Source organism: Panicum virgatum, chromosome 3K (genome assembly GCF_016808335.1).
Source record: "Panicum virgatum strain AP13 chromosome 3K, P.virgatum_v5, whole genome shotgun sequence".
Taxonomy (NCBI): Eukaryota; Viridiplantae; Streptophyta; class Magnoliopsida; order Poales; family Poaceae; genus Panicum; species Panicum virgatum.
In genome coordinates, this window is record NC_053138.1 from 43,988,815 (window position 1) to 44,108,208 (window position 119,394).

Sequence of the window (119,394 nt, forward strand, 5' to 3'; positions counted from 1 at the left end):
CGTGAGCGGCAGCGGTGAGCACAGGGCGGCGCTGTGCGGGGCAGCGGCGGGCGGCACGCGGCGCAGCCAGGCGCGCACATGGGCTCGGCGGAGGTCACGTCGCTGCGGCTCGGTGCGTTCGCCCACAGCCCTGTGCTCCGTGCGCGCATGCGCGCAAGCGGGGCGAGACGTAGCGGGGTGGCGCCACGGTGGCGGGAGCGGGCAGGCTGGCAGCGGCGGGTGGCGCGGCGGTGCTCCGAGCACGCGGCCCACGTGCGTGGACCGGCTCGGCGTGGCGAGCCTGCGCCTGTGCGTGCGTGAGCACGGCCTGGGGTGGTCGGGCGCAGTGCGATGCGCGGCCAGGGCGGTCGTGCAGGGCGAGCGGTGGAGGCGGGGTGCGGCTCGGGGCGAGCGGGAGCGAGGCAGAGGAGGGAGAAAGGAAGAAGGGAGGGAGAGAAAAGAAAAAGGAAAAAGAGGAAAGGGAAAAAGAAATGGGAAAAAGAAATAGAGGAAAAGAAAATAGGGAAAAAGAAATGAAAAAAAATGGGAAAAAGGAAAGGAGAGAAAGGTAAAAGGAGGGGGCGGTGCGCGCCAGCGGCGGCCGCGGCCGCGGTCGGCCACGCGCGGCGTCGCCGCGCGAGGTGGGGCACGCGGTCGGAGGAGAGAGAGAGGGAAAAAGGAGGGGCGGGATTCGCGGCGGCCGGTCACGACGCGTCGCGTTGGATGGGGAGAGATGTGACGCGAAATGAATTCGGGTGTCGGTCGTTCAGGAGAAAATCTAGGGTTTAGGGTTTAAGTCGAGCTCAACGATAAAAACAACTTTAGCGCATGATTTATTTTTGGTGAGTTTTCGGGGTGTTACAGCACACAACCCAATCCTTGTCGGGACGCATCACAATAGTTGACAAGATCCCGATGAATATCTGGCAGGGTTAGCACTGGGGCTGTCGTCAATCTTTGCTTCAACTCCTGGAAGCTCCTTTCACACGACTCCGTCCAGGTGAACTTCTTCTCTTTCTTGAGTAGCTCTGTCATGGGCCGGGCTATCTTAGAAAATCCCTCAATGAATCTCCGATAATACCCAGCTAATCCGAGAAAACTCCTGATCTCGCTGACATTGGTGGGTTGCTGCCAGTTGGATACTGCTTCGACCTTCTCGGGGTCCACGGCTACTCCTTCGGCGGTCAGAATATGACCAAGGAAAGCTACTTTCTCCAGCCAGAACTCACACTTGCTGAATTTGGCGTATAACCTATGCACTCTCAGCTTTTCCAAAACTACCCTCAGGTGCTGCTCGTGTTCCTGAATACTCTTCGAGTAAATAAGTATGTCGTCAATGAAGACTATGACAAACTTATCTAACTCGTCCATAAACACCTTGTTCATGAGGTTCATGAAATAAGCAGGTGCATTTGTCAGCCCGAAGGACATCACTGTGAACTCAAACTGCCCGTATCGGGTGACAAAGGCTGTCTTCGGAATATCACTCTCCCTGATCTTGAGCTGAAAATATCCGGACCTCAGATCGATCTTGGAGAAGTACTTAGCTCCTTTTAACTGATCAAAAAGATCATCGATCCTGGGAAGGGGGGTACTTGTTCTTGATAGTAACTTCGTTCAGTGCCCGGTAATCAACGCACAACCTCATACTTCCATTCTTCTTTTTGACGAATAGAACCGGGGCTCCCCAAGGAGACGAACTTGGCCTGATGAAGCCAATTCGTTGTAACTTCTCTAGTTGTTTCTTTAACTCTGCCAACTCGGAGGCTGCCATCCTATAAGGTCTCTTGGCTATAGGGGCAGTTCCAGGGACAAGGTCAATAACAAACTCTACATCCCTATCTGGTGGCATACCAGGAAGTTCCTCCGGGAAAACATCTGGATACTCTTTTACTACTGGGACTTCTTCCAAGGTCTTGGCTTCCATGCTGAATACCATCAGGTTCGCTCCACTTTCCCGGGTGTGACAGGTCACTCGGACTCCTTCTGGGTTTGTTAGATGTACTACCTTGTCCGTACAACCTATGAGGCCATTATGTTTGCTTAGCCAGTCCATTCCGAGGATCACATCTATCCCTTCTGACTTAAGTACTACTAGGTCTGCTAGAAACTCTACCCCACTTAAATTGATCCTTACCCGTAGACAACCCAGTTGACACCTGATGTCTCCTCTGGGCGTCCGGGTTAATAGGGGTGTTTTTAGTAGTACTGTAGGTATTTTATGTTTCTCCACAAAACTTGAGGATATGAATGAGTGTGATGCTCCAGAATCAAACAGTACTGTTGCAAGAGTTGAGCTGACTAGGTACTCACCGAGTACTACGCCCTGAGCTCCTTGAGCTTCCTGCGCGTCGAAGTGGTTGATGCGGGCTCATCCAAAAGACTGCTAGGATTGCCTCTGCTGGTTGTTGTTGTTGTTGTTGCTGTTGCCGCGAAGAGGCACTCGGTTGGCACCGGTCAGCACTGGCTTGGGTCCGTTCACTGTGTTGGAGAAAGCTGAAGTAGCCGTCTTGTTCTTGGCATAGGGACAATCGGCAATGAAATGACCCGTCTCACGGCAGTTGAAGCAGGCCCTCACGTTGTTGTTGTTGTTGGTGACTTGGCTCGCATTACTCTGTGGGGCCCTCATGGTGTTCTGGCTTCTGGGCTGTGTGTTAGGGGCCCGTGGTCCTGTTGCTTGGGACTGGGTTCTGTACTGCATTGGGGCTTGGGACCTTGGTGCATTATAGCTGAAGCTTCTGGCCTTCTGGGAACGATCCTGCTGGCGGGCCTTGCTCTCCAGGAACTTGCGCTTGTTATCTTTCCTTTCATCACTCTTGGCCTCCTCGGTGAGGATTGCTTTGTTCATCAAGGTGTTGAAGTCAGGATAGATCTGAGGGTGAGCAGGGTCCTGAGTTCTGGGTTTAGTCCCTTCTTGAACATATCCTGCTTCTTCTCATCGTCGTTCACTTCTTCCGGTGCATAGCGAGCCAGTTCCATAAACTGGTGGGTATACTCTTCCACCGACATATTTCCTTGCTGAAATGCGCGGAATTCATCCGCCTTGCGCTTCATGGTAGCCGAGGGGATGTGATAGCGGCGGAACTCCCTCACGAATTCATTCCAGGTGATGGTGGAGGCATCTCTGGCAGCAGCGCAGTAATTCTCCCACCAAGCTAAGGCAGTCCCGGTGAGTTGATGTGCTGCCAGAAGGACTTTATCTCGATACTGGCACCCAAACGGCTCGAGCTTCCTCTGGATCACGCGGAGCCAATCATCTGCATCCAAGAGGTTGCTGGATCCGGCAAAAGTAGGTGGCTTGGCCCTCAGAAAAGCTGTCAGCTTATCATTGAAGGTCTGCTCTCGTGGCTGCCTGTTCACTAGAGCATTGGCCAGTGTCTCCAGTATGAGAGTCTGGTTATGGATTATATGTGCCAGGTCCGTGAAGGGTGGTGGTGGTGGTGGCAGCTGTGCATCATGATTTTCTCCTCTGCCCTGACTCACTTCTTGTTCTTCCTGAGGATGGTTTTGCCCGTTAGGACGTACTCCTGCATTAGCGGCTGCAGGGTCCCTGACACGGGAGGCCCTCGTGACGCTTCGAGAAACCATCTGCAGATTGGGTAGGGTTTTTGTGAGATTGGGATTAGGTGATGTTTAAGTTGTTTAATTCGTATTTTTGAAAAGGCAGAATTAACCTTTTGCCGAAAGGCACACACACAACAAGCACACGACAAGGCAATCAAGCAACCTTCATTAAAGCGAGGCAGGGTACAACATGGGGACACAACTAGAACGCATACTACACGTCTGGGTATAGGTTCAAACTTGGGTTACAACTTAAACCGAAAGGGCTAGAAGGGTACAACAACAGGGTAGGGTTGGACATTCTACTCTCGGGATGAGTCTTCTTCTGGGGCGGTACGTGCGAGTAGTCCTTGCTCGCCGTCCTCTAAGTTCCCGTTCTCTTGGGGTTGCGCAGCAGCTTCTCCTTCTCCGACAGCAGTTGACCTTTCGGGGTTCTCAGGTGGGGCTCGAGGGCTTCCAAAGAGCGTTCCCCATCCTTTGACGGGTGTCCCCAGTAGAACATGGTCTTCTCCGATGGCCGGAACTGGGGTCCCACTTCTGGTCCATTCTTGCATGCGCCAGTCTCGGGCTTGTCTGAGGCTCTCCTGTGCAACTGCTTCACTGCTGATCGCGGCTGCGGCTCTTGCCTCGGCTTGGGCTGCTCGGACCTGTTGGAGTCTCGCTGCGAGCTCTGCTTGCTCGGCTCGATGGGTCTGCTCCCTCAACAGGTGGGCTTGTTCATCAAAGAGCTGATCCAAAGCGGCTAGGTAGTTAGCCACTTGATACAGAGGGTCCTCTTCATGGCGGCGCCGTTCCAGACTTCTCATGCGTGCTTCCCAAACTAGGGTTCTGATGGCCGGTGGAAAGAACCTCATTGGTGTGGGTGCTAGGTGTACTTCAAAAATCCGACATAGGTACCGAAGTGCCTTTCTGACAGCCAAGGGATAGGTGTCTTGGTGCCTATACCCTGTAGCAGTCACTCGCCAGGGCTGGGTGTTGGGGTGGCGTTCACTTCTGGCGATGACTATGATCACCCTGCAGCGGAGAGTGCCATGATGCTCGTACTCTCTACTGTAGTACCTTGGGCGTTCCGTAACGCCAAGGCTCTCCAGGACATTGATCAACAGGCTGGGGAAGCCAGGTGCAGCTTGGCAGTCGCCCTGGGTCCATCCTTCCTCAGCCATCTGAAAACAAAGATATGGTGAAAAACTTGCACAATTATTTGGGGTACACCAAGGGAGTAGATGACATTTATTATTACAACACGGTGGGGTACAGACTTCATGGATACACGATTATTAGGGCAAGGGTTCTAACTTGGGGTGCTACTCCTATCATGGGGATTCTTCCTCGATCCTAAGGGGGCGCTTCTTCAGTGGGAGGTACTGATCCATCATGTCATCTTCAGTCTGAGTACCTTTATCCCAGTGGGTTTCTTCAGGTTCTTCTTCTTCGGTCTGAGTACCAAAATCCCAATGGGTTTCCATGGGTTCTTCTTCTTCGTCTTCTTCTATCCACCCACCTTTTCCCCAGCGAGCCTCGTACCTCTGCACTCGAGCTTGGAGAGCGGCTAGCGAATTCTCGGTGCGTGTGGCTCTTGCCTTTTGCTCTTCCAGTTCTGCCTCTTTTTCATCCATTTGGACTTGGAGTGCGGCTAGGGAATACTCGGCGTGTACGGTTCTTGTCCGTTGTTCATCCAGCTCCTGGGTTGCCTTTTCTGCTCTGTGGACTTGTTGCTTCAGTTGTGCTGCTTGCTCGCGGTAGAGTTCATCGAGGCCGGTGAGATAGATGGATAGGTGGGATACTGTGTCTTCCAGGTCTTCTTCTCCCCTTCCGAGTCCTCTCATCCGGGCGATCCAGGTGCGTCCTCTTCCTTCAGTTAGCGGAAAGAATCCCATAGGAGTCCACTGAAGGTGATGTTTGTAGATCATTCGGAGCTGCGTAGGATGTCTCGAACTCCGCGTTCGAGGGTGGCTTGTACATGAAGCATCCCCTCATATAAGAGAAGACTTAAATGCGATACAAAACACCAGTCCCAGGAGGCTGATGCCACATTTATTACATCAGATGGTTCAAAACCATACAAACCTTGGAGGACACTCGATACAGATAATAATAATAATTAACCAAGCTACGACATAACACCAGACCGCAAACCACATGGGGTCTAGCACGGGCTCAGAGTATTGCGACAGCGGAGGCATCTCGACAGGGCCGGTTCCACAGGCAAGGTTGGGTGTAGAACGATAACCCTACTCGGCGTCATCTGGCACGATGTCTGGGTCCTCTTCTGTAAAAGTAAAAGTGGGGGTGAGTACAAACGTACTCAGCAAGTCCAACCACACCCATGGAGGGGGTTATATCAGAATAACATGCATAGGTAAATCAAGGCTAAGGTGACGGTTTAAATTGCGGAAAGCTAAATTTTGGTGCAGGGTTTATTTAACAGAAAACCTTTTAGAAAATCAGTTTTTGTAGTAACACGGAGTTCAAGTTTTAAACTGCTACCGGACTCCCCGTCCATCGTAGCACACGGCACAACTGCCGGACACAATTCCAAAACAACACACACCAGCCCATCCCAATGAAACACTAGTTATGTGACCACACCGTAACTCGCCCAATACCGTGGGCACGATTATTCGAATAGATTCTTAACTCTGCAGCGGTGTGCAACTTTACCCACAAGTAGGATACCACAACTCGAACACCGTCGTGTCGGTGTAGATCCCAACATAGCCATTACCCACCATAGCTAAGCCTGACTAGCCATCACGAGATGCACCAAGGGGTCATCGACCGTTCACTTAGGTATAACCGGGCATAAGTCACTCAGGGCTTATCCCTTTTTCCTTAGTCACCCGTTGCTCTCAGCTCTCCTGATGGCTATCACACCAACTAGTGGGATTTATGCTACGCCGTTGCCCATTCAACGGTCGAGTGGTTTGCACGATAGTGGAGTTAGGTGAGATGACACACCAACTCGGTCCTTAGACACGACAAGATGGATATCTCCCTTCTTTGCCCTGCCCCATTGGCACGATTACACCTAATGGCAAATCCGTAGAAATGCCATCCATCCCGTCTACACTTTCTTTACAAAAACACCACATTTATCCCATCCCACCCGCACACATTTTCTTTATAAAATAAACTGTATTATGAGTAAAGTCCTAAGCTTTCTAATATCAATTAACGTTCAAGCAAAATCAGACATTAATCTAGGTGGTCAAGGAATGGTCATCACAAATCAAGGGGTGGCTATCCAACCGTGTTTCCATGCAAGCAAAACACATGCAATTTATTAAAACAGGCCATCGGGTTGTGTTTATAAAAACTAGGATAGAAACATGCATCAAAGGATGGGATTGAACTTGCCGTCTTCGTAGCCTTCGGGAAAGTCCTGTCCTTCGGGCTCGGGGTCGCGGAACTGGTCCCCGTTCTCCTGCTCACTGTACTGCTCATTGACGGGCTCTCCTTCGTTCACTCCGTGGTTTACAGCACACACAAACAAGCATCCAATCAATACAAAGATCTATCGTTGAGCTCGAATCGGAATCACATAAAATATGGGGTACGGAGTAGTATTCTCAAGTGGTTTTCTAATGGCATGGCTGGAACTGAGTTATAAGAGGCGTGGTGAAATTTCGGGTTGATCAGAGTTCGTTTGGTACATAAAATGATAGGGCAACGAGGTGGTTAGGGTTAAATCAATAGTTCAGGGACTTGTTTACAAATTTTTCTGGAATAGAAAGGGCTTGGTTATAATTTTTAAGAATATTTGGGCCCACTAGAACAGTGCAGGGGTCTGGTTATCATTAAGTTTAAATAACAGAGGGTTTTTTTGCAAAATAGGAAAACAGGGAGGGTGTTTTTGGAAAGAAGGTCATAAGGGGGGGTTCTTTATGGATTTAGGGGAAAGTGGAGGGGGCTGGTGGCAAAACTGCCATCCCCTTCCTTCCCCTTCCACGGGAAACAGGGGAGGCGGCCGTGCGGGACGGCGGCGGCCGATTTGGCCGTCCTGGACCACGGCGGCGGTCGGGGAGAGAGGGAAAAGGGAGAGGAAAGGGAGGAGCTCCGATTCCCCTACCTAGCTCGGGCTATGGTGAAGTGAGGTGGCGGGTTCACGTGGGCAGGCGGCGGCGGCGCTAGGCGGCTCTGGCGGCGGTGCTAGGGGAGCAGGGGAGGGTGCTGGTGGTGGCGGCCGGGGTTGTGGAGCGACGGCGACGCCGTGGGGGGCCTTTTATAGCCTGATTAGGTCGGTGGTGCGGCGGGGGTAGGTGGCCGGCGTCGCGAGTTCTGCGGTGGCCATTAATGGCGTGCTTGCATCGCGACGCGGCGTGCGGCGAGGGCGTGGGCGCCGAGGCCGTCGTCGAGCACGTGGGGGAGGCGCTGTTCAGCATAGCGGCGGCGCGAGTGGCGAGGCAGGGCACGGCGAGCGGCGCTGCGGGCGCACGTGGGCGCGTGCGGGCCGAGCAGGGCCGGGGCGAGGTGCCAGCGGCGGGCGTCACGGCGTGCGGCGGGGCGGTGATGGCAGGGCGCTGGTCAGGCGGCCGCGTCGTGGCGCGCAGGGGCAAGGGCGGTGCGGCGCATGCGCGCGAGCGGCGCCGAGCGGGGCAGCGAGCTCGTGCGTGCAGCAGCGCCTTGCGCGGCGACGGCAGCAGTGCGCGCGTGCGTGCACGAGCCGCGCGTGGGTCGGCCAAGGCGGGGTGCACGTCCAGGAGGCGAGGCGTGCGACAGGGTTGGGCGGTGCGCGGCGTGGCGGCTCGGTCGGGCCGAGCGCCGTGCGTGTGCGCGCGAGGGCAGGCCGAGCGGGGCGCGCGCGCAGGGGTGGAGGGCGCAGCCGGGCGGAGCAGGATGCGGCTGGGGCGCGCGGGGAGGAGAGGCGGTCAGGCCGCTCGGCTCGGGGAGGAGGGGAGGCATGCGCACCGGGAGGAGGGGCCGGGCACGGTGGTGCTCGGGGCGTGCGGGAGCGAGGCAGAGGAGGGAGAGGGAGAAAGGAAGGAGAGAGGGAGAAAAAGAAAGGGAAAAGAAAAATGGAAAAAGAAATAGAGGAAAAAAAAGAAAAATGGGAGAGAGGGAAAAGAAAAAGGAGGGGGGCGGTGCGCGCCAGCGGCGACTGCGGCCGCGGTCGGCCACACGTGGCGGCGTGGGCGGCAACTGATGGATGGGATGGCGCAACAGTCGCGCCGCGCCCGCCGGTTACCGTGTCGCAGTTATTGCTGCGTGCGCACCTGGGAGACCCCGCGGTCGTGGGGCCCAGCCATCAGCGACAGAGAAATCTACCGCATTCAATGCGGTAGATTCTGGCTGTGGCTGCGGCTCCGCCCGTCACGGTGGATAAAAATGAAAAGAAAGGGGGTGTTTGGGCTCACCTGGCTGTTTGCCATCGTCTCGCTTTGCCTTCTCCGCGCTCCCCTGCATCCTGAGCCTGCAGCCAAGAGCGAAAGGAGGAAGAGGAAGGAGAGGGAGAGAAAGAAAGAGAGAGACAGCGCACCTTAGCCATTTCGGAGCCTTCACACCCGCTTTCCCCCCTCGACTCGCAGAGATGTCGGACATCCAGGAGCCATTGCCGTCGGGGAAATCCTTCGCCATCGTGGCAGTTCTAGAGCAGTTGGTCGCCGACCGGCTACTGCCGCGGATCTCTGACACGAGGGCACCGGCGTGGATTGCCCCGCGGCCAGAGGAGACCGAGCCGAAGCCCCCGCAGGGCTACGTCGTGAGCTTCGTGCGCCTTCACAAGCAAGGCTACGGCATCCCCGTCAGCAGGTTTATGCGGGCGTTGTGCGATTACTATGGAGCGGGGCTGCACAACTTCAGCCCCAACTCCATCTCGCAGGCGGCGGTCTTCGTTGCTATCTGCAAGGGGTACCTTGGGATAGAGGTACACTGGGATCTCTGGATCCACCTGTTCCGTGGCGAACTCTTCGTCGAGAGCGTGCGGGGCCAACCGAGGCGATTTGCGCGAGCTGGTGGCCTGACGTTCCACGTGCGTCACTCCTGGAAAAACCTCTACATCGCGAGCAGGACGACGACGAACAACGCTGGAAGGAGCCGAGGGTGGTTCTACCTTCGGAACTACCGTGGCGCGCTCCCGGCATTCACCAACAGAGTTCTCCGGGAGCGACCGCCGAAGTGGGACTGGGGTTGTTGCCCCCAGCGCAACAGGACAAGCTCGAAGTCCTCACCGACGCGCTGGCGCATCTGGCGAGGAAGGGGTTGACGGCAGTGGCCTTCATCGCAAACTTCCACCGGCATAGGGTGATCCCTCTCGTGGAAAGGGCCCTGCCGATCTTCCAGCTCCCCCCCGGGAGCCAGGTGGCGGGCTCGAGGACATCGTTCAAGCTGCTCTCCCGCACCACCGCCGCCTGGAGGGCAAAGTACACGGTGGCGGAGTTCCCCCAAAATCCCAAGGATCTTTGGAGGATCAAGATGCGCCCCGAGACGGGGTACATCTCTCTAGTAAGTTTTGATTCTGAATTTGTCATGTCTTGTGAAGCCCCCTTTTCCTGACTCCATCTCGGGCGTGTTTTGCAGGGGTTGAGGTGCGGCACCTCGAAGCCCCCGGTCCCAGAACAACGCCAGATCAACCGCCTCCACGCGGAGAAGATGAAAAGGCGGAAGGACGCGGCAGAGGCAAAGGCCGAGAGGAAGAGGAAGGCGAAGCACGACAAAGCGTGCAAGCTTGCTCGCACGGAGGGCGACGGGGAAGCTGCGGGGGCGAGCCCCCCGCCCACCTATGAGTGGGATGCCGACGAGGGGGCGTCGGCAGTTGCAGAAGAGATAAGGGTCGTAGCGGAGTCATCAGTGGGTCCGTCCCTCGAGGGTGCGGAGCTGGAGTCATCCCCTCCGACGGCGGGTGAGGAGACGCCCGCACCCCAGGTGCTTGTCTGTGGCGACGAGTCTGCGGCGGGCACGGAGTCGTCCGTGCTGGCGGCCTCCAGTCACCAGGCCGACACGAGAGGGGCGCCCTCGGGGCAATCTTCGAGGGGCGGCACGGTGCCGCGGGCCCGAAGAAGCGCCACGAGGAAGCGGAGCATGAGCGCTCGATCTGGGTATGTAAACTTGGGTTTCGTTTTTGTTGCGTGTTTGGTCGATTTCTCGATCCTGTTGTCCTCAACTTGCGTTCCTCAATTTTCAGCCCCGGGGCCGTCCCTAAGGATGCGGTGCAGCTTGCCCTGGCTAAGGCCCTCAAGACCGGGGTACGCAGCATGCCGCACACTGCGCCGCAGCCCCTGCCTGCCGTGGACCTCGTGGCGGAGGCGGCGAAGCTGCGTGCGGCCGTGCCCCGAGGGGCCCAGGCAGCCCGAGTACAGGAGGAGGGTGACGCCGGCCAGAGCGGTGCTGAAGCAGCCGCTCAGGCTGACGACGCCGAGGAAACCGGTCGGGGAGGTGCCGGTGGCGCCGCCCAGGCAGTCATTGAAGTTGAGGCCGGTGAGGGCGACGCGGCCAGCGCCGCCCGACCGGATACGGGAGGAGAAACTGGCGGGGGCGCGCAGGAGCGCCCCTCCGACCATGTAGAAGAGGAGGCCCTCGTCCTCAAGTCCCTGAGGGCTGAGGACGAGGGCGTCGCAGAGGAAGAGACGGCACAAGGGGCGCCGGGGGTGGAAGGAGCCCCCGTCTCGGAGCCCACCGAGGCTCGGGGCGAGGGTATCGTCGCGGTGGTGCCGGTGCCAACAGCGCAAGGGAGCGTGGCGATGGTGGTGGAGCTGCCGGACAGCAGCGAGGAGTACGGGGACTCGATGGACATCGACCCCACCGCTGCGGCTAGCGCCGCCGCGCATATTGCCGAGTTTGCGTCGGCCAGCGTGGACGTGCTCGAGGCGGGGACGTCCGAGGGTCGTCATCTTGGGGCGATCATCCTGTTCGGGATCCCCTCGGAGTTCCTCCACAAGGAGCAAGAGGAGGAGGAGGCCTGGAACACGCAGCTTGGCATCGGCCGCGAGATCCTACAAGCTCTCGACCGCGCGTTCCAGCTCCATCAGGGGGCGGATATCAGGTCAGCCAGGTAAATGCTTTCTCCTGAAAATTGCTCGTATTCGATTTGTCCTTAACATGTTTTTACCCACGCCTTCCCACCTGCAGCGTCTGAGGGATATCTCGCATGAAAAGAGAGACAAGATGACCCGGATGTACTCCCAGATGAGCCAGCTCGGGCAGCTCAACGCCGAGCTGGTACTCAAGAACATCGACGCCAACACGAGAATGGCGGATCTGGGAGCGCGTCAGCAGGCGTTGGAGGAGGAACTGGCGCGGGTAACCAGTGAGCGGGATGTCCAGAAAGCGGCTGCAGAGCAGAAGGCTCGGGAAGCCGAGGCGCAAGCTACCGAGCTGCAACGCCTCCGGACGGCGCTCGAGGAGAAGGCTCGGGAAGCCGAGACGCAGAGCGCCGAGCTACAACGCCTTGGGATATCGCTCGAGCAGCAAAAGACCAAGCTCCTCCACAAGTAGGTGGCCATAGCTGCGCTCACCGGGACCCTCTGGGAAATGGGCGAGGCCCTCGAGGGGAAGGAGGTGGCCCTCCAGAATGTGGGGGCCGCCCTTAGGGAGAAGGAAGCCTCCTTGTCCTCGCTCGAAGAGGCCGCCCAAGCCCAGAGGGAGGAGGCACAGAAAAGTATCACGGGTAAGTACCTTCGAGTTTTTGTTGGTTTGTTTCTTTTCATAGCTTACGTTGATTCCCTTTGCCCAGAGTTGAGGTAGAAGGTGGCAGACGAGTCCGCGGCGAAGGAAGCATTCCACACCGCACTCACAACGGCGCAAATGGAGTTTGCTGAGCTGGAGCAAACCGCCGTGAGTGTGTGTCAAGGGCTCGAGGGGGAGGGTGTCGTCTCGGGTAGTTCGGTGATCAGCCGCCTGCGCGCGCTAGGCGGTCGGATCGCCGAACACGCCAAGAGCACCTTCCGCCTCGGTGTCTTGCGGGCTCTCGCCGTGGCCTCGACACACTACCTCATGGATCTCCAGAGGGTGTCATCGGGGTACGTCGTTCCCGATGACGCTGATGCGGATGCCGCGTCGGCCATTATGGACGAAGCTGACGCAGCCGCAGAGGAGTTCGCCACTGTACTTGCTGAGAAGCTCGAAGCCGACATCCCTCCCATTGCTAAATTCGACGCCCCTGAAGACCCGCAAGGGGGGATGGTATCCTGTAGGAAATCTGGGCCTCGAAGTCCATGTAATAGATTAGTGAATATATCATAGTCGCACTTTGTAATCGCATCTTATGAATATAAGAGATTTATTTTTGTTAAATCGACTATGTGGCCCATCGAGGCCTTGTGCGTTCGAGCCTATGTTTCTTTACTTTATTTCCGTGTTCTCGTATGCGACTTAGATAAACGTCTGCGAGGAAATTTCGCGTTCATAAGCAACGTAGGCGTAGGTTGGTGAGGGGGGTGCCGTATCCCGGAGGCGTAGGCGGCCCCACGACTCGGCCGGCCCCGTACCGTAGTTGCTTACGCCTCGCGTCCATTTTTTCCAAGGATACGAGAAGCTTAGGGTCGAGACGGAAGTATTTCAAAAAAACATTGGCAATTTTTTGGGGACATTCGGGGGTTCCCCCTGTAGTAGCCCCCGAGGGAGGCATGGCTTTGCCGAGGGTAAAGCCAGGTGTACCTCAGTGTTTGTGCGCATCCGAGCCTTCGAGGGCCCGGAAGGTTCCCAAAAATAAACAAGTAATGTGTACTTGTTTATTATTTTGGGAAAATTAAACTGCGAGTACAAATAATGTACAAATAGCATGGAATGCTAAGGATAGAAGCGACATAGCTGTTGTATGTTCCAAGCGTTGGTGAGGACTTCACCTTTGTCGTTTGCCAGCTTGTACGTGCCGGGTTTGAGCACTTCGGCGATTATGTACGGTCCTTCCCATGGAGGTGAGAGCTTGTAGCGGCCCCTACTCTCCTGTCGAAGCCTCAGCACCAAGTCCCCTTCGTTGAGGTCTCGCCGCCGGACCCTCTGCGCTTGATACCTTCATAGGGACTGCTGGTAGCGCGCGGAGTGTAGGAGTGCCACGTCTCTAGCCTTGTCTACTTGATCCAGCGAGTCTTCACGAGCTCGCTAGTTTTGTTGCTCTTGGTATGCCTTGAGCCTTGGCGACCCGTACTCCAAGTCAGTGGGGAGTATGGCCTCGGTGCCATAGATGAGGAAGAACGGGGTAAAGCCCGTGGCTCTGCTTGGTGTCATCCTCAGGCTCCAAATGACCGAGGGGGTAGCTCCGTGAGCCATCTCCGGCCAAATTTGTTCAATTTGTTGAAAATTCGTGGCTTTAGTCCTTGGAGGATCATGCCGTTGGCACGCTCCACTTGCCCGTTCGTCTATGGGTGCGCCACAGCCGACCAGTCCACACGTATGTGGAAACTATCGCAGAACGCCAAGACCTTCTTGCCTGTGAACTGGGTGCCGTTGTCGATGATTATCGAGTTCGGGAGCCCGAACATGAAGACGATGTCGGTGAAGAATAGAACTGCTTGCTCGGATTTGATCTTGCCGATGGGTCGAGCTTCGATCCACTTGGAGAATTTGTCAACCGCTACCAGCAAGTGGGTGAAGCCCACGGGCGCCTTTTGCAGCGGACCAACGAGGTCCAGTCCCCACACGGCAAATGGCCACGTGATGGGGATGGTCTGCAGAGCATGGGCCGGGAGGTGTATCTTTCGAGCATAGAACTGGCAACCCTCGCAGGTCCGCACGACGTCAGTGGCGTCGGCGACCGCGGTGGGCCAATACAAACCTTGCCGGAACGCGTTACCCACGAGGGTGTGCGGCGCAGCGTGATGGCTGCAGATGCCGGTGTGGATGTCGCGGATCAGCTCCTTGCCCTCGGGGACGGGGATGCATCGCTGCATGACGCCCGAGGGACTGCGCTTGTATAGCACGTCGTCGATTAGAACGAAGGACTTGGCCCTCCTAGCGAAGCGCCGCGCCTGAGCACCTTTCGTGGGTAGGATCCCTCGAATCATCCAGTCGAGATACTGGACGCGCCAATCATGCGAAGTGGGGGCCTCGTCGACTTCCATTGCTTCGGCCTCGTCCGCGGAGGTGGTTCCGAAGTCAATGTCCATGGCCTCGGCCTCGTCCGCCGGGGGGTTCTCATTGGAGGGCCCGGCGGATGAGGGGCCCGTCTCCGTCGGATCCGTGAATTCAACGGAGGGCTTGGTGATGTCGCGGGCGAAGATATTCGGAGGGACGGTGGTCCGCCCCGAAGCGATCTTGGCCAGTTTGTCGGCATCCTCGTTGTACTTGCGCGGGACATGATTGAGCTCTAGGCCATTGAATTTGTCTTCGAGGCAGCGCACTGCATTGCAGTATGCCTCCATCTTCGGGTCGTGATAGCTAGACTCCTTCATTACTTGGTCGATGACGAGTTGAGAGTCACCGCGCGCGTCGAGGCGTTTGACGGCAAGCTCGATGGCGATGCGGAGGCCACTGAGGAGGGCCTCGTACTCCACCATGTTGTTCGACGTAGGGAAATGCAAGCGTATCACGTACCGCATGTGTTCTCCGAGGGGTGAGATGAAGAGGAGGCCGGCACTGGTGCCGGTTTTCATCATCGACCCGTCGAAGTACATAGTCCAGCATTCGCTCTGGATTTGTGGCGAAGGTAGCTAAATGTCCGTCCATTCAGCCACGAAGTCGGCCAAGATTTGTGACTTGATAGCCTTGCGGGGGGCGTAGGTGAGAGTTTCTCCCATCAGCTCCACGGACCATTTGGCAATCCTACCCTCGGCTTCCCGATTGTGGACTATCTCTCCCAAAGGGAAAGACGAGACCACGGTGACGGGATGGACCTCGAAGTAGTGGCGCAGCTTGCACCGAGCCAAAACTACTGCGTATAGCAGCTTCTGAATCTGCAGATAGCGTGTCTTAGTTTCAGACAACACCTCGCTGATGTAGTACACCGGCCGTTGGATGGGCAGAGAATGGCCCTCCTCTTGTCTTTCGACCACGATCACCGCGCTGACCACTTGGGTCATCGCAGCTACGTACAGATAGAGGGGCTCGCCGTCCGTGGGTGGCGTGAGAATGGGGGCACGAGTGAGCGACGCCTTCAGCCTTTCGAGGGCTTCTTGGGCTTCGGGGGTCCACGTGAAGCGTTCGATTTTCCTCAAGAGTCGTGTAACACCCTAATTCAAATTTCAGTATTTAATAATAAATTTAATTGGTTTATTTAATTTTTCTAAGGATTTTTGTGCTAGTCTTGCATTTAATCCAATTTTTGTTCCTTAAATAATTAAAATTTTATCTTAGGTTAAATTTCGTTGTTGCATCATGCTGGAGCATTGCTTTATTTGTTTGAGTGCTAGAGTGAATTCAAATTCAAATTTGAATTCATTTGGCTTGAGTTTGAGTTGGAAATAGAAATAGGAAATAGAGGAAGAAAAAGAAGATGTGAATCCAACCCAGCAGCCCAGCAGAGCCCAGTTTCCTTTTTCCTCGAGCGGCCCAACCCGGCCTCCTTCCCTTCCCTTTTCCCCAGCCCAAAACCTCAGCCCAGCCCGGCCTGCTCCGCAACAGCCCAACTCGCCGTCCCCACCTGGCAGCCGCAACGGCGCGCAGCGTTCCCTCATCCCAGGCCCACGAGTCGGCCTCAGCGGCATGCCCAGCGGCCCACGCGCCAGCGTCCGCGTGCTCACTCCTTTGCGCCGACACCTTGGCCCCACCCCGTCAGCGTCTCCTTGCTCCGTTCCACGCCGCGTCAACCAGCGCCCGCTTCTCTCTCACTGCGCCCCGGGCCCGCCTGTCGGATCCTCCTACTACCTCGCGCAACGGCCGGCCCAGTCACCGCCGTGATCCCCGCGCCGCGTCGGCACCCTGGGCACGCACGCCTAGGCCTCAGCCGCCCTATAAATGGGATCCCCGGCCTCTCCTGCATCTCATCTTCACCCTGAAGCCACCGCCACCAACCCTAACTCGCCGCGCCACACAACTCCGCCGCGCAGAGCTCAACGCGCCGCCGTGGATACGCTGACCCGCCGCCTCCCAGGCCCTGGCAAGCACCGCAGAAGCTCCGCCTCATCATCCTGGACCTCGCCAAGCCTCTATAGGTCGAGCACAGCCTCCCCAGCGCCGGGATTTCACCCAATAACCGCCGCCGGTAAACACCTCCGCCGCCGTTGGCGTTCCTGCACCCCCTGACCCCCGTATCCTTTCCACAGGACCGCCGGAGTCGAATCAAGGGGAATTAGAAGGCCGGAGCTCCACTCCAGCAACCTCTCATCGCGCCCCGCCGAGCTTCGCCGCCGGACTCGCCGCCGTCGAGCCTTGCGCGCCGTTCCAGCCCGAATCAAGGCTCGGTGAGGGTCTCTTCAGCCCGCTATCCCTTTTAGACCTGCTAGTGTAGGCCGTAGCGCGTCCCCGCCCGCACAACGCCGCTCGCCGGCGAGCTAGCGCCGCCTCGCTCCGCCACGAGCCCCGTCCGAGCCCCGAACAGCCTCCCCCTCGCCACCAGCGCCTTGCGCATACCGCGGGCATGCTCCCCGACCCAAGCCCGGGTCGGATTGACCCTCGGAGCGCCGGTTTGGGCATCTCCGGCGAGCTCGCCGCCGCGGAACCACACGCCGGCGGTGTTCCGCCGCCGCCGCCGCCCGCAAAGCACCCCAGCCGTTCGATCTGCAGCATACGGCCTAGATTAGATCTAGAGCCCAACTAGTTCGAGCCGCCAGATCGAGATCTAACGATCCCGATCCAAAGATACCGGTTCGGCCGGTACCTTTTGCTAAAGAACCCCCGGGTTTTCCTTGAATCAACCCGCCGTCCTGGTTAGTTCAAAAATATTTACAGTTTAGCCCAGTTTTTAGCAAATAACCCCCTGACCTTCTTAAAAATAGAACCCGCCGTCCTAGCTTGGTAATTTTGCGAGTTAGATCCTAGAACTAAGGTTTAATTACGTTTTAGCCCTCAGTTTTTGCAGAAAACCCCCTGGAACTTAGTTTTTCTCGCAAATAGGCCCCTAGAACTTGTTTTTAGCCTAGATTATGCGTTTTAGCTCCGTTTTTAGCGTTCTTTATATCCACGCGATCGTTGTAACGAGTAGAACAGTTTAGACTTAGTTTTTCTTGCTGTTTTATTGTATTGATATACTGTTCTTTAGATTTTGTTAGAGTTTGCTTGTCTGATTATTATTGTGCATTGTTTTGGCCATGTGTTCGTGAGTAGACGTTGATCCATCTGAGGAGCCCCAGTACCAGTTCCCGGAGCAGCCGTCTTCCGAGCACTTTGAGCAGCAGCCAGAGCAGTACGAGGAAGGCAAGTATAACATGAACAACCCATCACTTTTAAATACATTTTCATACTGCATTTTAATATTGTATGCCTTTAAGGATTTCCTAGCCACTTTATATCCTTTATATATGCCTTTGGGTTGCATTTTGGTTAGTTGTGCTAGGTTGCTGCGCTATAACACACTCTGGTCCTTTTTAATTAAATTGATTAATGGTTTACTTGAATTTAATTCTGAGAGTGGCACTCTGTGTGGCTTGAGTGGCTCACGTCTCGTTAAAATTGGCTTTTGTTAGAAACATGGTTTAGGGGGCCAGCACGGTGCTTAGTGCTTGGTTGGCCACTCTCCATAAGGACCGGTTCATAGAGCGACAACCTGGGACAACAGCGCTACCACAAGGCTAGAATGGGATAGACTTGGCGTAATAATTAGATCTTTTTGGTTTGGAGTAACTTACCTGCGGGGCAAGAGTAGTAAGCTTCAATGGTCCCTGCTCCTCCGGCTTGGTCTGTGCTACGTGCTTGTACCCCTGGAGGTGGGCCCCATCGTCGCCGACCTAACTCTCGCGGTTACGCCTTACCAACGAGATTCTTTGTAAAGGCCTCGTAGTGAGTCGCTAGTCATCTCACCTAATGAAGTGTGATGAACCTCTGGCGTAGCTCACGACTTGTGGGTAAAGATGTGCAACCTCTGCAGAGTGTAAAACTGGTATACTAGCCGTGCTCACGGTTATGAGCGGCCCAGATCCTCCTTTTGATTAGTGAAGTTATCTCCTTCCGACGAGGGAGGTGCTTCTCGGGGTTACCTTGGTGGCTTGGTTTTTGGTATGGTTCTCAGTAGTAGTGTAATTAATTCTGATTAATTACTATGTAACCGGGTTAATGGTAATTCATCAACTCATAGTAAATAGCTTTAATAAAATTTTGCTAACACTTAAAAGCTAATGCAGTTGAGTTAGCCAGCCTAGAGCCTCATAGTTGTGTTATACTTGTTGAGTACAAGTTGTGTACTCACTCTTGCCTCTTCTCTACTTTTTCCTCTTGGCTACGCTACTGCTGCTCAGTTCCTGCCGACACGAGGGAGTTCGTCCAGCGCTACCAGGACTACGAGGACTTCTAGGTGCTTCGTCTCCCAGTCGACGTCCCTGTGGCGCCCTGCTTCAGCTTCGGAGAGCTTTATTCGTATTTTGTACTTCGCTTCCGCTGTATCAGACATTTTTGTCATTATTGTAATAAATAACATTCGTATTCGCTTTATTATGTCTTTTTACGTGATATGTGCTATGATATACTGTTCATTCTGTTGTATATACGTGTGACTTGATCCTGGCACGTATATGATTGCTCGGTTTATGTTCTTTTATAAACCGGGTGTTACAGAGTGGTATCAAAGCCATGTCGACTGTAGGACGAAGCCTAGATAGAACTGGTCGAGTTTTTGGACTTCTTCTCTCTAATCCTTGCCTGCTGCAACTATTTTACTATTATACCCCTTGACTTCTATGACTTTTTACCCGTCTTGCCTTGATTTCTCTCTCTGAAGAATAGTTTTCGTAGATTTTGGCCTGAATCAATCATCTGACCACCATGAGTATAAACTAGGTGACCCTTTTATGATAATACGATAGCACGTTCTGCGACGCGTTGTGTTAGTCGAGTCTTTTGCTAAACTCGGCTAAGTTGTGAAAATTGTCTGCTTGTTATTATGCTTCATGCTTGTTCTGGATTTTTGAATGATTGCATAGCTTAGTAGTTTAAAGTTGTTTAAAGAAAATCACTCTTATGTTAAAGTAACTAATTAATAAAATGAGTTAGATCGTTGGGGGGTAAAACAATCCACTCTAACCTCTCTACCTTATCATGCCTTGAGTTTCCCCGGTCTTGTTTGTTGAGAAGAAGGATAATACGAAGAGGGTATGATATCCAGGGATTCACTGGCAAGAACGTCACCGACGGGGACGTCGGTTTCTGTAAGGGGGTAGGGATGTGACACCCCGGCCTATATTTAGTACAAGAGAAGTTGAAAATCTCTCAGATGAAACAGAAGAGTTATGCTCTAGTTCCTTTTTCCCAGATTTATGTGACATTTATCTGGAGTTATCAGCAGTAATGCCTGTGCAGTGTTGTCTAAATGGGATAGAGCCTTAAATAATGGAGTTTTCTCTCTTCCTTGACCTTACCAATATGTATTTTCCTTTTATCCCAGCTCAGATGTCGGCAGAACAAAAAGACCTTGGAGTCAGTGCAATGGGTGATGGTGAGAAAGCTTGCCCGTGTTGTCAATTCTATGGCGTTCCTTGTCGTCAAGCTCGTGCGACTGAAGATGAAGCTACAATTAGGAGGAACCAGAGGTTGTTCTCCGGTACGAAGAGAAAGAGGTCTCATCAAGAGCAGCTGACAGAGGATTCCCTTTTCCTCGACGGTCCATCGGTCGATGAGCTACAGACTATCCAGAAGAGAAATGATCCTGAGTGCTCTAGAGATACACAGGTCAGGAACCAAGCACTCTATGATTATGTTGATGGGTTGACTATCACTATGAATGTGATCCAGCCACGCGGTCGCAAGGAGTCCAAAGAGCAAGCAGCAGAAATAATGCAAGATGTGAAGATAAGTTCACAGGGAGGTCAACGAAGTAGCGCCATTCACCGCCACCGCATGTGCTACAAATGCGGGCAGAAAGGTCATTATGCTAAAAGTTGTCCAGCACCTCAGGCTCCACGGCAGGCAGGACAGCAGGGGCGCCCAGCCCAACCCAGGGCGCCACGACAGGGGAAGGTGAACCACGTGACGGTCGAGTCAGCGGCCGAGGCTCCTAATGTGATTATTGGTACATTCATGGTCAACTCTTATCCAGCTACGGTGCTTTTCGATACCGGTGCTACTCATTCCTTCATTTCCAAGTCATTTGCTGAGCAGCATCGTATACCAGTTTCTTGTATGAGAACAGCTATGGTAGTTACCTCACCTGGGGGCCAGATACACACATGCTCTATATGCTCCAGAGTTAGTATTGTCATAAGGGGGGCAGAATTCCGCACTGGTTTGATCGTCATTGATTCCTTGGGGATAGATGTGATTTTGAGCATGGAGACCCTTACCAAATGGGGAGTCCGTATTGATTATGCTCAGCGGACAGTTCACTTGTCAGCATCTGATGGCCAAGAGGTGACAGTCAGTGCTACAGAGCCTTCTGGTTTTCTTCATCAGATAGAGGCTAGACCCACGGGTGATATTCGCGTGGTGTCTGAATTCCCGGATGTCTTTCCGGAAGACTTGCCAGAAGAAAGAAGAAGAGTTGATGAAGACCTATCCTGATCCTCTTTGCTAGCCAGCCCAGAATCTCGGGACGAGATTCCTGTAAGGGGGTAGGATTTGTAACACCCTAATTCAAATTTCAGTATTTAATAATAAATTTAATTGGTTTATTTAATTTTTCTAAGGATTTTTGTGCTAGTCTTGCATTTAATCCAATTTTTGTTCCTTAAATAATTAAAATTTTATCTTAGGTTAAATTTCGTTGTTGCATCATGCTGGAGCATTGCTTTATTTGTTTGAGTGCTAGAGTGAATTCAAATTCAAATTTGAATTCATTTGGCTTGAGTTTGAGTTGGAAATAGAAATAGGAAATAGAGGAAGAAAAAGAAGAAGTGAATCCAACCCAGCAGCCCAGCAGAGCCCAGTTTCCTTTTTCCTCGAGCGGCCCAACCCGGCCTCCTTCCCTTCCCTTTTCCCCAGCCCAAAACCTCAGCCCAGCCCGGCCTGCTCCGCAACAGCCCAACTCGCCGTCCCCACCTGGCAGCCGCAACGGCGCGCAGCGTTCCCCCATCCCAGGCCCACGAGTCGGCCTCAGCGGCATGCCCAGCGGCCCACGCGCCAGCGTCCGCGTGCTCACTCCTTTGCGCCGACACCTTGGCCCCACCCCGTCAGCGTCTCCTTGCTCCGTTCCACGCCGCGTCAACCAGCGCCCGCTTCTCTCTCACTGCGCACCGGGCCCGCCTGTCGGATCCTCCTACTACCTCGCGCAACAGCCGACCCAGTCACCGCCGTGATCCCCGCGCCGCGTCGGCACCCTGGGCACGCACGCCTAGGCCTCAGCCGCCCTATAAATGGGATCCCCGGCCTCTCCTGCATCTCATCTTCACCCTGAAGCCACCGCCACCAACCCTAACTCGCCGTGCCACACAACTCCGCCGCGCAGAGCTCAACGCGCCGCCGTGGATACGCTGACCCGCCGCCTCCCAGGCCCTGGCAAGCACCGCAGAAGCTCCGCCTCATCATCCTGGACCTCGCCAAGCCTCTATAGGTCGAGCACAGCCTCCCCAGCGCCGGGATTTCACCCAATAACCGCCGCCGGTAAACACCTCCGCCCTCTCAATTCCTCGCCGCCGTTGGCGTTCCTGCACCCCCTGACCCCCGTATCCTTTCCACAGGACCGCCGGAGTCGAATCAAGGGGAATTAGAAGGCCGGAGCTCCACTCCAGCAACCTCTCATCGCGCCCCGCCGAGCTTCGCCGCCGGACTCGCCGCCGTCGAGCCTTGCGCGCCGTTCCAGCCCGAATCAAGGCTCGGTGAGGGTCTCTTCAGCCCGCTATCCCTTTTAGACCTGCTAGTGTAGGCCGTAGCGCGTGCCCGCCCGCACAACGCCGCTCGCCGGCGAGCTAGCGCCGCCTCGCTCCGCCACGAGCCCCGTCCGAGCCCCGAACAGCCTCCCCCTCGCCACCAGCGCCTTGCGCATACCGCGGGCATGCTCCCCGACCCAAGCCCGGGTCGGATTGACCCTCGGAGCGCCAGTTTGGGCGTCTCCGGTGAGCTCGCCGCCGCGGAACCACACGCCGGCGGTGTTCCGCCGCCGCCGCCGCCCGCAAAGCACCCCAGCCGTTCGATCTGCAGCATACGGCCTAGATTAGATCTAGAGACCAACTAGTTCGAGCCGCCAGATCGAGATCTAACGATCCCGATCCAAAGATACCGGTTCGGCCGGTACCTTTTGCTAAAGAACCCCCGGGTTTTCCTTGAATCAACCCGTCGTCCCGGTTAGTTCAAAAATATTTACAGTTTAGCCCAGTTTTTAGCAAATAACCCCCTGACCTTCTTAAAAATAGAACCCGCCGTCCTAGCTTGGTAATTTTGCGAGTTAGACCCTAGAACTAAGGTTTAATTATGTTTTAGCCCTCAGTTTTTGCTGAAAACCCCCTGGAACTTAGTTTTTCTCGCAAATAGGCCCCTAGAACTTGTTTTTAGCCTAGATTATGCGTTTTAGCTCCGTTTTTAGCGTTCTTTATATCCACGCGATCGTTGTAACGAGTAGAACAGTTTAGACTTAGTTTTTCTTGCTGTTTTATTGTATTGATGTACTGTTCTTTAGCTTTTGTTAGAGTTTGCTTGTCTGCTTATTATTGTGCATTGTTTTGGCCATGTGTTCGTGAGTAGACGTTGATCCATCTGAGGAGCCCCAGTACCAGTACCCGGAGCAGCCGTCTTCCAAGCACTTTGAGCAGCAGCCAGAGCAGTACGAGGAAGGCAAGTATAACATGAACAACCCATCACTTTTAAATACATTTTCATACTGCATTTTAATATTGTATGCCTTTAAGGATTTCCTAGCCACTTTATATCCTTTATATATGCCTTTGGGTTGCATTTTGGTTAGTTGTGCTAGGTTGCTGCGCTATAACACACTCTGGTCCTTTTTAATTAAATTGATTAATGGTTTACTTGAATTTAATTCTGAGAGTGGCACTCTGTGTGGCTTGAGTGGCTCACGTCTCGTTAAAATTGGCTTTTGTTAGAAACATGGTTTAGGGGGCCAGCACGGTGCTTAGTGCTTGGTTGGCCACTCTCCATAAGGACCGGTTCATAGAGCGACAACCTGGGACAACAGCGCTACCACAAGGCTAGAATGGGATAGACTTGGCGTAATAATTAGATCTTTTTGGTTTGGAGTAACTTACCTGCGGGGCAAGAGTAGTAAGCTTCAATGGTCCCTGCTCCTCCGGCTTGGTCTGTGCTACGTGCTTGTACCCCTGGAGGTGGGCCCCATCGTCGCCGACCTAACTCTCGCGGTTACGCCTTACCAACGAGATTCTTTGTAAAGGCCTCGTAGTGAGTCGCTAGTCATCTCACCTAATGAAGTGTGATGAACCTCTGGCGTAGCTCACGACTTGTGGGTAAAGATGTGCAACCTCTGCAGAGTGTAAAACTGGTATACTAGCCGTGCTCACGGTTATGAGCGGCCCAGATCCTCCTTTTGATTAGTGAAGTTATCTCCTTCCGACGAGGGAGGTGCTTCTCGGGGTTACCTTGGTGGCTTGGTTTTTGGTATGGTTCTCAGTAGTAGTGTAATTAATTCTGATTAATTACTATGTAACCGGGTTAATGGTAATTCATCAACTCATAGTAAATAGCTTTAATAAAATTTTGCCAACACTTAAAAGCTAATGCAGTTGAGTTAGCCAGCCTAGAGCCTCATAGTTGTGTTATACTTGTTGAGTACAAGTTGTGTACTCACTCTTGCCTCTTCTCTACTTTTTCCTCTTGGCTACGCTACTGCTGCTCAGTTCCTGCCGACACGAGGGAGTTCGTCCAGCGCTACCAGGACTACGAGGACTTCTAGGTGCTTCGTCTCCCAGTCGACGTCCCTGTGGCGCCCTGCTTCAGCTTCGGAGAGCTTTATTCGTATTTTGTACTTCGCTTCCGCTGTATCAGACATTTTTGTCATTATTGTAATAAATAACATTCGTATTCGCTTTATTATGTCTTTTTACGTGATATGTGCTATGATATACTGTTCATTCTATTGTATATACGTGTGACTTGATCCTGGCACGTATATGATTGCTCGGTTTATGTTCTTTTATAAACCGGCTCGGAGTTGGGTCGGACATCAAGAGAGTGCTCGACGACCTCCCTCGGTATGCCAGGCATATCCGAGGGGCTCCACGCGAAGATGTCAGCGTTGGCGCGGAGAAAATCGACGAGCACCACTTCCTATTTGCTGTCGAGGGTGGCACTGATCTGCAACGCCTTGTCGTTGGGGTGGCTCGGGTCAAGGGGCACCTTCTTGATACCCTCAGCGGGTTCGAAACTCCCGGCGTGTCGGTGCGTGGAGTCCAAGGCCTCGCTTGCCATTTTGTTGAGGGTGGCTGCGAGGACCTCGTCCTCCGCTTGAGCCTCCGCGCGCTCAACGCCCTCAACGTCGCACTCGTAGGCGTGCTCGAACGAAGAACCGATGGTGATGACGCCCTTTGAACCCGGCATCTTGAGCTTGAGGTAGGTGTAGTTGGGGACGGCCATGAACTTGGCGCAGCAAGGACGGCCAAGGATGGCATGATAGGATCCTCGAAACCCCACCACCTCAAAAGTGAGTACCTCCTTGCGGAAGTTAGCTGCCGTGCCGAAGCAGACAGGCAGGTCGATCTGGCCGAGGGGTTGGACTCGCTTCCCCGGCGCAATGCCTTGGAATGGCGACTTGCTGGGGCGAAGCTTGTCCAGTCCGATCCCCATGAGCTCCAAGGTGTGGGCGTACATGATGTTGAGGCTTCTGCCTCCGTCCATGAGCACCTTGGAGAAGCGGGTGTTGCCGATGATGGGATCGACAACGAGCGGATACCGTCCCGGGTGCGGGACGTAGTCGGGGTGGTCCTCGCGGCCAAAGGAAATGGTGTCCTTCGACCAGTCGAGGTAGGATGGCGTGGCTTTGGTGATGGAGAAAACTTCCTGGCGCTCGCGCTTGCGCTGCCGAGAAGTCATGTTCGTCGTTGCTCCTCCAAAGATGAAGAAGGCGTTCTCCACTGGGGGAACTCGTCATCTCCACCTTTGTCGCCCGCATCCTTCTTCTTGTCTTCGTCGCGATGCGCGACGCGGTTGTAATACTTCTTAAGCATATCATCGAACTGGCCACCACCGCCTCGAGGGGGGCCTCGAGGTCCTTTGCGATCCGGGGCGGCAGCGAAGGCCTCCTCAGAGTCCTCTGCCCGCCCCGACCCGTGCTGGTTCGGTGGGACCGGCTTCTTTCCCTTCCTTCCCCGCTTCTATTTTTTGGCGGGGGCATTGAGATTGACGTTGCTGCCCTCCGCGGGCGCATCGTCCTTGCGCTTGCTCAGCTTGTCGTCAAAGATGGCACCAACAGCCTCCTCGCCGGTGGCGTAGTTGGTGGCAACGTCGTACAGCTTGTTGGTGTTGGTCGGACGGCTTCTCGCGAGCTCATGCACCAGGTTGCTGCACGTCGTACCCTCGAGGAAGGCGTTGATTACCTCGACGTGGGTGACGCTGGGGAGCTCGGTGCATTGCTTGGAGAAGCACCGCACGTAGTCGCGTAGGGACTCGTTGGGCTTCTGACGACACCCTTTGAGGTCCCAAGAGTTACCAGGGCGCACGTATGTGCCCTGGAGATTGCCCACGAAGATCTGGACCAAATCGGCCCAGTTGTGGATCTGATCCGCAGGCAGATGCTCGAGCCACGTTCGTGTGGCGTCAGCATGGTGAAGAGGAAGGTTGCGGATGATGACCGCGTCCTCCGTCGCGCCGCCTAGCTGGCACGCTAGGCGGTAGTCGTTGAGCCAGACTGCAGGGTCGGTCTCGCCCGAGTACTTGACGAGGATGTTGGGTTGCCGAAAGCGCGGGGGAAAAGATGCAGCTCGGATTTCCCGGCTGAACACCCGGGTGCCCGGAGGCTCCAGTGACTCACCCCTGTCGTGCTCGGGGTCGAAGCGTCCACCCCGTCGAGGGGTGTACCTCCTGCCGTCGATGATGTAGCGGGCGTCGCCATCACCGGCATGCCCGTGCGTGTCACGGATCCGCTCCCTTACGGGAACTCTGCCGACGCGCTCGTGTACCGAGTGTGCCTTCGCACCGTGCGCTACGGCTTCCTTGCCCTTCCCTGCTAGTGGTGTGTGCACAGAAACCTTGCGGTCCTGGTGCGCAGTCCCACCAGGCTGCTCCGGGGCTTTCGAACGCATACGAGACGCAGAACTCTCGGCTTGCTGCACGGTAGCTTGCTCGATGAGCTCCTGTGCCTCGCGGCGCAGGTTGCGGCCCAAAGGCGTCGATGGCTCGGGCATAGCTTGGAGTAGATAGGCCGCAGCGACGAGTTTTTCGCCGGCTGTCTTCAGTTTCGGAGATTTGTCGACGTTGTCGTCGGCCAGGATGCGCTCCCGAGCAACACGTCCCGCCGCCTGGGCATGTGCACCACGCGCGGTACGCTGCTGGTCGAGTGCGACGCGCAGCTCCTGGGTTTGCTGACGCTGCTCGTCGAGCTTGGCTTGAAGCTCCTTGAGCTGCGCCAGCTAAGCTTGCCGTGCCATCGAGCTTGACAAGGAAGGGGCTGCAGGCGGCACCACCGGTTGGTTTGCCTGCGCATCCGCCCCGCCGTCCCCGTCGTTGCTCGGGGTGTTGTCATTTTGCTCGTCCGCGAGTTGGACCATGAAGCACTCCCGGGCAGGATCGAAATCCCCCTCACTGGAGTCTTCGGAGTAGGTGAGGCAGTAAGCCATCGCCAGCTGGAACGAGCGAAGAGCGTCGGGGTCGCAGACCCCGGAGTAGTCCTCGGCCTCCTTGGCCGTGAAGTTGTTCATGCAGAAGTTGATGTCGTCGGCGATCGAGCTCGCCGTCTTGGGGTAGGATTCGTCAGGAGACGATGCGATGAGGTTGCGGATCGACAGAAGATGATGACCCGGCAGATCCTCATACTCGGTGAAGTTAGTGCTGATTGAAGAGGCGTAGGTGCGAGCGGCAGTGTTGCGCATCCCGAAGGGGAAGGGCGAAGGCGAGGTCGAGCCCCCCCGGGAGACACTAGTGCCGCAGCAGGTGACGGTGCCGGCGCAGATGACGCCGAGGCACGTGATGATGAAACGGTGGCCCCGTTGGCCATGATGCTGAGTTGCGACATGCCAGTCTCGACCCACGTGGGGGAGCTGTGGTGTGCCGCGCAACGCCGCTCCGCGCGTGCTTGTCGCGAACGTTGACCCGAGCGCCTGTTGTGCCGGGCTGGTGAAGTCGGGGTGATGGGGTTGCGTCTGGGCGAGAGGAGCCGCATGAGGTAACCGTTGCCGGTCGCTCTGAACTCGAGACTCCCGAACCAGATCACGAATCCGGCTGGGAGCGGATCCGAAACACCCATAGGGTATGGGTTGGATCTGCCCGCCATCCCTGGAAATCAAATGGGACCAAGAGAGAAAAAATGTAACGCAGCGATAGCCCCTACCTGGCGCACCAACTGTCGGTGTCCCGACCCGGGGGTCGGATCCCAACTAGTGAATGCCGCATGTTTCCTCATCCCAGATGATGATGCAAGAGACAACACAGTAATGCACGATTTATCCTAGTTCCGACCGCGGGGCCGTACGTCCAGCAAAGGGGGTGTGCGAGGGCACTGTATTATCTTGCACTTGATGTGCTTGTAGTAGGGGGTACAAGCGAGGCGAGAGAGGGAGGAAGGCTTCCAAGTCTCTGCTAGAAGAGGGATTGAACGTGGCGAATAGGGATGCCGGAGCGTAAGTGATGATGGATTTCGTCTGGAAGCGTCCTGTCTAAAGGAAGCCCGCCTCCTCCTTTTATAGTCACAAGGAGGGGCGGCGTGTATGAGTAGGGGAGCATGGAAGTCGTCGTTTTCCCCCGAATCGCGGGGGTACAGTGGTCGGATACTGTAGAAAGTACACTGTGGGGCATGGTGACCGGCAAGGCGGTCGTCCTGGATATCGTCCTTCGTCCCACAGAGATCGCGCCGGTGTCCTGCCAGCTCCTGTAGATGGCGTGGCTGTCGCTGTAGGGCGTACTCTAGCAGTGGCATTCTGCGGGCCCCGCAGGTCAAAGTCTTGCGTGCTCCAGCGGCGGCGGGGCACGCGGTGGTCCCGGACCCCTTGGTCGGAGTACTGGTGTGCACATTAGGAGGTCCGGAAGGCACGTGGAAGTCCCGGACCCCTCGAGGGGGGTCCGGGGCTCCGGCTGCGGGTGATGAGCATTCCTCTTCGAGGGGCGCGTGGCGACACCGGACCTCCTCCCCAGCGGAAGATGGGTCCGGGGCCATATGTATGATGAGGTGGAGTCCGGTCAACCGGAGTTGGCAAAATAGTAACGGGGACTATGTTGAGCGCGTCTTGTCCCGCGTCACAGGCTCTATAGTGCCGCCACAGCGTCCGGGATGGCGAAGCAGTGACCGGAGGTGATGGATGGGACTCCTGTCACTGCTACTGTGGGAATGGCGGTCTGACACCGTCTGTCCTGGCCGCCGTGGAGGAGTAGTCGACTTTTAATTCCCCCGTACGGTGAGTGGTTGAGCGGCAGGTCCGCTTGTCCTCTATGCCGAGGGGTGGCCTCGAGCGAGGCGGAGATGAGTTACCCGCTCGAGGGTGGGTTCGCTACCCTCAAGCGAGGCGGAGGTGCAGGTCGCAGTCGAGGGGTCTCGACGGGGACCCTCGAGCGAGGCGGAGATCGTCCCGCGGGTTCGAGGGGGATGCGAATGGGCCGTAAGCTGGGCTTCTTTGAGTCCTTTGCTTTCTTCCAGGTTGGAAGGAGGCCGCGGGCCTTCGTGGGCCCGGTTGCCTTAACGTGTGTTTTGCATTGTAAAGCGATCTTAGCACCACGATTAGGGTGTCCCTAATCGTGGTACCCGACACTAATTTTGCAGGTTGCAAGCACACTTTGGTCCGACATAAAATCACAGGAATTATCAGAGCACCGATTCAGGCTCAAATGGACCAAGTGTAGCCCAAGAACCCAGTTCAGACCACTCAAGACAGGCCAAGACCAACTAAATTAGGACAAGGAGGCCCAGGACAGCCTGCTGGATGAAGCTAGGGGCGGTTGGCCCACCTGGCAGGTCGGCCGACCTGGCCCATGGGCCCCACCGCCTCATCCTTGACACGTGGCGCCTCCTCACTGGTTGCTTAGGTTGGTTCCAGGAGTTTCAGCCCGTGGCTCCCTCCTATAAATATAAGGGGATGGGATGAGAATAGGACCACACACACACTCCACACAACACATTCCACTCTTTTCTTGAGCTCTCATTTGGGTGAGAGTTGTCTTAGGGAGTTTAGGAGTAGAGGTACTAAGGAGGGGCACCAGTAACGGCGATCTTCTCCAAATTGTACCTCTACGAGAGTGAGGGAGATAGTCGGGGGGAAGTGCTGGGCTTGTCAGCGCTCTTCTCCGCTTATGCCTCGACGGATGCTTATTCGGTTGTAAGTATTCGAGACTTTCTTTATTTATTTAGAATTAGAGTCTAGATTGTAAGTTATCATCTCTGCCTTATATTAGTTGATGTGTATGCTAGCGAGTAGCATTTGACTCTAGAGTGGGCTCCGGATAGAAAAAGATAACCCTGTACGCCTCTAGAGTTAGTAGGGAAAGGCGTAGACGTGGTGTCTAGGCTGGACTATACCACTCAGTTATCTGATAGTCCCACAGTTTGTAGAGGTAGCCGGCAGGTGGTGACAGCCCTGTTCGAGCCCTAGTAATCCTCCACGTTCGGATATTGGATAGAGCATAATATTGGAGTTATCGGCTTGTATAAGCCGGTCGATACCTTTAGCTCGAAGTATAACGGCGACGTGATCTCTTCTTCTAGGCATAGATTCTATATCTTAGAAGTCATCTCTTTCCTATCCTACTACACCAGTGTGTGTCCTTGGACTGTCTGAACCCGTAGATAGTGTACTTGTGTTCTCCAATGGATAACCTGTCTGAACCCGTAGATAGTGTACTTGTGTTCTCCAATGGATACGATACCCTGTAATACTCTTGGGTGAAAGCTACAATAGTATTCGTGCGCTTGCGGATTTTATTCATGACGTTACAAAGTACCAACAGGGCCATGCCATCCTGGACCCATTAGGTCCACAGACCGGTCAGGCTTGGGCTAGACCAAAAACCCGGGCCTCGTGTTGGCTAACGGGCTCCGGCTGCATGCTAACTATACTCCCGTAGGACAACCTGTGCCCGCGAAGTGTATAATGAGCACATGGCCAACGTTGCTTCCTCCGATCGGGCTGAGGTGATGCTGATGCACCATTCAAGATCATCCTGAGATGGCTGCGGTGAACTCATATTTTAAGAATGCTTACTCGCAGTTGTACAGAGAGAAGCTTGACGATGGCTACACTACTAAAAACGATCTATAGCAACATTCCAATTTTTTTAAGCTAGATTAAAATGTAAACCGTTGCTACAAATGGAGTGGGATTACTGTAGCTTTTAACCCACCCATAAAAAATACATTTTTAAGGGGCGGGTGATACCATCACTCGCCCCTACAAATGACCCCCATTTATAGGGGTGGCTGATGGGTCAAGTGTTTCTAGGGATGGGTGATGCCATCACCCGCCCTAAAAATGGTGGCATTTCAAGGGGCGGGTGATGGCCTCACTCGCCCCTACAAATGTTCCTATATAAAAAAAAGTTCATAACTTTTCATATGATCTTGGATAAAGTCTTATACCAAAATTGTAGAGAATGACAAGGTCTAAACCTTTTTAGTTGATAACTTTTTCATTTTATGTCATTTAGGAGTCTAAAAAATTATTATAAATTCTCTAATAGCTATAACCATATAGTATCTCATATAATTCAAGACATACGTTGAAGTTTCCACAATCTTCATCTTTATATACAAAAACATAGTTGACATTTTTTTATTTCTATAGTTCACAATAACCATAGTGTAGAAGTTTCACCTTTTTATTTGTGTCACGTGATTATGCGGTGTGGTGGTAAGAAAGCAACGTACATGCTTGAGGTAGGCGGTTTGAATCCTAGTTAATGCAAGTGGGCATGGTCAAAAAAAACTATAGGGCTAGTGGTGGCGGCTGGTTTGCTGGAATATTTCCCTTTTTAATTTTGCTATTTGTGATTTTTTTTAATTCTTTTATTTTCTAGACAAGGATCTGCAGGGGTGGGTCATGTCCCTAAAACTCGATTTCTAGAGGTGGGTCACACCAGGACCCTCCCTAAAAATTATTTTAAAAGGCGGGGCGTTAGTTGCCTCTAGAAATAATATTTTTACATGCGAGAACCAGGGGTGAGTGCCACACCCATCTCTAAAATTACGATTTTACCGGCCCCTAAAAATATTTTTTTATTAATGCATCTTCGAAACTGTCAGGGACCTGCTGCTGGCGCTGCTCAATTGCAGGTCGTGCTGGTATAAATCGGGGCCCTATACTAAACTCTAAAGTGAGGTCTAATATAGACTAGCGAAAAAGAACAACCCGCCGCCACTTTGTTGGCTTTGAACGCGTGAGTTGTGATGGCGTGATCGGCAACTGGCAAGACTCGAGGTCCAATGGGCTTGCGTCCAGCGTCCGTCACTCATATTTAGGCCGGCTAGTTAGAAACAAGACAAAAAGCTGGTTAGTAATTGCTAGGCTAAGAGCAACTCAACCAATAGCCTCTAAATTAGACCTTCTATGTACTAGATGGTCATTGCTTCTACTTTTTAGTGGCTTTTAAATATGTTTCAACTCTAGCAATAGTTCTCAATTTCAATTTATAATAGAGGGCTCTCTAAGACCCTCTAAAAATAGAGCGTGGAGGAGGGAGTTTAGAGGCCTCCCCTAATATAGTCTCTTGGGGTGTATTTTTTTGTCTTAGCCCTCTAAACTTTGGATAGGAGCTGTTTAGAGGGTTTGCTACATTTGCTCTAGAGAGCTTGATCTGATGGGTTACAGAAAAATTTTAGGGACAGAGAGCTTGATCTGATGGGTTGCGGAAAAATTTTAGGGGCCCAGAAAATGAGAGCCCTGTGCGGCCGCACAGGCTACACGCCCATGCACTCGGGTCTGCGCAGCAGCTCCCTGGCAGCAGGCATGACAGCCTGAAGGGTGAGTTAGTCTTTTAGGTCATTTAAATGCGAGTAGTCAGTTGAGGGTTGGTCCAAAAGGGCTGGGTATGTTTCTTAACACTCCATGATTGCATCTGTGTCACATGAGGCTCACCTTTCTATGGGTTGTACTTGATTTATTTTCCTTTCTTAATACAATGATATACAACTCTCCTTTTTTTCCACCAAGGGCCCTGCCCAATTTCATTACTTCAAGAAGCAATGAAATTACAAAACGATCCAGTTTAAAGGTTCCTCAATCCCAAAAGGAAGGAAATAAAGAAAGAAGCGAGAAACGAAAGTACCAACTCAAGATTTTAGAAAGACACAGACTAAGGGGGGCACAGCCACCTTCAGCGAAGCACATCTAACAGGGCCGTACCGGCAAATTCGAGGGCCCTGTGCGAAACAATGGACTGGGCCCTAGTGGCCTAGTGCAGGATCGCGAATACCAAACGATAGCAGTCGGCAAGCACGATGTGCTGTGTGAAAGTACAAATGTTAGAAGTCACACGTGTGACTGGCAATTAAATCATCACAAAAGGTCCAATAACTATTTTTTGTTCCGAAATAATTTCTTTTATTACTGGAACAATTGTTATTGTTTGAGCAAAAAAAAAAATTCCAAAAAAAAAAGTTTGTTCTAGCAACGAAGCATTGAGGGGCCTAGTTTATTAGGCCGATTTTAGGTTCAAAACATGGAATCCTGGAGAGGTTGTGGTGCTGTGATAGGTCCACTCGAGATCACACACGTGACCCCAAGTAGCACCTATGTAAAAGGAAGTGACAAGTGATACGCTTACAACGATTTATCTTTTAGGAGCAATTTGGTTCATATTTTGCCACAAATTGGATCAACAATCAACTAAAATAAAATTTTTACATGTTTATATCTAATGTATATCTAATATTTTGGGGGCCCTTTAAATTTGGGGGCCCTGTGCGGTCACACGGCCCGCACGTGCCTAGATACGGGCCTGCATCTAAGGCTAAAGAACAAAACAACATCCAACAGTCATAGAGCAAGATGTCACGCCGAAAGCTTATCCTGGAGGGGGAGAGGTCCAGCCCGAGCCTACTGAAGAAAAACCAATCCCGTGTCTTTGGGAGGGGCTTCCCTTGGATGGAAGAACAAAGCTGTGTTCTTCAAGGCCTCAACGCCTATCTCCAGTTCCATTTTGTCTTCAGGTTTGTGCAGACCTGCCCAATATGTTATAAAAAAAAGCAGATAAACAAATGACCTCGGTAGGAAATCTGCAGATTTTATTCTCGAAACAAATATTGTTTTTTTTCAGAGTGCCCAGCAAATAGCTGCTAAATCGACCATATAAAATTTCTTGTGAAAAGGCATGAACTTAGCAGCCCACACTCAGAATTGTGCAAAGGAGGAAGGCCTACAATCAGCTCCAACCATAATCGAAACCAGACTCCAGCAATATCTAGACATGGGACACTCAAAGAGAGGTGCTCAACATTTTCTGGGGCATTGCAAAAGGAACAGGTTTTATCGCCTTGCCACCGTTTCCTGGACAAGTTGTCCCTGGTAAGAATAGTATTTTGTTTCACGAGCCACATGAATATTTTGATTTTTAGAGGTATCTTTGCTTTCCAAAGCTTTTTATTTCTATCTTCAGTATCAGTTTCACATAAAAGATTATACTGGGATTTTACTGAGAGCTGTCCATTTTCCCCTAACCATTTGGGAACAGGACGTCAACATGTCCCTCAGTCTTCTCAAGCTCTCTTGCTGTCTCTCATTTAGCCACCTTTTAAACGTTATGTTCCAGCCCCTAATTGAAAAATGGGCAACTGAGCCATTAGGCTCGTTAGAAATGTCAAATAAATCCGGGATTTTTTCTTTGAGATGGACCCTGCCACACCAAGAATCTCTCCAAAAATTAGTAAACTGTCCATTCCCCACACACATTAGTCTTCCTTTCAAATATACATCCTTTACTTTTAGAAGATCATTCCAAACAGGCGAGTTCATTGATTTTGTATGCAGCTGAGTTACACATTTATTCTTAACATATTTTTCAAAACTATTGTCTGCCAAATCCTTTGACTAGCCTCCAACTTCCACCACCACTTAGAGTACTGTTTGAAAGATTAAATAATAATAATATATTAAGAATAAAAATTCTTTTCCTTATATAGATATAGGCATCTAATATATTTCCAATTAAATTGGTGCAACACTTAGAAGTCTAGCTTAGAGGTCTAACATGAATTTATTTCCCTCCACATACACGGGTATCTTTCTATCTATATATACAATATACTATATATGTACTATAAAGCTACGTGACCGTTCAATACTTCCCTAATTGTTTGGATACAATATTGGAAGGAGACATTTAATTGTGCTCATGTTATTTCCATATAAAAAATCACATATACATAATATCTAGGGCTGGATATCGAGCCAACTCGGCTCGTTATAGCTCGGCTCGGCTCATTATACAAACGAGCTAGCATACCAGCTTGGCTCGGCTTGCTAAACAGCTCGAGCCAGCTCGTTTGGCTCGCGAGCCAAACCATAGAAACACAGTACAAGAGATTGCCTGTCGCGGTCGCGGATGGCGTCTTCTTGCGTTTACTCGATTCAAGACTTGCCGCCACCGGAGGAAACATCCCTTGGATTTCTTCCTCATCCTCCTTGACCAGCGCGCGATGGGATGGGGGCAAACATGCCGACAAGCCGGCGAGCTGCGTGTGGAGATGCGATGGGGGGCAAAGATGGCGGCGGACGACGGAGCACGGTGCGTGCCGCGGGCGGCGGGTGGCGTCACACGGTGGGGGCAGCGTCCGCATGCAGCTGCTGCAGGTAGGGGTGGTAAAGGGCCCAACATTTTGAACTAGGAAATCTAAGGATCGGGCCCTAAAAGGGCCGGGCTCTAAACATATGTATTTTTGAACTAAAAATTTTAAGGGTCTTATTGGGCTGTGAAGAGGCCACTAGGGCCATGGCCCATTACCACCCCTAGCTGCAGGCTGCAGCGAGCGATGGCTCGGGATCAGGAGACCGGAATAGAAAAAACACCAGTTGTACTACATGAATACCAAATTACCATAATCCATTGATTCCATTTCTTACCGGAGGCACATTTAGTCGTTATGCTTGATTTGGATGCAGCTTTCTGCAATGGTAGTTCTCACTAGTCTTTGCACGCTTGACCTCTGCACTTCCGACAAACTTGTGTATCTGTCTCTTTTTTCTCCTTTCATCACTTTGGCCTATTATTTTCTATTCCGGTGCCACTTAAAGACTTGTATGGCATAACAAAATTATAGATCATATTGTATTATCGGATCGAATAAATTTGTACAGCATAACAAATTGAAAATATAGGGAAGATGTACCCCCCCTCAACCAAAGGATTAAGAACAATATGATGTCTGGTTCTCTTACAGCCTCCACCATGAGCGGATACTGGTGTGTTTGAGAAATCACCAAGGGGACTTCCTGCTAGGAATACGTTATGCGAAAGGCAACATAGGTAGTGATTGGTAGCCTGCATTACCCCCTAGCAAGGCTTACATAGCGCAGCTTTCACTTATTTGGATTCCTGAATAGATCCTTAGCCAGGCTTAGACTATATGCAAAAGGAGGAGTACGGCCTGCATTTCTGGGAACCCATCTCACTGCTGCCTCCAGCATACATAAGCTGCATAAGGTCGGTGGCCTAGGTGAGTGCTTGTTAAGAAACTCGTGCAAACTAGTAGGGGGTAACTTCGCCTCCACAAAAGCCAAGGTTACCATATCACTTTTGCAAGCTAACCAAACACAGACTTCCTAAACCAGGCTTAGCTCATACAGGCAAGCCAAACAACAGCAAATTGCATTATGCAAGATAGGCTTCAGCTGGCCTAGGTTAGATCCCAAACCTGGCTAGTCCTAAACCAAGCAACCAATCACTACCAAACAAACAGAGATCAAAAGTGCAACGTAAGGATCTACTTCATAAGGAGATTAAACAATAGCTAAGTTGTATCTCTGATAGAAGGGATTTAGTAGCTAGGCTATTTTCAGTTCTACCTCCGTCCCAAAAAACAAGTCAGCCTAGGAATTCTAGGACAAATTAACAAGAAGATAAAATGACCATACTTGACCCTATTTATTATCCATATTTGACACTAATTAATTCTTGCATGCATATACACTTTCTAAATAAGGTAAGATGACTTGTTTTTTGGAACAAATTTTGAATCCTAGAGTGACTTATTTTTTGGGACGTAGGGAGTAGACTGTATCTCTGATTTTACATGCAACATAAAATCAGAAGTAAACGAGAGATAAAAATGAACATTGATGCGCTCTAACCCACAATAGTACATGAGCGCCTGCAACACCGCATGGAAGCAGTGATGGTGATGACAAATCGTAGGCGGCGGAGCAGCAACGAGGATGGTGATGGCAATGGCAGTGTTGATGGTGATGGCGATGATGATGGGTAGGCTGGCGGAGGTGCACTCCACGAAGAAGATGGAGATTCAGGCACCAAATGCGATACCAAAATGATGTACATGGAAAGTGTTCCATAGAACATTTAAAATTGATGTACATGGTAAGTGTACCATAGGAACTTTACAAAATGATCATGAAAAATGCAGCTTAGGAAAAATATACATGGAAAGCGCATTATAGGCAATTATCATCAATTTGTTTCCCTTCTTTAATTTCTTTCCAAAATGATAGGCAATTCTGTGACCTTGTTTAATTTATTTCCAAATCAATAGGCAGGTCTCTCACTTCCTTTAATTTCTTTCCAAAATGATAAGGAATTCCCTCTTGTCTTATTAATTTCTTTCCAAAATGATAGACAATTAGAATCAATTAGCCGTAAGATTAAGGAGGTAGAGGCTTGGGGCAGGTGGAAGGTTTGTGGTGGGACCGATGGGGTGAGTTTATTGGAGAAAAAAGTTTAGCTTTTCGGGCAAATTCATTTTCTAAAGTGTGTTTTTGAGACTTTAGCCCTAACAAGTGGGTCCTCTATGAGGAGAGAGGTGGGCTTAATTTTGGTGAGAAATATTTTCAATTTTTTCTTAGTACAGATGTGATATAAAAACCTTGAAACTCTCTCTACCTCTACATAATCAGGATGCACACTAATGACTCACAATATGTATACTAGGCAGCCACCCATCTGCTCGTATAAAAATGTCTTTGGCCACCAAGCATCTGCTTGGGTAAATGTCTTTGGCCACCAACGCCAAGCATCGAGATACCACCACAACCAAATCCTATATGGCACTACTGGCGTCCGGAAAACAGTTCAAGTACGAAACCATATATAACTAAGTAGATAATTTGCAACGAAGAACGAAAAAGATTGTCATTTTTTCAAAAACAATTCATTCCTGTATGATCACAAGGACCAGAAAGTGGCAAACCACACCCTATCAATGCCAGTGATTTTTTTTTGACGCGAAATGCCAGTGATTTTAGATCCTTACAAAGACCCCAAAGCCAAGATCCCACATATTAGTCACACTTTGAAGTTGTAATAAACCCACAGACATGAATATTTTTCTAATATTATGCGCTAAAATTTCTTCTGTGGAACTCAAAGGGGACGAAGAAAAGGAAGATCAGGTGCTCGTTCGGGGAGGCTACTAGCTGCTTTTTTTTTAAAGGTACTAGCTGCTTGTTTGGGTCCTTAAGTCTGATGTTTGGGCTGCACATATATAATAGCTTGCTACCAATATATTTGTGCTTTTGCGGGGCATGCATTTGCGCTTTTATATGTTGCAATTTGCGACGTTGGATTACTATGCGACTGTTTGCATGAATATGCAAATGCTATCCAAATGTTGTCAAATACTTGTAAAAATACTATGAAAATTCATTAAAACTTTAACATTAGCTAATCTAATGATTTTGATATGAAATTATGCACATAGGCTGTCCAAAATTCATCCAATTTCAAAAAATACTTATGATTACATTGAAAACGTAAGGGCAAAGAAAATTTTAGTGTTGACTTTACAAAAATTAAGTGGACAAAATAGATAGGGGTCCAATTGTGCATTTCAAAAAATGGGGTAAACATGCATAGAAAAAAGGGCAAATTAGTAGTAGAGTTCAAATCAGTAGGAGCACTTGTAAAATTGCCTTAAAAATGTTCTAGGCCCATTTTATAGAAATAAAAGGTAATAACAAACTAGGGGCATATTTTCAAAAAAAATGGTGCATACCAATTTAGAAAAACTTTATATACATAACTTGAAATGATTCTGATTGTTTTCAACTAGTGGTCGTGATTTCCCACCTTTGTTTAGATCTGAATCCCGTCTTTTACCTCTAACCCTAGCTAACCATCCACTTTATATATATAGCTAGAAGACATGCACTCCGAATTCCCCTCCTCAAGCCGCCGCCGCCGCCACCTAACCCCTCTCCTCGAAACATTTGCCCTTTTCCCCTTCTTCCGTACCACCGATCACAGATCGACCTCATCTCGCAGGCGAAATCAAGTATCTAGATCACCATGAATTTTGATTCTTCTAGGCACCGATACTAGGTCACACGGTGCCACTTGTGTTACCAAGCTTCCACTCATCTGTCTCCATCATAGTCACAAAATTGACTGAAGCGGAACTCTCGAGGTAAGGACTCGATGAGGTTCGACGGCGGGGCCGGAACTTGAATTTCTACATCAAACCCTATATGGTGAGCAAATCTTTGTGGAAATGATATTTTTGTTATGATTCCAATAAGCCATTTCTGATTTTTTTAGGGATTGATGATCTTTCTTGTCATTAGGCGATGGATGAGTATGCAAACAAAAATGATCAAATCCCACTAAACCTTTCTTTGGATTCAGAATGGAGCACCCTGCTACCATGAACTAGAGATTTCGTATAAGAATTGTTGTCTCGCCGTACGTGCTACTTTGCATAAGCTGTTCAAAATGCTTACACACATAGTGTGCTAATCCTTGTAATTGTATCTCGCGACAGAAACTAGAAACTAACGATCCTCGAATGTACAATTCCTGTTCTTACCATCCATGACGTGACAAATCCAGAATGCAGATACAGATTCATCCACAGCGATGGAGCAAGACGGCAGCCGCCGGCGCCGACGGCGCCTCGGGCCGACGTACCGCTTCAGCGACCTGCCGGACGACGTGCTCCACCGCATCCTCCTCCGCCTCGGCTCCGCCCCGGCCGCCGCACGCACCAGCGTGCTTTCCCAGCGCTGGCGCCGCGTCTGGACGCGTCTCCCCGGGCTCGTCTTCCGCGACCACGGCCCGCTCCGGAACCGCTCCTTCCTGAGCGCCGTCGACGGCGGCCTCGCCCGCTACTCGGCCCCGACGCTCCGCGCCCTCCACATCTCGATGTTCCACGTGGCGTCCCGCGTCCCCGCCGCCCGCGTCGCCGGGTGGCTGCGCTTCGCCGCGGAGCACGTCGCCGGCGACCTCTTGCTCTGCCTCCCCTGGCTCCCGGCGGGCGGGGACGCCGAGGAGCTCGTGCTGCCGCTCTGCGTGGGGGCGCGGACGATCCAGCTCGGCGTCGGCCACGGCTTCCGGCAGCTCCGGCTTCCCCCGGCGGGGGCGTTCGCCGCGCTGACCGTCATGGTGATACGGGACGCAAGGATCGACGCCCGCGACCTGGAGAGAGTCGTGTGCTGGCAGTGCCCGTTCTTGCTCGAGCTCCACCTGGTGGCGATCGCTCTGGTCGCCGTCTCCGACATCATCCTGCGCTCCACCTCGCTCAGGCGGCTGAATTTCGAGGTCGGAAACACCACCCGGCTAGTTCTCGACACTCCGTCCATCGAGGAGCTGAGCGTATCTAACCTCGCCAAGGTGTCGGTCGTCGCCCTCAAGCTCGAAGAGATTGTTCCCCGCCATGACGCCAGTGATCCGCACCGCCGCCGGCTTCTGGCACGGCACCTGCGGTGGCTGGCGGTGAAGGGAAGTCACCTGGTGATGCCTGTGCTCATGCGGCATTTCGACACTGTCGACCAGCTGGAGCTGGATCTCGCAGTTTCATCGGTATATATATTTGCCAAATAATTTGTTCAATTAAAATTAAGTACTAGTAGCTTTTTCTTGACACTTGATTCTTCTTCGTGTCGTACTAGTTCTGATCGATACTCCTGGTGCTATTCTGACACGCAGGGAGAGGATTACAAGTCCTTTCTGAGGGCAACGACCAAGCTTGCCAAGTGCGATGTTTTCGTGGTAAAGCTGACGACAGAATGGCATGCCTATGAATCAAGCCTGTTGTATCTCCTCAGGAAATTAGCTGGTACAAGAAAAGTTGTGGTTCATCTGCCATGGACGGTAAGCTTCCGGCCATTGTACCTTCCTTAGCTTTTTGTTTCTGTGTTTCTGGTTCCAAACATAGTATGATTACGCAGACAGTAAGGCTGAGTCTTAGAGGATAATACATAACTTGGAGGGCACAAAACCTCTTGTACATATATATATAGGATACGGATACAATCCTAATTTACCTAGAGATATCCCTAGTGTCCAACATCCCCTGCAGTCACAGAGAGAGCATCACAGACAGTAAGACTAGAGAGAAGTCGGTGAGCTGACATGCCCCTGCATGTCACAATGGTTAGTGCATCGCAAATGCTACAGCTGCAGTGAAAAACCAAAAAGTTGCTCAAGTTGATTGTAGTCCTTTGTGTCAATATAGAAGTAGACTGAGCGTGAGGGCAAATCGCCGGAGTTGAAGGTGCCATGCGAAGGATAGCGGTCGACGTAGTAGTCAGGGATGCCAAAGTTGAGGTAGCCGCATATGAAGCCGTGGGCGCATGAGGGGACGCCAAATATGGTGGTGCAAAAGAGAAGGTACCATAGACCAAGACGGTTACAGGTCGAGGCAATTGTCGAGAGAGAAGGTTCATGTCGATGATGCAGTCAAGGCCGCCATGGCGAGGCTTGCCCCAGGTTTGCGAGGCCCAGTGAACGCATCAGGGATGAAGGCACGCACATGTGTTGCCAATACTAGGCATACAAGGGAGAGTGCATAACTAGACACACCATTGTCTGAGGGACTAGTAGAGGAGGCCTCCATGACAGTCACAGGTGCAGAAGAACGATGTGGTAGAAGGTGTCGATGCAGCTTGCTTGCCGGAGTCGACGAAGTAGTGGGGGGAGGGGCGGCGATGATGGCAACGTGGTTGTGCTAGACGAAGCGATGATACAACAGTGAAGGAGACCACGGGTGGCGCCGCTGCTGCCCGAGGAGGCAACACAGCGGCAACCCTCCATGCTCCGGGAGAAGGCATGAATGACGAGGACGGACCACTCATGTCGGTTCAAGAGACTTAATGTGCGTAAGGCGAGGCGATGATGGGTGAATTTGATGGAGGCGATAATGAGCTAGCGAAGATGGACGTGCGGACGAAGCGGCGAGGATGGCGGTGCAGACGGGTCTCCCCTAGGGCGCCATTCATGTGGCCATGCCGCACAGTCGAAGGCGAGGAAGAAATTGGTGAAATTGAAGCTGACGTCAGGTAGAGATGCGAGATCAATGGGTGGTGGTGGGCGATGCAATCCTGATCTAAAAAAAAGGACGAAGTTGTAGCAGCTCATGCAGTACCTCTGGATGTGCGTAGCATGGCCCCTCATACTCTTATCTCTTCCCTCCTCTCACGGTCGACAGCCATGGGAGAGAGGAAGGGACGGTGGGTCAAGGCGACCCGATGGACGATGATGTTGAGGGTAGGACGGGTCCTGCGAAGGTGAGCAGCGGTGCGGCTCATCGTCAGGAGTGGTGGCATATCCGCTGGGGCAGCCGATGAGGAGCCTGCTACCAATGGCGGCAGGATGATGCGGTAGCAGCAAAGGGCCCCGCATGATGTGGGATTTGGCGAGGGGGGCGAGCCGCGGCCCGATAGGGTGGCGAAGGGGACGGGGTGGAGGTTATGCGCCACCACACATTGTGTTGGTGACAGGGCGGACGCTCCACACAGAGGCCCACTACCACCACCATGGAAGCATGGGATAGAGCGCATACATCGTATGGAGACCGCAACTTCCACCATGTGGGATGGTTGTCATCGATGGCTTTCCATGGCGGATGGCAAGGTACACTTCAATCTATTGCTGCTTGACGCGATATGACGACGGACTTAACTGGATCCGCTGCAGAGATTGGAGAGGCCGCTGCCCCTGGCGGAGATCGACATGGGTGATGATCTTCCCGGGGGTGCGCTAGGAGGCCGTCGAGGGGGTGCGCCGTGGGTGACAACTAGCGACACGCGGATCGTGGGGCATGGTGAGAGGCAACGGATGCTGTAGCCTAGGATCTCAAATCCTAAACTTGTGATGACAAGTAGAGAAATAGATTATGTATAATATGATGGATGTATTAGCCTGAGCCTTGGAGTGGAACATATTGGGGCACATGACTAGGAGGGCAAGGAAACTATTTTACAGATATGATAAGGTATGGATTGGATACAATCCTAATCTGCTAATAATATACTAATACAGAGATATCCCTAATATACTCTAACAATATGATGCTGGCATACATGGATTTTCCTTTTTGTGCAACTACGCCAATCATGTTTTATTTTACAAGCATACTTATTTGACTAAAACTCATCTGCCTGTTCAGGAGGGTCCCCCGTGCATGCCTGGCTGTAATTGTGGAAGAAAAGGGAGTCTGAATATCGACTACATTAAGCTTGAGTCTCTTGAGGTGGTGGAAATCAATGATTTCACCGGAGAAGATCATCAGGTGAAGATTCTGAAGCTGCTGCTTTTGTGCAAGAACATCTCTGCTAGCAGGATCGTCATCAACATATCCCGTCTCTTCCGCTGGCTAAGCGAAGGGACATGCCAGAGGATAAGAGATGAAGCTCATCCAGGTTCAGATATCAAGTTCAATGTGTGGCTGAATGGGAGGTGGGAGCCATATGCATGAACTCCTGCTAGTCCAACAGATACTCTTTTTTAAACCGTAGTTTTTTTAGATAAAGAAACCGTAGGTGATAGCGATTAATAGATTATCATAGCCAGTTTTCAAAACTGTCTATGGTAGTCAACGATTCTCAGTGTCACAACATTGGTTGCTGAGTCTACCAAAGGCACCGAGTGCCAAAGTGACATGTCAGACATATTTGCATGTTTCCAAGATGTGACTCTTGCATTGCTTTCAGATACAAGTAATTCACTGTCAGATGCTGTTATTGTATTTGATGTTACTTCCACACTGTCACTACTACAGAACTGCAGATCACCGACAGTTTTAGCGACGCCTAAAACTGTGGGTCTGTGCTAATTGCTTGATCTATCAGAATAACTAGTGTTTCCCAAGGTTATATGCAAGTTGGATTTACTAAGATGCAGAAGTGTAATCTGCTACATAATAAATTGTGCAGAGTTAGGCGCTAGCGCAAATACTACAAGTTAGATGATATGAAACTGGTAAGCCATGGACAAGTTTTAATTTTAGTGAATATATAAGATTGAAAACTGAAGTACATCAAAAGTTCAAATGTCCGAGAAGTTTCTTTATTTCCTCAGCATATAATGGAGCGGGCAAAAATGTACCAGGACGCGTGCGCGCACACATAAGTGGACGGTTGTATTGTATGCAAGTTCCAACTCTGCATTTTTGTAAGGGAAGGGAACGTATGAGATGCAAACCAACCTATCTGTCCGGATCAACATCCAAATGGCATGGGAGAGAGTAATTTTACAAATAAATGCATCTGTTGATGCTCATCCACATGGTCTCTGAGAAATGAGGTTGTCGATGTTTGATGGTCCCTGTCAATTTTACATACTCTGTAACACCCGGTTTATAAAAGGACATAAACCGAGCAATCATATACGTGCCAGGATCAAGTCACACGTATATACAACAGAATGAACAGTATATCACAGCACATATCACGTAAAAAGATATAATAAAGTGAATATGAATGTTATTTATTATATTAATGACAAAAATGTCAGATACAGAGTATGCGGAAGCGTAAAACATATACGAGAAACTCTCGGAAGCAGGGCGCCACAGGGACGTCGACTGGGAGACAAACGCCTAGAAGTCCTCGTAGTCCTGGTAGCTCTGAGTGAACTCCCTCACGTCGGCAGGAACTGAGCAGCAGTAGAGTATCCCAAGAGGAAAAAGAGTAGAGAAGAGGCAAGAGTGAGTACACAACTTGTACTCAACAAGTATAACACAAACTATGAGGCTCTAGGTTGGCCGACTGACTGCATTAACTTTTAAGTCTTGGCAAAATTTTATTAAAGCTATTTACTACAAGTTGATGAATTACCATTAATCCGGTTACATAGTAATTAATCAAAATTAATCATGTTACTACTGAGAACCAAACCGAAACCACCAAGGCAACCCCGAGAGGCACCCCCTCGTCGGAAGGAGTTAACCCCACTAATCAAAAGGAGGATCTGGGCCGCTCATGACCGTGAGCACGGCTAGTATACTAGTTTTACACTCTGCAGAGGTTGCACATCTTTACCCACAAGTCGTGAGCTACGCTAGTTGTTCATCACACTTCCTTAGGTGAGATGACTAGCGACTCACTACGAGGCCGTTACAAAGGACACGTTGGTAAGGTGTAACCGCTAAGGATTCAGACAATGCAACGATGGTACCCACCTCGAGGGGTATGCAGACCAAGCCTCGTAGCCTGGGCACCATTGAGGCTCGACTCCCCTCTTGCCCCGTCGGTAAGTTACTCCCGAACCAAAATAGCCTAATTAGTAAGCCAAGACTGTCCCATTCCAGTCTTGTGGTAGCGCTGTTGTCCCAGGTTGTCGCTCTATGAACCGGTCCTTATGGAGAGTGGCCAACCAGGCAGTAAGCATCGTGCTGGCCCCCTAAACCATGTTTCTAACAAAACCAATTTTAATGAGAAGTGAGCCACTCAAGCCACACAGAGAGCCACTCTCAGAAATAAGTTGCATATACCATTAATCAAATTAATTTAAAAGGACCAAGTGTGTTATAGCGCGACACCTAGCACAAATAACCAAAATGCAACCCAAAGGATATATAAAGGATATAAAATGGCTAGGAAATCTTTATAGGCATACAGTATTAAAATGCAGTATGAAAATGTATTTAAAATGATAGGTTGTTCATGTTATACTTGCCTTCCTCGTACTGCTCCTGCTGCTGCTCAAAGTGGTCAGAAGACGGCTGCTCCGGGTACTGGTACTGGGGCTCCTCAACTGGATCAACGTCTACTCACGAACACATGGCCAAAACAATGCACAACAATAAACATACATGCAAACAAAGGCTAACACTAATAAACAGTACAACAATACATAAAAACAGCACACTAAACTAGTCTAAACTATTCTACGCATTACAACGATCGCGTGGATATAGAGAACGCCTAAAACGGAGCTAAAACGCAAAATCTAGGCGAAAACAAGATCCAAGGACCTATTTGTAAGAAAAACGGAGTTCCAGGGGGGTTTCTGGGCAAAACCGAGGACTAAAATGAAATTAAACATTAGTTCTAAGGTCTAACTCGCAAAAGGACAGGGGCTGGACTGCGGGTTCAAAATCTGGAAAGTTTAGGGGCTAAAGTGATAAAAACAGGACCTTTCTGGAAATATTTTTGAATTAAGATGGACTGCGGGTTGAATATGGAAAAGTTTAGGGGCTCTTTAGCAAAAAATACAGGCCGAACCGGTATCTACGCTCGGGGCCTTTGGATCTCGATCTGACGGTTCGAAAAGGACCGAGCCGCGATCTAATCTAGGCCGTTGACTCAAGATCTAATGGCCACAAGCGGTTGGGGCGCGGGCGGTGGCGCTAGCAGCGCCGGCGGTGAGCCTAGCGGCGGCGGCTTACCGGAGTTCACCAAAACCGGTGCTCCGGGGGTCGTTTCGACCCGGGTTTGGGTCGGTTGGCATCTACGTGACATGGGTAAACTACTGGGGCCAAAAACGGGGCTCGGCAGGTGACAGGGCGGCGAGAGCGACGGCGCAAGCGGCGAGCCTCGCCGGAGTGCAGTGCCCTAAGCACTAGAGCATGCCAAGGTCCAAACTAACCAATGCAAAAGGTGTAGGGGGTCTAGGAGATGCTCACCGATGGTTTGTGGCGGCCGGATTTGCGGCGTAGCTGAGTCGTCGGCGAGGTCCGGCGGCGGGTTGTGGCGGGGCTCACGGAGGTAGGCCGAAACCGGGTTGCTCCAGGCCCCTGGATTCCTTGGATCGGCGTGGGATGCTCCTGCGGCGGCGGTGGAAGGGTCAGCGCGACCGGGGCAAAACCGGCGGCGAGCAATTTCCCAATTTGAGCTCACCTTCGACGGCGGGGTCCGGGAAAAATTCCGACGCTTGCAGGGCTTGGACCGGGGGAAAACGAGCTCGGCGAGGCTCCTGGTGCCGGGGCGGAACAATTGCGGGGTTTGGCCGGGGCTATTGCGTGGCCGAGCTGCTGGACCGCGGCGGTGCTCGGCGTGGCTGCGCTCTAGGGTTTGTGGTGGCGGCTGAGGAGGGGAGGAGGGTGCAAGGGGTCGCGGGGCGTTTAAAGAAGGGCTGCCGGAGATCTTGGCGTGCGGGCCAGGAAGGAAAGGCCACGGGGATCACGGCCGGACTCTGCTGTGCGGCGAGATACGCGGGAGGTGGGGGATGACAGGTGGGCCTGGGGGCGCAGTGAGAGAGGGCGGTCGCGAGCGAGCGGGCTGAGCGGGGTCTTGCTGGGCCGAGGCGGGGTGTGCGAACGGGTGTGGCGAGCTGGGCCGGGAGGCGGCGCGGGAGTGTTGGGCCGAGCAACTGGGCTGCTGACGCGGGAGAAGAAAAGGGAGGAGGGGTCGGGCTGGGCCCGGAGAAAGGAAGGTGGGCCGCTGGGTTGGGTTGGGATGCTGGGCTGGTTTGAGTCCGGGTGGGTTTTCTCTTTTCCATTTCCTCTCTCTTTTCTATTTCTAATTCAAACAAAGTTTGAATTCAAATATAAATTTGAATTCAAACCACACTCAAATAATTAAAACTATGCACCAGCTTGAATGCAACACCAAAATTTAAACCTATGATAAAATTTTAATTACTTAAGGAACAAAATTTTAGATCCAATGCAAGTCTAACACAATAAACCATAAATTTAAATAAAGCCAATTAAATTTATTATTAACTAGGAAAATTAAATTAGGGTGTTACAAATCCTACCCCCTTACAGGAATCTCATCCCGAGATTCTGGGCTGGCCAGCAAAGAAATTAGGATATGTCTTCATCAACTCCTCTTCCTTCTTCTAGCAGTCTTCCGGAAAGACATCCGGGAATTCAGACACCAAGCGAATACCATCCGTGGGTCTAGCCTCCATCTGATGAAGAAAACCAGAAGGTTCTGTAGCACTGACTGTCACTTCTTGGCCATTAGATGCTAACAAGTGAACTGACCGCTGAGCACAATCAACTCTGACTCCCCACTTGGCAAGAGTGTCCATTCCCAGAATCACATCAATACCCTTGGTGTCCATCACCATCAGATTTGTACTGAACTTTACTCTCCCTATGGAAACAATGACTCTGGGGCAGGAGATATGAGACCTCAATTGTCCTCCAGGTGAAGATACTAACATGCACTTCTTTAATGTGTTAGTACGAATACCATGATGCTCGACAAAAGACTGTGCGATAAAGGAATGCGTAGCACCAGTATCGAACAGCACCGTAGCTGGATGGGAGTTGACCATGAACGTACCAATAACCACGTTAGGAGCCTCGGCCGCTGACTCGGCCGTCACGTGGTTCACTCTGCCCTGAAGCGGCGCCCTGGGCTGAGCTGGGCGCCCCTGCTGTCCCGCCTGCCGTGGATCCGGTGAAAGGCGCTTCTGTGGACAACCTTTGGCATAATGACCTTTTTGTCCGCACTTGTAGCACTTGCGGTGGTGGTGAATGGCGCTACTTGGTTGACTTCCCTGTGAACTTAACATCACATCTTGCATCATTTCTGCTGCTTGCTCTTTGGACTCGTTGCGACCGCGTGGATGAATCACATTCATAGTGATAGTCAACCCATCAACATAATCATGGAGAGCTTGATTCTCGACCTGCGTATTGCTAGAGCACTCAGGATTCTTTCTCTTCTGGATGATCTGTAGCTCATCGACCGATGGACAGTCAAGGAAAAGGGAATCCTCTGCTAACTGCTCTTGATGAGACATCTTTCTCTTTGTACTAGAGAACAGCCTCTGGTTCCTCCTAGTTGTGGCTTCATCTTCAGTCGCGCGAACTTGACGACAAGGGACGCCATAGAATTGGCAACACAGGCATGTTTTCTCACCATCACCCATCGCACTGTCTCCAAGGTCTTTTTGTTCTGCCGACATCTGAGCTGGGGCAAAGAGGAAACACAGATTGGTAAGGTCAAGGAAGAGAGAAAAACTCCAGATAGGTGTTACATAAATCCGGGAAAAAGGAACTGGAGCCTAACTCTTCTGTTTCGTCTGAGAGATTCTCAACTTCTCTTGTACTATCTGTAGGCCGGGGTGTCACATCCCTACCCCCTTACAGAAACTGACGTCCTCGTCGGTGAATCTCTGGATATCACCTCTTCTTTGCGGTATCCTTTCTCAACAAACAAGACCGGGGAAACCCAAGGCATGATAAGGTAGAGGGAATAGAGTGGATGGTTTTACCCCCAACGATCTAATTCAATTTATTAATTAATTAACTTTAACTTAGGACTGATTTTCATTAAACAAAGTTTAACTACTAAGCTATGCAATCAACCAAAAATCCAAATCAGAAATTTGCATAAGCACAAGCATTCAAATTTATACTTTAGCCGAGTTTAACACACAACTCGACTAACACAATGCGTCGCAGATCGTTCTATCGTATTATTATAAAAGGGTCACCTAGCTTATACTCAAAGTGGTCAGATGACTGATTCGGGCCAAAATCTACGAAGACTATTCTTCAGAGAGAGAAATCAAGGCAAGACGGGTAAAAGTCATAGAATTCAAGGGGTATAATAGCAAAATAGTTTCAGCATACAAGGCTGAGAGAGAAGAAGACTTAAAACTCGACCAGTTCTATCTAGGCTTCGTTCTACAGTCGATACGGCTCTGATACCACTCTGTAACACCCGGTTTATAAAAGGACATAAACCGAGCAATCATATACGTGCTAGGATCAAGTCACACGTATATACAACAGAATGAACAGTATATCACAGCACATATCACGTAAAAAGATATAATAAAGCGAATATGAATGTTATTTATTATATTAATGACAAAAATGTCTGATACAGAGTATGCGGAAGCGTAAAACATATACGAGAAACTCTCGGAAGCAGGGCGCCACAGGGACGTCGACTGGGAGACGAACGCCTAGAAGTCCTCGTAGTCCTGGTAGCTCTGAGTGAACTCCCTCACGTCGGCAGGAACTGAGCAGCAGTAGAGTATCCCAAGAGGAAAAAGAGTAGAGAAGAGGCAAGAGTGAGTATACAACTTGTACTCAACAAGTATAACACAAACTATGAGGCTCTAGGTTGGCTGACTGACTGCATTAGCTTTTAAGTCTTGGCAAAATTTTATTAAAGCTATTTACTACAAGTTGATAAATTACCATTAACCCGGTTACATAGTAATTAATCAAAATTAATCATGTTACTACTGAGAACCAAACCGAAACCACCAAGGCAACCCCGAGAGGCACCCCCTCGTCGGAAGGAGTTAACCCCACTAATCAAAAGGAGGATCTGGGCCGCTCATGACCGTGAGCACGGCTAGTATACTAGTTTTCCACTCTGCAGAGGTTGCACATCTTTACCCACAAGTCGTGAGCTACGCTAGTTGTTCATCACACTTCCTTAGGTGAGATGACTAGCGACTCACTACGAGGCCGTTACAAAGGACACGTTGGTAAGGTGTAACCGCTAAGGATTCAGGCAATGCAACGATGGTACCCACCTCGAGGGGTACGCAGACCAAGCCACGTAGCCTGGGCACCATTGAGGCTCGACTCCCCTCTTGCCCCGTCGATAAGTTACTCCCGAACCAAAATGGCCTAATTAGTAGGCCAAGACCGTCCCATTCCAGTTTTGTGGTAGCGCTGTTGTCCCAGGTTGTCGCTCTATGAACCGGTCCTTATGGAGAGTGGCCAACCAGGCAGTAAGCACCGTGCTGGCCCCCTAAACCATGTTTCTAACAAAACCAATTTTAATGAGAAGTGAGCCACTCAAGCCACACAGAGAGCCACTCTCATAAATAAGTTGCATATACCATTAATCAAATTAATTTAAAAGGACCAAGTGTGTTATAGCGCGACACCTAGCACAACTAACCAAAATGCAACCCAAAGGATATATAAAGGATATAAAATGGCTAGGAAATCCTTATAGGCATACAGTATTAAAATGCAGTATGAAAATGTATTTAAAATGATAGGTTGTTCCTGTTATACTTGCCTTCCTCGTACTGCTCCTGCTGCTGCTCAAAGTGGTCAGAAGACGGCTGCTCCGGGTACTGGTACTGGGGCTCCTCAACTGGATCAGCGTCTACTCACGAACACATGGCCAAAACAATGCACAACAATAAACATACATGCAAACAAAGGCTAACACTAATAAATAGTACAACAATACATAAAAACAGCACACTAAACTAGTCTAAAACTATTCTACGCATTACAACGATCGCGTGGATATAGAGAACGCCTAAAACGGAGCTAAAACGCAAAATCTAGGCTAAAAACAAGATCCAAGGACCTATTTGTAAGAAAAACAGAGTTCCAGGGGGGTCGGTTGGCATCTACGTGACATGGGTAAACTACTGGGGCCAAAAACGGGGCTCGGCAGGTGACAGGGCGGCGAGAGCGACGGCGCAGGCGGCGAGCCTCGCCGGAGTGCAGTGCCCTAAGCACTAGAGCGCGCCAAGGTCCAAACTAACCAACGCAAAAGGTGTAGGGGGTCTGGAAGATGCTCACCGATGGTTTGTGGCGGCCGGATTTGCGGCGTAGCTGAGTCGTCGGCGAGGTCCGGCGGCGGGTTGTGGCGGGGCTCGCGGAGGTATGCCGAAACCGGGTTGCTCCAGGCCCCTGGACTCCTTGGATCGGCGTGGGATGCTCCTGCGGCGGCGGTGGAAGGGTCAGCGCGACCGGGGCAAAACCGGCGGCGAGCAATTTCCCAATTTGAGCTCACCTTCGACGGCGGGGTCCGGGAAAAATTCCGGCGCTTGCAGGGCTTGGACCGGGGGAAAACGAGCTCGGCGAGGCTCCTGGTGCCGGGGCGGAACAATTGCGGGGTTTGGCCGGGGCTATTGCGTGGCCGAGCTGCTGGACCGCGGCGGCGCAGAGCTACGGCGCGGCGGTGCTCGGCGTGGCTGCGCTCTAGGGTTTGTGGTGGCGGCTGAGGAGGGGAGGAGGGTGCAGGGGGTCGCGGGGCGTTTAAAGAAGGGCTGCCGGAGATCTCGGCGTGCGGGCCAAGAAGGAAAGGCCGCGGGGATCACGGCCGGACTCTGCTGCGCGGCGAGATACGCGGGAGGTGGGGTATGACAGGCGGGCCCGGGGGCGCAGTGAGAGAGGGCGACGCGGTCGCGAGCAAGCGGGCTGAGCGGGGTCCTGTTGGGCCGAGGCGGGGTGAGCGAACGGGTGTGGCGAGCTGGACCGGGAGGCGGCGCGGGAGTGTTGGGCCGAGCAACTGGGCTGCTGACATGGGAAAAGAAAAGGGAGGAGGGGTCGGGCTGGGCCCGGAGAAAGGAAGGTGGGCCGCTGGGTTGGGTTGGGATGCTGGGCTGATTTGAGTCCGGCTGGGTTTTCTCTTTTCCATTTCCTCTCTCTTTTCTATTTCTAATTCAAACAAAGTTTGAATTCAAATACAAATTTGAATTCAAACCACACTCAAATAATTAAAACTATGCACCAGCTTGAATGCAACACCAAAATTTAAACCTATGATAAAATTTTAATTACTTAAGGAATAAAATTTTAGATCCAATGCAAGTCTAACACAATAAACCCTAGAAATTTAAATAAAGCCAATTAAATTTATTATTACACGTAGTAGAGTACTCCTCGTAGTATGCGCAGAGAATAAATTTACGGGCACATGTGGTAAGGTCATGTGCCGGTCTTTTGTTTGTTGCTTCTTTGCAGGCCTTCCATGCGTAGGAATCTCTTCCCAAAAGAAACACTACAAAATGCAGCGGAGGACAGAAACAGACAGAGACTGAGGAACCTTGCATCAACCAGAGGCAGCCAGTAGTGTTTTTTTTTTCTCAGGGCAAATCAGCGCCCCACCGGCCACAGCCAGCTGAAGAGTGATGTGTTCCTTGCTCTGAAAACTGAATGCGCAAAAAAGGCAGGTCAGGCCACATCCAGGTTCATAATACGCAGACGAGGTGTTCCTTCCTCTGGAAACTGAGTGCTGTCATGGAGCCTTTGTGCAAGCCAGGGGGTTCAATGACAGAGATCAGTAGGGAACTAGGGATTTAAAATTTTCATCAGAAAAGGGATTTTGCCTTTTTTTTCTCTCTCTCTCCTCAACTTGCTTCAAACTAAGAGCTTGACGGTAGGTACTCATCTGATCTACAGCTCAACTTACATCACGTAGACTACAAAATCTAAAAGGGGCCAAAAATGAAATGCAAAGACAGGCATCTCCATTATTCTACACACTCAGTAGCAGAAAGCTCGAGCTGTGCCTGAAGCCCACCGTTGGCCTCTTCGTTCGGGTCGGCGGCGGAGGCCGCCGGAGCAGTCTTCTTGTTATTACCTCTCCTGCTGCAGCGCGACAGCAACACATGGATGGCGAAATAGGCCAGCACGGCGACGACGAGCGCCGAGACCTTCACGGAGGTCTTCCACGTCCGGCCGGACCCGGCGGCGTAGGCGACCAGGAGGCCGGCCAGGTCCAGCACGATGGTGGCGTTCATCACCCCGAGCCACCACGGCTGCTCGTGTAGCGACGGCGGCAGCAGCAGGACGATGACCACCACGGACGCCACGAAGGAGGTGGAGTTGCTGTAGAAGAAGGCCCGGTACCGGGGCCTCCGGTTGTCGTGCATCACCGGGTCCCCCGCGGTGTGCTCGCCGTCGTTCGACTGCCACGACCCGCCCGGCGGCGCCAGGCCGGCCTGGTAGGTCACGCTCGCTGCGAGGATCCCCAGCAGCATCAGGTACTTGCGCTTGGCGTGCAGCACCTTCTTCTTCCGCCGAACTCGCCCTGCCTCAGCGACGACGACAGGGGCAGCTGGAGGTGGCTGCTCCTCTCCCATGGCATTGTTCTCAGCTGCAGCTCTGCTGCTGCTGCTGTTGCTAGCACCATTGTGCCTGTCCTCTTGTGTTGTTCTCAGATGCTTCACGAAGAACACTGCGACCAGCACAACCACGAAGGAGAGAACCAGAGCCGCCAGCACGAAGATGTAGATGGATGTCTTGAGATGCTGCGTGCAGCCGGCGGCGTAGCCGCCCATGATGCCCATCAGGCCGGCTGCCGTGCAGACCGACAGCGCATTGCTCCGGATGGCCGGCCGGTACAGGTTGGGGTTGACGAGGAGGATGATGAGGGCGATGGACAGCATGAAGCTCACCGAGTTGCAGTAGTAGAACGCCTTGAACCGCCGCGGGTAGTTGTTGAGCAGGACGGGGTCGCCGGCACGGCCGCCGTCGTCGTTGACCAGAAAGCCGCCCGGCGGGGTCAGCCCGGCTTGGTAGGTGATGGTGGCCGCCAGGATCGCGAAGAGGAGCAGCCGCTTGCGCCTCTTCTCCAGCAACTCCTCGGCCTTCCTCTCCTTCTCCGGCGAGGCTCCGCCGCGCACTCCGGCGGCCTCGTGGTCCAGCGTCAGGAACACGACGTGGATCACCACGTAGACCAGGACGGCGCCGGCCAGGGCCACGGCGTAGACGGAGGTGCTCACGTCCCGGCAGCTCCCGGCGGCGTACGCGCCGATGAGGCCGAACAGGTCCAGCACCATGGCGGCCTCGAGCGCGTTGTGGTGGTGCAGGGTCTTCATCCTCGCCAGGATGATGGCGACAAGGGAGGCCACGAAGGCGATCGAGTTGCAGTAGTAGAACGCCTTGAACCGCCTCGGGCTCTCGGTCAGGAGGATCGGGTCGCCGGCCATGTAGCGGCCGCCTCGGTCGTTGTTCTGCCAGAGCCCGCCCGGCGGGTTGAGGCCTGCTTGGTAGGTGATGGCCGCGGCGAGAGTGGCGAGCAGCAGGACAAGGGAGCGAGCCCTCTCCAGCTTGGTAGTTTGTTGATCTTCGACCTCGTGCTGATCACTATCAAATTACAGAGTAAATAAACAGATCTGTCAAAAACTGAAGAAAAGCCTGTATCGAATTGCATGCTGCAATGCCTGATGAAGCCAAGTAGGATGGGTGCTCTGTTTGTACCTGCCATTGCCGTTGAGAGTCTGCGGAGGTTGTTGTTGGTGGTGGTGCTGCTGCTGCTGCTCATCACTGGCCAATAGCAAAGACAATAAACCCGTCAAAACTAAAAGAAAGACAGAATTGAATACCCGTCAAAACTAAAAGAAAGACAGAATTGAATGAATGAAGTACTGTAATGTCACAAGTCACTAGTACTGATCTTCATTTCATTTCTAAATACTTGAACCAACGCATGATTACCAAGATGATCAACTTTTCTTTAAAAAAACTGCCCAAATGACTGTATAAAGTCATATCTGAATGTCTCTAGAACATTCTCGAAGTATTTTAAGAGGAGCAGCATAGAAAACTGGAGTATGCTTTAGGAAATAAAGTGTCAAGTCTTTGAAAACGATGGTTAGTAATAATTTGCAGAATACGAACATGTAGGAATTGATTGATTGCTCTTCAGCCCGTACCTGCCATTGCAATTATTAGGACCATGGGTTTGCTGCTGCTGCTGCTGCTCACTGATAAATAGCAGAGGAATCAATAACCCGTCAAAAATTACAGAGAAACAGAATTAAGTTGTATCCTGAAGAGTAGGAACATGAAGGACATGTTTTTCATCCATACCTGCCATTGCCATTGTCAGGGACTTGGGTTTGCTGTTGCTGCCCATCACTGATAAATGGTAGGGAAAACAAAACCGTCAAAGAAATTCTGGGAATGCAACGTTGAATTGCATACTGGAAATCGGTTAATCTGCAGATAGTGGAAGAGAACAGAAGGTAATGTTTTTCCGTCTGTACCTGCCATTGCCATTGCCATTGCCACTGAAGAGGCAAACAAACACCACTTGGACGAGAACGCACACAACGACGGCCCCAACCAGAGATGTGACATAGACGGTGGTGTCGACCTCCCGGCTGCTGCCGGCGGCGTACGCCGCGACGAGGCCGAGCAGCACGACGGCGATGAGCCCGTAGAGCTCCCGAGACCGCACCTTCTCGCTGAAATAGAGCCTCTTCTCCAGCAGCATGACGAGGATGAGCAGGGACGCGACGAACGCGGTGGTGTTGCAGACGAAGAAGGCCTTGAGGCGCGCGTCGTGGGGCCCGCCCTTGAGCACCGCGTCGCCCGGCCGGTGGTCGTCCTCGGCGTGGTCCCAGAAGCCGCCCGGCGCGCTCAGCCCCGCCGCGAAGGTCACGCTCGCCGCGAACGTCGCCAGCAGCAACAGCACCTTGCGGAGCCGCAGCAGCGCGCTCTTGTCCGCCGCCGTCCCCTCCGCAGGGGACCCGCGGGCCGGCCGCTGTCCCTCCGCGCTGTCGGCATCCTCCTCCTCCTCCTCCTCCTCCTCCTCCTGCGGCGCCGCGGGCGGCTCGCCGGCGTCCCGTCCCTTGTCCGGCGCCAGGTGGACCACGAGGTAGGCGACGACGCCGGCGAGCAGGACGAGGGAGTAGACGGCGGTGAGCACGTCCCGGAACGTGCCGGCGGCGTAGGCGCCCATGAGGCTGAGCAGGTCGAGCACCATGACGGAGCGGAGGATGGCGAGCACCGGGGCCAGGCGGCGGATCCCGCCCCGGTCGTGCAGGATGGAGAGGATGAGGATGAGGACGATGACCACGAGCGAGGAGGCGAAGGCGGTGGCGTTGCCGTAGAAGAAGGCCAGGTAGCGGGCGTGGTTGGTCTCGCGGATGATGGGGTCGCCGGCGATGCGGCCCTTGTCGCGGTCGGCGGCCTGCCAGACGCCGCCGGGCGGGTTGAACCCCGCGCCGTACGTCACCGTGGCCACCAGCGAGGCCAGCAGGAGGAGGTACTTGCGCAGGCTGTACTCCCACGAGTCGTCCTGGCCGCCGGACCCCGCCATCGCCGGCCGGCCCAGCTCGCCTCGGGTGCGGCCTGCAGCCTGCCGCCGATCTCCAAACTGTGGTGGACTGGTGGTGGTTGGAGACAGTCTTGGAGACGCTGAAACGTGCGTCCACACTGGGAGTTTTCTATTCGACTTTAGCGGCGACTTGACCCAGCGCGCGCGTCGTGTAGGGGAGCTCGGCAAGGAAGGTGGCTCCCCTCTTGGCTTTTGCCACGAAACTTCTCGATCTCCAACCGGCAAAGACCGTGTCCATTGACGCGGAACGGATAGGTCAACGCAAGCACACACAAGCTGACAAGCTCGTCTTCTCGATTCTGCATTTTGTGGACCAGCATGGGCTTAGGCTTGTGTTGGGCTAAGAAAAATTCCAATTTACTTTGAGCCTAAAAGTAATGTCCAAGCCCATCCATTAACTCTATCGAACTTGTTCCTCGCAAAAAAAAAAACTCTATCGAACCTGCAAAATCGAACCCAAATCAGATAGGCCGTCCGTAACTATTTAGTCCAAAAATAAATAATTTATAATTATTTTGGATAGAGATGTAGCTCGTCCCAATTTTTCAAAGCCACACCAAATTTAGGGGCACACCCGGTTCTAAATTATATAAGTTCGGGCATGATTGGTTCCACGCACGGGCTCAGCCTGCCCCGCACCAGTGAGCTACACCCTCTCTAGCCAAGCTGACGTGTAGAGGGCGTTGTTTGGTTCTCTGTATTCTTGCACCATGACCAAGAAGAGAGAAAGACCAATGCGGAACTTGGGATCCCACGCTCCTATCTTCTCAGCCATTCAAAACATGTAGCTTTAAAATCATAAATTTCATGACACGTGTGGAGAGAGAAGGAGAGAACGATGAAGTAGACCATAGAGAGAATACATGAGTGGAAAGAACATGGAAATCGAGGCTACAGAGCTACCTGCATGCACATTTTTTTGTATTAGTCATTAGGATGCACATACGGAGTATGAACAAGAAAAAGAGTCAAATTCAAAGTTAAGATTACTTAAAAAAATTCACGGTGATGCCCATCATTTTTTAGAGCATAGTGATAGATATGTATTTGTATTTTTAGAATAAGGAAAATCCGACCTTGACCTCTCACACTTGAGAGGCTATAGTCAAATTACAAAGATGCAGTACACAGACTGCTTAGCAAACGCTACAACCAAAGTTAATAACAGTTCATAACTTGAACTACTCTGTTCCAACAAACAAAATAGCTAGTAGGTCACTCTATGCTTGAAGTTCCAGCCTCCTCTTGCAAAAAGTTCCAGCAACAGACCTTCCATGAACTGACAATTCCTCTTCATGTGATCATTTTCCTCTTCTTTAGGAAGCTATGACCAAAGTCTTGTCCAGTGTGTCCTCCTGAAGATGACCTGCAGATATGAGTTAGGGAGTTTTCGGTTGAAAATCTCATCATTCCTACTTAGCCATGTGGCCCAGCACAATGCTGCCGCTCCTACCAAGAATTGTTTTCTGAGTTTCTGAGGAAAACCTCTCAACCAAGAGCCAAAACAAGTCAGCAATACTGGTAGGTGGTTTGACTCCAAAGGCCAAGAAAACTGCATTACACAAACTGTGCCACGTGACAATCGAAAAAAAGATGTTGTATTGTTTCATCTTCAGAGCAAAAGCAACACTTACTTCCCCCTTTCCATCTTCTTTTTAACAGATTGTCCTTTGTTAGAATAACACCTCTCTGAATATACCATAGAAAAACCTTTATTTTCAGTGACACTTTTAACTTCCACACAATGTTTTTATAGGGTGAAGTAACCATCTGCATTAGGTCCTTGTACATTGATTTTATAGTGAAATCAGAGTTTTTTGTTAGGGTCCATTTGAAAGAATCATTGGCATCTGATAGAGTTACACTCGGTACTTTTGAGACTAGCTCATGCCATAATCTCAGTTTGTCCCCTACCAGAGCTCTTCTGAATGAAATATTTAGGGGCATCGTGCTAAGGGAGTTGGCTACTGTTTGATTTTTCTTCTTACAATATTGTAAAGAGAGGGATACTGTTGTTTTAAAGGCTTCTGACCCAACCACAGTCTTCCAAGAACCTTGTTTGTTTACCACTGTTAACTTGAAATTTTCCTCTTTGAAAGAAAAGCTCTTTTATCTCCATTAAACCAGACCAAAACTGGAAATCTCCTAACTGTTTTAGTGACTTGTGCTAGAGTTTTATTACTTAGATACTTCCTCTTAAGAAGCAATTGTCAAGTGCCTTCCTCTGTTAACAGTTTAAACAACCACTTGCCTAATAAGCAAGAGCTTTGGGTATCAAGATTTGTCATCCCAAGCCCTCCTACACTCTTAGGTGTACTCAGGACACTCCATTTGGCAAGTGTATATTTCTTCTTATGCTCATCACACTGCCAGAAGAATCTGGATCTATAATAATCCAGTTTCTTGAGAACTCTTTTAGGAATTCTAAAGAAAGACAGCATAAACAAGGGTAAGCCGGTCAAAACTGAACTTATCAACACCAACCAACCCCCTACTGTCAGCAACTTTCCTTTCCAACTACTCATCTTTTTTTTGAAATCTTTCTTCTATTTGGCCCCAATCTTTATTGGTCAATTTATGATGATGCATTGGGATTCCTAGGTACTTAAAGGGAAGAGAGCCTTCTCAAAATCAAGTTTTCAGAGGACACCACTTTATTTTCTTTCTTTTAAGTTCATGAATAGTCTCATGTAGTATCACTACCCCTTCCAAAATGTATCTTCCAGGTAAGAAGGCACTCTGAGATGGTTCAACTATTCTATTTGCCACTGATGTTAGCCTGTTAGCTAAAACCTTGGTAAAGATTTTAAAACTAATATTCAACATGCAGATTGATCTGTATTGCTGGATCATTTTAACTTCTTGCATTTTTGGAATTAAGATTATTACTCTAAAATTCAGAGTATACAAGTCAAGATTTCCATTGTGGAAGTCCCTAAACATGGCCATTAGGTCATCTTTTATATGACTCCAAAATACCGGATAAAATTCCATAGGAAATCCATCTGGTCCTGGGGCTTTGTTGTGTTTCATTTGGAAAACTGCTTCTCTGACCTCTTTCTATTCTCTTCCTCAAGGACCAGACAAGTATTTCTTTCAGCTTTCCCAAACAATTTTTTTATAATATGTTGTAACGTATTGTTTCGGTTTCTCCTCTGCTTCTATTATCCCTTCCTCTTGTTCGAATCTATAGATCCTAGTCTTCCTTCTTTTGCCATTTGCCACCATTTGAAATTATTTAGTATTATTGTCACCTTGAAGTAGTTTCTTGGTTTTGGCTCTTCAGAAGCTGAGCCAGCCTTTCTTTTAAGCATTGTTTGAGGTCCAACTCCTGCTGGTTCAGGATACACTCTTCTGCCTTTTTTATCAAGTTCCTCAGTTCTTCTCAAAAGTTCCTGCTTTTCCTTCCTATAAGCTCCGTTCAGATTCACTACCCAACCCCTAAGGAATTGCCTTAACCTTCTAATCTTATTCTGCCATCTCTGTAATGCATTGTTTCCCCTTTTTTTCCTTTTTCCAAACATCTGAAACCAGCTCAAAGAAGTCTTCTTTTAACAGCCATCCTAGTTTGACTTTGAACATGTGCTGCTTGTTTCATCTCTCTACCTCTCCTGTATTCAACAAAAGGGGTGTGTGATCTGATATATCCCTACTTAAAGCCACCACAGTAGCTAGTGGACAATGTTGTTCCCACTCAGTACTCGTAAGCACTCTGTCCAATTTCTCAAAAGTTGGGTTCTTTAGTGAATTTGCCCAAGTATACTTCCTTCCTGACATCTCCAATTCTCTGAGATCCAGACCATCAATTACTGCATTAAAAAGGAAAGGCCACCTTGCACTGAATCTGCTGTAATTTTTTTTCACAAGGGTTCCTGATGATGTTGAAATCACCTCCCACTAGAAGTGGTAACTTTTCTTTGTTACAAGCTTGGACCACTTCAGTCAAGAACCTTTCCTTGAATTCAGGTTGTGCTGCACCATACACAGGCACAAGCACCCACTTGAAGCCATCCAACTTATTTCTTAGTCTGAATTTCACAAAGAAGTCCCCATCCTCTATGCTACCAACATCTATCTCATCAGCATTCACTCCAAATAAAATGCCTCCCGACCTCCCATGAGGTTCAGTCCAGTGCCCCACAAAATTCACTGTGGAGTGTCGTAGTCTGTCGGTCCACCTGTTCTCCTCTATGAGTGCGGTGCTCCATGGTCGGTGTACTGAGTAGCATGTGTGAACTGAGTCTCCCCTGCAATCAATCATATATCATAATTAGTAGTCAATACTCATAGTCAGAAATATGTGTGTATTTGTATGTGCAATATATACCTATGAAACGGACACCACGAGCACCACCACTACCACCAGCAGCACCACCACCACTACCACCAGCACCACCACCAGCATCAGCATCAGCACCATCACTATCATCACTATCATCGGCTGAGGTGCTATCCTTGGACTCCTGATACGGAGGACTACACTCACCTTCGCCATCATCAGTCTCGGTGTCGCTGCTTACTGGTTTTGCTGTTCCTTTGCCTTTTCGACACTTTGTGTCACCCTTCGTAGGCCCCTTCTGCAACTTCCTCTTCCCTAGGTGAGTGTCACCCACATTTTTACGTGCCCAATCGCTGATGGAATCAACCCCCGTAGCCTCACGTAGATCTGACACGTTTATTTGATCTCTGACAAGATGGGACGGGAGAGGGATGTCGCCGTCATCATCATCCTTGTCCAGAACTGGAGCCCGGTTAGATCTACCATATTCCATCCATTCCCGCACCGGATTATTCTCATCATAGAAAAAAAGATTGGCCAGCTGGTCAATAAAATCACCTTCTTCACTCATCGGTGGGCCGGAGACCTCCTCAAGTCGGAGACGAAGGTTGTAGTTGACATAGACAAGCTTGTTAAGTTTCTTGTACGACAACCGATTGCAAACCTTTGTATGCAGCAAGGCAAAAGTACTCCAGTTCCGCTCGCATCCACTGAACGAACAACATTGTGAAACAAGCCTCATGGCAAGGTACTGCAGCTTTGGAGTGCTTGATCCGAACATCATCCACCAGGACGCTGCATGTGCAACCGAATATGTAAGCAATATATTCGAATAGAGAAAACAACAATGTCGTACGGAGTAACTCTTACATGGGGATATCTTTGGGTCCATCGCCATCCGCATTGCCATTTCACTTGACCAACTCACCACCGATAGATGCTCTCTAGGAACATGTAGTTGGTTCCAAATAGATGCATTCCACTTGACCAACTCACCACCGATTGCGTCCCTCATCATTGTATTCAACTGACCATGATTGTGTAACCAATTTGAAATTTGCTTGCACTGCTTGATCATAACACCATGTTCAAGCCTTCAAATTATATCCTTCAACATCAAATTGACGGTGTGTGCTAGACAAGGTGTCCAAGCTATGTGTTCATACACCTCACTTAGTAGTTCCTTGCATGCTTTCTTGTAGTTCGAGCCGTTGTCGGTGACTACGTGCACGACATTCACCTGTCCAATCTCTTCCACCTCCTTTCGAATCTCCTGCAAACAAAGACAAATTGTTTAGTAACATGTCAAAACATACTCAATGTGAATGCAACACGTCAAAAGAAAATTAAATGAAGTCTATTTAAAATTTTTTTTACATGGCTGGGCTGTAAATCGCGAGACGAATCTAATGAGCCTACTTAATCCATGATTTGCAATAGTAATGCTACAGTATCCATCTGCTAATTATGAATTAATTAGCATCATTAGATTCGTCTCGCGATTTACAATCCATCTGTGTAAAAAGTTTTGTAAATAGACTTCATTTAGTACTTTAAATTAATAAAATTCCATCACAAAATTTTTACATGTAAACAACTAAACACGGCCTGAACGCACAAGAGTGTGGGAACAAGTGAATCCGAGCCTGCATAGGGCCACAGTACTACCGTACTGGTCACTGTGGCGTCATGCAGGATGGGTGAACTTTGCTGTTGATGACGTCAGCCACCAACTTTTGTACTGCCTCCGTTGGTCACACATCCCGATAGGACGTGGCCTCTCCGGTCTGATTAACTCGAAATCAGTTGACCAGGAGTCGGGCGAGGCAGACTGGCCTGATGCCTGCGCAGGGGTCGGGCGAGACGGAGGGACTGTGCGGGGCCGGGCGAACCGAAGCTGCTCCCACGGACGCGTCCCAAGGGGCTGGGCTGTTAGGGGTTTCGCACTCTTAATTAACACTATCGGGTATCCCTAATATTGATACCTGACAGTCAGTAACCGTCAACAATCATCATAAATCTTTTCTAAGAATTCCCCACATAGCTTCTTAATTGCTAAACTTTCAATTTCCTCTATACTCTCCTCATCCTCTTCACTATCAGCACAAGCACCTTCTGAATACTCTAGTATTTCTGGGTTGGCTGAACTAAAAGCATTTTTACACAAATCATTTATAGCAGCAGGAACTAGACTGACTCCTAAATGAGCTAAACTAGAGACCACAGAATCATGATTTAGTAAAAACAAGGAGGGATTGTCAGTATTACCTTTCATATCTTCCAGGTTGTTTTCTGCAGTTCTCGTAGTAGCCTTCTGTAGTACATTCTCATCAGCACTCTTAGCCAATCTGGGGCTAGCCCTTACAGGGGAGATTACCACTTCAGGAATTGCTGCAGTTGCTTTCAGGTCAATTGGCTTCTGAGGTGATTGCACAACAATAATTTCCTGCTGGTTTGGATCAACAATTTCATTCCTGCAATCAGCTACCTCAGTCTGCACTTCAGGATTATGAACACATTCATCATTCTCAGCAGCAATCTGGCTATCCTCATTCTGCTCAAAATCTTCAGTACGCACCCTATCAGCCTCTGCCACTATTACATTGGCCATCTCCTACAGGATTCTGTCAATGGCTACGTCAATTTCATCAGCCTTTTCCCTCTGGAAAGCTGTGAATTCTTGTTCAGACAAATTCATCACCTTCTCCCTGAAACTTACTACATTCAGGTTTAGCCTTGCTCCCTGAACTTCATCCTTGGAGTGTTGTCCTTCCACATCTTTCTGGTTGGATTCACTATCATTGCCTTTTTGTCTTTTTGGGTCTCTTTTATCTGAAGAGTTTTGCTCAGGGCTCTCTTCCGCCTCTCCCTTGTCATCTACTTCTCGATTCCAATTCACTTCCACTTCTTCCCCATTTTCATCAAAACCTTTACTCTCTACCTCGAACTCTAGTTCAAAGTAATGATCACCGATAACAACATCCATACGAGATGGAATTAACAGGGGATTCAGTACTGCCACCATGATTGTTCCAAAATCATTTTCCCTTGTTGTTTCCATATCCACAACCTGAGTTGATCCCAGTATAGAGCCTACTGCCCACAGGTTTTGATACTCTCTAAGTGATTTCCTTAACCCAACCACTCTTACACAAACTTATGGGAGTAAAAAGCCTTCCTCCCTCTCTTGCCATTCTTCAAAGTGCAATCTTAGTCCTGGATTATTACCCCTTATGTCTCTGACATCTGCTCCACCAAAGGCTATCGCCCTCTGCAGCTCAATCCTTGACCAGAATCTAGTGACAAACTTGTTACTATCTTGTTCTAACAGCTCCCAAGTCCATTTACTAGGAAAGATCCTCTCGAGCTGCAAAACGACCAGTGCCTTTTTGTCTTTTTGGATCTCTTTTATTTGAAGAGTTTTGCTCAGGGCTCTCTTCCTCCTCTCCATTGTCATCTACTTCTCGATTCCAATTCACTTCCACTTCTTCCCTATTTTCAGCAAAACCTTTACTCTCTACCTCGAACTCTAGTTCAAAGTAATGATCCTCGATAACAACATCCATACGAGCTGGAATTAACAGGGGATTCAGGACTGCCACCATGATTGTTCCAAAGTCATTTTTCCTTGTTGTTTCCATATCCACAACCTGAGTTGATCCCAGTATAGAGCCTACTGCCCACAGGTTTTGATACTCTCTAAGTGATTTCCTTAACCCCACCACTCTTACCCAAACTTATGGGAGTAAAAAGCCTTCCTCCCACTCTTGCCATTCTTCAAACTGCAATCTTAGTCCTGCATTATTACCTCTTATGTCTCTGACATCTGCTCCACCAAAGGCTATTGCCCTCTGCAGCTCAATCCTCAAGCGGAATCTAGTGACTGTTGGGTATTTTAGCGTCACGAATAAATCCACAAGCACACGGATACAATTGTAGCTTTCACCTCAGAGTATTCCAAGGATTATCGAATCCACAGGGAACGTGTGTGCACTATTTTCTATTCTAATCGGTCCAAGGACACACCAAGATAGGTAGAAGGATAGAGAGGATTCCTGAGATAGCACTATAAGTGAGTTAAAGGTCAATCTCTCAGGCACAATACTCGCTTCGGGCATCGGCTTACAACTAGTCCGCCAGTCGACTCTAGCCAACAACTCTACACTATATCCGAACGTGGAGGATTACAAAGGACCAATAGGGCTGTCACCACCTACGGCCTACCTCCAACAAACCGTGGGATATAAGCCAAACGAAGGATAACTTCTAGCCTAGACACCACGTCTACACTATAGATTACTACTGCAGTCTAACTACGTTTGGTACCCCGTAGCAAACTACAGCACTCTATACGAATATAGAGCGACGAACCCGCGAGTAAGAGAACTGATCTCACTCAACTACAAGCACTACTAGCATCTACTATACCAAGTAAAATACTAGAGATAGGAACCACGAGTACTTACTAAATACCAAAGAATGTAGCAGCATCCGTAGAGGTACAAGCTGGGAGCAGAGTGCTGACACCCCGGCACTTCTCTCGAACCACTATCTCACTCTCGTAGAGGAACAAAATGGAGAAGAGCGCCAAAGACCGACGGCCCTCCTGAGTACCTCTACTCTCTCCCTACTCTAAGACAACTCTAAACCAAGAGAAGGCTTGAGAGAGCACTTGATGGATGTCTTCATTTGGAGCCCCACCTCTACTATTTATATAGGGGTGCCGTGGCCTCTTCTGCCGTGAATTCATCCCTGAGCCTCCTGGAACCGACCTTGGCATCAAATGGGGAGCCAACACATGGAAGATGGGCCCGAGACGAACCGACCTATGGTTGGCCGACCTTGTTGGTCGGCCGACTAGTAAATGTGGCCGTTCGGCCCCAAACTTGACCGGGACACTACTAGGTGGGCCCCCATTTCATATATGTGGGGCATGGCTTGTCTTAAGGCGGTTTGGAAGCTTTGGTGGGCTCGTGGATCCTTGTGAATACGTCTGATTCGTCGAGAGGATGTTGCCACGGATTGATGATGTGTCACCTTTCTTGTGGGCTGCATTCCTTCCCATGTGAGGCTATCTAGTGGTCCATTTGATCCTTGTATGTAGTTGCACATTTTGCCTTGATCTGTGGAGTGTGTTTACCTGCTCTTGAAGTGTGTTTTCTCTATTAATTCACCTGCATACAAATAATTACCAACACTCGTAGAAATGGTCAGTAGTAAACCCCTACCACTATGTTGATGCTCACATTTTATGTATTTATGCAGGAATTGATGGCCTAAATTTGGTACTTAGTAGCCGTCAATAACACCACCACACTTAGCCTTTGCTCGTCCTCGAGTAAAGGAGAAAGGACTAAGGTGGAACATGACTTCCAAAGATATGAAGCGAGCATAAGAGATATTCCAACTCATACCTTGTACTTGTGAACTTTGAAGTGTCTATCATGCCATCTTGGGTAGTTGAGGCATGGAGCGATATTGAATCAAGTCACTTCAGCTCCTCATGTCAAGTAGCTTGGGATTTTTCAATAAAGTTTCAAAACAAACATTGCTTAGCTCCTCATTTGATTCTCTCGGATTACTCAATGTGCATGTGTCCTTACCAAGGCATTTTACTTGCCTTCTCTTCATCCTACTTCTAGTTATGGCTATATGTGGAGCTCAAGGTAGAGTATGAAGGATAACGCATACTTGTATCACATGTATTGCAAAGTCAAAAACCGGATCGAAAGAGAAAACCAAGTCATACAATCAGATCAAGATGTGCATGTGCATGGTGTGACAACCCAAGTAATTAAAAATGCTAAACAGAAGAATTTAAACAAAGCATCATGCATCGGTAACCAAGAAAAACCAAATTAAATACATTTATGGTTGCAATGCATGTGTGTGTGTATGTGCTTGTACTTGGGTGGGATACATCGGGTATAGGGTAGTAGTGTAATTTTTTCCTACTCACCATGAAATGCAAAATAAAATGCATCAATATCCTTGATAGGTGATGTTAGAATTTTGGCATGAAGAATTAAATTCCAATTGAATAAGGTCACATGAAATGTTGAATAAATTCAAATTTTACCAAACGTGATCTGAAAATAATTTTTGAACCATAGCTCAAACGAAATTTTGCCCAAAACCAAAGTTGTAGCATTTTCAATGTGAAACACCTTTTATGTTCAAATATTTTCGAGTTTCCATACAAAAGTTGAAGAAAGTTTGAATTCAAACTCGAATCGACTAATAACGTACTTTCGTCGGGATTTCAAATTAACTATTGATTTGAGTCTCAAACGAACTGGTGCCTGAAACAAAAAGAGTAGAATTCGAAATTCTCTACAACTTTCATTTTCAAAGTTTTCCATGTTTCAAAAGAAAATTTTTGAGAAAAATTCGAATTTGAATCAAACCTCTATTTTTTTTTCTCTCTCTCTCTCTCTCTATTCTCTCTCCCTCCCCTGTTCAGCGCCGGCCGAGCGCGAGGCCACCGGCCACGCGCCACACCCTTGCCGCTTTCCCCGTCTCTGGTTCTCCCGAAGCCTCTCGGCCTCTCCACGCGGCGCCATCTCCCTTCACGCACCGCGAGGATGGCCGTCGACGTGCCACGGCGACGAACGCGCCGAGCCGTGCCATGTGCCACTTCGCCGCTCGCTTGCGCCCTCTGCCCTGCTCTCCTCCCTTCCTTTTGCTTTGCAAACAAGCCCTCTACCTCTCCCTCTACTCTCCTCCCTACTCCAAGTGCCGAGCCGAGCTCCCTGCGGCGTCCAGAGCCGCCCGCTGCCGCTCGCCGGTCTCCCGCGGAACCCCCTCCTCCGCCCTTCCTCGCGCCCAACCGACCCCACAGCTAGCTCCCTCACCCTCCGCTGGTGCTCCCCGACACACTCGCCGCCGCCCAGGCCCGACGGACCGCTGTTGCCGCCGCTCACCGCCACCGCCGGCCGCTGCTCTCCGCGGCGCCGCCCACTCCAGCCACCCCAGCCCCAACCGAGCCCACCCCTAGGTTCCTCTCGCCGCTCTCTTGCTCCTCCCCCTATTCCCCCTCACCGCCGGCCGCCGCAGGCGCTGGAATCAGGCCGCCCGCCGCCTCCCCTGTCTCCAAGTCCGGCCAGGGGCTTATATGTGAGGAAAACTCTTCTTCCAGGGGCCTCTGCGCAAAAAGATCTTTTTTTCCTTTTTGTGTTTCCAAAGCAGTGAACTTGTAAATTCGATATAAATTCATCAAAAAATAGGAAAAATGCAAACTCAATTGATCTGAGTTCCTTGTTACTAGATCTAGAACTTTCATTACATGAACATGTTTATTTTCTGTATATATTTTAATCTAGGAAAAAGATTAGATTATATAGACTATAATTATTCTGGGAGTTCTATGTATGATTTTTGGCTGGTAGGTAATAAATGGCATGTTTAGTTTTGTGTAAACATTTGAGCTCCAGTTAACACTTTTAACTAGATGAAACCCTAGTCTTAGTTAAATCTAGTAGAATAAATTATCTTTTTATTTCTGGATGTTCTGTTATAGATATGTGTATGAAACTTTTTTTATGTACTTAAAATACTAGATGAACACCACTTTCCAAGTTTCGTTATTTTTAGATTTGTGTAGCTAGCTCTGTGAATTGATCCATAAAAATAGTGCTATTTTGTTATAAATAGTTGTTGCATCTAGAAAAATCTGAAAATTTTAATGTGGCTTAGTCTTCAGAAGTTAAGCTAGCCTACAAATTTTGAGTCCCAAAAACACCTTGTAACTCTCTATACTAATTAGTCTTGTTTTATGTGAACTAAATTTGTCAATTTGTTTACTCCTGTTTTATGTCTAGAAAAATTCCGATAAATTTAAAGTGTGTTTAGATTTGTGTGTAGGCTTCTCTGTAAAATTTTGAGACTCAGAAAACTAAGTATAACCAGTTTTGGACAAAGCATGTTATCGTTAGTGTTGTTAAAAGGAAACAACTTTTGGGTGTTTTGGTCTATGATGAAAACCCCACCTTGACTATATGAACTAACTAATATTGTTTTCCTACTCTATAAACGATTGCCCAATGAAAGGAAAATGATAGTGTTTTATTTTCTAATTTGAGTCTTGTTGTATTACACTTTTATTGTGAACTAACTCATAAATTATTACCATCACAATGACTCACCCATGTGCATTGCATCTCATATAGATACTACTACTCTCGCTGACGGAACATATGAGCTGGTGCCCGAGTCCGAGAGTGAGCAGCGTGAAGCTCAAGTGAATCTAACTGAAGCTACTGAAGACCCGAACCCGATTTCGGAAGAGCCCAGAACTAGTTACGCCCAGGAAGGCAAGCCCCGGAGCATGTCCTACTATTTTAAATTTATGCAACTTATTATTGTTACTATCTACTTGTGCACTTAAGTTACAGGAGTTGATTGGAACCTTAGATGCATGATCCTAGGTACCTATGCTTGAACACTAGTATGTGTAGGTCGCTAGTTGGCTATGCTAATATTTCGGTAGAAGTCGAGTGATTTCCTGTCACTCGCGAGAATTATAGGAGTTAGATGTTTACTACCTGCTACAACTATAAGGCCTACGGGCGGGACTGTGGTACTTGTGATGCCCCATCTGTTTAGTGGAATCTGATAAGGCCGCAGTGTGTGGTAGTGGTGGTTAAGTGTTTGAACGTACTAACCACATGCCGAGAAATATGATAACCGGTAAGCATAAGTACCTGATTGGCCCAGCAAGTGGACTTTACTTTCACCTTCTTTGAACGTCGTTTCTCATGCGCGCACATGCGGGTGCAGAGTCATCGTACTCTGTAGTCGAGGACGGTGACCCTGATCCACAACCCGGAAAGAAAGGGGAAATGTTGCACGTGTGACTCTGGGAGTAACCACGTGACGTGTGTTTAGGTCTGCCTTGCAAGGTTAACAAATTCGATTCGAATCATCCACCTCACACGGATAATGGGACTGCTTAACTCTTCTGCCACATAGAATAAGAAGTGGAAGATGATGATGATGAATTTGGTTGGTTGGATGGTAAAAGATAATTGTTTTCACCATGTATGCTTTTGGATAGATGCTCACTTAGAATAGTTAATTGAACTAGAACCTGAAAACTATAACCTGCAATTAAGGATCTACTCTTTACTGCTTTTCGGCAAAACAAACCCCTCAGACTAAAAACCTTGCATGTCTAGATAAAGGGCTAAGTATACCCTCAGTCGGGTAAGCCTTGCTGAGTATTAGTGTACTCAGCCTTGCTTGTGGCTATAATTTGTTTCAGGTGAAACCTTTGAGGATATGATTGCCAGTCTGACCTGGCCTTGCACTCTCCCACCTGGTTGGTCCGTGGAATGGGAAACGTCCCCGGCCAACAATGACAAGAGCGAGTGATGTCATGAAGCGGGCTTCATCATGACACCCTTATCGTCGTTAGTTCTCGTGTTTACTTTCTGCTAAATAAAGGACTTTGGTGAACTTCTTTTATGTTGGCTTCATAAAGTACTTTGTTAAGTATGGAACTTGGTTTGTAATCCTTCAGTTATGTTAAACTCTCTGTGTTGTAATGTATGGTGTAGTGTTGTTTTCTCTGGACTCGCCTTCGCGTGAGTTATGCTGCTTTGTTCGATCCAGGTTTGAGTGGTTTTATCGGGAATTTACCCGACGGACCTCCAATGTGCTCCGTCTGCTGTGCGAGTTAAACCTAATTGCCTTTGCAACGATGGTTAGCGCACTTAAGCCAGTTTATGTCGGGCGGTTCTGCCACACATGGATTGTGATGGATGGAATGGAAACTCCTTTTGTATGATCTCTCTCCCTATATAAATTCTTTTGAGAGCATGACTATCTTTTTTTTCTTCTTTTTTTCATGGACCTTCTTGTGCCCACATTTTTTCTTTCTTTTTTTCAATACTTGGACCTTCATGTGTCCATATTTTTTTTCTCGATAGCCCATGCCTCTCTTCTTTTTTTCCTAACAAAAACGGAAGAGAGAGTGAGAGACCAACACATATAGTGGAGCATTTATTTTGTGGAATGAGTGGATGGTACAATGCTAACTTCTCAAAGAAGCATAGCAAGGGGGGTATATGGTGTGCACATGAATCTTGATCATGAAAGCATGAAAAGAGTTCTGTCAAGGGTCACCACAATTTGACAAAGCTCAATGCAAAAACAAGCAGCATATGTGTATATGGTTTTCAAGAGGTATCATCATATGGCTTTGGTTGGACTTTGGCATATCAAAGAGGAGCTTCGCAAAGGGTTTTCCAAATTTTCAAATAAAGTTCCCAAGCACTTAAACAAAAAGGAGCGAAGATCATATCATCCAAACCATATCTCAAACATCAACTACTTAGATAAGCATGGTTTCCTAAGGATTTTTGTTCAGAAGCATCAAGGTGATAAGCATGGAATAAATCATATGCAAGCCAACCATAGGAAACATGTAGAGCAGGCGGATACACTGATTCATTTTGAGTTTGATTTTAGCGAGTAAGATTTAAAAATAATTCAAACTCATGAATCAAAGAGAGTTGAGAGGTAGAGAGGATGCACATACTATCGCTCTTTAAGAGGGTGGGGATCAAGGCAATGGTGATTCAGCCAAACCACTAGGCGGCTGGCTGAATTTGGTGTCCTTGCCTTGTCTCTTATCATGTTGGTGCAGACGATGTTGTGCGATGCATCTATGGGAGATCTCGAATGTGTATGACAATGATGATCTTGAGAGATCTCCCCCACACTTGTACTTGTACCTGGTGCTGTATGCAACGAGATAGTGGAAAAAAAATAATGGCTCTGCCGGTTTTAAGAACCAGGGAGCCCTACAATTTATTGAAACTAGACTTTACTCTCACCATGAAACTTACTCTGGTGATCCTCGGGCGACCTCCCGGCAGGGCTTTGTTTAATGTCAAAAGCAGGACATTGAGAGCACTTACCATGGTGTCTTGTTGATGAAGACTCAATGTTGTTACCACGGCAACTCCTCTCATATTTTTTTTGAATTATATATATATATTTTAAGGAGCAAGATGCGAGGACTAGCACCAATTTAAAGACAAGATATGGATTGAGAAAGAACTTACTTTGAGGCACTCACATACCTCCCCCACACTTGGAGTTCGCAAAACATCAAGTGTATGGAGTTCAAGTTTCCTTCTGTAGTTGTTCCTTCATCGAGGCATATCGAGGGGTTGTAGTTGGTGTAGCACTCATGTTCATAGGTGTTACTTGTCTGTCATTCTTCTTGATCTTCACCTGGAAAGGTGAAAGGCCCTTGTTTGGTTTTGGTAATTGAGTGACAACTTAGGTGGACTAATAAGTGTTTATGCCGAGATACATAGGAGATTAGTCCATACAAAGACACTAGTATGAGCGACATGTACCATGGAGGAGAAATGGCTAAGGGTTGATGCTATGCTCATATAGTGTGATGGAGGAACTCATTGCATATGAGACATGACATGGAGTTATGTGACCAAAGTGGAGAAGATCAAGACAAGGCTTGGCTTGATGGACCGGTTGCAATGGAGAAGGACAAGTCAAGGCTTTGAAGCGAGGGACCGCGAGGCGGTGAAGCTTGGGCAAGATTTGGCGCCGATGGACCGAGGCAACGGTGAAGAGCGAGCAAGGTCAAGATCGATGGACCAAAGAGGTCATGTGATGATATGGAATGGATCATATCATTCAAGGAAGATCAAGCCAAGTGTTGACTCATGATGATGATCAAAAGGCTTGATGGAGTTTGGTGCTTGTGTGGCATCAACATTTGGGAAGATGAAATGGAATGCATAAGGCAAAGGTATGACTTGTAGGGCATTTCATTTCACTGGTCAAAGGTTGTGTAGAGAAGTGCATTACCGGATTTAGGATAGATAGCCATACTATCAAGAGGGGCAAACTTGTTTGCATATCGGTCATCTAGTGCCACTTGAGCGATCTAACATTGCAATGTTGCTAGGATCGAGTGGCGTGGTGAGATCAAGTGAAAGTTCTTTGAAAATGATTGTGAAATGCTAACACACATGCACATGGTGTTGTTCATGTGGTGGTGTTGGCACATTTGCAAAGGAGAAAGAGTTGGAGTTGATGTTTATCAACTTGAGGAAGCAAGAAAGGCTTTTCGGTGTTCTTCGGAGATTAGGTTGGCTCTTGGAGTAAAATACTACTTTGATCCATTGTGTTTTGGATCAAATATTCAGTTGAGTTGTGTAGCCCTCTGAATAAGCTTTCCATATAGTCCAAGATCACCATATTTGGACATTGGAGCTAAGAGTTATGGCCGTTTTACCGAGGTACATTTCTGCTGGAAATAGACCTGCGGACGGTCCGCTCCTTGGGGGCGGACAGTCCGCCATTATCTCGGATGAGCTCGAACAGAATCGTTTTTGGCTCTGTTGGTGGTCCAAAATGAACTACGAAACGTCCGGTCCATGGGGGCGGACGGTCCGCCTTTAAAAGCTAAAACGGGCGCAGAAACTTGGTAGTTCTGTCTTGGGTGTCCAAATTGTACTGCGGACGGTCCGGCCCTTGGGGGCGGACGGTCCGCCTCCTACTGAAAATTCTGGGACAGAAACACTGCGGTTTCTGTGTGTGCTCACTTTTTGAACGGCGGACGGTCCGCCCCTGGGGTGCGGACAGTCCGCCGGTCACTTCCAGATTTAGTCAAAGACGTTTGCAAATCCTGGGGCGGACTGTCCGCTCGGGGCTCTAACGGTCGACTCTGACACATATTCATTGCAGTTCTAGCCGTTGGTTTTGAATGGCGGACAGTTCGGTCTCTGTGAGGCGGACAGTCCACGAAAACTCTGTTTCACGGGATTTAAATGTAACGGCTAGTTTGGGGCCTCCCTCTATAAATAGAGGGTATGGCCGGCCATTTGAGGTGGCTGAGCACCTTGGGGACTTGGTGTCCATGTGTGAGAGTGCTTGAGAGCCCTCTACTCACTCTAACTTTATAGTAATCATCTGATCGAGTGAGAGAGCAATTCTAGTGCGATTGCTTTGAGAGATTGCATCGAGTGGCACTAGGTGATCGTGTTGCAAGCCGGTGTGCTTGTTACTCTTGGAGGTTGCCACCTCCTAGACGGCTTGGTGGCAAGAGGCTCCGTTGAAGCCTGCAAGAAGATTGTGCGGTGCTCCGGAGAAGAGATTGTGAGGGGTATTGTGCTCACCCCACGGGAGCCGCGAAGAGCAACTCTAGTTGAGCGAGACGTGAAGAGTAACAAGTGGTTCGGCCAGATCATGTGCTAAAGCTCGGTGTGAGCACTCCACCTGGGAGGGTGTGACTTGAGAGTCACCACTAGCAAGAGGATCGGCGGCAACCTTGGAGCTTGTCTCAACGGGGATTAGCTTGGTGGCAACCAAGTGAACCTCGGGATAAAAATCACCGTGTCAATTTTGTCTACTCTTCTCAGTGGTTTGCATTCTCCAAATCACAAGTCTTGTATTTATATTTATATATATCTTGTGCTTGTGTAGTTGCTCTCTAGTGATTAGTTAGCTTGTGTAGCTACTAATCATCTTCTTGCTTGTGTAGCTAGAAGTAGAGATCCTAGTGTAACTAGTTAGCTTATGTAGTTTAATTAGTTACTCTTGCTTAAATTGTGTAGCTAAGCAAGTTGAGCTCTTGGGTTTGGATTGTGTATCCTTGTCCTTGAGCATCTAGTGAGCTTAGGTTTGGCTTTGTGCTTTTGCTCATTAGAATTGTGTAGGAGCTCCCCTTGTTTGTGAAGTACTAGTGCTTAGGCTTGTGTGGCTTGGCATTAGAATTGTTAGGAGAGCTCTTGCTAGCTTGGCACTCTATTTATTTTGTGTAGGATCTTTTTGGAGGTTCCTTAGAGTCATAGTTAGAGGGGTGAAGTCTTGGCTAAGCGAATAGTTTCAATTCCGCATAAGTTTCGGTTAGCCGGTGCAATTAGTTTTAGAAAGGACTATTCACCCCCCTCTAGTCCGCCATCTCGACCCTACAAAAGGTTAGCGACCAAAAATACCCGAAGGAAAAATACATCCTAGAACATGCTCTTGCTTTTATTGAAGGGAAATAAATAAATGATAATCCGGGCTATCTCCTAGTTGTGCTTTGTTTTTGTGGTCATAAGCTCGACCATGAGAACTCTTGTAGCCATCATTGGTGGTGGGTCATTGTTTCACCACCAATTGTTGCAGCTAGCTACAAGATTAGTGCCACGGTGCACTTCACGAAATCTGCAATGTTTACGATAAATATATACATCTACAACCAACCTCCTGAAAGTTTTACAGAAGAGGACCATAAGGTGGTTGTAGTCCTCGTGTGTGCACGGGGCACTAACCATGCCAGACTTTGGAGTTGCATTGAATGAGCATGGTATTTCAAAGATGATGGTCCCATGCTCATCTGTGGAATCCTTTTCATCGGACTCCAGAGTTGGCGCCTCACAAAATTCCATGGCCCATCGATTCTCCATCTCAAGAGATTCATCGTGAGAAATCATAGTTGAATCTCGATCGAAGTCGAGAACAACTTTCTCGGGAACAGAGGGATGAGGCTCAAACTCGCTCAAGAGGGATAGTAATCGTTCATCTTCACAAAAGTGAAGGGTAACTTCCAAGTCGTGCTCTTCGGAAGCAGCAGATTTTGCAACCTTAGAGAGAATGGACTCGGATGGTATGAACGGAGATTCATGCATCATTTCCTTGAGCGGGTTTGACACGGGAAAATGCTTCGCCATAGAATTTTCACTACTACAAAAAATGATTTTGCGAGGCACTTTGAAAATAGCTCGGAGGCGGGCACGTTAAAAAACCGCCTCGGTTAATGGTTGCGATTAACCAAGGCGGTCATTATTTATTAACCGAGGCGGTTACGAAGAACTGCCTCTCAAAATCCATTAATCGAGGTGGACGCCTTAAAGGGTCCGCCTCGGTTAATACCAGGCCCAAGCATGGCCCAATGAGCCCAGTTATTCAGAAGGAGTATACAATGAAATAAACCCAAAGTCTCCCTCCTCACTTCCTCTTCCACCCCTGTCGCCGCACCCCTTTCTCTCTCCACCCCTGCCCCTGACCTGCCCCAACGCCGGCCCTAACCCTCCTCTCCCGAGAGGGCCCGCCGCCGCCGCCCCTCTCTCCCTTCTCCCTCTCCCTCTTCTGCGAGATGGCATCCCCATCCATCTCCCTCTCCCAGGGCGACGCGGGCAGGGTAGCCCTCTCCTCCAGCGGGTGCGGCCGCGGCGGGCGGCGCGGGTGTAGGCGCGGCGGCAGCGCTCCACTCACCCGAGCTCTTCCACCAGCACGAGGCGCTCCCCTCCCTGCAGCGTGCTGTGGTGGATCCGGTCTCCCCGCGGCGGATCCGGCCAGATCGGGTGGTGGGGCGGAGGTGCCCAGGCGGCGATGCGCCGGCGGTAAGGGCGGGACGTGGTACCAGCGGCCAACTCCGGGGGCGGCGCGGCCGGATCCGGGCTGCCCGAGGCCGGATCCGCACGGCCGGGGAGGCCAAGTCCGGCGACAGCGCAGCTTGAGGCCGGATCCGGCTGCCTGGGACCGGATCCGCGCGGCCTGGCGCATGGGAGGCATGGTCCCTCCTGGCGCGGCGCGGCCTCTTCGACGGCAGCTCGTCGGGGGCGCGGCCCCTCCGGCGGTGACCCGGGACGGCCCACGGCGCGGCCCCTCCAGCGACCAGGGGCCAGATCCGGGGGGGCAGGGGCCGGCCTTGACCCGGAGCAGCGGCGGCGGGGCGAAGGAGGGCGGCCAAGCGGCGACAACAGGCGGAGGATGCCTGGTGGCGTCGGGGTGGCGCCAAGCATGATGATGGGCCTGTGATGGGCTCGGCGGGCTTGTGATGGGCTCAGCGTGCCTGTCACGGGCCTGTCGGGCTTTTTTTTATTTTTTAATTCGATTTATCGAGGCGGCTGAAAACCACATCTGTTATTCACTGATTAACCGAGACGTTAGCTCTTGCTCGCCTCGAAAAATGAAAAACGTCCGCCTCAGAAAATGTTTTTTGTAGTAGTGTTTCTAAGCAAGAGATAGTGCCAGAAGCAGTTTTCTTAAGCTTTTTATCTAGACTCCCTTGAGATTTGAGAAGTTTTTCGAGCGGGAAGCCTAGGAGAAGATCAAAATCGAGGATATCGAAGATATGGAAATCATAGTTGACCTCGATTTTGTCTATCTTCAGCGGCATGGCCCTTGCAACCCCCCCGACATTTAAGGATGTATCCCGTGGGACAAGTCTTTAAGAGCGTGTCGGATGGTATTAGCGTAACATTGCCTAGAAGTGTGTATGCTAAGTGCCATGGCAAAACATTAACCTCCACGATGGGGTTAATGTGGGCCTCTACGGTCGTTCCCTTTATTGATCAAGGAGTGATCGTGGAGGGTGAGCTAATCCTAATTGCTTCCGAAAAGTGTTTCTCTCCATCTGACCATTCATCCTCGGCTTCCTCGAGAATTGCTTCGTTAAGGATGCCGGGAGGAGAAAGAGGTACCGTAGGCCTAAGAGAAGGTTCTGTCAAGAGATCTCTATATTGATCGGTGTGGACAGAGGAAGGTTCCTTCCCTGAATGGGCATCTACGAGATTCGAGGTGTTTCTATGGTTTCCCGTTGATTCATCCTCTAATCTAGAAGAGAACTTCGGGGGGGGGGGGTGAATCTCTTCTCCCTCCGATGTTCCTGGTTTGGGCAAGGTTTCTAGAGCTGAATCTAAGGATGTGGAAGATGAAATATTGGATTTAACTACTAGAAGATCCTCTAGGTTCGACTTGCATATTTTCCGGAGGACTTCGGGCATGATCGTGAAGGCAATAGAATCTATGATATCATACAAGAATTTCCTACCTTCAGCTTGAGTCATACGGGAAAATGATCCTCCAGAGATAACGTCGAGATGAAAGGCAGAGTACTTGTCGAGGCCCTCATAAAAGTTGCGAAGCAACAAAGATTCGGGTATCGATAGTACAGGTTTTGATTCTATCAAACTCAAGAATCTTTACCAGTCCGCTCTAATGCATTCCCTCTCATTTTGTTGGAAAGAGCGGATACCCCTATGTAGAGCAATGATACGGGACATCGGGAAGAACTCAAGACAGAACTTGTCTCTAAGCTCATCCCAATTGTCGTGTACACTGCCTACGGTATATGTGTACCATTGTTCGGCCTTCCCTATAAGAGAGAAAGGGAACAATTTCCACTTAAGGGTATCTTGTGTCATGCCTGCAATGGCAAACAATGAACACACATGCTCGAAATCCGACAAATGGTGGTATGGGTTTTTCACTTTCTAACCAAGAGAAGGAAGGCTTCCGAACTAGAGTGATAAGATCAGGAAAGTGTTCATAGCCGGATGTGAGAATTATTCGTGTAGATGATGGTGGCTCTTGGAACTCCTTCCTAGGGGCAGAGAGGCTGTGAAAGAATGGCTTCTCCATGGGTAGTGGGAGTAAAGATAACAGACAGAAAAGTAAAAATGATATGGGATAAATCCCATAGGGTAGAGAAGCTGTTAAAGGATAGCTCCTCTATGGGTAGCGGGGGTCAAGGTAGAAGAAAAGAAAAGCAAAGGATACGAGGACGACTAGGTTCGAAGAAAGATACAGCAACCGTTCCCTGACAACGGCGCCAGAAAGCTTGTTGGGTATTTTAGCATCACGAATAAATCCGCAAGCGCACGGATACCGTTGTAGCTTTCACCTCAGAGTATTCCAAGGATAATGGAATCCACAGGGAACGTGTGTGCACTCTCTTCTATTCTAATCAGTCCAAGAACACACCAAGATAGGTAGAAGGATAGAGAGGATTCCTGAGATAGCACTATAGGTGAGTTAAAGATCGATCTCTCGGGCACAATACTCGCTTCGGGCACCGGCTTACAACTGGTCTGCCAGTCGACTCCGGCCAACAGCTCTATGCTATATCCGAACATGGAGGATTATGAATGACCAATAGGGCTGTCACCACCTACGGCCTACCTCTAACAAACCGTGGGATATAAGGCAAACGAAGGATAACCTCTAGCCTAGACACCACGTCTACACTATAGATTACTACTGCAGTCTAACTACGTTTGGTACCCCGTAGTAAACTACAACACTATGTATGAATACAGAGCGACGAACCCGCGAGTAAGAGAACTGATCTCACTCAACTACAAGCACTACTAGCATCTACTATACCAAGTAAAATACTAGAGATAGGAACCACGAATACTTACTAAATACCAAAGAATGTAGCAGCATCCGTAGAGGTACAAGCTGGGAGCAGAGTGCCGACACCCCGGCACTTCTCTCCAATCACTCTCTTACTCTCGTAGAGGTACAAAATGGAGAAGAGCGCCAAAGACCGGCGCCCCTCCTGAGCACCTCTACCCTCTCCCTACTCTAAGACAACTCTAAACCAAGAGAAGGCTTGAGAGAGCACTTGATGGATGTCTTCATTTGGAGCCCCCCTCTACTATTTATAGAGGGGTGCCATGGCCTCTTCTGCCGTGAATTCAGCCCTGAACCTCCTGGAACTGACCTTGGCATCGAATGGGGAGCCAACACATGGAAGATGGGGCCGAGACGAACCGACCTATGGTCGGCCGACCGCCGACCAGTAAATGTGGCCGTTCGGCTCCAAACTTGACCGGGACACTGCTAGGTAGGCCCCCATTTCATATATATGGGACATGGCTTGTCTTAAGGCGGTTTGGAAGCTCTGGTGGGCCCGTGGATCCTTGTGAACGCGTCTGATTCGTCGAGAGGATGTTGCCACGGATTGATGACGTGTCACCTTGCTTGTGGGCTGCATTCCTTCTCATGTGAGGCTATCTAGTTGTATGTAGTTGCGCATTTTGTCTTGATCTGTGGAGTGTGTTTTCCTGCTCTTGAAGTATGTTTTCTCCCTTAATTCACCTGCATACAAATAATTACCAACACTCGTGGAAATGGTCAGTAGTAAACCCCTACAACTATGTTGATGCTCATATTTTATGTATTTATGCAGGAGTTGACGGCCTAAATTTGGTACTTAGTAACCGTCAATAGTGACAAACTTGTTACTGTCTTGTTCCAACAACTCCCAAGTCCATTTACTAGGAAAGATCCTCTCGAGCTACAAAACGACCAGTGCATTTTTGTCTTTTTGGATCTCTTTTATCTGAAGAGTTTTGCTCAGGGCTCTCTTCCTCCTCTCGCTTGTCATCTACTTCTCGATTCCAATTCACTTCCACTTCTTCCCCATTTTCATCAAAACCTTTTCTCTCTACCTCGAACTCTAGTTCAAAGTAATGATCTCCGATAACAACATCCATACAAGCTGGAATTAACAGGGGATTCAGGACTGCCACCATGATTGTTCCAAAGTCATTTTTCCTTGTTGTTTCCATATCCACAACTTGAGTTGATCCCAGTATAGAGCCTACTGCCCACAGGTTTTGATACTCTCTAAGTGATTTTCTTAACCCCACCACTCTTACCCAAACTTTTGGGAGTAAAAAGCCTTCCTCCCTCTCTTGCCATTCTTCAAACTGCAATCTCAGTCCTGGATTATTACCCCTTATGTCTCTGACATCTGTTCCACCAAAGGCTATCGCCCACTGCAGCTCAATCCTCGACCGCAATCTAGTGACAAACTTCTTACTGTCTTGTTCCAACAGCTCCCAAGTTCATTTACCAGAAAAGATCCTCTCGAGCTACAAAACGATCAGTTCTTTTGAGAGCTCCCCTCCCACCACTGTGTTTAAAGCCTGTCTATATTCTTTCTTAGTTCTTGGCAAAGGAGGGTGGGGGATATGATAAAACCCAAGCCCGTGCACTGCATAGCCCACGGCATGAGCCACTGGTCTGCTTTGTTTCAGGATCGGACACTTGTGGTTGACATGATCTTTACCATCGCAAATTACATTGTAAAGCTCAGTTTCACACTTGTCAAATGTATTTTCTTGGTACATCTCGAGCATATTGCTCCCACCACAGGATCAGATTTACCACCATCTCCTTTGCCCCCAGCCTACTCCATTGCCACATCAGTACTGTCGCCCCTAGGTCCCTCCACTTGTTGCTTGTGTTTAGCTTCCTCTTTCGATCTTTCAGTTGCACTCCACGAGCTCATATTGGCCTGTTCTTGGCATGCTCTCCCAACACCTGATTGCCGAAGCACCCTCTCGCACCCTCCTCCTCCCTGTCTCTTCTAGGAGTTGGCCCACGCCGTTGCCATCCACGGCCTCGACTGCCATACCTAGCTGAAACCTCCTCTCCTCTGCCCTCTTTCCCACTGCCCAACCATTCTTCTTCTTCCTTCCATGCTCACTCTCTCCTCTTTGCTCCTAACACCCCACTGAAAGTCTGCTACTCTGAAGGCTTTTTGGTTAACTGAAGTAAAGTCATGGGCAGCACCACTTTTATATCTCCTCTCCATTCTAAAGCTCTCCCCCTCGTTTAAGCTGCAACTTTTTAACTCCTTTCTTTTCCCAAGGTGAACAACTGAGCAATCAGCTCCCGAAGCAGAACTAAGCCCATTACCATCCCCACGCCTCGGCTTTCCTCCGTTTCTGAAAAGTCACCCCAAGCCGCCAGTGTAATTTTTTTTTTTTTGAGAGGAATTTTTTTTGAGAGGAAGCCGCCAGTGTAATTAAACCGGCGCTCGGAACCGAGTCGAATTTGGGCCGACGAGAGACCCGAGTCAGCCCAATCACTCGGCCCAAAAGCCTAGGAACTCTACCTTCTCCCCAGTGGTTTCTCCGCCGCCGCCGCTGCCACAATCGCTGTCGTCGTCGTGGGCTGAGAAACTCCGGCGGGCATCGCCGAGATCCCCACCAGGCCTCTGAAGTCTGAACCTCCCTTTTGCTTCTCTTCCCTCTCGGAGATCCATCGCCAAGCAATCCCCAAGCAACACCCTGGGAGACACCCTGCATCCCGGCAATGGTCCCTTCCATGATTTGTTCCTTGCTGGCCTCCTCTCTGCCACTGCATATTTTTACACATAGATATCAAACAAAATATTGTGATACACTTTTTGTAGTCAATGGAATATATTAACAAATAGTATAATACTATGTGCACATATTTTTTACACGCAAAGTTGAAGATATGGTAAAAAATCTGCATACTAGTACTACTGTTCAACTATAGAACTGAACATCCAAAAATATATAGTAGGACCTAAAGGGTATGGTTTCCACATAGTTCCATTAAAATATGTCAGACTCCCTCACCTCATAGTACAGGCACTCACCACCCGGTGACAGTGCACCACCTGGTTGGTTGTTTATTTTTTCTTGAACGGATTCTGGAAAATCGACAGTTACTGATCCGATGATGGCCGAGATAGGAGCCGGGGAATGTGGGTTCCGGAGTTGATTTAGCCTAAGAAGAGCAGCTGATTGGTTGACTACCCATCGCACTGGCCCTGCATCCCTGCTCTCTAGTCCTGTGCAGCACGCGTGCTCGCCCTAGCCTGGCTCGAGGGAAATGAAGATTTTGCCCGCATCCATGGAGCCTGGTTTAGAAGACAATCTTCCACTGTATGGAACTGGCCCTCCAGCCAACCAAACATGTGCTGGTTGCATGGTGAGAGCCTGGCTCAGCTAAGATCTAGGCAACCAATCAGTCCTAGGAGTGGATCCAGGAGTAAACAAGGTATTGTTCATTTCCCTCTTCCTCCTCTCCCCTCACATTTTCTTCTTCCTCTCTCCTTTTCTTCTTCCTCTTTTGTCATCTATCGTGAAAATTGTTTGCGGCACCATGAACTTGTAGGGCAGGACCTAGAAAGCCCTCGTGCCCCTACGCTGGATCCACCCCGGCCCGCATGAGCAGCATCGCAGTCCATATAGTGCAGCAGTGCAGGAATTCTACATGGCGTATTATTCTTCATATCAATAACAAACAAGGTTTAGATCGACTGAAGACTAAGTTGTACAAGTTGGATTTCTGAGTCTATAGTATCTCAACACGGCCGAAAATCAGGTGTGTAGAAATGGAAATGGAGTATCGAATAGATTTGTACGTTGGGTTATAAATGATTTTTAATGTAGTTTTATTTTTCTAGATTAGAATTGTAAGGAGACAAGATCCACCCCCACCATATAAATATAATGTGCCAAGATCAATCAAATCAACCAGCTAATGAACGATAAAGAACTATACTATTTGTTCATCCTACTTTTCCAAAACTCTAATAATGTTTGTATTTTTGTCAGTGGGGTGTGAGATAGCGCTATAACCAGGCTCACAAGCTGACCTAAGACAAACCAGTAGGGCGCACGAATTTGCAGCCCCTTCCCATATTGAGTTCTTAGATGGCCCTTTCCTATTTTGCTCCTAAACCAGCCGTTTGTGGTCGCGAGTTATGTTAGCTATCATTTCCTAAACTAGAAATTCGAGCTTTTGTAACACTGAATAATTGTGGCAATAGAGGCCAAATCATTGCAATTATCTCAATCGCCACGACATGATGGTCGTTGGGAGCTGTGGCAAGTACTTGCAAGGTCTAAACTTTGGGCCACGATTTTTAGTTTGTTGCAATAAATGTGGTATTTGTCACTAATGAAACGTTGCAATTGATTGATTTTGCAATGATGGAGACTATAAAATCTATTATTGCAACGACATATTTTTGTGGCAAAAAACAATTAGAAGAAAAAATTATAAAAGTTGCTACTAGTTGGCTTTGAACCTTGGACCTAAAATAATAGAGTCCTTTACCACTACACTAGAGCAACTTTTGTTGTATGTTTCGCAAATAGTCTAGTTTTATCCTCTCTATTAATCATGAGAATGAGTAAAAAAATGTTGCAACAGTTAGAAAACGTGGCAATAGTGTTCATATATTACAACCCTACTCCGCTCGTGGCAATAATAACTTTTTTGTTGCAACCATTTTTTGAAATATTACCGCATTAATTTATCGTGGCAAAACAAACACCTTAATGCAACTACATAAACGAATGTTGCAATAGATGCTAACCTATTGCAATAGAAGGTGAACATATGGCAATGCAAAAAAAATTGTGTCAATACAATAGATATATTGCCACAAAATTTCATATTCTGGCAATATCACCTACTTATTGCAACAATTTATATGTTGTTACAGTATTTATGATGGCAAAAGCCTATTTTTCTAGTAGTTAGTCGTCTATCGCTGCAAAATACACGATATATATAGCTATCTTTGGCTTTGCACACCTTATGCTTGCAGCGGCGGGTGAACGCGTCACGTTTTCACATCAACATGTTGTAAAACGACAGCCATATCCATGCGGAAGAATGACAAATGACAATAAAACAAGCTTGGGGTAGGAGCAAGCTAGGCCAAGAAATAGTTGTATAGGACTGAAATATTGTAGATTGTTGTGCGTGACAGAATCCTAGCTTGGCAGCAGACAACCCAGCAAGAATTGGACGAGACCGGAGAGACGGAGACCCTCATCTATCCATCCAATGCGCCAGCTCATTTATGTACTTCCTCAATTAATGTTTATTGTTCTGCACGATCGACGAAGTATAAAATCTGGGTTGTTGCATGCAGGTAGTTGATGGAATTATCGAGGAGCAGCCGCGCGCAGGCTCTCAAGAAACGACGGCAGATCGAGCAAATTATGGATGAGCTAGCTGGTTGCAGCGTGGGGCATATGGATGAAGAAATCGATGGCACAGGACGATGTGGAATTATAGATGAGCTAGCTCCACGTCCCCGCGTAGGGATCAGAAAAACATGAGGGCGACGACGTGCACACAACGACGATGGCGACCCATCGAGGTGTCCGGCGGCACAAGTGGATGCTGGGACGAAGCAGACAGATAAAGTGGATTCAGATGAACCGAGGATCGGACCAGTGGTGTTAGGGTGTAGCAGTGGGCCTTTTTGGAAGGAATAGAAAATATAGGAACGGCAGGAAACGCAGGAATATGAAGGGAATGCGATCGTAAAACGGAGGAGTGTAAAACATAGCAATTTTACCAAGACTAGTAGGTAGTAGGGTGCACGTGCCTCAGACTATGGCTGTAAACGGAGGAGTGTAAAACATAGCAATTTTACCAAGACTAGTAGGTAGTAGGGTGCACGTGCCTCAAACTATGGCTGTGGCACGTGTTTTTATAAAAAATAACATGTAGAGTCTGTATGAGAAGCATAGTTTTAAATAGTCGGCTATACCTTCGCTATAGCTCTGTCATAGTTTTTTAGAGAGTTTTCGTTATGCTATTTGTATTTGTGCCGCTATAGACGCTAAATTGGGCTATAGTTGCGCTAAATGGCGTAGTTATAGCGCTGCTATAGCCTTATTCTTAGCTCAATGCTACTATTTTAGTATTTTGGACAACTGAATATTTGATTGTATGAATTTTATTGTATTGTCAACTTAAGGAATGTTCCCGTAGCTCTAGAAATATAGTTATATTTATGAAATTTGCTAATTACTATATTTTTTTATCTATTACTTATATTTTTTATGATTTAGTAGTAAACCGCTATTTGTTATAGCCCGCTATAGCCTCCGCTATAGCCTCTTAGCCTCGGAAAAAAATACGTCGCTATTTGTCATAGCCCGCTATTTAAAACCATGATGAGAAGGATGTGTTTTTCAAAAAATCAAATAAGAAACTACAATTAGTATCACACGCATTAAAATTATTCAACAAAACAAGAGAAGTCAAACCCCAATAACCACAGAAATATAGAAGTTAAATTTCTGTAACCTCAAGACGCAATTACCTTCAAAAACAAAAATAGTATTTGATATTAATACTTTAACTGAATTCATTTATGAAGTACAGCATTTCATGGTACATCTTTTATGAGATCATTTCCACATATGCTTGTTCATATATGACATTGTACTATACAACTATCTAATGGCTTGTTCGGTTGGCTGGGCTGACTTGCTAGCAACACTGTTCTGCGAGCGCGAGCGAGCACGGCGGGGAGCACAGAGTCTGCGAGATCAACCACCTGCCGAGCGGATCAGCAACCAGCCCAGCGCATCAGCCATCCAACCAGGGAGTAAATGACTTCCTTCTAAAAAAAGGTCACATAACAGTAAATCTCATCCAAAATGATCTATAGTGCATGCACCCTTGTCTTCAAAGAATTCACCATGGGTCTGACTGGTTCCTTTCGCTGTCGAGCCTGGCTCGCACCAGAGATGCAGGCCACCGCTGGCCAGGCTCAGGTGCAATGACCTTCTGTTTGGTACTCGTTCATACGCAGCCAGGCCAGGCGGAGATAGCGATGATTGCTAGCCTGTTTATAGCTATTGCTAGCATGTTTAGCTATAAGCAGACCGGCTGCTTGGGTCTTTGTGCGGTGGCTAGGGGTGGTAATGGGCCATGACCCTAATAGCCTTTTCACAGCCTACCTGGTCCTTAGATTCTCTAGGCCAAATTGCAAGGCTCTTTACCACCCCTAGCGGTGGCCCGAGCGCTTGCACGCACATGGCGCCAGCTAGGCTCTGGGGAAAACAATAGTTTCCTGTGTATCCCGGGAGCCTGGCTCGGAGTGGCCTTTTGCATCCGACGAGCCAACCCTCTGAGTACAGAGAACCAATCATCAAGCCTTTGCATCCGTGGAGCCTGGTTGCACTAGATGCGGGCAACCAATCGGACCTCATACCATTCTCAGACTTTCCATAAATTTCTGATAGGTCAAAGAAATACAAAATTTCAAAAGTCCTACTACATCCATTACAAATGCTATCAGACTCAAAGCAACATCAAGCATTGAAATGAATCTAGCGTGGGAGCAAAATGACGTGTAAACTGTGATATAAGCAGATCAAAGTAAAGGCAAAAGGCAACCGTGTTGTTGACGGCTGCTAAGTACCAAATTTAGGCCGTCAACTCCTGCATAAACACATGAAATATAAACATCAACATAGTGGTAGGGGTTTATTACTGACCATTTCCACGAGTGTTGGTAAATATTTGTATGCAGGTGAAATAAGAGTGAAAACACACTTCATGAGCAAGGAAACACACTCCACAGATCAAGACAAAATGCACAACTACGTACAAGGATCAAATGGCCCACTAGATAGCCTCACATGAGATGGAATGCAGCCTACAAGTAAGGTGACACGTCATCAATCCGTGGCAACACCCTCTCAACGAATCAGACGCATTCACGAGAATCCACGGGACCACCAGAGCATCTAAACCGTCTTAAGAGGGGACCACACACCTAGGTATGACATGGAGGCCCACCTGGCAGCCTTGTTGGCGCCTATCAACGTCACCACCGGGAAAGCAGCGATGACGCCCGCAGACGCCAATTTGGGGTGGCAGTATTTCATGAACCACGAATAAATCCGCAAGCGCACGGAATACCGCTGTAGCATTTTATCTGGGAGTATACCGGGAGTGTCATTTATATTTCTGTATGGAAGGCGGTGAGTGAAGAGATATAGACTAGTTGATGAACTTTATCTAGATTGGATATTCTCATGCATAAACAGGGATAAGATATATAACATGGTAGGAGGTAGTGTGACACACACACACAAACTACCCTCTGGATAAATAAATAAAAGTAAAGATAAAAGATGCTCTAGGCCAGGGCAAGGCAGAAGTTAGAGCTCGAGTTAACTATGCTAGGCTAGTTATATCTATGCCATCTTATGGTTAGATCGTCAGAGATTAAACTACACAACAGGGAGACCGCTATCGAAGCAACGGGAGAAGCCCGTACACCCCGGCGGCTTTATGCACCTCCTACCCCCTATACCGAACATGGAGGATTACTAGGGCTCGAACAGGGCTGTCACCACATGCCGGCTACCTCTACAAACCGTGGGTATAGTTGACATCCAGCAACAGTTAGCTAAACTAGATACCATGTCTACACTAGTAAGGGATACTCTAGTGTCCCGCGCGGAGCCCCCACCCTCCGGATGGACAGACATCACACTAGAGCAAATATATGAATACTGGAGCAGTTGATAGAGTTCTAAGGCCGATATGTTAACCATCGCAAGCACATGGCAATCATGCAATGCAAGCATTGAACAATAACACAACCATATCAAGAAGCATATATCCGATAACTCATAACGTACTTCGAGCAGATATCGGTAACCATAGTCTAATTCTATTACAAACAACCGAATATTACAAGAGAGAGCTAGATATGAACCCATACCAGAACTCTCGAGCAACTTCGGCGAGTCGAAGACTCCTAGACTTCTCCTAAACTCCACTAAGCCTAAATACTATGCATGATGAGCAAGAGAGGAGAGACAATGTGGTGTGTGTGTGTGTGTTCTATTCTCCACCCCCCCTTTATATTTATAGGAGGGAGCCACGGGGTGAGACCTGCAGAACTAACATGAGCAACCAGTGAGGAGGCGACACGTGGCGAAGTTGAGGTGGTGGGGCCCACGGGCCAGGTCGGCCGACCTAGTGGGTCAGTCGGCCTGCCCGAGGCTCAAACCGCCCCCAGCTTCGTCCAGCAGGCTGTCGTGGGCTGCGTTGTCCTAACCCCGTTGGTCTTGGCCTATCTTGAGTGGTCTAAACTGGGTTCTTGGGCTACACTTAGTCCATTTGAGCCTGAATCGTCGCTCTGATAATTTCTGTGATTTTGTGTCAGGCTAAAGTGTGCTTGCAACCTGCATATTAGCTCAAAAACACAACTTGCATTTTCTAGAAGGCAAAGTGTGATTTCGGGACTTTATTGGATAAAGATGCGTGTAAGAAATGCAAACTCTCATAATTTTCTGATCAAGTTGACGCCTGAAAATGATCGTTAGTGAGGGTCAACAAGCCTCCAGACCAAGTTTGAGGCGGTTCGGCCACCTTTTCCGGTCGGCCGACCAACCAGGTCGGCCGACCAAAGGTCGGCGCCTCTAGACCTCCCCCTTTCACGTGTCAACTCCTCATTCGATGCATAGGTCGGTTCCAGGAGGAAGGGACCCAATCTTGGGGCTGAAGAGGCCATGGCACTCCTCTATATATATGAGAGGAGGGGGTAGGAATCAAGACATCCACCAAGTGCAACTCCAAGCCTCCTCTTTGGTTTAGAGTAGTCCTAGCTTAGGGAGAGGGTAGAGGTACTCTGGAGGGGCGCCGGTCTTCGGCGCTCTTCTCCATTTTGTACCTCTACGAGAGTGAGGGAGTAGTTCGGGAGAAGTGCCGGGGTGTCGGCACTCTGCTCCCAGCTTGTATCTCTACGGATGCTACTACATTCTTCGGTATTTAGTAAGTATTCGTGGTTCCTATCTCTAGTATTTCACTTGGTATAGTAGATGCTAGTAGCGCTTGTAGTTGAGTGAGATCAGTTCTCTTACTCGTGGGTTCGTCGCTCTGTATTCGTACAGAGTGTTGTAGTTTGCTACGGGAATCCATACGTAGTTAGACTATACTAGTAATCAGTAGCGTACGTGGTGTCTAGGCTAAGGGTTATCTTTCATTTGCCTTATATCCCACGGTTTGTTAGAGGTAGGCCGTAGGTGGTGACAGCCCTATTGGTCCTTCGTAATCCTCCACGTAATAGAAGAGAATACACACACGTTCCCTATGGATTCGATAACCCTTGGAATACTCTGAGGTGAAAGCTACAACTGTAACACCCCTGTGTTAATCGAGGTGCCAATATCGTGCTTAATCACTAACTAAGGCTAAGCAACATCATTAGCGCTAATCAAGTTGCATAGTGTGTTTAACTTAGCCGTGTTCGACCGCATTTTTCTCCATGATCCGAGCCTCAAATCAAGTTTCGCCCAAAATCAAAGTTGTGGACCTTCTCTTCCTCTACAACATATATTCTGGCCAAATTTCAAGTTGCCATATGAAATTTTGAGTTTCAACCGGTCAAAGTAGACTCAAAATCGGTCAAATAAATAACTGTTTTCCCCTGTTCTTCCACTGTGCTTGCCCATACCGCGACCAGCGATGCGCCGGCGACTCCACGTGTCGCGCGCGCCGGTGATCCTTGCCCTCCGTGCGCGTCACCTTATCCATTCGCGTGCCCTGGATCCTTCTCGTCCCCATCCCCTTCTCCTTCCTCGAGCTCGCACCGAGCTGAAGCCGAGCTGAGCCGCTGCCGGCGTCATGCCGGCCACCCCTCGCCGTCCCGCTTCAATCCATCGTGCCCCGACCTCCCTAGCCTCGTCCCGAAGCTCCATCGCCCCTCCATGAGCTCGATTGAGCCGCTCCCTGGCCGGAATAGAGCCCGTCGTCACCGGCCGCCATTGTTGCCTCGCCGAAGCTCCGCCCCTCCCGTCGATCTCCCCTCTCTGGTCACCCTCCGCCGAAACCGAGCCCGCGGTGAGCTTCCCCGCGAGCCCCTTGTCCTCCCCGACCTTTTTCACCTTCACTCCTGGCGCCGCCGTGGCCGCTTGACCTCCACCGCTCGCGAGCCACGGAGTGCCCCTGTGTGGGCCCGCAGGACGCCACCGCGCGGCCCGGGGCCGGTAGGCCTCCCTGGCCTCGGGGCTGCCCCGCCCGCTGCCCGCCGGCCTCGCCGCCGGAGGGGAACGCCGCGCCACGCACTGGCCATGGCCATGGCTGGCCATGCGCGCGAGTAGAGCAGGGCTGGGCTGGGCTCCCTCCCACTGACGGGTGGGGCCCAATCGTCAGCCCCTGGTTTAGGGTTTCTTTATATGGTTAAATGGCTGAAAGCTTTGTAAATTCATAGAAAAATGTAGACAAACGCTAAAAATACAAACTAAATTTTCATGAGTTTCTTGAATCAAGATCTTCAGAGGAAAAATACTCATGCTTATGAAATGCTAATTATTTTACCATGCTAAATTTAGTGTGTGTGTGTGTGTGTAAGATAGTTTAATTTGTCCCTGCTGTTTTGGTGCTCTAAAAATTATGAAAGTTTTGTAGTAGCTTACTCTTCACTTGTGTAGTTCACTGAAAAATTTTCAGGTGCATAGCCTTTGTACATATTTGTGGATCTATTATTGTTTGATTCCTATTCTAGGGCTAAAATAAATGTTTCCGGTCACCGATAAATGTTGGTAAATTTTTGTTGCCTGTTTTATCAGTAGCTTGTAATGCTGGTAAATTTTTGTTACTAGGTTATGCCTGCAAGTTGTGTTTTCGCATTTATTTAGTTCCTAGCTTTAGTCTTCCTTTATTTTTTTTGCCGTTGCTAAGATATGCCTTTTGCCTCTTCCTGTTGTATGTATGTGCCTAGCTTTCTTAAACGAGTTTAGTAGTGTTGCTGAAAGGAAACACTTCAGGCTAAACTAAGTTGGAAACTGAACTTACCTAGCAGTACCAAGCCGTTTCTCTTATCGCTTGGTTTTCCTTGTTGTTCGTTAAATAATTGCCAGTCATATCTTCTTTTAATCGCATTACATTGCATCCTGAGTGCCTTGCATCATTTTAACAATGCAAGGGATCTTTTTTCATACATGTAGACGCCACGAACGAAGCCGTCTACGAGTTGGTCGCGGAGCCGATCCAGGAGCCGCAAGTAGGGGAACCGCAAGCCGAAGAAGCAGCTGAGCAAGCTACGGAGGAAGTTTCTAACCCTTCTGACCTGCAAGGCAAGCCCCAGAGCATAACCCTAATTTCAGTATTCAATGTTTATTTAAGTATTTTTATTTAAGTATTTGTGCATTTACGTTCTAGGAGTTGTATGGAACCCTAGTATGCATATTCTCCCTAGGTACCTAAGGGTCTATACTAGCATACATGTGTCGTTAGAAATGCTCTGCTAAGAAGGATCTCGGTAGAAGTCGAGTGATTCCTATCACTCGCGAGATTTGAGATCTTGTTTCTTATGGCAAGTGGCTTGGAAATGAATCAATGAGGAAAGAGAAATGGAGACCGGGCGGAGATGAGTTGGTTCTGGATATGAAATGGATGGAAAGAAAACCTTCGCCTGTGTCGATTGAGGACCGTACCATTGTTGGCCCTGTTGATCGAGGATTGAATAGTACTAATGACATGCCGGAAGTAGGAGGTAGTCGAAACCGGTAAGTTGTGTACCGCTTTACAACGATAGTTTGAATTCCGAACTGCTACGCTGGGCGTGGGAGTTGGCGGGTGTTGGATAGGATGCCGGCTTCGGGTTCTCTGGGAGTTCACCGTGAGGGGCCCATCATCTAGGTTTTAGCAGGCGTGGTTCAGATGTCGTGGTAATGATGGAAACAGTTGACACGCGTGGCCCGACGGGGCTTACATGTGTCGTGTTGGTTAGGTCCACCTTGCAAGGTTAAATTGAATCAATTCGCCGTGTCTCCCGGATATGAGAGCCTTGATCACTGCGTCACATCGTAGTAAATGATGTAAATGAGAATGGAATGAAAACGTTCGTTGGTGTTTTACTAGAGGTTTAATTTGATCTACCATGTGTGCTCTAGATGCTATAACAAACCTAGTTGGTACTAAAATACCAAACTTGAGCTCAAATATTGAAAGTAAGGATTTACTACTAGTAGCTTTTCAGCAAAACCAACTCTAGAGCCAAAAAGCTTTGCATGTCTAGTTATTGGGCTACGTATACCCATAGTCGGGTAAGCCTTGCTGAGTATTAGTATACTCAGGGTTGTTGTTGTAACCCTCCTGAGCAGGTTGTGTCCCCGCTGACTTCGAAGAGGTCTGTGCGTCCTGGATTGGACAACCGCTTCCTCCTGGGTGGACTGTCGAGTGGGTCCTGTCTTCTCCGTGAAGTTCGGGCCAGTTGGCAGCACATCGTGGGCAAGATGTGAGACTCACTTTTATCGTTGTTCGTAGTACCTTATTGTATTTCGAACTCCGGTTTAAACTTCTGCTGTGTTTTTGAATTCTGTAGTTTGTATTCAAAACTTTTATGTAAAACCGTGTTGTAAATTAAGTTGAGGATCTCTGTATGCTTGTATGACCTGTGCTCGTCTTCGTGCGAGACTTCTAGTACAAATGTGATCCTGGAGTACAGTAGTTTAATCGGGAATTACCCGACGGACTGCCGGATTACACCGTTTTAAGTGCGTGGTAACTTGATTATTCTTAAAGATGATAGTTAGTGCACTTAAGCCGGTTTAATTTGGGCGGATCTGCTACAACAATGGTATACGTGCGCTTGCAGATTTATTCGTGACGCTAAAATACCCAACACGTATATACATCCTTTTCAATATTGACAAACAAGAGAAGTTATAAACTCACTCCATAGAAAAATAGCTACATTGGAACACAACCAAAAGGAAGGGTCAGTTGTGAAGGATCTTGTGTAGAATCAGCTTGTGAAGATGTGCCCATGATCCACCCTGTTCGCTTGGAAGATGCTCTTGTTTGTGGCACGACTCAACCCTCCAAGCTGTAACAATGAGATTGAACTATTGAAACAACAACAACAACAACAACAACAATAATAATAATAATAATTATCATCATCATCATCATCATCATCTTATAGAATAGTAGATGTCTAGATGACCTAGCATAACACCCAAAAATTTTGATGTAAAAAGCCATCCGTCCTTTTAGTATTTTCTAAAAAACAAATAAAAGGACAACAACAGTCTATAATGTAAATTTAGTGTAGCTCATTTAGATGATCTCATATGAATGCTAAATTGCTAATAAACCAACTACATACTCTATTCAACAAAGTATGATTTGTTTGCTGAGAATGTGATGTGATACGGGCAACATGTCAAGTGTGCTGCCAAACACTTTGACGGTGAGTTATATGTTGCAAAGGAGAAAATCCAGAATCATATTAAAGCATTGAGCATCAAAGTATCAAGCAAGTGCTTGCGGATTCGCTTACTAAAGGTCTACCGCCCAAGTTGACATGGGTTTTACGGGAGACCTATCATTTTTGGATTACTAAAGGGCCCAAAGAAAGGTGAAGGTCTTGTTTCAATACAAAATGGTGTATCGTGGCTGTTAATCTAACAGTAAGTGATAACTATCATGACGAGGCACACCCTATGCACCAATCTGCAATGAGATTAGGACCAAGAGCAAAGCAAGTAAAGAAAAAAATGAGTTGAGTTCAAGTGGAGTAGTTTAAATTAAAAGATGAGATCAAGAGGGAGAATGTTGGGTTAATCTCCACCAGTTGGTCCAACGACCAACTGGGCCTTTGTCTCGCGCTCTGATCGGGAGCACCCAGCCCAATGCAAGGCTGGCGGGCTCCCGTTGCACAGTGCCATAAATAGGAGGTGAGGGGCCAGTGGCTAGGGTTACAAGGTTCGTCACCACCACTGTTCCCACCGTCCTAACCCTAATCCGATCTAGAGAGGGGGCGCTGCAGCGGCGGGAAGACCACTGACGCCACTGTCCTTGCCACAGCGAGGACATCCCCGACGCTGGACGCCACCGAGGGTCTCCGCCATGCCATTGCCGTCCTCGTCGCTGGCGCCCTCCTAGACGGCGACATGGAGGTAACAGAGGAGCCAAGGTATTTCCCCTAAAGAAAAGTCATTTACCCACTCGATCTACTGCTAGTTGATCCAAAATGTTCTAACAGAAACTTAGTTAGATATATATTTAGATCCAACCACATAATGATCAATACCAGAATGAATTTAACATAAGACAATCATAAAAGGCAAGACTTTATTACCCTGCTACCGGGAAATATTATAAAAATTTGGACCATACGTTACACAAATGTTCTTCAGGAGCATGTATGGCCAAATATTACCGACTAACATTTGTGGATATCACATGATATTTTGGTGATTACTACAGGTTCTCCAAAATATCAAAGTCGTTAAGAAGGTCGTCCATTTGGATGTCTCCACCGTTCATGTTGACCTTTATGTTGGCGCATTTTGAACTTCAGGCCGGTGGAGTCACCGCTCTTCTGAGCTTCAGGCTCAATGGCGAGGTGGGACTCATATTGACCTTTTCCTTTATTCTTACTCAGCTGGTAAAGGTCAACAATGTGTTTGGGGGTGCGACAGTTTCTTGACCAATGCCCTTTTGCTCCGGATCTGTAGCAACTTTGCTCTTCTCCACTTTGATCACCTCTTTCCTTCTTAGCGATGTCCGACATATGTATAGTAGATGTACAGGGTTAGTGTCGGTGCGTAATCTTCAGAATTATGAATCATGCATAGTCTTCGGGACTATAAAATTATAAAATTTCCCAGATGTAATCTTCAGGATTTATTGCAATTAAATGTATAATATATAAATTGAAAAAAATAAATTTGCAGAATTTAAATATGTGCGAAAAGATAAATTGCAGTAAATGAAGTGGACTTCGGGCCACTAAAGATGCACGAACTTCAGGCCGTGTCATTTTGAATATTAGAGTGGGCTTCGGACCACTCTGCTACATGGGCTTCAGGTTGTGTATTGAGGTGGACTTCAGACCACTATATTGTTTGCAATAAATAATTATACGGGAAACAAATGCAAAAAAGTAAAATGCATGATATAATAACATGTAATAAAAGTAAATATAGTGGTCTTCAGGCCACTAAATTCCCACAGACTTCAGACCGGGTATTTGGACATTTCAGTGGACTGCAGGCCACTAGGTAGATGGCTACAGGCCAATTATCTCAGGCTCGTGGATAGAGGTCGAGCAGCAGTAGCACCAGTATTAGGGCCCCGTTTGGTTGCGCGGTGTAAAAATTTTGAAAATGCATCTTTCTATATTTGAAGTACTAAATATAGACTAATCACAAAAATAATTACAGAACTCGTCTGTAAATCGCGAGATGAATCTAACGAGCATAATTAATCCGTCATTAGAGGTTGTTTACTGTAGCATCACTGTAGCAATTTAGCGTCTGATTACAGCCTAGTTAGGTTCATTAGATTCGTCTCGCCATTTACAGACAGCAGTCGCAATGCGTTTTTTATTTCGTCTAGATTTAAGTCTCCATGCGGGTGCCGGAAATTTTTTTTGGAATTTTGGTTTTTGGAACTGAACACGGGCTAGGCCTTGTTTAGATCAAAGATCAAAAGTTCAAAAAAATTTGCGGTACCTGCATGGTGTATTAAATATAATCGAAAAAAATCGTATTACACAAATGGACTGTAAATCATGAGACGAATCTAATAAATCTAATTAGGTTGTGATTAGACACAAAATTGCTACAGTAAAACTACAGTAAACATATACTAATAACGGATTAATTAGTTTCATTAGATTCATCTCGCGATTTACAACTTATTTGTGTAAAAAAATTTATAAATAAATTTCATTTAGTACTCGTAGATCGTAGATAGTAAAATTCTCTTTCTAAATTTTTTCGGATACAGATCTAAACACGGGCTTAATGAGCCTGAGCCTCCCCCACGTTCCAACCCAGAGGAAAAGAAATTTTTTTTCTCACTCTTTATCTTCTCGCAAGGTCACTGCCTTCCCCATTCTCTCTCCCCACGTTCACACGGGAACAGAGGGAGGAGGCAGCCTTGAGCGACTTCCCCTGGGTGCTTGTCGGCGGCCGGAGCGCAGCACCCGCGTCGTGCCGGGCGCTGGCGGCCTGAGCATAGCTCCGACGCCGAGCCGAGCCCGTGGTGCGCCGCGCGGGGCCGGCGGCTGGGGCTGCGGTGGCGGCCAGGGGGGCCGGCCTGCGCCGGGGCCCGAGGCTGCGCGCCGCGTCGCGCCTGTGGCCAGGGCGTCGGCCTACTCCGGCGGCCAGAGGCTCTTTGGCCAAGCAAATTTGGCAGTGAGTGACACCCAAGAAGTTGTTAGTCCTCACAAAAAGGTACGGGAAAGAGCATCTTCATCACTGCCAAAAGAGCATATAGCTGATGAGTTCGTAACTGCACTTTGTTCTTCGCTCTCTGGAGACTAAAGCAGCATAAGATGCAAGGGGTGAGGCCAAAGGCTGGCACACATTCCATCTCCCTGCACCTTCCCCTTTTCTTGCTCCTGCAGCCCAATCCAGCCAGAACAACGATGCCATCCTTTGCACGTCCCAACACTCCAGGAATATAACACCGCCCCCACCCCCACCCCCACCCACCCGGGCTGCTCACACACCGTGATGTATATAACCGCAGGTGATCAATCCTTGTTTGCAACAGGGATCACGAAAGGCCCGAGAAGGACAATACTAAGCCAGGAGCCAAGTAGCAACCTGTTCCCTGCTCCAGTCGTTGCTTGATCGGTCCGATGCAAATGCCTTTCTGCTGGGACCGACGATGCCCGGCACAGGCGCCTGAGAACCACATCGCCATCAGAGGAACGGTGGTCGTCTCCTGCCACTTTGGCCTGTCGGTGCCGGGGAAGTCCACCACGCTTCGCCTCTTCAGCAGCACGCAGATTGACCACAGTAAGTCGTCTTAGCTTCTTGGCTCTTGCTACTTTCTATCAGCAATGAGTATTCACCATTCAGCGCCAGGAGCCTCTGCTAAGCTCACACCAGCTCGTGTCCGGAATTTTGCTTGCTGGCGTGCGTCCAACTGCAGACACGGGGAAGGGAAGGCTGAGCATGGAGGCGCCGCTGCGGGGCGGCAAGAAGACCAACCACGGCCCCGGCAAGACGAGCACCATGACGTACCAAGTGACGCTCTTCGTCGACGTCGAGTTCGGCACGCCGGGGGCCGTCGTCGTCAAGAACGGCCTCAAGAACGACCAGTTCTTCCTCCGCTACGTGCATCTGGAGTTGGCCGAGGACCGGAGCATCCACTTTGAGTGCAACTCCTGGGTCTACCCCTACAAGAAGACCAACTCCGACCGCGTATTCTTCATCAACACGGTCAGAATCAGAATCGACCTTAATTACATAGCTCTCGCCTCGGGTGCATATTTAATTTGCAAGCTAATTAGAAACTGAAATCATCGATCGAGCTTTAATTTCCTGATGAATACGATGGCAGAGCTACCTGCCGGACAAGACGCCAGCGGCGCTGCAGCTGCTGCGTGAGGAGGAGCTGAGGAGCCTGAGAGGGAACGGCCGCGGGGAGCGCAAGGACTGGGAGCGTATCTACGACTACGACTACTACAACGATCTCGGCAACCCCGACAAGGAGGATCGCATCCGGCCGGTGCTCGGCGGCACCACCACACACCCCTACCCGCGCCGCTGCCGCACCGGCCGCGCCCTCTTCAAGAAAGGTACTCAACACCACCGCTCCATTGATTGATTTTCATTATCGACGATGGCACAAGAGCAAACTTTCCACCGGCAAAAATCATAACTTTTTATTGCAACGGCGATATGATGTGTCATGTATGTAACTGAAGACGGCGTGACCGAGACGCGCAAGCACATGATCAACCTGGACTTCTACATCCCCCCGGACGAGCGGTTCAACCCGACCAAGCTGGCGGAGGTGCTGACGCTGGCGGTGCAGGCTGTGACGCATTTCGTGATCCCGGAGTCCAGGGCTCTGTTCCAGGGCACCATCAACAGCTTCAAGTCCTTTGATCAGCTGAGGAGGGACCTGTACAGCAAGCCTCAGCAGCCTGCCGTGGAGGGCGTCGTGATGGACAGGCTCAAGACCTCCGTGCCATCGCAGAAGACCTACAAGCAGGTGTCCAAGATGGTCAAGGAGACGCCGGTCAAGTTCCCGATCCCTCAAGTCATTGAGCGTAAGTGACTTCACACACTTTGTCGGTCCGTGGCTGAAATGTCATGGTAAAATTAAGAAAATTTTATATTATTTTACCTTCAATGAATCTGATGTTTTGATGCATGGTACAGATGACCGAGAGGCGTGGAGGACCGATGAAGAGTTCGCGAGGGAGATGCTTGCAGGGCTCAACCCGGTTGTGATCAAGAGATTAGATGTAAACGAAAGCAACAACAATCCTCTGATTTTTGGAAATTGTTCACATGCATAACTGAAAGTGATTAATATATAGTAACTTTTATTGTATTGTATCACATCTTCATAAACCAGGTGTTTCCGCCAGTTAGTAGTGGAGGGAAGAAGAGCTCGATTACTGCTGCTCATATCGAGGGTCAGCTTGAAGGACGAACTGTCGAAAAGGTCACTGTAATTCCCTTCATAAAAGAAAAAGCAGGGAACCTTCTTCTTTACCTCATTCTTTAGGGAATAAATTGAAATGAATTCTCCTTTTCTATTGTGCGTACAAATGGAGCTGCAATTTTTTTTATGTAAAAATGAGCCACAACTTCACATACTACTTCAGTGAATTTTGTCAATTGGATCGGAACTTACTTGTTAGAAATTTATGCTCATGCAGGCAATAGAGCAGAATAGGCTCTATATTCTGGACCACCACGACTATCTGATGCCGTACCTGAGGCGCATCAACACATTGGGGGTGTGCATCTACGCGTCGCGCACGCTGCTCTTCTTGAAGGACGACAGCACCTTGAAGCCTGTGGTGATAGAGCTGAGCCTGCCAAATGACGGCGGGGGTGACGATGAGATGAGTAGGATCTTCCTCCCTGCAAGCGATGGGATTGATGGACATCTGTGGCAGCTTGCTAAAGCCCATGTTTCCGTCAATGATTCAGGCTACCATCAGCTGATTAGCCACTGGTGAGTGAGTCTTGGTTGTTTAAGTATCTCATAATAATGGCATATTACAATCAATAATCTTCATCTTCCAATGCAAGTATGTAACGTGTCACTTTGAACCCAACGTACAGTTCTTTCTTTTCAGGAATACTACTTTCTAATTCTAACTACATAATTTGAAATAAGGAACCAACTAGGTAACCTATGTTGAAAGCAAAAATAAATGCTTTTCCTGAAAAAACATATTCAAACTTGTATTGAATTTTCAGTATCTTAACGAAAATTCCCTCTTTAATTTTGGATCAAGCAGATTTGCATTTTCAGTTTAAGCCGCCGCAGAGCGAGTATTCCTGAACTCTAAATACTCAACTGAAATTCTGGTACTAGTAGAAGTAAAATGACTTCACATTATTATCACCTTCCTGATGTATACATGAATCGACAGGCTGTTCACTCATGCGGCAGTGGAGCCATTCATCATCGCGACAAAGAGGCAGCTGAGCGCTATGCACCCGGTCAGCAAACTACTGGAGCCACATTTCAAGGACAACATGCAGATCAACACCTTGGCCAGGAGCATCCTCCTCAGTGCCGGAGGCATCCTTGAGACCACAATGTACCCGGGGAAGTACGCCGTGGAGATGTCGTCGGCCATCTACTCCCAATGGAGGTTCACCGAGCAGTCCCTACCAAAGGAACTCATCAAGAGGTAGAATTTTTTTTTTGAATAAATAAGAGGTAGAAAATTAAAACATCGATTCAGATATTGTTCATCAGTTTCCATTTTATGTATGCAAATGTGATGGAAAATTGCATTGTTCACTGGTCCTTGTGCCTGCAGGGGTGTGGCGTCCAAGGATCCCAGCGGGGCGGTGACCCTGCACATCGAGGACTACCCTTACGCCGTGGACGGCCTGGACGTGTGGCGCGCCATCGAGCGGTGGGTGCAGAGCTACTGCGCGCACTTCTACCACTCGGACGCGGCGGTGGCCGGGGACAGGGAGCTGCAGGCGTGGTGGGACGACGTCCGCCTCGTCGGCCACGGCGACCGGCAGCACGACCCGGCGTGCTGGCTCGAGCTGGACACGGCGGCGCGCCTCGCCGAGACGCTGTCGACGCTCGTCTGGATCGCGTCCGCCCTGCACGCCGCCGTCAACTTCGGCCAGTACGGGTACGCGGGGTTCATGCCGAACCGCCCCACCCGGTGCCGGCGGTTCGTGCCGCAGCCGGGCTCGCCGGAGATGGCGCAGCTGGAGGCCGACCCGGAGAGGTTCTTCCTGGAGATGGTCCCCGACCGGTTCACCACCACGCTGGGGCTGGCCCTCATCGAGGTGCTGTCCAACCACACCTCCGACGAGCTCTACCTGGGCCAGCGCGCGACGTCATCGTGGACGGACGACGGCAAGGTGCTGCAGCTGCTGGACGGGTTCCGGGAGGAGCTCCGGAGGGTGGAGAAGCGGGTGGCGGAGAGGAACAGGGACCCTCGGCTCAAGAACCGGAGGGGCCCCGCCAAGGTGCCGTACACGCTGCTGTTCCCCGACGTCGGAAACGTCGGCGGCAAGGAGAAGGGGATCACCGGCAAAGGGATACCCAACAGCGTCTCCATATGATACAATACAGCTGGACTGTATATACATACTGCTCCCTCCGTTCCAAAATTATTAATCATTCAAGTTTTATCTAAATACATACACCTAGGAAAACTAAAGTGACTAATAATTTAGGACGGAGGGAGTATATATGAATGTTTCTTGCATTTGGTTGCTTGTCGTTTTATTCTATTGAATGGAGGGATGTGATTACTACCATTGCTAATTTCTGTGTGAGCGTATTGTTAATTGTGTATAAGTATGTGATGGATTGCCTTGTGTAATTTGTCATGTCACTTGATCCAGTTTATGAAATAAGCGATATAATTTTTTCTATAGTGAAGATTGGAACCGAGTGTCCGACCGCGATGATGAATCTGCGGGTGACCGTAAGTTTCCAAACTTACGGTCACCCTGGTCCGTCCGCCCGCACCCCGTCACCCTAACCCATCCGCGCGCCTCAGATCCCCTCCCCTTCCCCCTTCACTCCCCCTCCCCCACGGTAACTCCATGGCGAGTCGGAGGCGGGGCGGGAGGCGCGGCGGGGACTGCGGGGCGGGCGGCGCGAGGGGCGGCGCGTGCCGCAGCGGGGCGGGCGGCGCGAGCGGCGGGTCCGGCGACGCGAGCCGGTCCGGCGGCGGCCTAGATCCAGTTTTTTTTTGTTCTTTGCATACAAATTTTTTTTGATGTACTTTTTTTGTTCTTCCATTTGATAAATTTCTCTCTGTCAAAATTTTTCTGGTAAATTTTTTTTATCTCACCAATTTGTTTCTTGAAAATTTTTCTACCCACCAAATTTTCACTTGAAATTTTTTTTGACTCATAAAAAATGTCTGAATTTATTTTTCTCAGAAAACAACAAAAAAGTTTCTAAAAATGGAAAAAAAGTGTTGTCGGAAAATCGACCGTACGGACGCCTCCAGTACGGTTGACCGTAAATTAGCGTGGCCCGTGTCCGACACACGTATAAAAATATCATACACCTACAAGTAGGGCCCAGTCCGGCCCACTCCATCTCATCCTTATCTCTGCATACTTTATCCCCTCCCGGACCATCTATTATCTTATTGTTTGGCCAACAAACGGAGGCTCCACGTTTGCTTTCAAGGTCTGGAAATTCTCACGTTAATCGAAAAAAAATTTGGCCAACAAACAGAGGCTCCACGTTCGCTATCAAGGCCTAGAAATTTCCACGTTAATCGAAAAAATAGAAAAATAAAAATTACCCACCACTGCCATTACGATAAAAGTTAGCCTAAAATACTCATGTGCCTAATTAAAAATCACCCACCAATGCCATTATAAAAAAATTAAATATAAAATACAATTTAGCTATGTATCAGTTACAAATATATACTACTAATAAAAACTAAAGCTTACAACAATCAATCAAAATAAAATGAAAATAAGAATAATTATCTGCATAGTATTATTAAAGCTCAACAAATCAAATTATTATTACAAGTAGATCATAGTTGAATTGTTTTAATCAATAATAAGACATAATTTACGATAATGAACAGAATAATGTATGGTAAAAAAATAGTATAACATTTAAGTAAGAATACAACGACATATAAATTTTTGAATTTTCAATACTATGCGCGCAAATGCGCGGGCTATACATCTAGTTCATTTTATTCCCCCCTCTCTCTTAAGACTAGTGAGATCAATATACCACAATACCAAAATACCGTCAGACGTAGCTAGTCAGTTATCCGGAGCTATAGTTGTTAACACCGTTTTTCTGCATGTGTTCGGGTGAGGCAGTGGAGTAGGTAGCCGATGGGAGTAAGCCGATGTGGGAGCAGAGAAAGAGAAGAGATGAAGCAAATAGCCCATGGGCTGGAGAGACGCGGTGGCTGATGGGGCGAAAATGGGAGCTGATAGATTACGTCAACCACAAAGAATGGTTGATGGGAGGTCCGGGGGAGTGGAAGGACTACGTACCTTATGGACGGATCACGGATGTCAAGATGGGGAAATGACAAAATCGATGAGGGTTTACCATGACAGGCTGGCTTAGCCGGATCCAGGGGCCTGATGTTGCCGGAGACCGACGGGGAGCGGCGCTGGGGTGAGATCGAGAGGAACGGCAGAGGATCACAGTGGCTGATCTATCCCAGAGGTAGAAATGAAAGTTTAATTTGTGGCCTGCAAAAAAAAAAACAGTGCTGACAGGTAGCCCATATAATCTCCATGATCGAGACGCCATACGATGAGGTAGTATTTATTTTGTTTCGTAGCCGTAGGTCTGCTCCGAGATATTCCAGGCGCACGCGGAGCCGAGCGTCGAGCCCACTAGCAGCAGGGCGGGCGCGGCGCCGTGCCCGTGCGATGCTGTACGGAGCATCCCTCTCATCAGGCAGTGCCCGGAGTCTCCCGCAGCAGGCTGCAGCTGGGGAGACGAGCCCCCCGAGCTCACACACACCGGCTACAGATCCAACTCGGAGCTTGACGTTGACGTTGACGGAGACATGGCCAGGTTTCAGATGGCGGCCTGGCCTCGGGGTCAAAGTCCACGCCCACGGACACGGTTTGCGCCTGCGGCCGGGCCGGGGCGCGACTGCGCGAGAAGTTTCGTGGCGGAGCCGAGGCAGCTTCGTCTACCTCCGCAGCTACGCGACGCGCAGCGGGGTCAAGTCTTCGTCGTCAAATAAAATATGAAAACTCTCCCTCCTCCTCCGCACGGTTCCGTTCCGCCTCGCCCGACGCCGCCCGCTGCCCGCCGCATTTAGCTAAGCTGCGAGCTCACTCGCCGAGACTTTGAGAGTGACCGAGATAGCTAGCTCGTGGCGGCCGCACGGGTGGCGAGGTGAGCGCGAGGCGGCCGGAGATGGCGGATCCCGACGGCGCCGGCGGCGGCGTCTCGTGGGAGTGGGAGTACAGGCTGCGCAAGTACCTCCTGCTGCTGGCCACGCTGGTGGCCACGGTGACGTACAGCGCGGCGTTCAACCCGCCCGGCGGCGTGTGGCAGGACGCCGACCCCGGCCGCGGCCGCGTCGCCGGCGACCCCATCATCCGGGAGACCAGCTACGCCCGCTACCTGGCCTTCTTCTACAGCAACGCCACGGCCTTCGCGTCCTCGCTCGTGGTCATCGTCCTCGTCCTCATCCTCGCCGCGCTGCACGAGCGGGGGAGCACCAGCCTGGCGCCGCTGCGCACGCTCCGCCTCGTCATGGTGCTGGACCTGCTCAGCCTCATGGGCGCCTACGCCGCCGGCACGTTCCGCGACGCGCTCACGGCCGTCTACTCCCTCGTCCTGCTCGCCGGCGTCGTCGCCTACCTCGCCGCCCACACGGCGCTGGCCTGGCGCCGCGCGCACCGGACGGTCGACAGCGCGCCCGAGATGCTCCGCAAGGTGCTCATGCTGCTCGCCACCTTCGCCGTCAGCGTCACCTACCTCGCCGGCCTCAGCGCCCCGGGGGGGTTCTGGGACAACGACGAGCGCGGCCGCCGCCCAGGCCGGGCCATCCTCAAGGGCGGCCGCCACGACGCGCGCCTCAAGGCGTTCTTCGTCTTCAACACCACCGCCTTCGTCGCGTCCCTGCTCATCATCGTCATCCTCCTCGAGAAGAAGCTCTCCTTCAGCCAGAACGTGCGGTCCTTCGAGCTCTACGGGTTCATCGCCGTCACGCTCGTCGGCCTCGTCGGGGCCTACTCCGCCGGCAGCTGCCGCGAGATCGACACCACCATCTATGTCAACTCTCTGGTCGGTGCCGTTATCGTTTTCATCCTCATTCTGGCCGCCATTGTTAAGTTCTGCGAAGATGCCATAAAGCAGAGCAGCTTGTGCAAACTGCTCAAACGCATCCGTGATGAAGTGTCCGGATGGCTGCGTGACACAAAACCATCTTGTTTGGGGCAGCAGAGCACTGAAGAACCAAACACCGGCAATGCGAACGGCAGGTACTATTACAGTTAATTCGAGATTCAATTCTGTTTTCTCAGCAATTTAGACACTGATTGTTAAGTTTCTCTGCGATTTTGTCAGTGTTGAGCAGGAACAGACTCAAGCGTTGGAGAGGGCTAGCTCGCTTGTTCTGCTGCTCGCCACTCTGGCAGCGGCCATCACCTACCAAGCAGGGCTGAACCCGCCGGGCGGCCTCTGGGAGGACGACGACGGCAGCGGCGGCGGCCGGTACATGGCCGGCGACCCAATCATGCTGACCACGAATCCCAGGCGGTACAAGGCCTTCTACTACTGCAACTCGGTGGCCTTCGTGGCCTCCCTGGTCGTCATCGTGCTTGTCCGGAACAAGACCCTGCACCACCACAACGCTCTGGAGACCGCCATGATTCTGGACCTGCTGGGCCTCATCGGCGCGTACGCCGCCGGGAGCTCCCGGGATGTGAGCACCTCCGTCTACGCCGTGGCCTTGGCCGGCGCCGCCCTCGTCTACGTGGTGATCCATCTCGTCTTGCTGGACCGCAAGGACGGCAGCACACGACGGCATGGTCGTCAAGCTCCACCGGAGGAGGAGGAGGAGGAGAAAAAGGCTGCGCAGCTGGAGAAGAGGCGCAAGCGGCTGCTCCTCTTCGCGATCTTGGCGGCCACCATCACCTACCAAGCCGGGCTGACCCCGCCGGGCGGCTTCCTGCTCAACGACGACGATGGCCGTGCCGGCGACCCCGTCCTGCTCAGCAACTACCCGCGCCGGTACAAGGCCTTCTTCTACTGCAACTCGGCGAGCTTCATGCTGTCCATCGCCCTCATCATCGTCCTCGTCAACCCCAACCTCTACCGGCCGGCCATCCGGACCAACGCGCTGTCCGTCTGCACGGCGGCCGGCATGATGGGGATCATGGGCGCGTACGCCGCCGGCAGCACGCAGCATCTCAAGACATCCATCTACATCTTCGCGCTGGCGGGGTTCGTCCTCTTCGTCGTCCTGGGGGTTGTCGTGTTCTTGGCGATCCATGACAGAAATCTCAAGAGGGACAAAGATAGCAGGAAGAAGAGTTCCACGGAAGCCGACGGCGGAGCAGAGAAACCCATGGACGACAATGCTGACTTGGAGAAGAACATCAAGGCAGGGGAGCCTTCTGCTCCTGTGACCACGGTGATGACGGCAGAGGAGAAGGTGGAAAAGGAGCTGCACGCCAAGCGCAAGTACCTGATGCTGCTGGGCATCCTGGTGGCGAGCGGGACTTACCAGGCCGGGCTGGCGCCGCCGGGCGGGGTCTGGCAGGACGACGGCGGGGGGCACGCCGCCGGCAACCCGGTGATGCACGACAACCGGAGGCTCCGGTACCTGACCTTCTTCTACAGCAACTCCATCTCCTTCGTGGCGTCCGTGGTGGTCGTCGTCCTCCTGCTGCCGCCGTCGCTGCACAAGAAGTGGTGGTGGCGCTGGTGGCTCGGGGTGATGAACACGACCATCGTGTTGGACCTGCTCGGCCTCCTCATCGCCTACGCGGCCGGCTCCAGCCGGTCGTGGAAGACCGCCGGCTACGTCACCGCCCTCGTCGTCGCCGTGCTGGCCTACTTCGTGGTCCACGTGGCGTTGTCGTGCTTCTTCAGGAGGGGCCAAGAAGACATCCTCGGCAACTCCGGCCAGCAGAACGAAGGGGCAAACGGACAGGTCCAGCTCGCTCAAGCTAGCTGAAGCTGGGTGTTTGTGCAGTTTATTTTCTTTTCTTTTCTTTTCTTTTTTCTGTCCCGTTCTGTAGAGTAGCGTGCTGCCTCTGTTGATGTGCTCTTCTTGTTCCGTATTTAGTTGCCTCCTGTAAAGTTTTTTAAAGAACATCTTTCTACATTTGAAGTAGTAAACATAGACTAATCACAAAAATAATTACAGAACTCGTCTGTAAATCGCGAGACGGATCTAATGAGCCTAATTAATCCGTCATTATAGGTTGTTTAATGCAGCATTACTATAGCAATTTAGCATCTAATTACAGCCTAATTAGGTTCATTAGATTCGTCTCGCGATTTACAGGCAGCAGTCGCAATGCGTTTTTTATTTCATCTAGATTTAAATCTCCATACAGGTGCCGGAAAAAAAATTGGAATTTTGATTTTTGAAACTAAACACGGCGTTAGTTTTCTCCCCCTTGTCAGGCCTTCAGCTTTCTGAGATCCAATGGTGAGGCACTTGTGAATGTGATGAGTTTCCTTTTCCCTAGCTGCAGCATCTTACCCTGCAAGCAAGGCCTGTTTTACTTGCAAAATTCTAAAACTATCACATCGAATAGAAATTTTATATGCATGGAGTATTAAATCTAGACGAAATAAAAAAGAAGAAAGCTAAACGTTGCTCAGGTGTTTGTACGGGCTCCAGCACCCGAATTTTGCAACGTCCGATCTTTGGCTGAGTTGTTCCTGTGCGTTGGATGTATGTGGTGGTTGTCGGTTTTTTTTGTCTGGCTGCATGTGGTGGGACCCACTTGTCAGTGTCAATTGTTTGATTTTTTTAGGAACCGCATGTTTTATTTCGTTGATTCCTTTCCCCATTTCTTCCATTTCGCTTTCCCCTTTCTGTTTTGCCGCTCTCTTCTCGTCTCTTCCTGGTAGCTCTCATTCTGCTGCTCAGGTCAGGCGATTTGCTCTTCCTCCTCGTTGCTTCTATTTGGTTGGTTAATTTGATGTTGTTTGTGCATCGATTGCTCCTTGCCTTGTTGTTAATTTCGTTCTTATTTTGTTCTTCTCCCCCTATCTCTGCTTAGTTTATAGGTGGTTTGGGATGGCGATTCATAGATTTCTCTCCTAACTCGTGCTTTTCGCTCATGTATTTGTAGGTGTTTACTGTGTATTGTTTGATTTCTGCGCTTTTCCCCTTCGATTTGGTGCCCGTTTATGCTCGTTGTAACCCCTCGCTTCTCTGCTTATGCTCCTCGAGCTCACTTTGTATGATTGGCTTTGTTTAGCTTCCCCGCATTTTTTGGTTACTTCCCTTGTCGATTTTGAAATTGTTGCTCCTGGGTTGCTTGCTTTCTAGTGTTGTTTTTTTCTTCGATTTTTTTGCTGTAATTTTTTATACTATTATTTGTTCCTCAGTTGTGTTTAGTTACAAGGATACTGTCGATTTGCAGATTGTTCCCTGTTATTGTTGATTTCCAGTTAGTTTATTCAATTGATGTTAATTTTCAACTAAAGAGTTGCAGATCCTCCCTTGTTATTGTCTTCTAGAACGTTCTCTTTCAATGATTTGTTCCTGTTTCTGTGTAATTTAGCTAGGTTTTTTGTTGAATCAATTTTCTGTAGATTTTTTTGATCTATCTTATTCGAAGCAATGTTTTACTTTACTCTGTGTAATTTTTTTTCATATTAGCTTAGTTCTTACCTAATCCTTTTCCGTTCATGCAGTTCCCCCTCAACCTGCAACTTTGTTAGTTTAGTGAAATGTTTGGTTTGATTTGAAGACCCCCTAGACCCCTTAACGTTGTTAATACTGATTTATGATGGTTTCGTTGATCTAGTCATACCTTATCTCTTTATTCTCTATATATCTTAATTTCATGGTTGTGTAGTACTATGAATTTCATAGTTATGTATTGCTATGACTTTCCGTTGTTTTGCTTGGTTAGATGTTTGATTTCTATTTCGTACTGACCCTATTAATTTGTTTATTAAATTTTTCTAATTTAGTTCTATTTCGTACTAACCCCGAGGTGCTCCATCGCCTGCCGCTTCGGGAGCTTCGTCAGCGCCTGAGCTGGCCCGGGGTCGGGTGATTGGGCTTCGAGGAGCGCTTGCACCTCGCTGGTAATCGCGAGGCCGAATGCTACGCTGGGATGGAGATGTTGATGACGCGCGGGATCGCGCCACCGGGCTGGCGCTCGTCAACCAAGCCGCTGTCGCTAGGGACTCCGGCACGGCGTACTTCTTGGCAATGCTGCAGTACCGTTTGAACCCCGCAGACCACGAAGCGCTAGCGCTGCTCCATGGAATCAGCGGCGGCCCGTCGCTCAGTGACGGCCGGTGGGAGAACCACGGCCTGTCGCTGCAGCGATACTTGGTCCGGCAGGACCTCCACACAATTGCCTACCGGCTCTAGCTTCCGGATCGCGATGTCGACCCATCAGGGATGCTCATCGAGGGTCCCCATGTCTGCACATGGGCGCAATACCGGCGCTGGGGGGATGCGAGGAGTTGCATCATCCGGTATTGTAGCGTGGAGTGCCGCATCCGTCATGAGTTCGACCTCTGGATGCGGTACTTCAATGGCCCGGTGAGTTACGCCTTCAGCAGGATGTGAGACGCGCCGCAGCATTGTCGGAGCGTGGAAACAAGCAAGTGATGATGCTTGGTGCAAGTTGTATATATGTTGTGTGTCTGTGTTTGTTTAATTATATATGATGTTGTGGTGATGTATCGTATATCTAGCTAGCTATCTGGAATGATCGGATTTGTATTATATTATATACATATATCTAGCTATCTGGCATGATCAAACATGCATGGTCCACCGTGCATGAAGTGTCCTGGACCTCATCTCATGTGTGGGACCTGCATGTCAATCTCATAGAACAGAACGCACGGAAGGAAGACGCCTCTTGGTCAGCGCGACGGGTCGTCGCCCCATCATGCGGTGCGGAAAAACACTGCTGATTTGATGTGACTGATGCAACTTGACGTAGTGACATAGTGTGCTCTCTCTTGCCGCCTACCACGCCTACTGACGTAGTAGTGACATATACTAGTGACGACAAATGGGGATTCTTGAAAATAACCCCAATTTTTTTTAATGGGAAAGGAAGTTCAGGAGGCGCCGCATGTCGGGAATTGGCATCGGGCTCGGAGAAAGTTCATAAAGCAAAATGAACTAAATAATTCATGAATCAATCAAAATAACTGAAAGGCAATATACACACAGAGTACATTAAAATAATTCATGAAGCAGAAGCAATAATAATACGTGTATATATACACACACAACTTTTACTAGCTACTATTTCACTACTAATAATATTCCCTTTGGTCAAAAATCCCACAGAACATCTCGATTTCACCACAAAGACGGCAGTCCTCGCTGCAAAATCGAGCTGCTGCCGGTCATGTACTGATTGATGAGTTTGAAATCCATTCTTCAGGTGTACTTTTACTTGAATTCTGTAGTGAATTCCCAGAGAAGATGTGGCGGGCTACTTGATTGAAGCTAATTTTTTATAATTTTGGTTAATAGGGAACCATGTATTCTATAGATGTCTTTGTTAACAAAAATCCATGATGCATGATCAGTTAAATATTTTTCTTAGCAATGAATGGCCGTTGACCATTTGGAGATACCACAAACACATTGAATCGTCGTAAGCAACAATCACATGAGACACTTGTTACCCATGCTGTGGGCGCAGGTATTATTTTTTCATGTCTACTTTTAATAAAAAAATGTAATTATAAGCTTTTGTACTTCATTGTTGTGATGAATAAACAAATGATATGTTCATGATTGTTTTAGAATTGCAGGTGATTCCACTGATCAAAGGGAAGCTAAGCGGCAAAGGGCAAGAGAGAAGTATGCAAAAAGGCGAGAAAGTTACCAGCGCAAAAAGGCTGAGAGATAAGCTGCACGGGATTGTCGGGTACCACGATTAGGGACACCCTAATTGGGGTACTAAGATCACCCTAAAAACACAAACACATATTAGGCAACTGAGCCCACGAAGGCCCACGACCTCATTCCAACCTAGAAGAAGGGAAAGGACTCAAAGAAACCCAGCATGCGGCCCATCCGCACCCCCTCGGACCCGCGGGGCGATCTCCGCCTCGCTCGAGGGCTCCCATCGAGACCCTCGACTGCGCCCCGCATCTCCGCCTCGCTCGACGGTAGCGAACCTACCCTCGAGCGGGCAAAACATCTCTGCCTCGCTCGTGGGTAGCGAATCTACCCTCGAGCAGGGCAAATCATCTTCGCCTCGCTCGAGGCCACCCCTCGACGAAGAAGACAAACGTCCCTGCCGCTCACTCGTCCGTCGTACGGAGGCATTAAATGCCAACCACTCCTCCACAGCGCCCAGGACAGACGACATCAGGCCGCCATTCCCCACAGTGGCTGTGACCGGAGTCCCGTCCGCCAACTCCGATCACTGCTCCGCCATCCTGGACGCTGTGGCAGCACTGTGGGACCTGCGACACGGGACGAGACGTGCTCGGCACAGCTCCCGTTACTATTCTGCCAACTCCGGCTGTCCGGACTCCACCTCACCACACCTACGGCCCCGGACCCGTCCCCTGCTCGGGAAGGGGTCCGGTGTCGCCACGTGCCCCTCAAGGAGGGACGCTTAGCACCAGCAGCCGGAGTCCCGGACCTCCCCCCTCGGGGGGTCCGGGATCTCCATGTGACTCCCGAACCTCCTTAGTGCACATGCCAGCACCCCGTCCAGGGGAGTCCGGGACCGCCGCGTGCCTCATCACCGCTGGTGCACGTATATATGCAAGACCCTGACCTGCAGGGCCCACGGAACGCCGCCACGCTACATTTGGAAGACGGTACACCCTACAGCGACGACCACGCCCTCTGTTGGGGCTGGCAGGACGCCGACGCGATCTCCGCATGACAAGGACGATACCTAGGATGACTGCCACGCCCGACGCCATGCCCCACAGTGTACTTCCTACAGTGTTCGACCACTGCACCCCCGCGATTCGGGGAAAACGACGACTTCCACGATCCCCTGCGCATGTACACCGTCCCTCCTTGTGACAATAAATGGAGGAGGCGGGCTTCCTTTAAGGGAGATCGTCACCTTAGACGTCGAAAACATCACGCGATCGGACCCACTCGATAGAACGCAACACTCAGCATCACTGAGAACCCGATATTGGCATTCGCCTCAATTGACTTCTCCTCTAGCAGAGACCTGGGGGCTTCCCTCCCTCTCTCGCCTCGCCTGTACCCCCTACTACTGGCACCTCCGGTGCAAGATAATACAGTGCCCTCGCACACCCCCTTGCTGGACGTACGGCCCCGCGGCCGGAACCAGGATAAACCCGTGCGTTACTGTGTTGCCTCTTGCATCAACATCTGGGATGAGGAAACACGCAGCATTACTAGTTGAGATCCGGACCGCCGGGTCAGGACACTGACAGTTGGTGCGCCAGGTAGGGACTCGCTGCATGACATTTTCTCTTTTGTTCCCATTTGACCTCCAGGGATGGCGAGCAGATCCAACCCATACCCCATGGGCGTCTCGGATCCGCTCCTAGCAGGATACGTTATCTGGTTTGGGAGTCTCGAGTTCAGAGCAACCGGCAATGGTTATCTCATGGAGCTCCTCTCGCCCAGACGCAACCCGGACACTCCGACTTCACCAGCCCGGCATAACAGACGCTCGGCCTAGCACTCGAAACAAGCGCGCGCAGAGCGGCGCCGGGCGGCACGCTTCAGCTCCCCTACGTGGGTTGAGGTTGCCATGTCACGGCTCAGCGTCGCGGCCGACGGGGCCATCGCTTCGTCATCACGTGCTTCGGCATTAGCTGTGCTGACACCATCGTCAACTGCAGCCCTAGTGCCTCCCAGGGGGGTGCGACTGCGGCGTCGCCCTTCCCCATCGGGATGCGCAACGCTGCGTCCTTCACTTCTTCGTCCAGCACCAACTTCGCCGAGTACGAGGATCTGCCGGATCATCACCTCCTGTCGATCCGCAGTCTCATCGCATCATCTCCTAACGACTCCTACACCGAGACGGCGAGCTCGATCACCGACGACATCAACTTCTTCATGGACAACTTCACGACCGAGGACTACTCCGGGGTCCACGACCCCGGCGCTTTCCGCTCATTCCAGCTAGCGACGGCTTACTACCTCACCTGCTCTGAGGACTCCAGCGAGGGGGATTACGATCCCGCCCGGGAGTGCTTCATGGTCCAGCTCGCGGACGGGCAAGAGGACAACGCTCTGGGCAATGACGGGAACGGAGGGGCAGACGCACAGGCAAACCAGCCGATGGCGCCGGCTGAGGCCCCTTCTTCTTTGTCAAGCTCGGCGGTGCGGCAGGCACAGCTGGCGCAGCTCAAGGAGCTTCAAGCCAAGCTCGACAAGCAGCGTCGGCAGACTCAGGAGCTGCGCACCGCACTCGAGCAACAGCACATTGCGTGTGGCGTGCATGCCCAGGCGGCGGCACGCGTTGCCCGGGAGCGGATCCTTGCAGATGACAATGTCGACAAACCTCCAGAATTGAAAACAGCTGGTGAAAAACTCGTCGCTGTGGCCTACCTACTCCAAGCGATGCCCGAGCCGTCAACGACTTCGGGTCGCAACCTGCGCCGCGAGACACAGGCGCTCATCGAGCAAGCTGCTGTGCAGCAGGCCGAGTGCTCTGCGTCTCGCATGCGCTCGATAGCCCTGAAGCAGCCCGGTGGGACTGCACGCCAGGAACACGAAGCTTCGGTGCACACTCCGCCAAGGGGGGAAGGAAAGGCAGCCGTAGCGCATGACGCGAAGGCTCCCTCGGTGCACGACCGCATCGGAAAGGCTCCCGCGAGGGAGCGGCTCCACGACACGCGCGGGCATGCTGGCGACGGCGACGCCCTTTACATCATCGACGGCAGAAAGTACACCCCTCGATGGGGTGGATGCTTCGACCTCGAGCACGACAGGGGTGAGTCACCGGAGGCTCCGGGCACCCGGGTGTTCAGCCGGGAGATTCGAACTGCTCCTTTTCCCCCCGCGCTTTCGACAACCCACCACCCTCGTGAAGTACTCGGGCGAAACCGATCCCGCAGTTTGGCTCAACGACTACCGCCTAGCGTGCCAGCTGGGCGGTGCGATGGAAGACGCGGTTATCATCCGCAACTTCCCCTTCATTTTCCTGACGCCACACGAACGTGGCTCGAGCACTTGCCCGCGGACCAGATCCACAACTAGGCCGACTTAGTCCAGATCTTCGTGGGCAACTTCCAAGGCACCTATGTGCGCCTTGGGAACTCCTGGGACCTCAAAGGGTATCACCAGAAGCCCAATGAGTCCCTGCGCGACTACGTGCGGCGCTTCTCCAAGCAATGCACCGAGCTGCCCAGTGTCACCCACGGCGAGGTCATCAACGCCTTCCTCGAGGGCACGACGTGCAAGAACCTGGTGCACAAGCTTGCGCGAAGCCGTCCCGCCAACACCAATGAGTTGTTCGATGCTACCACCAACTACGCCGCCGGCGAGGAGGCAGTTGGTGCCAAGAATCTTCAACAAGCTAAACAAGTTTGGCCGGAGGTGGCTCACAGAGTTACCCTCGGTTATTTGGAGCCTGAGGATGACCCCAAACAGAGCCACGGGCTTTACCCCGTTCTTCCTCATCTATGGCGTCGAGGCCATACTCCCCGCGGACCTGGAGTACGGGTCACCAAGGCTCAAAGCCTATCAAGAGCAGCAGAACCAGCGAGCCCGCGAGGACTTGTTGGATCAAGTGGATGAGGCTCGAGACGTGGCACTCCTACACTCTGCGCGCTACCAGCAGTCTTTGCGAAGATATCAAGCGCAGAGAGTCCGGCGCCGAGACCTCAACAAAGGGGACTTGGTGCTGAGGCTTCGACAGGACAACAGGGGCCGCCACAAGCTCTCACCACCGTGGGAAGGCCCATACAAACAGGCGAACGAAAACAGTGAAGTCTTCACCAATGCTTGGAACATACAACAGCTATGTCGCTTCTATCCTTAGAATTCCGAGCTACTTGTACATCGTTTGTACTCGCATTTTCGATTTCCCGAAATAATAAAGAAGTACGCTTTACTTGTTTATTTTTGGGAACCTTCCGGACCCTCGAGGGCTCGGATGCGCACGAACACTGAGGTACGCTTGGCTTTACTCTCGGCAAAGCCAAGAATGTCCCCAAAAATCGCCAACGTTTTTTCGAAAAATTTCCGTCTCTAAGCTTCTCGTACACTTGGAAAAAAAGCAACTATGGTACGGGGCCGGCCGAGTCATGGGGCCGTCTACGCCTCCGGGATACAGCACCCCTCTCACCACCCCACGCCTACATCGCTTATGAACGCGAAATTCCTCGCAGAAGTTTATCTAAGTCGCACACGAGAACACGGAAGTAGAGTAAAGAAAACGAAGGCTCGAATACACAAGGCCTCGATGGGCCACACTGTCGATTTCAATGATAATGAATTTCATAATTCATAGATACAATTACAAAGTACAATCATGACAAGTACTAAATCATTACATGGGCTCTGAGGCCCAGTTTTCCTACAGGATATCATCCCCCCTCTGTGGATCTGCAACAGCATCGAACTCAGCTATCGGGGGGATGTCAGCTTCGAGCTTCCCGGCTAAGGCAGTGTCAAACTCCTCGGCGGCTGCGTCGGCGTCGTCCATGACAGCTGACACGGCGTCCGCATCGGCGTCGTTGGGAACGACGTACCCAGACGACACCCTCTGGAGATCCATGATGTAATGCATCGAGGCTACAGCGAGGGCTCGCAGGACACCGAGATGGAAGGTGCTCTTGGCATGCTCAGCGATCCGGCCCCCTGGCGCTCGCAGGCGGCTGATCTTCGAGCTACCAGAGATGGCGCCCTCCCCCTCGAGCTCCTGGCACACGCTCACGATGGATCGCTCCAGGTCAGCGTACTCCACCTGCGCCGCCATGAGTGCGGTGTTGACCGCCTCTTTCGCCGCAGTCTCGTCTGCCACATGCTGCCTCAGCTCTGATCAAAGAAACAAAGATAAGCTATGAAAGACTAGAATCCAACAACATCGAAATTTCGAGCACTCACCTGCGATGTTTTTCTGCGCCTCTTCTCGCTGGACTCGGGCGGCCTCCTCGAGTGAAGACAAGGAGTTCTCCTTCTCGTTGAGGGCGGCCTCCGCATTCCGGAGGGCCACCTCCCCATCCTCGAGGGCTTTGCCCTTCTCCTCGAGGGTCCCGGTGAGCGTGGCGACGGTTGCCTTCTCGCGCTAGAGTTCGGCCTCCTTGCACTGGAGTTCGGCTTCCTTCTGCTCAAACGCCGTCCTAGTGCGCTGCAGCTCGGCGGTTTGTGCCTCGGCTTCCTGAGCCTTCTGCTCCGCTGTCGCCCTCTAGACGTCACGCTCACCGGCGGCCCGCGCCAAATCCTCTAGCGCTTGCTGACGTGCCCCCAGATCCGCCATCTTGGTGTTTGCGTCGATGTTCTGGAGCACCAGGCCAGCATTGTGCTGACCAAGCCAGCGCACCTGAGAGTATAGCCGGGTCATCTCGGCGCTCTTCTTGCGCGAGATGTCCCTCAGCCGCTCCAAGAGGAAAGGCGTGGGTAAAACAAATGAAACCAAGGCCAAATACGCACAATTCCCGGGGAGGAGCCATTTACCTGGCTGATCTGGTAGTCTGTCGTCCGATGGAGCTCCAGGGCGCGATCGAGGTGGTTCAGGATCTATGAGCCTGCCTCGATCTGCGCCTGCCAGACGGCGTCCTCCTCTTGCTCGTCGCGGAGAAACTCCGGGGGGACCCTGGACTGGATGATTGCCCCGTGCTGGGGCCCCTCGGGCGTCCCCTCATCGAGCACCTCCGCGCAGACCGACATGAACTTAGCGATCTTGCCGGCGGCGCTTGCCATAGCAGCGGGGTCGATGTCCCTCGAATCCCCGAACTCCTCACTGCTGTCTGGCAGCTGCACCACTGGGATCACGGTTTCCGTCGCCGCCTGCGCCATCATCGCTGCAACGACACCCTCGTCCTGGGCCTCTGCAGGCACCAAGACCCAGGTTTCCTCCACCACCGGCGCCCTCGGTGCCGACTCCTCCTCTGCGACTCCCTCGACCCCAGCCCTCGGGGGCTCGGGAATGAGGGTTTCCACCTCCGCTTGGCTGGTGGGGCGCTCCTTCGCATCCTGAAAGGATCTTGATCACGCGATGTCGTAGCCTAGAGGGGGATGAATAGGCTTTTCTTCAAAATTTGGCGCTTAATCCCTGCTGGGACTGCCTGGACCGGTCAGACCGGTCTATGCAGGCAGACAGCACAGTCAGCAGGAACAAGTCCCCTCTCGAGCTTGAACCTATAAGAAACTTGGGATATGTGTCTTGCAGAATATTTCTAACAATATAAACAAGTCCCTACACACAAGTAGAGCACATCCAAGTAGATCGAGCGGAAGCACAATTCAAACTCAACACTATAAATGCAAGGTAAGTAAATCAAACCGAAATAGAGATGATGCAATGAAGACACGGTGATTTATTTGACCGAAGTTCGGATTCACCCCGTGCACCCACATGTGAATCCTACTCTCCGTTGAGGAAGCTCGTAGTGACCCCAAGGTCAAGCTATCTCCTCTTCTCCACTATATGACCATGCGCCCTCTTGGCACACGATCGAAGCCGCAACAAATTTGCCGCTGCTCACCACAACCTTGGGAGCTAGCCGGCGACGCCTAGCCGTCTAGGAGCCGATGCTCCAAGAGTAACAAATGCTTCAATCGAGTTGGCCAACGCAACCTCAAGTGCTTAAGGCTCGGGATGTTTCTCTCTTGCTCAAATGGCTCTCAAGGAATGGATTCACTCAACCCAACTTAAAGATTCACCTTGAATCAAGTAACTCTCACAAAGAGAGGTTGGGGAGGACTCTCCAAGTGCTCACAAGGCTCTCAAGATGTTCTGAAATGTTCTAGTATCAGCACCCACGAATGGGTGAAGTCATGGGGTATAAATACCCCTTCTCACAAAACTAGCCGTTGCCCTGTCAGTGTTAGACCGGTCAGACCGGTCCCCTATACCAGTCAGACCGGTCTGTTTTGAAATCTAGCCGTTGGAGGCTCACCTTGCTCAGACCGGTCAGACCGGTCCCTCTCTGTTTTCTGCAGTTAGTCTCACTCCTTAGGCTAAACTCTCTAGGGACTGGTTTGAGCACTTTTGGTATTGTCTTAACCTACTGATGTTGCATTCCTCTTGATAGTACGGCATACCTATACTCAAGTACACAAATGAAATATACAATTTCCACGATTACTTGAGCTTCTTCATAATATGATCATGCCGACTTTTCTTCGATCAATACCGTGAGGGCATCAACATCTTCTTTCTTTTGAGCATACCCGCTTTGAGCTAGTGACTTTGAATCTTTGAATTGCATAGGAATGAAATCCACCTTGATTCACAAGTCACCTTCTTTCCTTGAATAATGACACTCTTCAACATAGAGCTCTCCATGACTCTAGGATCTCCGGCCTTTGACCCATATCGGTTTCTTTGCTCCTACCAAGCCGTCGCTTGCATAGCCTCTTGAAACACGCCTCTCGGTCCTCTACCTTTATCCTAGCCGTCCATCTTGAACTTATATTGTTTTGTGTCATGCATGAAATCTTCAAATTCTCAATTCAATCTTATATGCAAGCCTTCCAATTTGAGACATCATATATGTATCAACTCATGTCTCATTATCTTTTGCCTTGCTTGCTTGCTTCTTAAGTTAACATCCATTTATCACATGTGACAAGATCTTCTATATTTGAGACTATGCATAAGCATATCACATCTCATTCACAAAATCTTTACTTGTCACTTTGAATCCCATCATAGATCGAAACAAGCCTTCGCTAATATTAGAGCCTTTATATCAATCATGAATACTTTGCTCTATTTTCCTTTTCTTGTTTTGCTTGTCACATACACATTATACCAATGGGATAAATACGCTTGCTTGCAACACATGAGCCATCTCTTTTAATACACATTTCATAATTAAATACATGTTCATAAACTCATGCAAACAAGTTAGTACTTTAATCGTGTTGTCAATCAATGCTCCAAAACCCACTAGGGCCTAGATGCTCTTTCACATCCCCACCAGCTCCTTCCTCTGCGACCGGCTGGGCGGCGCTACCCGTGTCGCTCCGACCGGCCTCATTTTCGACGTCCGGCTGGGCGGCGTCATCTACGCCGCCCCGGCCGGCCTCCCCCACGGCGTCAGCCAGAGCGGCCGCTTCAGCTCCACTCTGGCCGGCATCGCCCCCGTTCCCAGGCGCTCGAGCCTGTTGGGCTGCCTGGGCCCCACAAGCCATGGGCTCCCGCAGCTTCGCGGCCTCCGCCACGATGTCCACGACGGGCGGGGCCTGCGGCGCCGAGTGCAGCGTGGCGCGCCCCCCGGTCTTGAGGGCTTTGGTTGGCGCGAGCGGGGCTGCGTCCTTGACAACGGCCCCGGAGATGGAAACTGGGGAAGGAAGGATAAGGTTAGCAGGGCTGGGGGATCGATCAAATGAACATAACAAATAAAATCAGAAACACTTACCTAGACCGGGCACTCATGCTGTGTTTGCCCGTGCCACTCCTTCAGGCCCGCGGCACGCTGACACCCCTCGACGACTGATCCGAGGGTGTTGTTCTCGAACCAGCCTGAGGCCTCGAGGCCGTCTGCACGAGCGCCCCCGCGCTCGCCGCGGACCCAACACCGCCCGTCGACATCGTGGGCGCGGGGACCCCCTCGCCCGTCGCTGGCAGGGGCGACCTCCGCTCTGTCGCGGGCGTAGATGATCTTCCGCCCGCCGCCAGTGTGGGTGACCTTCGCCCCGCCACTGGCCTGGGTGACCTCCACTCCGTCCCCGCTAGGGGTTGGTCCGCCAACAGCCCCGGTGTGGGCCTCGCCTCATGCGGCGCCGTTAGCGCGTCCTCATCG

The 119,394-nt window shown here is 49.9% G+C and overlaps 5 protein-coding genes across 9 annotated transcripts; 3 read left to right on the top strand and 2 right to left on the bottom strand.

Annotated features, from left to right (window-relative positions):
* Positions 1–39,612: 39,612 nt before the first annotated feature.
* LOC120700939 (putative FBD-associated F-box protein At5g56400) lies at positions 39,613–43,450 on the top strand. Its single transcript, XM_039985133.1, has 3 exons — positions 39,613–40,554; positions 40,681–40,845; positions 43,142–43,450. The coding sequence occupies exons 1-3, from the start codon at positions 39,613–39,615 to the stop codon at positions 43,448–43,450; spliced, it is 1,416 nt and encodes a 471-aa protein (XP_039841067.1).
* A 9,414-nt stretch (positions 43,451–52,864) lies between these two features.
* On the bottom strand, positions 52,865–56,816 carry LOC120699263. Of its 3 annotated transcripts, none has more exons than XM_039983191.1 (5): positions 55,657–56,816; positions 55,466–55,516; positions 55,309–55,359; positions 54,854–54,919; positions 52,865–54,739 (listed from the first exon to the last, which is right to left on the bottom strand). In XM_039983191.1, exons 1-5 carry the CDS (start codon positions 56,697–56,699, stop codon positions 53,122–53,124), a joined length of 2,829 nt encoding a protein of 942 aa, XP_039839125.1. In that variant the 5' UTR covers positions 56,700–56,816; the 3' UTR covers positions 52,865–53,121. The 3 variants fall into 3 exon arrangements, with proteins under 3 accessions (XP_039839125.1, XP_039839124.1, XP_039839126.1); XM_039983190.1 differs by having other exon boundaries at positions 55,466–55,513; positions 55,642–56,814; XM_039983192.1 differs by lacking the exon at positions 55,309–55,359 and having other exon boundaries at positions 55,466–55,513; positions 55,642–56,814.
* Positions 56,817–75,969: 19,153 nt separating this feature from the next.
* Positions 75,970–76,536, bottom strand: LOC120700940 (translation initiation factor IF-2-like). Its single transcript, XM_039985134.1, has one exon. It carries the CDS (start codon positions 76,534–76,536, stop codon positions 75,970–75,972), a length of 567 nt encoding a protein of 188 aa, XP_039841068.1.
* A 19,664-nt stretch (positions 76,537–96,200) lies between these two features.
* On the top strand, positions 96,201–101,208 carry LOC120699265 (linoleate 9S-lipoxygenase 6-like). The gene is made up of 10 exons (XM_039983193.1): positions 96,201–96,545; positions 96,868–97,115; positions 97,252–97,541; positions 97,663–97,900; positions 98,030–98,377; positions 98,490–98,575; positions 98,689–98,778; positions 98,996–99,297; positions 99,722–99,985; positions 100,118–101,208. The coding sequence occupies exons 2-10, from the start codon at positions 96,956–96,958 to the stop codon at positions 100,884–100,886; spliced, it is 2,547 nt and encodes an 848-aa protein (XP_039839127.1). The 5' UTR covers positions 96,201–96,545; positions 96,868–96,955; the 3' UTR covers positions 100,887–101,208.
* Positions 101,209–103,534: 2,326 nt separating this feature from the next.
* On the top strand, positions 103,535–109,263 carry LOC120699266. Of its 3 annotated transcripts, XR_005685352.1 has the most exons (4): positions 103,535–104,774; positions 104,860–106,574; positions 106,908–107,401; positions 108,457–109,263. XR_005685352.1 is itself a non-coding variant. In XM_039983194.1 (2 exons), exons 1-2 carry the CDS (start codon positions 103,702–103,704, stop codon positions 106,472–106,474), a joined length of 2,688 nt encoding a protein of 895 aa, XP_039839128.1. In that variant the 5' UTR covers positions 103,535–103,701; the 3' UTR covers positions 106,475–106,580. The 3 variants fall into 3 exon arrangements, 1 of the variants encoding a protein (XP_039839128.1); XR_005685351.1 differs by having other exon boundaries at positions 106,908–109,263; XM_039983194.1 differs by lacking the exons at positions 106,908–107,401; positions 108,457–109,263 and having other exon boundaries at positions 104,860–106,580.
* The last annotated feature ends 10,131 nt before the right edge of the window (positions 109,264–119,394 follow it).

Coding starts and splice junctions, on each gene's coding strand:
- LOC120700939 (XM_039985133.1), top strand. CDS start 39,613: ATGGAGCAAGACGGCAGCCGCCGGCGCCGACGGCGCCTCGGGCCGACG. Junction 40,555..40,680: donor TGGATCTCGCAGTTTCATCG/GTATATATATTT, acceptor TCTGACACGCAG/GGAGAGGATTACAAGTCCTT. Junction 40,846..43,141: donor TGGTTCATCTGCCATGGACG/GTAAGCTTCCGG, acceptor CTGCCTGTTCAG/GAGGGTCCCCCGTGCATGCC.
- LOC120699263 (XM_039983190.1), bottom strand. CDS start 56,699: ATGGCGGGGTCCGGCGGCCAGGACGACTCGTGGGAGTACAGCCTGCGC. Junction 55,360..55,465: donor CCTGACAATGGCAATGGCAG/GTATGGATGAAA, acceptor GCTATTTATCAG/TGAGCAGCAGCAGCAGCAGC. Junction 54,740..54,853: donor ACTCTCAACGGCAATGGCAG/GTACAAACAGAG, acceptor GTAATTTGATAG/TGATCAGCACGAGGTCGAAG.
- LOC120700940 (XM_039985134.1), bottom strand. CDS start 76,536: ATGCCTCCCATGCGCCAGGCCGCGCGGATCCGGTCCCAGGCAGCCGGA.
- LOC120699265 (XM_039983193.1), top strand. CDS start 96,956: ATGCAAATGCCTTTCTGCTGGGACCGACGATGCCCGGCACAGGCGCCT. Junction 97,116..97,251: donor CAGCACGCAGATTGACCACA/GTAAGTCGTCTT, acceptor GTCCAACTGCAG/ACACGGGGAAGGGAAGGCTG. Junction 99,298..99,721: donor CATCAGCTGATTAGCCACTG/GTGAGTGAGTCT, acceptor ATGAATCGACAG/GCTGTTCACTCATGCGGCAG.
- LOC120699266 (XM_039983194.1), top strand. CDS start 103,702: ATGGCGGATCCCGACGGCGCCGGCGGCGGCGTCTCGTGGGAGTGGGAG. Junction 104,775..104,859: donor ACCGGCAATGCGAACGGCAG/GTACTATTACAG, acceptor CGATTTTGTCAG/TGTTGAGCAGGAACAGACTC.